This window comes from Salvelinus fontinalis, chromosome 23, assembly GCF_029448725.1.
Source record: "Salvelinus fontinalis isolate EN_2023a chromosome 23, ASM2944872v1, whole genome shotgun sequence".
NCBI classification, from domain to species: domain Eukaryota; kingdom Metazoa; phylum Chordata; class Actinopteri; order Salmoniformes; family Salmonidae; genus Salvelinus; species Salvelinus fontinalis.
The window spans coordinates 14035370-14179548 of NC_074687.1; the positions used below are offsets into that span (position 1 = coordinate 14035370).

At 44.6% G+C, this 144179-nt stretch overlaps 2 protein-coding genes across 4 annotated transcripts; one reads left to right on the forward strand and one right to left on the reverse strand.

Moving 5' to 3' along the window:
• The first annotated feature begins 8237 nt into the window (after nucleotides 1–8237).
• LOC129820884 (tubulin beta-4B chain-like) lies at nucleotides 8238–11228 on the forward strand. Its single transcript, XM_055877959.1, has 4 exons — nucleotides 8238–9182; nucleotides 9460–9568; nucleotides 9686–9796; nucleotides 10028–11228. Exons 1-4 carry the CDS (start codon nucleotides 9126–9128, stop codon nucleotides 11086–11088), a joined length of 1338 nt encoding a protein of 445 aa, XP_055733934.1. The 5' UTR covers nucleotides 8238–9125; the 3' UTR covers nucleotides 11089–11228.
• Nucleotides 11229–16051: 4823 nt separating this feature from the next.
• On the reverse strand, nucleotides 16052–71550 carry LOC129820885 (tubulin monoglutamylase TTLL4-like). 3 transcript variants are annotated; one of them, XM_055877961.1, is made up of 19 exons: nucleotides 71445–71549; nucleotides 68258–70617; nucleotides 67857–67957; nucleotides 66540–66603; nucleotides 63248–63360; nucleotides 58353–58463; nucleotides 58146–58222; nucleotides 54929–55123; nucleotides 46052–46134; nucleotides 45677–45805; nucleotides 43667–43789; nucleotides 38089–38187; nucleotides 32978–33112; nucleotides 25919–26047; nucleotides 23817–23913; nucleotides 22114–22324; nucleotides 21076–21143; nucleotides 20095–20156; nucleotides 16052–19716 (listed from the first exon to the last, which is right to left on the reverse strand). In XM_055877961.1, exons 2-19 carry the CDS (start codon nucleotides 70534–70536, stop codon nucleotides 19542–19544), a joined length of 4251 nt encoding a protein of 1416 aa, XP_055733936.1. In that variant the 5' UTR covers nucleotides 70537–70617; nucleotides 71445–71549; the 3' UTR covers nucleotides 16052–19541. The 3 variants fall into 3 exon arrangements, with proteins under 3 accessions (XP_055733936.1, XP_055733935.1, XP_055733937.1); XM_055877960.1 differs by having other exon boundaries at nucleotides 23754–23913; XM_055877962.1 differs by lacking the exons at nucleotides 16052–19716; nucleotides 20095–20156; nucleotides 21076–21143; nucleotides 23817–23913 and having other exon boundaries at nucleotides 22197–22324; nucleotides 71445–71550.
• Nucleotides 71551–144179: the final 72629 nt, after the last annotated feature.

Consider the following 144179-nt stretch of genomic DNA (forward strand, 5'->3'; position numbering starts at 1 on the left):
TCGGGTTAGTCTACTGGTCGGGCTAGGCTACTGGTTGGGCTAGGCTACTGGTTGGGTTAGTCTACTGGTCGGGCTAGGCTACTGGTTGGGTTAGGCTACTGGTTGGGCTAGGCTACTGGTTGGGCTAGGCTACTGGTTGGGCTAGGCTACTGGTCGGGTTAGTCTACTGGTCGGGCTAGGCTACTGGTTGGGTTAGTCTACTGGTCGGGCTAGGCTACTGGTCGGGTTCGGCTACTGGTCGGGCTAGGCTACTGGTCGGGTTAGTCTACTGGTCGGGCTAGGCTACTGGTCGGGCTAGGCTACTGGTTGGGCTAGGCTACTGGTCAGGCTACTGGTTGGGCTAGGCTACTGGTCGGGTTAGTCTACTGGTCAGGCTAGGCTACTGGTCGGGTTAGGCTACTGGTCGGGCTAGGCTACTGGTCGGGCTAGGCTACTGGTTGGGTTAGTCTACTGGTTGGGCTAGGCTACTGGTCGGGTTAGTCAACTGGTTGGGTTAGTCTACTGGTTGGGTTAGTCTACTGGTCGGGTTAGGCTACTGGTTGGGCTAGGCTACTGGTCGGGCTAGGCTACTCGTTGGGCTAGTCAACTGGTTGTCTAGGCTGCTAGTTGGGCTAGTCAACTGGTTGGGTTAGGCTACTGGTTGGGTTAGGCTACTGGTTGGGTTAGGCTACTGGTTGGGCTAGGCTACTGGTCGGGCTAGGCTACTAGTCGGGTTAGGCTACTAGTTGGGTTAGGCTACTGGTTGGGTTAGGCTACTGGTTGGGTTAGGCTACTGGTCGGGTTAGGCTACTGGTCGGGCTAGGCTACTGGTCGGGCTAGGCTACTGGTCGGGTTAGTCTACTGTTCGGGCTAGGCTACTGGTCGGGCTAGGCTACTGGTCGGGTTAGTCTACTGGTCGGGCTAGGCTACTGGTCGGGTTAGGCTACTGGTCGGGCTAGGCTACTGGTTGGGCTAGGCTACTGGTTGGGCTAGGCTACTGGTTGGGCTAGGCTACTGGTTGGGCTAGGCTACTGGTCGGGTTAGTCTACTCGTCGGGCTAGGCTACTGGTTGGGTTAGTCTACTGGTCGGGTTAGGCTACTGGTCGGGCTAGGCTACTGGTTGGGTTAGGATACTGGTTAGTTTAGGCAACTGGTTGGTCTAGGCTACTGGTTGGTCTAGGCTACTGGTTGGGCTAGGCTACTGGTTGGGCTAGGCTACTGGTTGGGCTAGGCTACTGGTCGGGTTCGGCTACTGGTCGGGTTAGGCTACTGGTCGGGCTAGGCTACTGGTCGGGCTAGGCTACTGGTTGGGCTAGGCTACTGGTCAGGCTACTGGTTGGGCTAGGCTACTGGTCGGGTTAGTCTACTGGTCAGGCTAGGCTACTGGTCGGGCTAGGCTACTGGTTGGGTTAGTCTACTGGTCGGGCTAGGCTACTGGTCGGGTTAGGCTACTGGTCGGGTTAGGCTACTGGTCGGGCTAGGCTACTGGTCGGGTTAGGCTACTGGTCGGGTTAGGCTACTGGTCGGGTTAGGCTACTGGTCGGGTTAGTCAACTGGTCAGGTTAGTCTACTGGTTGGGTTAGTCTACTGGTCGGGTTAGGCTACTGGTTGGGCTAGGCTACTGGTCGGGCTAGGCTACTGGTCGGGTTAGTCTACTGGTCAGGCTACTGGTTGGGCTAGACTACTGGTTGGGCTAGGCTACTGGTCGGGTTAGTCTACTGGTCGGGCTAGGCTACTGGTCGGGTTAGGCTACTGGTCGGGCTAGGCTACTGGTCGGGTTAGTCTACTGGTTGGGTTAGTCTACTGGTCGGGCTAGGCTACTGGTTGGGTTAGGCTACTGGTCGGGTTAGGCTACTGGTCGGGCTAGGCTACTGGTCGGGTTAGGATACTGGTCGGGTTAGGCTACTGGTCGGGTTAGGCTACTGGTCGGGTTAGGCTACTGGTCGGGTTAGTCAACTGGTCAGGTTAGTCTACTGGTTGGGTTAGTCTACTGGTCGGGTTAGGCTACTGGTTGGGCTAGGCTACTGGTCGGGTTAGTCTACTGGTCAGGCTAGGCTACTGGTCGGGCTAGGCTACTGGTTGGGTTAGTCTACTGGTCGGGCTAGGCTACTGGTCGGGTTAGGCTACTGGTCGGGTTAGGCTACTGGTCGGGCTAGGCTACTGGTCGGGTTAGGCTACTGGTCGGGTTAGGCTACTGGTCGGGTTAGGCTACTGGTCGGGTTAGTCAACTGGTCAGGTTAGTCTACTGGTTGGGTTAGTCTACTGGTCGGGTTAGGCTACTGGTTGGGCTAGGCTACTGGTCGGGCTAGGCTACTGGTCGGGTTAGTCTACTGGTCAGGCTACTGGTTGGGCTAGACTACTGGTTGGGCTAGGCTACTGGTCGGGTTAGTCTACTGGTCGGGCTAGGCTACTGGTCGGGTTAGGCTACTGGTCGGGCTAGGCTACTGGTCGGGTTAGTCTACTGGTTGGGTTAGTCTACTGGTCGGGCTAGGCTACTGGTTGGGTTAGGCTACTGGTCGGGTTAGGCTACTGGTCGGGCTAGGCTACTGGTCGGGTTAGGATACTGGTCGGGTTAGGCTACTGGTCGGGTTAGGCTACTGGTCGGGTTAGGCTACTGGTCGGGTTAGTCAACTGGTCAGGTTAGTCTACTGGTTGGGTTAGTCTACTGGTCGGGTTAGGCTACTGGTTGGGCTAGGCTACTGGTCGGGCTAGGCTACTCGTTGTTCTAGGCTGCTAGTTGGGCTAGTCAACTGGTTGGGCTAGTCAACTGGTTGGGCTAGGCTACTGGTTGGGTTAGTCTACTGGTTGGGCTAGGCTACTGGTCGGGTTAGTCAACTGGTTGGGTTAGTCTACTGGTTGGGTTAGTCTACTGGTCGGGTTAGGCTACTGGTTGGGCTAGGCTACTGGTCGGGCTAGGCTACTCGTTGGGCTAGTCAACTGGTTGTCTAGGCTGCTAGTTGGGCTAGTCAACTGGTTGGGCTAGTCAACTGGTTGGGTTAGGCTACTGGTTGGGTTAGGCTACTGGTTGGGTTAGTCTACTGGTCGGGTTAGGCTACTGGTTGGGCTAGGCTACTGGTCGGGCTAGGCTACTCGTTGGGCTAGTCAACTGGTTGTCTAGGCTGCTAGTTGGGCTAGTCAACTGGTTGGGCTAGTCAACTGGTTGGGTTAGGCTACTGGTTGGGTTAGGCTACTGGTTGGGTTAGGCTACTGGTTGGGTTAGGCTACTGGTTGGGCTAGGCTACCGGTTAGGCTAGGCTACTGGTCGGGCTAGGCTACTAGTTGGGCTAGTCAACTGGTTGTCTATGCTGCTAGTTGGGCTAGTCAACTGGTTGGGCTAGTCAACTGGTTGGGTTAGGATACTGGTTGGGCTAGTCAACTGGTTGGGTTAGGATACTGGTTGGGCTAGTCAACTGGTTGGGTTAGGCTACTGGTTGGGTTAGGCTACTGGTTGGGTTAGGCTACTGGTCGGGCTAGTCAACTGGTTGGGTTAGGCTACTGGTCGGGCCAGGCTACTGGTTGGGCTAGGCTACTGGTCGGGTTAGTCTACTGGTCGGGCTAGGCTACTGGTTGGGCTAGGCTACTGGTTGGGTTAGTCTACTGGTCGGGCTAGGCTACTGGTTGGGTTAGGCTACTGGTTGGGCTAGGCTACTGGTTGGGCTAGGCTACTGGTTGGGCTAGGCTACTGGTTGGGCTAGGCTACTGGTCGGGTTCGGCTACTGGTCGGGTTAGGCTACTGGTCGGGCTAGGCTACTGGTCGGGTTAGTCTACTGGTCGGGCTAGGCTACTGGTTGGGCTAGGCTACTGGTCAGGCTACTGGTTGGGCTAGGCTACTGGTCGGGTTAGTCTACTGGTCAGGCTAGGCTACTGGTCGGGTTAGGCTACTGGTCGGGCTAGGCTACTGGTCGGGCTAGGCTACTGGTTGGGTTAGTCTACTGGTCGGGCTAGGCTACTGGTCGGGTTAGGCTACTGGTCGGGTTAGGCTACTGGTCGGGTTAGGCTACTGGTCGGGTTAGGCTACTGGTCGGGTTAGGCTACTGGTTGGGTTAGTCTACTGGTCGGGTTAGGCTACTGGTTGGGCTAGGCTACTGGTCGGGCTAGGCTACTGGTCGGGTTAGTCTACTGGTCAGGCTACTGGTTGGGCTAGACTACTGGTCGGGCTAGGCTACTGGTCGGGTTAGGCTACTGGTCGGGCTAGGCTACTGGTCGGGTTAGTCTACTGGTCGGGTTAGTCTACTGGTCGGGCTAGGCTACTGGTTGGGTTAGGCTACTGGTCGGGTTAGGCTACTGGTCGGGCTAGGCTACTGGTCGGGTTAGGCTACTGGTCGGGTTAGGCTACTGGTCGGGTTAGGCTACTGGTCGGGTTAGTCAACTGGTCGGGTTAGTCTACTGGTCGGGTTAGTCTACTGGTCGGGTTAGGCTACTGGTCGGGCTAGGCTACTGGTTGGGTTAGGCTACTGGTTAGTCTAGGCAACTGGTTGGTCTAGGCTACTGGTTGGTCTAGGCAACTGGTTGGTCTAGGCTACTGGTTGGGCTAGGCTACTGGTTGGGCTAGGCTACTGGTTGGGCTAGGCTACTGGTTGGGCTAGGCTACTGGTTGGTCTAGGCAACTGGTTGGTCTAGGCTACTGGTTGGGTTAGTCTACTGGTCGGGTTAGTCTACTGGTCGGGCTAGGCTACTGGTTGGGCTAGGCTACTGGTTGGGTTAGGCTACTGGTTGGGCTAGGCTACTGGTTGGGCTAGGCTACTGGTCGGGCTAGGCTACTGGTTGGTCTAGGCAACTGGTTGGTCTAGGCTACTGGTTGGGTTAGGCTACTGGTTGGGCTAGGCTACTGGTTGGGCTAGGCTACTGGTCGGGTTAGTCTACTGGTCGGGCTAGGCTACTGGTCGGGCTAGGCTACTGGTTGGGTTAGTCTACTGGTCGGGCTAGGCTACTGGTTGGGTTAGGCTACTGGTTGGGCTAGGCTACTGGTTGGGCTAGGCTACTGGTTGGGCTAGGCTACTGGTCGGGTTAGTCTACTGGTCGGGCTAGGCTACTGGTTGGGCTAGGCTACTGGTTGGGTTAGTCTACTGGTCGGGCTAGGCTACTGGTCGGGTTCGGCTACTGGTCGGGCTAGGCTACTGGTCGGGCTAGGCTACTGGTCGGGCTAGGCTACTGGTCAGGCTACTGGTTGGGCTAGGCTACTGGTCGGGTTAGTCTACTGGTCAGGCTAGGCTACTGGTCGGGTTAGGCTACTGGTCGGGCTAGGCTACTGGTCGGGCTAGGCTACTGGTCGGGTTAGTCTACTGGTCGGGCTAGGCTACTGGTCGGGTTAGGCTACTGGTCGGGTTAGGCTACTGGTCGGGCTAGGCTACTGGTCGGGTTAGGCTACTGGTCGGGTTAGGCTACTGGTCGGGTTAGGCTACTGGTCGGGTTAGGCAACTGGTCAGGTTAGTCAACTGGTCAGGTTAGTCTACTGGTTGGGTTAGTCTACTGGTCGGGTTAGGCTACTGGTTGGGCTAGGCTACTGGTCGGGCTAGGCTACTGGTCGGGTTAGTCTACTGGTCAGGCTACTGGTTGGGCTAGACTACTGGTTGGGCTAGGCTACTGGTCGGGTTATTCTACTGGTCGGGTTATTCTACTGGTCGGGTTAGGCTACTGGTCGGGCTAGGCTACTGGTCGGGTTAGTCTACTGGTTGGGTTAGTCTACTGGTCGGGCTAGGCTACTGGTTGGGTTAGGCTACTGGTCGGGTTAGGCTACTGGTCGGGTTAGGCTACTGGTCGGGCTAGGCTACTGGTCGGGTTAGTCTACTGGTCAGGCTACTGGTTGGGCTAGACTACTGGTTGGGCTAGGCTACTGGTCGGGTTAGTCTACTGGTCGGGCTAGGCTACTGGTCGGGTTAGGCTACTGGTCGGGCTAGGCTACTGGTCGGGTTAGTCTACTGGTTGGGTTAGTCTACTGGTCGGGCTAGGCTACTGGTTGGGTTAGGCTACTGGTCGGGTTAGGCTACTGGTCGGGCTAGGCTACTGGTCGGGTTAGGCTACTGGTCGGGTTAGGCTACTGGTCGGGTTAGGCTACTGGTCGGGTTAGTCAACTGGTCAGGTTAGTCTACTGGTTGGGTTAGTCTACTGGTCGGGTTAGGCTACTGGTTGGGCTAGGCTACTGGTCGGGCTAGGCTACTCGTTGTTCTAGGCTGCTAGTTGGGCTAGTCAACTGGTTGGGCTAGTCAACTGGTTGGGCTAGTCAACTGGTTGGGCTAGGCTACTGGTTGGGTTAGTCTACTGGTTGGGCTAGGCTACTGGTCGGGTTAGTCAACTGGTTGGGTTAGTCTACTGGTTGGGTTAGTCTACTGGTCGGGTTAGGCTACTGGTTGGGCTAGGCTACTGGTCGGGCTAGGCTACTCGTTGGGCTAGTCAACTGGTTGTCTAGGCTGCTAGTTGGGCTAGTCAACTGGTTGGGCTAGTCAACTGGTTGGGTTAGGCTACTGGTTGGGTTAGGCTACTGGTTGGGCTAGGCTACTGGTTAGGCTAGGCTACTGGTCGGGCTAGGCTACTAGTTGGGCTAGTCAATTGGTTGGGCTAGTCAACTGGTTGGGTTAGGATACTGGTTGGGCTAGTCAACTGGTTGGGTTAGGATACTGGTTGGGCTAGTCAACTGGTTGGGTTAGGCTACTGGTTGGGTTAGGCTACTGGTTGGGTTAGGCTACTGGTCGGGCTAGTCAACTGGTTGGGTTAGGCTACTGGTCGGGCTAGGCTACTGGTTCTAAAGCTATAAGATGAATACAAAAGAAGATGGAAGAGAGAGATGCCAGTAGAGATGTCAGCAGAGATGCAGGAATTGTGCAACAAGGGAACAAGACAGAAAGAGTGAACATTGTTAAATTAACTCATAGGCTGGGATATTAATCTACCATTTGAATGCTATAGCCTATACATTAGGCCTAGCCTTCATTACATTTAGGCGACCACCACCTGTGCTATCTATGCCAGCCAGAAACAAACAAATGATTTTGTCTTACTCACGTGTTGTGCCAATTCGTCAGTTTAATTAAATGCGAAAAAAAAAAAAAAAAAAAGGGTAGGCTATAGCGCCTGTATCACTGGGCACAGACGTCAATTCAATGTCTATTCCACGTTGGTTCAATGTAGGCTAATGTCATTTAAATGTCATGGAATAAAACCGTTGATTCAACCAGTGTGTGCCCAGTGGGTATGAAACCCTGGCTGCTGAAGGAGGCAACATATTGTAACGACCCCGGGTTTATGAACGCGGAAATCGATCCTGGCGCACGAGCATGCTTTTGCGGCACAGTCGATAGCTCGCCGGAACTCGGGCTAGAAGGTCGAAGGTTCGAGACCTGCTCCCTGCCTGTTTCATTACATTATTGCAAAGCAAGGAATCCCCATTCTCCACTGAGCACATTTGTGGAAATGTCAAGTTCCCTTTCTCATCCATAAACTCATATCAAGTGCAAGTGCGCTGTCCAGCAGCTCACGTGCCTTTTCATTAGGAAGGATGTCTAACGTGGATCCCTAAAATAATGATTATGATCACATTTCCTCAGTTTAAATATGTTTTTCCTATGACGACACCTATTTTGGCAGCCCGATCATTAGTGATCATTGTAGCCAAGCCTTTTACCATCTAGACATGATATTGAAATATCTTCACGTCCAGAATAAAGCCACCAGGCTTCCGGCATAGACTTCATTGAATTAAAACAAATAAAGAATTACAGGGGGCAGTTTGGAAAAGACGAATCCCGTATAAATATTCCTCTGGAATGAGGCACATACTGGGGTAATAATTACATAATAACCAACGTGGTTAGTAATACTAGAGCTGTCGCTCTCCCCCCCACTTCAAACTTTCCATGTCAATGAATTTGATAGGCAACATGATGTTAACATTATGATATAACGTAGCCCATGGCTAGTTTCTGATGGACTACAGACAAGATGTGAAGGTGAGCCCGAATAAGTTTTTAGGAAAGAAGAAATGTGATTTGTGTGTGTCCGAGGTGCGCTTTGATAAATGGGTCATTTTACTGTGCGCGCCTATGTGTGTTTGCGCTAATTATCAATATGTCCATTCAGAAAGTCTCCTAAAGTAGCCTGTCTGGACTCCATCTCTTAATAAGAGAGGGCCAAATAATATAATTGAAATGAGCATAACAAAATTGTAAAAATGCGTAAGTCATGATGACAGGAATGACGACAGGTGGCCGTTTTGCGTTTATTTCCTCTCGTTCATCGGATGTAACTGACGCAAACGTAGCTCGATTGAATCTTGTCGGATAATATTTTCCGTATCATTATTTCTCTCATTGTGGATTCCTCTCTGGCTACAATAGTCACTTTGAACAACATGCTCTTGCATTGACAGCAGGTCATAACGGTATTGTGTGTTGTTCTTAAAATTATAATTCTATATTGCGCCAAATTTGCACGTGATTCATAATGTTGTCATGGAAAATATGAATGTTGTTAACTTAAATGCTCATATTGAACGTTGAGATGGCCAAAGACACTGGCCTTTCGGCAATGACAAGGAGTAGCAAGGTTGAAATGTTAGCTAAAGGCTACTGGCCTATGGCTGGTGACGTGAACGGGCAAAAGCGGGGAGAGATGAGCGCCACATGGTGCATCGTCCACAAACATACAACATCGCTTTTCCATTCAATATATGTTTGAATATATGTGAAAACACAGAATCCTACTCATTACTCCACGTGTTAATTACATCACTTTTATTTGGAGTAGACTTCGCTTTGAATGGGGCACCCGGCTCACACCCGGGAGCAGCCCTCTTCCAAAACGAATGGAATCAAATTTCAACCGGTTCAAATCACACCTGACACGGGCGCCCAGGCCAGGTTCATCGAATCCCCTCCTTATTGACCACGCGTACACGGTTCATGCATGAGCACCAATAACATTAACTGCATCTTTTGAAATAACCAATAGTATGACCCCTTTTTTAAATTTTAAAATATGACGCGTGGTTCAAGTAACCAATAGCCTGTCTAGAAATTCGTTTTTTTTTTTTTTAAGCAACGCTCTGATCAACCGTTAGTTACAGAAAAGACAACGATCGGTTTGGTGGTTGATAGATTTAGCAACCATTTAATTAAATATTTTCACGACTATTTATCGTCACATATAGTACAATGAGGGAAATTGTTCACCTACAAGCGGGTCAATGTGGAAATCAGATCGGCGCCAAGGTGGGTAATGTAGCGATCTGCTGTTTGCTAATAATGGGTTAGCTAAAGGCCGTGCTAACATCAACTTAGTTAACGGTTTTAACGTTATTTGACCTTGCTAGCTAACATTAGTTTGCTAATCACAAGTAACTAACGTTAGCTAGCTACCAAGTTTGCCACATTAACGTTAGCTAGCCACCAAGTCTGTCACATTTATTAAAATTAGCTAGCTATGTCTGTTCAGTTTGCCACCGTCCAAGCTAACTAAAGTAGCCAACTGATTTTCTTTTTGTGTTAGTTTTGGGAGGTGATTAGTGATGAGCATGGAATAGATCCAACTGGGACATACCATGGGGACAGCGACCTTCAGCTGGAGAGAATAAATGTCTACTACAATGAAGCAACTGGTCGGTAAAAATACACAACAAATAAAACTTCATCAGCAGAGTACATCATGTAACTTGGGAGCTTTGTAGTTTGACTCTCTGACATGGATTCTATTGTATTTGTGTCCCCAACAACAGGAGGAAAATATGTCCCCAGAGCCATCCTGGTGGATCTGGAACCCGGCACCATGGATTCAGTTCGGTCTGGACCATTTGGACAAATATTTAGGCCAGATAACTTTGTCTTTGGTAAGTGGATTTTGTAAATGTAAATAAGTAACGTTGGCTAAACTAGTAGCTAGCTAAGGTAGATATCATCTGTCAAGATGTTCAATGTGTAGACTAATCACTCAGGTCATACAACACAAATAACTTCAACTAGCAAGTTGGGGGGAAATGTACGAGTGGCCTCTACCTCTAAATGACTATTGAAAATGTCTAACATTTATTTAATTGTTGTGTTTTTTTTTCTGCTCACAGGGCAGAGTGGTGCTGGTAACAACTGGGCTAAAGGCCACTACACAGAGGGAGCAGAGCTGGTGGACTCTGTTCTGGATGTGGTGAGGAAAGAGGCGGAGAGCTGTGACTGTCTACAGGGATTCCAACTCACTCACTCCCTGGGTGGAGGCACAGGATCTGGCATGGGAACTCTACTGATCAGCAAAATCCGTGAAGAATACCCAGACCGAATCATGAACACCTTTAGCGTAGTGCCCTCGCCCAAAGTATCGGACACTGTTGTTGAGCCTTACAACGCTACCCTCTCCGTTCACCAGCTTGTAGAGAACACCGATGAAACCTATTGCATAGACAATGAAGCCTTGTATGACATCTGCTTCCGTACCCTGAAGCTGACCACCCCAACATATGGTGATCTAAACCACCTGGTGTCAGCCACCATGAGTGGAGTCACTACCTGCCTGAGGTTCCCTGGCCAGCTGAATGCTGACCTGCGTAAGCTAGCCGTCAACATGGTCCCCTTCCCCCGCCTGCACTTCTTCATGCCTGGCTTTGCCCCCCTCACCAGCAGAGGCAGCCAGCAGTACCGTGCCCTGACTGTCCCCGAGCTCACCCAGCAGATGTTTGATGCTAAGAACATGATGGCCGCCTGCGACCCCCGCCACGGTCGTTACCTCACCGTGGCCGCCATCTTCCGAGGCCGCATGTCCATGAAGGAGGTGGACGAGCAGATGCTGAACGTGCAGAACAAGAACAGCAGCTACTTTGTGGAATGGATCCCCAACAACGTGAAGACGGCCGTCTGCGACATCCCTCCCCGCGGCCTCAAGATGGCCGCCACCTTCATCGGCAACAGCACGGCCATCCAGGAGCTGTTCAAGCGTATCTCTGAGCAGTTCACCGCCATGTTCCGCCGCAAGGCCTTCCTTCACTGGTACACCGGGGAGGGCATGGACGAGATGGAGTTCACCGAGGCCGAGAGCAACATGAACGACCTGGTGTCTGAGTACCAACAGTACCAGGACGCCACTGCTGAGGAGGAGGGAGAGTTTGAAGAGGAGGGAGAGGAGGATATGGGCTGAATACTGACTAGGTCCCCCCCGATCCCTTGGTTCCTCCCCCCTATCCCTTGGTTCCTCCCCCTTATCCCTTGGTTCCTCCCCCCTATCCCTTGGTTCCTCCCCCTTATCCCTTGGTTCCTTATCCCTTGGTCCCCCCCCCCTTATCCCTTGGTCCCCCCCCCCCCCCCCCCCTTTATCCCTTGGTCCCCCCCCCCCCCTTATCCCTTGGTTCCTCCCCCTTATCCCTTGGTTCCTCCCCCTTATCCCTTGGTTCCCCCCCCCTTATCCCTTGGTTCCCCCCCCCCCCTTATCCCTTGGTCCCCCCCCCCCCTTATCCCTTGGTTCCCCCCCCCTTATCCCTTGGTTCACCCCCCCTTATCCCTTGGTTCCCCCCCCCCCTTTATCCCTTGGTCCCCCCCCCCTTATCCCTTGGTTCCTTATCCCTTGGTTCCCCCCCCCTTATCCCTTGGTTCCCCCCCCCCCCCCCCTTATCCCTTGGTCCCCCCTTATCCCTTGGTTCCTCCCCCTTATCCCTTGGTTCCTCCCCCTTATCCCTTGGTCCCTCCCCCTTATCCCTTGGTCCCCCCCCCTTATCCCTTGGTCCCCCCCCCCCTTATCCCTTGGTCCCCCCCCTTATCCCTTGGTTCACCCCCCCTTATCCCTTGGTTCCCCCCCCCCCCCTTTATCCCTTGGTCCCCCCCCCCTTATCCCTTGGTTCCCCCCCCCCCCCCCTTATCCCTTGGTCCCCCCCCCCCTTATCCCTTGGTTCACCCCCCCCCTTATCCCTTGGTCCCCCCCCCCTTATCCCTTGGTCCCCCCCCCCCCCCCCCCTTATCCCTTGGTGTTCCTCCCCCTCCCCTTATCCCTTGGTGTTCCTCCCCCTCCCCTTATCCCTTGGTTCCTCCCCCTTATCCCTTGGTTCCCCCCCCCTTATCCCTTGGTTCCCCCCCTTATCCCTTGGTTCCCCCCCCCTTATCCCTTGGTTCCCCCCCCCTTATCCCTTGGTTCCCCCCCCCTTATCCCTTGGTTCCCCCCCCCCCCTTATCCCTTGGTTCCCCCCCCCTTATCCCTTGGTCCCCCCCCCTTATCCCTTGGTTCCCCCCCCTTATCCCTTGGTTCCCCCCCCCTTATCCCTTGGTTCCCCCCCCCTTATCCCTTGGTCCCCCCCCCTTATCCCTTGGTTCCCCCCCCCTTATCCCTTGGTTTCCCCCCCCCCCTTATCCCTTGGTTTCCCCCCCCCCCTTATCCCTTGGTTCCCCCCCCCTTATCCCTTGGTCCCCCCCCTTATCCCTTGGTTCACCCCCCCTTATCCCTTGGTTCCCCCCCCCTTATCCCTTGGTTTCCCCCCCCCTTATCCCTTGGTTTCCCCCCCCCCCTTATCCCTTGGTTCCCCCCCCCTTATCCCTTGGTCCCCCCCCCTTATCCCTTGGTTCACCCCCCCTTATCCCTTGGTTCCCCCCCCCCCCTTATCCCTTGGTCCCCCCCCCCCCCTTATCCCTTGGTTCACCCCCCCTTATCCCTTGGTCCCCCCCCCTTATCCCTTGGTTCCCCCCCCCCTTATCCCTTGGTTCCCCCCCCCTTATCCCTTGGTTCCCCCCCCCTTATCCCTTGGTTCCCCCCCCCCTTATCCCTTGGTTCCCCCCCCCCTTATCCCTTGGTTCCCCCCCCCCTTATCCCTTGGTCCCCCCCCCCCCCTTATCCCTTGGTTCACCCCCCCTTATCCCTTGGTTCCCCCCCCCCTTATCCCTTGGTTCCCCCCCCCTTATCCCTTGGTCCCCCCCCCTTATCCCTTGGTTCCCCCCCCCCTTATCCCTTGGTTTCCCCCCCCTTATCCCTTGGTTTCCCCCCCCCCCTTATCCCTTGGTTCCCCCCCCTTATCCCTTGGTCCCCCCCCCTTATCCCTTGGTTCACCCCCCCTTATCCCTTGGTTCCCCCCCCCCCCTTTATCCCTTGGTCCCCCCCCTTATCCCTTGGTTCCTCCCCCTTATCCCTTGGTTCCCCCCCCCTTATCCCTTGGTTCCTCCCCCTTATCCCTTGGTCCCCCCCTCCCCCTTATCCCTTGGTTCCTCCCCCTTATCCCTTGGTTCCTCCCCCTTATCCCTTGGTTCCTCCCCCTTATCCCTTGGTTCCTCCCCCTTATCCCTTGGTTCCTCCCCCTTATCCCTTGGTCCCTCCCCCTTATCCCTTGGTCCCCCCCCCTTATCCCTTGGTCCCCCCCCCCCCTTATCCCTTGGTCCCCCCCCCTTATCCCTTGGTCCCCCCCCCCCTTATCCCTTGGTTCCTCCCCCTTATCCCTTGGTCCCCCCCCCCCTTATCCCTTGGTCCCCCCCCCCTTATCCCTTGGTCCCCCCCCCCTTATCCCTTGGTCCCCCCCCCCTTATCCCTTGGTTCCCCCCCTTATCCCTTGGTTCCCCCCCCCTTATCCCTTGGTTCCCCCCCCCCCCCCTTTATCCCTTGGTCCCCCCCCCTTATCCCTTGGTTCCCCCCCCCCTTATCCCTTGGTTCACCCCCCCCTTATCCCTTGCCCCCCCCCCCCCCCCCCTTATCCCTTGGTTCCCCCCCCACCCCTTATCCCTTGGTGTTCCTCCCCCCCCCCTTATCCCTTGGTGTTCCTCCCCCCCTTATCCCTTGGTTCCTCCCCCTTATCCCTTGCCCCCCCCCCGATCCCTTGGTTCCCCCCCGATCCCTTGGTTCTAGTAAATCCAGTTCTTTGTTAACACAGAAAATCGTTTGTCTTTTTAGAATTCTGTTTTTTTCTCGTCATTTTCTCAAAGAAAAACCAAGTCTAAAGATGAACACAGCTTAATGCTTGTGAATAAACACTAGTTATTCAGTGGGAACAGTTTATTAAAATGTTAAGAGTTCAGTAAGGGAAGGTGAAATGACAACCCGTAAAGCGTTAACATGTTATACTGTTTGTTAATTCACAGGGGTATGTTTTCAATGAATAATGTAATATGACTTTGCATGAAGAACAAACAAGGCAGAAACATAATACTAAAGATTGTTCCACTTTTCATCACAAGCGACTCAATCCTACGACAACATGAAATGGTTCTGCTGTTATGAGACTCAACCAGTGATAAATACACTAGATGACTGCCAGGGGGCGCTGTTTTGAGGCCATCTTGGCTCTCCCCCACCATAGTCATTTTATTTTTGAAAGCTGTAGAAATGCATTGCCTATATTTGTTTTTGTCGTGTTTATTATATTACAGACACCTTCATGCCTTCTGTTAAATTAAATTGCCAGCTAAAATGTTTAAATAAATTGGATTTTCTATAAAGTATTAATGTTACTGTCCTCACTACAGCAAAAAAATACATGTCATTTTTCCCTTGAAACATTTAATTGAAGTTCTGTAGTATTCCACTCATTCCTGTGGTGGATTGCTACTGCTGGGGGGGGGTGCCAATATGGCCGACCGGTGGCTATAAAGCCTCTCAATGGCCAAAACATAACAATCAGCAATCCAGGGTTTATTTACATCACTCGATTCAACACACTACAAAATGAAATGTTTCAGCTTTTGTGAATATTTCTATGACAATCTAATTGTAAGGCTATTTGAAGTTCAGTTACATGTTTCATTTATGTCAAATACAGTACATTGATCATTGATAAAATAGTTACTATTTTTAACAGTTCACATTTCATGACTGACTTTAGGCACAAACACTAGCATCCATGAGAAGTAACTACAGTGTCTGAAGGCCAGGGGGTAGGGTCAGCCAGGAGACTCCTGTCCTGGCAGACTCCTTGCCACTCAACCCCTACTAAACATTACACCACAGACCAACCATGGCTATTTCTACAGCTATTTGTTTTTTACTTATTTCATTCTCACCCACCCCAATGTACTGACCACTGATTCCATGGTCACCCATTCTCACCCACCCAATCAATCAAGTTTATTTTATATAGCCCTTCGTACATCAGCTAATATCTCAAAGTGCTGTATAGAAACCCAGCCTAAAACCCCAAACAGCAAGCAATACAGGTGTAGAAGCACGGTGGCTAGGAAAAACTCCCTAGAAAGGCCAGAACCTAGGAAGAAACCTAGAGAGGAACCAGGCTATGAGCGGTGTCCTCTTCTGGCTGTGCCGGGTGGAGATTATAACAGAACATGGCCAAGATGTTCAAATGTTCATAAATGACCAGCAGGGTCAAATAATAATAATCACAGTAGTTGTCGAGGGTGCAACAGGTCAGCACCTCAGGAGTAAATGTCAGTTGGCTTTTCATAGCCGATCATTAAGAGTATCTCTACCGCTCCTGCTGTCTCTAGAGTTGAAAACAGAAGGTCTGGGACAGGTAGCACGTCCGGTGAACAGGTCAGGGTTCCATAGCCGCAGGCAGAACAGTTGAAACTGGAGCAGCAGCACGACCAGGTGGACTGGGGACAGCAAGGAGTCATCAGGCCAGGTGGACTGGAGGTTATTAGTTTTCTTATTCTTACTCATGTTTTTTAAACTATATTGTTGGTTAAGGGATTGTAAGTCAGCATTTCACTGTTGTATTCGGCGCATGTGACTAATAAAATTAGATTTGATTCAACCTCCTTGTACTAGATTGTCTCTCAACCCTTGGCTTCTGATGCTGCTGAGGCACGTCAATGTCCGTCTCATGAGGTTGAGAGAAAAGTAGTGAATTATTTGAGTCAACCACTGTTGGCTTGGCAGCTTGCCGTTCTCAGGAGACTGGGATGTTGACTTGCCACACCGCTGAGCGTCTTCAGTGTTTGTTTCCCACCCAGCGTGCCCAGGGGCATTCCACACAGCCTTGTCTCAAGCATCCACAGGGGGTCAACTTTGACCTTTTAATAGTTGCTTGGTCAGGTAGATTGTTGTAAAAAATATGTTAAGTCCTTTTATCTAAACATGCTGTACATTTATCCTATAAAAATGTTGAAAACTACAATGTCACAACTTGAAGTCCATAAATCCCTTTTGAATTATTTAGAAAGGAAAAGACTGAAATGAGTCATTCTTCAAATATCAGTTTTAATGTGTACACATGAACCTGAGCAGTTATTTCCCTAATCTGGGACTAATAGAACAATTTAAAACTAGTATTTATTCATAACAATTATTACTACAACTTCAAATTGTAAAAATTGTTTACATATATGCTTTATAATATGTAAAATGACCAGCCAAATGCAGATATATATACCCACCCCATAGTAACCAAGGCTGAAATGCAGTTATATATATACCCACCCCATAGTAACCAAGGCTGAAATGCAGATATATATACCCACCCCATAGTAACCAAGGCTGAAATGCAGATATATATATACCCACCCCATAGTAACCAAGGCTGAAATACAGTTATATATATACCCACCCCATAGTAACCAAGGCTGAAATGCAGATATATATATATATACCCACCCCATAGTAACCAAGGCTGAAATACAGTTATATATATACCCACCCCATAGTAACCAAGGCTGAAATGCAGATATATATATACCCACCCCATAGTAACCAAGGCTGAAATACAGTTATATATATACCCACCCCATAGTAACCAAGGCTGAAATGCAGATATATATACCCACCCCATAGTAACCAAGGCTGAAATGCAGATATATATATATACCCACCCCATAGTAACCAAGGCTGAAATGCAGTTATATATATACCCACCCCATAGTAACCAAGGCTGAAATGCAGTTATATATATATATACCCACCCCATAGTAACCAAGGCTGAAATGCAGTTATATATATATATACCCACCCCATAGTAACCAAGGCTGAAATGCAGATATATATATATACCCACCCCATAGTAACCAAGGCTGAAATGCAGATATATATACCCACCCCATAGTAACCAAGGCTGAAATGCAGATATATATATACCCACCCCATAGTAACCAAGGCTGAAATGCAGATATATATATACCCACCCCATAGTAACCAAGGCTGAAATGCAGATATATATATATACCCACCCCATAGTAACCAAGGCTGAAATGCAGTTATATATATACCCACCCCATAGTAACCAAGGCTGAAATGCAGATATATATACCCACCCCATAGTAACCAAGGCTGAAATGCAGATATATATACCCACCCCATAGTAACCAAGGCTGAAATGCAGTTATATATATATATACCCACCCCATAGTAACCAAGGCTGAAATGCAGTTATATATATACCCACCCCATAGTAACCAAGGCTGAAATGCAGATATATATATATATACCCACCCCATAGTAACCAAGGCTGAAATGCAGTTATATATACCCACCCCATAGTAACCAAGGCTGAAATGCAGTTATATATACCCACCCCATAGTAACCAAGGCTGAAATGCAGATATATATATACCCACCCCATAGTAACCAAGGCTGAAATGCAGATATATATATATACCCACCCCATAGTAACCAAGGCTGAAATGCAGATATATATATATACCCACCCCATAGTAACCAAGGCTGAAATGCAGATATATATATACCCACCCCATAGTAACCAAGGCTGAAATGCAGATATATATATATACCCACCCCATAGTAACCAAGGCTGAAATACAGTTATATATATACCCACCCCATAGTAACCAAGGCTGAAATGCAGATATATATACCCACCCCATAGTAACCAAGGCTGAAATGCAGATATATATATATACCCACCCCATAGTAACCAAGGCTGAAATGCAGTTATATATATACCCACCCCATAGTAACCAAGGCTGAAATGCAGTTATATATATATATACCCACCCCATAGTAACCAAGGCTGAAATGCAGTTATATATATATATACCCACCCCATAGTAACCAAGGCTGAAATGCAGATATATATATATATACCCACCCCATAGTAACCAAGGCTGAAATGCAGATATATATATATACCCACCCCATAGTAACCAAGGCTGAAATGCAGATATATATACCCACCCCATAGTAACCAAGGCTGAAATGCAGATATATATATACCCACCCCATAGTAACCAAGGCTGAAATGCAGATATATATATACCCACCCCATAGTAACCAAGGCTGAAATGCAGATATATATATATACCCACCCCATAGTAACCAAGGCTGAAATGCAGTTATATATATACCCACCCCATAGTAACCAAGGCTGAAATGCAGATATATATACCCACCCCATAGTAACCAAGGCTGAAATGCAGATATATATACCCACCCCATAGTAACCAAGGCTGAAATGCAGTTATATATATATATACCCACCCCATAGTAACCAAGGCTGAAATGCAGTTATATATATACCCACCCCATAGTAACCAAGGCTGAAATGCAGATATATATATATATACCCACCCCATAGTAACCAAGGCTGAAATGCAGTTATATATACCCACCCCATAGTAACCAAGGCTGAAATGCAGTTATATATACCCACCCCATAGTAACCAAGGCTGAAATGCAGATATATATATACCCACCCCATAGTAACCAAGGCTGAAATGCAGATATATATATATACCCACCCCATAGTAACCAAGGCTGAAATGCAGATATATATATATACCCACCCCATAGTAACCAAGGCTGAAATGCAGATATATATATATACCCACCCCATAGTAACCAAGGCTGAAATGCAGTTATATATATACCCACCCCATAGTAACCAAGGCTGAAATGCAGTTATATATACCCACCCCATAGTAACCAAGGCTGAAATGCAGATATATATATACCCACCCCATAGTAACCAAGGCTGAAATGCAGTTATATATATACCCACCCCATAGTAACCAAGGCTGAAATGCAGTTATATATACCCACCCCATAGTAACCAAGGCTGAAATGCAGATATATATACCCACCCCATAGTAACCAAGGCTGAAATGCAGATATATATATACCCACCCCATAGTAACCAAGGCTGAAATGCAGATATATATATATACCCACCCCATAGTAACCAAGGCTGAAATGCAGATATATATACCCACCCCATAGTAACCAAGGCTGAAATGCAGATATATATACCCACCCCATAGTAACCAAGGCTGAAATGCTAGAAACACAAGCATTTCACTGCACCTGCAATAACAAAATCTGTGTACCAATAAACTTTGATTTAGATTTGATGTAAACACACCCAGGAGTGGAATCTGATTGGACTGGCTCTAAGTAGGCAGGGCAGCCTTTTGATTTTCTCCTCGGCCGATTGGCCAAAAGCTGCTGTCTGTCCACCCGGTCCAGAGAAGCCCCTCCCTCCTATCCAGCACTAACACTCCACATTATGAAGAAAAATAAACCAATCAGAAAACTCAAGTGATCTTATCACGTCAGATACAGCTGTTTGTCCCTGTCCAGTTCCGACTACGGTAGTGAAAAGAGGAACATGCAGAGAGAGAGAGGTTCATGTTTCCTTGACCCTCCATCACACCTCCCCAAAACGAGGGGATGTGTTTTGTGCCTTCTGGAAGTCAACAGTGTTACGGTGCAGTGAGGGCAGGTTAACTCTCAAACTCCTCATCTCTGGGTGGCACGCTGGCTGTCGACTCGGTGGCCAGGCTGAGGCCGGGCGAGGAGGCGGAGGAGCCCAGGAGGCTGATGTCTGGGAGGGAGGTGGTGACCTCCTGGGAGAAACAGTACTCCTCCTGGTCTGGCTGGGGCCTAGTCACCACCACACTGGAATAAGAGGAGGTGGACACAGAGACTTGGTCTTAGAGATCAAAAGGAAACAATTCCAACTGTGGAGAAATGTAGTCCTGTTCCCAGTAGCGCTGTATGTGTGTGTGTGTGTGTGTGTGTGTGTGTGTGTGTGTGTGTGTGTGTGTGTGTGGTGTGTGTAGTTACACTATAGACTGCCTGGGGTTACCAGGGCTTTATTGTATAGAGAAGCTGTGAAGTTAGAGCCACTGCATAAGGTCCTGTGTGTGTGTGTGTGTGTGTGTGTGTGTGTGTGTGTGTGTGTGTGTGTGTGTGTGTGTGTGTGTGTGTGTGTGTGTGTGTGTGTGTGTGTGTGTGTGTGTGTGTGTGTGTGTGTGTGTGTGTGTGTCCACTCACCTCGATCTGCTTGGCTCCTGCCTGAGGTGATCAGACTTGGGAACGTAGGTCGACTCGGACCACTAGAAAATAACAAATAAATCATAAAGAATAAAGGTTTAGAAAGTGTCTGTCCTTATCTAGGAGACATAAGCTGAGGACATATATATAAATATATGTTTGTCCCGTGACACTTGTGGGGGTCGTAGAGCGAAACGGAGAACACCACCGTGATTGGGAGTCCCAGAGGGCGGCGCACAATTGGTCCAGCGGCATCTGCGTTTGGCCCGGGAGGTAGGCCGTCATTGTAAATAAGAATTTGTTCTGAACTGACTTGCCAAGTTAAATAAAGGTTAAATAAAATAAATAAATAAACAATAATGTTGACGAGAGTCTCATCTTTCCATAGTGGTCATTAGTTAATAACCATTCAGACGCTACAGATGTTTTCGCGAGAAGACAACATTTTCCACCGCAGATGTGGAAGGTCGATTAACTAATGACCAACAGGAAATAACAGATATCTCTAGGTGGATTGAAACACAGCCCAACAGGAAATAACATCTCTAGGTGGATGGAAACACAGCCCAACAGGAAATAACATCTCTAGGTGGATGGAAACACAGCCCAACAGGAAATAACATCTCTAGGTGGATTGAAACACAGCCCAACAGGAAATAACATCTCTAGGTGGATTGAAACACAGCCCAACAGGAAATAACATCTCTAGGTGGATTGAAACACAGCCCAACAGGAAATAACATCTCTAGGTGGATTGAAACACAGCCCAACAGGAAATAACATCTCTAGGTGGATTGAAACACAGCCCATGGTGGAATAACAGCTTAAATTTACACATTTCGATTTTATTATTATGTTACTTAGATTGGTGCATCAATAGACTCTTAAGGATTGCCTTTAACCCGCGAGGGGCGACTGTGTGTAATGTCATCCACATATATACATCTAAATGAACAGCATTCCCAGAGAGAAAATACTCACTAGATGTGCAGCGTCTGTGGTTCCTAGATGGACCCCTTTCTGACACAGACTCCTCAGCACACGGACTCCTACAAACAACAAGACAATGGTAACGAGTAGTGGGCCCCCCTAGTGGATGCAGGTGGAAGTGCAACAAGCATTCAGCCATACTGTCAACTAGCTTTAGACCAGAGTTCACATCCTAAATGGGCCCTCTATAGTGCACTGCCGTTGACCAGAAACCGATGGCCCTGCTCTAAAGTAGTGCAGAGGAAAATGGGTGCCATTTAAGACATATAAAGTACCGTGGCTCTTGTTCAGAGAGACAGAGACAGCGAGACCGAGACAGACAGAGGGAGAGAGACAGAGTGACACAGACAGAGAGACAGAGAGAGACAGACAGAGAGACAGAGAGAGACAGACAGACAGAGAGAGACAGACAGAGAGACAGAGAGAGACAGACAGACAGAGAGAGACAGACAGAGAGACAGAGAGACAGAGAGAGACACAGACAAACAGAAACTGAGAGACAGAGAGAGACAGACAGACAGAGAGAAACAGAGAGACAGACAGACAGAGAAACAGAGAGACAGACAGACAGACAGAGAAACAGAGAGACAGACAGACAGACAAACAGAGAGACAGACAGAGAAACAGAGAAACAGAGAGACAGACAGACAGACAGAGAAACAGAGAGACAGACAGAGAAACAGAGAAACAGAGAGACAGACAGAGAAACAGAGAGACAGACAGAGAAACAGAGAGACAGACAGACAGACAGAGAAACAGAGAGACAGACAGAGAAACAGAGAGACAGACAGAGAAACAGTCAGAGAAACAGAGAGACAGACAGAGAGACAGACAGAGAGACAGACAGAGAAACAGACAGAGAAACAGACAGAGAAACAGACAGAGAAACAGACAGAGAAACAGACAGAGAAACAGACAGAGAAACAGACAGAGAAACAGACAGAGAAACAGACAGAGAAACAGACAGAGAAACAGACAGAGAAACAGACAGAGAAACAGACAGAGAAACAGAGAAACAGTCAGACGTACCTTCTCTCCTGTTCTGTCCGTATTTGGTCTCCCACTGGTTGAGCAGGATGTTGAGGTAGCGTGGTTGTTTGAAGAAGCGCAGGTATCGTGAGGAGCAGTGGGACGGGAACACTCGTTCAAACTCTCCCTTCCTGCTCAGCTCGTCCTCCGTCTCAGCCAGGACACGCACGTCCTCTGGAGTCATAACGTCCAGGATGGAGGAGAAGAAGTCCTACAGAGACAGTCGGTTATACGTTCAACTGCAGATTGATTTCATAGGCAGGTACATCAATATCGTGACATAAAGCTGGTGTGTCTCACTCTCATCCTAACCGCATTATACGGAGGCTCCGACTGAGAAATAAGCAGTGGAACGACCCTCCGAAGAGGGACTTTTGAGCGGGAAAGTCGGAGACGGAGATGACGCCAGAGTTGACAAGTTGTGACGTTTCATCACTGACCGTGAACCATTTCAACGAACAGATTTTAAACTCATCAATGTGGATAATGTAGCTAGTTTGACCATATTGTCAACGTTAAGCAAACTAATTTACTTTATTATTTTTTTAGCAATGTTAGCTAGCTCATCTATTTAGCTAAAACCTCACTGGTTGAAGAATTATTCAGACTTTTAAAAGCAGTTGAGGTCGCCCGAGTGTCGCAGTGGTCTAACACCCTGCATCATAGTCCTAGCTGTGTCACTAGAGATTCTGGGTTCGAGTCCAGGCTCTGTCGCAGCCGGCCACGACCGGGAGACCCATGAGACGGCGCACAATTGTCCCAGCGTCGTCCGGATTAGGGGGAGGGTTTGTCCCATCGCGCTCTAGCGACTCCCGCGGCGGGCCGGGCGCAATGCAGGCTGACACGGTGTTTCCTCCGACACATTGGTGCGGCTGGCTTCCGGGTTAAACGGTCGGTGTCAAGAAACAGTGCGGCTTGGCTGGGTTGTGTTTCGGAGGACGCACGGCTCTCCACCTTCGCCTCTCCCGAGTCCGTACGGGAGTTTCAGCGATGGGACAAGACTGTAACTACCAACTGGATATCACGAAATTGGGAAGAAAAATTGTATATATTTTTTTTATAATAATAAAAAAACAATCATGTCGGGACTTACGACTTCATAACGGGACTTGAACACAATCATGTCGGGACTTACGACTTCATAACGGGACTTGAACACAATCATGTCGGGACTCACGACTTCATAACGGGACTTGAACACAATCATGTCGGGACTCACGACTTCATAACGGGACTTGAACACAATCATGTCAGGACTTACGACTTCATAACGGGACTTGAACACAATCATCTCAGGACTTACGACTTCATAACGGGACTTGAACACAATCCCGTCGGGACTCACGACTTCATAACGGGACTTGAACACAATCATGTCGGGACTCACGACTTCATAACGGGACTTGAACACAATCATCTCAGGACTTACGACTTCATAACGGGACTTGAACACAATCATGTCGGGACTCACGACTTCATAACGGGACTTGAACACAATCATCTCAGGATTTACGACTTCATAACGGGACTTGAACACAATCATGTCGGGACTCACGACTTCATAACGGGACTTGAACACAATCATCTCAGGACTTACGACTTCATAACGGGACTTGAACACAAATCATGTCGGGACTTACGACTTCCTGTCTGGGAAACTTCCCAGTAGTTCCTTGGCTCTTCAGACGGCTGCATGACTGTACCTGGTCTGCGAAGCGCTGGCTCAGGTAGAAGGCCCGCTTGACTTTCTCGTCAGTTGAAATCTCAGGTCTGGATCGCTCCCGTGTCCCTCCACACAGACTACACAGCAGAATTCAACCCGTTATTACCAATCCATACAGCAGAAACAACAAGGAATCAATGAACAACTCTGAAATGACTTTCGTTCACGGATGATGTTGATTTGAGTCCAGAGTGTGAAAGAGACAGAGACACAGAGACAATTCACTCCTTTGTTAGTACATTTGTCAAATTAAAGAAAAAAGGTGAAAAACTCAATTACACTGTTTATACCAATCAGATTACACTGTTTATACCAATCAGATTACACTGTTTATACCAATCAGATTACACCGTTTATACCAATCAGATTACACTGTTTATACCAATCAGATTACACCGTTTATACCAATCAGATTACACCGTTTATACCAATCAGATTACACCGTTTATACCAATCAGACTACACTGTTTATACCAATCAGATTACACCGTTTATACCAATCAGATTACACTGTTTATACCAATCAGATTACACTGTTTATACCAATCAGATTACACCGTTTATACCAATCAGACTACACCGTTTATACCAATCAGACTACACTGTTTATACCAATCAGACTACACTGTTTATACCAATCAGATTACACCGTTTATACCAATCAGATTACACCGTTTATACCAATCAGACTACACCGTTTATACCAATCAGACTACACTGTTTATACCAATCAGATTACACTGTTTATACCAATCAGATTACACTGTTTATACCAATCAGATTACACCGTTTATACCAATCAGATTACACCGTTTATACCAATCAGATTACACCGTTTATACCAATCAGATTACACCGTTTATACCAATCAGATTACACTGTTTATACCAATCAGATTACACCGTTTATACCAATCAGACTACACTGTTTATACCAATCAGATTACACCGTTTATACCAATCAGATTACACCGTTTATACCAATCAGACTACACCGTTTATACCAATCAGACTACACTGTTTATACCAATCAGATTACACCGTTTATACCAATCAGACTACACTGTTTATACCAATCAGATTACACCGTTTATACCAATCAGATTACACCGTTTATACCAATCAGATTACACTGTTTATACCAATCAGATTACACTGTTTATACCAATCAGATTACACCGTTTATACCAATCAGATTACACTGTTTATACCAATCAGATTACACCGTTTATACCAATCAGACTACACTGTTTATACCAATCAGACTACACTGTTTATACCAATCAGATTACACCGTTTATACCAATCAGATTACACCGTTTATACCAATCAGATTACACTGTTTATACCAATCAGATTACACTGTTTATACCAATCAGATTACACTGTTTATACCAATCAGATTACACTGTTTATACCAATCAGATTACACCGTTTATACCAATCAGACTACACTGTTTATACCAATCAGATTACACCGTTTATACCAATCAGACTACACCGTTTATACCAATCAGATTACACTGTTTATACCAATCAGATTACACTGTTTATACCAATCAGATTACACCGTTTATACCAATCAGATTACACTGTTTATACCAATCAGATTACACCGTTTATACCAATCCAGACCCTTCAGATTTGACATTGAAGGATTAGGGCCAAGGAGCTAAATGGACCCCTCCCTCAGGCTGTGTTCTCTGTATCTGAGGACTCTAGTCCAGTGTTTATTAAAGGGGTCCTAACACTACACACCTGGGGTGGAATCATTACCCAAAATGCAATGCAACCCGTTTCGCTCCAAACAGAAAAACGTTGTGCAACAAAAACGACAGTTTCTATTGGACAAATTCAGGTAGGTCCCTCCCTGTTTCGTTCCATTTGTTTCCGTGTGGTTCCTAGTGAGTAAAAAAATAAAAGAATGCTTCCACTAATCAATGGTTTTGATGTTGAGCTAATTAGTGGTGCCAGGTGTAGTGCCAAGGCAAACAGTAAAAAAAGGTGCCAACATTTAGGTCCCCGGGACAATAAATAAGAAAACACTGTCTAAAAGACATGGTGGAAGCATATAACGCTTTACCTGCTGGCGGAGCTGCTGCCGGAGGGAAGCACCTCTTCTCTCTGAGGCAGAAGGAAACCCGCCAGGTTTAACACATCCCTGATCATCTGGCCCTTAATGGCCACGTCCAGAGCGGTGTTGGAGTGGAGACTGTCAGGACAGGAGAGAGGAAGGTCAGGAAGACAGTACTGGCACAGTCAGTGAGGGGTACAGGTCAGGAAGACAGTACTGGCACGGTCAGTGAGAGGTACAGGTCAGGAAGACAGTACTGGCACAGTCAGTGAGAGGTACAGGTCAGGAAGACAGTACTGGCACAGTCAGTGAGAGGTACAGGTCAGGAAGACAGTACTGGCACAGTCAGTGAGAGGTACAGGTCAGGAAGACAGTACTGGCACAGTCAGTGAGAGATACAGGTCAGGAAGACAGTACTGGTACAGTCAGTGAGAGGTACAGGTCAGGAAGACAGTACTGGCACAGTCAGTGAGAGATACAGGTCAGGAAGACAGTACTGGTACAGTCAGTGAGAGGTACAGGTCAGGAAGACAGTACTGGTACAGTCAGTGAGAGGTACAGGTCAGGAAGACAGTACTGGTACAGTCAGTGAGAGGTACAGGTCAGGAAGACAGTACTGGCACAGTCAGTGAGGGGTACAGGTCAGGAAGACAGTACTGGCACAGTCAGTGAGAGGTACAGGTCAGGAAGACAGTACTGGTACAGTCAGTGAGAGGTACAGGTCAGGAAGACAGTACTGGTACAGTCAGTGAGAGGTACAGGTCAGGAAGACAGTACTGGCACAGTCAGTGAGAGGTACAGGTCAGGAAGACAGTACTGGCACAGTCAGTGAGAGGTACAGGTCAGGAAGACAGTACTGGCACAGTCAGTGAGAGGTACAGGTCAGGAAGACAGTACTGGCACAGTCAGTGAGAGGTACAGGTCAGGAAGACAGTACTGGTACAGTCAGTGAGAGGTACAGGTCAGGAAGACAGTACTGGCACAGTCAGTGAGAGATACAGGTCAGGAAGACAGTACTGGCACAGTCAGTGAGAGGTACAGGTCAGGAAGACAGTACTGGCACAGTCAGTGAGAGGTACAGGTCAGGAAGACAGTACTGGCACAGTCAGTGAGAGGTACAGGTCAGGAAGACAGTACTGGTACAGTCAGTGAGAGATACAGGTCAGGAAGACAGTACTGGCACAGTCAGTGAGAGGTACAGGTCAGGAAGACAGTACTGGCACAGTCAGTGAGAGGTACAGGTCAGGAAGATAGTACTGGCACAGTCAGTGAGAGGTACAGGTCAGGAAGACAGTACTGGCACAGTCAGTGAGAGGTACAGGTCAGGAAGACAGTACTGGCACAGTCAGTGAGAGATACAGGTCAGGAAGACAGTACTGGTACAGTCAGTGAGAGGTACAGGTCAGGAAGACAGTACTGGTACAGTCAGTGAGAGGTACAGGTCAGGAAGACAGTACTGGCACAGTCAGTGAGAGGTACAGGTCAGGAAGACAGTACTGGCACAGTCAGTGAGAGGTACAGGTCAGGAAGACAGTACTGGCACAGTCAGTGAGAGGTACAGGTCAGGAAGACAGTACTGGCACAGTCAGTGAGAGGTACAGGTCAGGAAGACAGTACTGGCACAGTCAGTGAGAGGTACAGGTCAGGAAGACAGTACTGGCACAGTCAGTGAGAGGTATAGGTCAGGAAGACAGTACTGGTACAGTCAGTGAGAGAAACAGGTCAGGAAGACAGTACTGGTACAGTCAGTGAGAGGTACAGGTCAGGAAGACAGTACTGGCACAGTCAGTGAGAGATACAGGTCAGGAAGACAGTACTGGCACAGTCAGTGAGAGGTACAGGTCAGGAAGACAGTACTGGTACAGTCAGTGAGAGGTACAGGTCAGGAAGACAGTACTGGCACAGTCAGTGAGAGGTACAGGTCAGGAAGACAGTACTGGCACAGTCAGTGAGAGGTACAGGTCAGGAAGACAGTACTGGTACAGTCAGTGAGAGGTACAGGTCAGGAAGACAGTACTGGCACAGTCAGTGAGAGGTACAGGTCAGGAAGACAGTACTGGCACAGTCAGTGAGAGGTACAGGTCAGGAAGACAGTACTGGCACAGTCAGTGAGAGGTACAGGTCAGGAAGACAGTACTGGTACAGTCAGTGAGAGATACAGGTCAGGAAGACAGTACTGGCACAGTCAGTGAGAGGTACAGGTCAGGAAGACAGTACTGGCACAGTCAGTGAGAGATACAGGTCAGGAAGACAGTACTGGTACAGTCAGTGAGAGGTACAGGTCAGGAAGACAGTACTGGCACAGTCAGTGAGAGATACAGGTCAGGAAGACAGTACTGGTACAGTCAGTGAGAGATACAGGTCAGGAAGACAGTACTGGTACAGTCAGTGAGAGGTACAGGTCAGGAAGACAGTACTGGCACAGTCAGTGAGAGGTACAGGTCAGGAAGACAGTACTGGCACAGTCAGTGAGAGGTACAGGTCAGGAAGACAGTACTGGCACAGTCAGTGAGAGGTACAGGTCAGGAAGACAGTACTGGCACAGTCAGTGAGAGGTACAGGTCAGGACTATTGATAATGCTAGCGCTGCCTCCATTACAAGTGTCGAGGGTTGTAAAATTCCCAAAACAACCTCAGGTTTTTCAGGAAATTGGAGTTGGAGGTTTTCTGGATTCAGCAGGAAATAGAAGATCCTTAGACAGAGAACACCTGTCTCCTGCTCTGTTCTCCAACCCCCCCCCCCCCTCAGAGAACACCTGTCTCCTGCTCTGTTCTCCAACCCCCCCCCCCAGAGAACACCTGTCTCCTGCTCTGTTCTCCACCTCCCCCCCCCCAGAGAACACCTGTCTCCTGCTCTGTTCTCCACCCCCCCAGAGAACACCTGTCTCCTGCTCTGTTCTCTCCCCCCCCCCCCCCCAACCGAGAGAACACCTGTCTCCTGCTCTGTTCTCCACCCCCCCCCCTCAGAGAACACCTGTCTCCTGCTCTGTTATCCAACCCCCCCCCCTCAGAGAACACCCGTCTCCTGCTCTGTTCTCCAACCCCCCCCCAGAGAACACCTGTCTCCTGCTCTGTTCTCCACCCCCCCCCCTCAGAGAACACCTGTCTCCTGCTCTGTTCTCCAACCCCCCCCCAGAGAACACCTGTCTCCTGCTCTGTTCTCCACCCCCCCCCCTCAGAGAACACCTGTCTCCTGCTCTGTTCCCCAACCCCCCCCCCTCAGAGAACACCTGTCTCCTGCTCTGTTCTCCAACCCCCCCCCCCCCCTCCCCAGAGAACACCTGTCTCCTGCTCTGTTCTCCACCCCCCCCCCTCAGAGAACACCTGTCTCCTGCTCTGTTCTCCAACCCCCCCCAGAGAACACCTGTCTCCTGCTCTGTTCTCCAACCCCCCCCAGAGAACACCTGTCTCCTGCTCTGTTCTCCAACCCCCCCCCCCCAGAGAACACCTGTCTCCTGCTCTGTTCTCCACCCCCCCCCCCCCAGAGAACACCTGTCTCCTGCTCTGTTCTCCAACCCCCCCCCCCCTCAGAGAACACCTGTCTCCTGCTCTGTTCTTCAACTCCCCCCCCCCAAAGAGAACACCTGTCTCCTGCTCTGTTCTCCACCCCCCCCCCCCCTCAGAGAACACCTGTCTCCTGCTCTGTTCTCCAACCCCCCCCCCCCCCCCCAGAGAACACCTGTCTCCTGCTCTGTTCTCCAACCCCCCCCCCAGAGAACACCTGTCTCCTGCTCTGTTCTCCAACCCCCCCCCCCCCTCAGAGAACACCTGTCTCCTGCTCTGTTCTCCAACCCCCCCCCCACTCAGAGAACACCTGTCTCCTGCTCTGTTCTCCAACCCCCCCCCCCCCCCCTCAGAGAACACCTGTCTCCTGCTCTGTTCTCCACCCCCCCCCCCCCTCAGAGAACACCTGTCTCCTGCTCTGTTCTCCAACCCCCCCCCCCCCCAGAGAACACCTGTCTCCTGCTCTGTTCTCCAACCCCCCCCAGAGAACACCTGTCTCCTGCTCTGTTCTCCAACCCCCCCCCCCTCAGAGAACACCCGTCTCCTGCTCTGTTCTCCAACCCCCCCCAAGAGAACACCTGTCTCCTGCTCTGTTCTCCAACCCCCCCCAAGAGAACACCTGTCTCCTGCTCTGTTCTCCACCCCCCCCCCTCAGAGAACACCTGTCTCCTGCTCTGTTCTCCAACCCCCCCCCCCCCTCAGAGAACACCTGTCTCATGCTCTGTTCCCCAACCCCCCCCTCAGAGAACACCTGTCTCCTGCTCTGTTCCCCAACCCCCCCCTCAGAGAACACCTGTCTCCTGCTCTGTTCTCCAACCCCCCCCCCAGAGAACACCTGTCTCCTGCTCTGTTCTCCAACCCCCCCCCCCCCCCCCCCCAGAGAACACCTGTCTCCTGCTCTGTTCTCTAACCCCCCCCCAGAGAACACCTGTCTCCTGCTCTGTTCTCCAACCCCCCCCCAGAGAACACCTGTCTCCTGCTCTGTTCTCCAACCCCCCCCCAGAGAACACCTGTCTCCTGCTCTGTTCTCCACCCCCCCCCCCCCCCCCCTCAGAGAACACCTGTCTCCTGCTCTGTTCTCCACCCCCCCCCCCCAGAGAACACCTGTCTCCTGCTCTGTTCTCCAACCCCCCCCCCCCTCAGAGAACACCTGTCTCCTGCTCTGTTCTCCACCCACCCCCTCCCTCAGAGAACACCTGTCTCCTGCTCTGTTCTCCAACCCCCCCCCTCAGAGAACACCTGTCTCCTGCTCTGTTCTCCAACCCCCCCCCCCAGAGAACACCTGTCTCCTGCTCTGTTCTCCAACCCCCCCCCAGAGAACACCTGTCTCCTGCTCTGTTCTCCAACCCCCCCCCCCCCCCTCAGAGAACACCTGTCTCCTGCTCTGTTCAACCCCCCCCCCCCCCAGAGAACACCTGTCTCCTGCTCTGTTCTCCAACCCCCCCCCCCCCCCCAGAACACCTGTCTCCTGCTCTGTTCTCCAACCCCTCCCTCAGAGAACACCTGTCTCCTGCTCTGTTCTCCACGCCCCCCCTCAGAGAACACCTGTCTCCTGCTCTGTTCTCCAACCCCCCCCCAGAGAACACCTGTCTCCTGCTCTGTTCTCCAACCCCCCCCCCCCCTCAGAGAACACCCATCTCCTGCTCTGTTCTCCAACCCCCCCTCAGAGAACACCTGTCTCCTGCTCTGTTCTCCACCCCCCCCCCCCCCAGAGAACACCCGTCTCCTGTTCTGTTCTCCAACCCCCCCCCCCCCCCCAAGAACACCTGTCTCCTGCTCTGTTCTCCAACCCCCCCCCCCCCCCCTCAGAGAACACCTGTCTCCTGCTCTGTTCTCCAACCCCCCCCCCCAGAGAACACCTGTCTCCTGCTCTGTTCTCCAACCCCCCCCCCCCTCAGAGAACACCTGTCTCCTGCTCTGTTCTCCAACCCCCCCCCAGAGAACACCTGTCTCCAACCCCCCCCCCCCCCAGAACACCTGTCTCCTGCTCTGTTCTCCAACCCCCCCCTCAGAGAACACCTGTCTCCTGCTCTGTTCTCCAACCCCCCCCCCCTCAGAGAACACCTGTCTCCTGCTCTGTTGCCCCTGGATGGAAAGCATCTTGTGGGGACGAATGTTTGGGGGGGGGGTGAATGTCTTTAGGATGGAAACCCAGAAGCACTCCAGTTCCCAGATCAATCCCCCCCCCCCCTACTATTTCTCCAGCGCCTGGCTTGAGAAATGAACCAACTACCAACTACAGGTCCAAGTCCTTGGCCACTAGGCGACCTATCACAGGGAGGGAATCTTCCAACCAGGACTGTTTGTTACCTTGGTGATATGTTGACCTGTACTGTTTGTTACCTTGGAGATATATTGACCTGTACTGTTTGTTACCTTGGAGATATATTGACCTGTACTGTTTGTTACCTTGGTGATATGTTGACCTGTACTGTTTGTTACCTTGGTGATATATTGACCTGTACTGTTTGTTACCTTGGAGATATATTGACCTGTACTGTTTGTTACCTTGGAGATATGTTGACCTGTACTGTTTGTTACCTTGGTGATATGTTGACCTGTACTGTTTGTTACCTTGGTGATATATTGACCTGTACTGTTTGTTACCTTGGAGATATGTTGACCTGTACTGTTTGTTACCTTGGTGATATGTTGACCTGTACTGTTTGTTACCTTGGTGATATATTGACCTGTACTGTTTGTTACCTTGGTGATATGTTGACCTGTACTGTTTGTTACCTTGGAGATATGTTGACCTGTACTGTTTGTTACCTTGGTGATATGTTGACCTGTACTGTTTGTTACCTTGGTGATATATTGACCTGTACTGTTTGTTACCTTGGAGATATATTGACCTGTACTGTTTGTTACCTTGGAGATATGTTGACCTGTACTGTTTGTTACCTTGGAGATATATTGACCTGTACTGTTTGTTACCTTGGAGATATATTGACCTGTACTGTTTGTTACCTTGGAGATATATTGACCTGTACTGTTTGTTACCTTGGAGATATGTTGACCTGTACTGTTTGTTACCTTGGAGATATGTTGACCTGTACTGTTTGTTACCTTGGAGATATGTTGACCTGTACTGTTTGTTACCTTGGAGATATATTGACCTGTACTGTTTGTTACCTTGGTGATATGTTGACCTGTACTGTTTGTTACCTTGGTGATATGTTGACCTGTACTGTTTGTTACCTTGGAGATATATTGACCTGTACCGTTTGTTACCTTGGTGATATATTGACCTGTACTGTTTGTTACCTTGGAGATATATTGACCTGTACTGTTTGTTACCTTGGTGATATATTGACCTCTACTGTTTGTTACCTTGGAGATATATTGACCTGTACTGTTTGTTACCTTGGAGATATGTTGACCTGTACTGTTTGTTACCTTGGAGATATATTGACCTGTACTGTTTGTTACCTTGGAGATATATTGACCTGTACTGTTTGTTACCTTGGAGATATGTTGACCTGTACTGTTTGTTACCTTGGTGATATGTTGACCTGTACTGTTTGTTACCTTGGAGATATGTTGACCTGTACTGTTTGTTACCTTGGAGATATATTGACCTCCAGAACCCAAGGCTTGAGGTTCTCGTCCAGCATGACGTCAAAGCCAAACAGCTCGTGACAGCTGTAGGGGGAGCGCAGGTGGAGCTTGACCAACGTGTTGACGTACGGGTCAGACCTGATACAATAGAGACACACAAAAAACATTATAAACACATTATAAAAAGGCTCATACGTGCTTCTAACAATCTATAGAGCGTTATAACTGCACGTACGGGTCAGACCTGATACATAGAGAGAGAGAACATTGTAGACGACCTTATAAAAGGCTCATATGCCCTATGACAAGCTAAAGCATTACACCTGCTTGCTTACCAATGCACTCATAATTAATTACATAAAACGCCCAGAGGAGAACGACTGCCCCCCTCTCATTGAAGCCACGGAATATCAAAGCCGACCACGGTACTGCAGACATTGTTTGCAGAAAACAGGATCCCCCCGTTATAGCGAATGAGAAAATTTCAATCTTCGTGTAAAACTTTTTTTTTGGGGGGGTGGGACAATCACGGTAGAAAGAATAAAGACTGACAACCAATTCCAGCTTATTGAAACAGACAGAGCAGTGTTTCCCCCCTGATGCATAACGGAACGGCATTGGGATTGATGTGAGATCACGTTTAGGCAGAGTGAGATCACGGTTAGGCAGAGTGAGATCACGTTTGGGCAGAGTGAGATCACGGTTAGGCAGAGTGAGATCACGGTTAGGCAGAGTGAGATCACGTTTAGACAGAGTGAGATCACGTTTAGACAGAGTGAGATCACGTTTGGGCAGAGTAAGATCACGTTTGGGCAGAGTAAGATCACGTTTAGACAGAGTGAGATCACGTTTAGACAGAGTGAGATCACGTTTAGGCAGTGTGAGATCACGGTTAGGCAGAGTGAGATCACGTTTGTGCAGAGTAAGATCACGTTTAGGCAGTGTGAGATCACGTTTAGGCAGTGTGAGATCACGTTTAGGCAGTGTGAGATCACGTTTAGGCAGTGTGAGATCACGTTTGGGCAGAGTGAGATCACTTTTTGAGAACAATTGTTTTTGGAGGAGCTGACAAGTGTATAAAAATCGAGTACACAGCCATGCAATCTCCATAGACAAACACTGGTAGTAGAATGGCCTTACTGAAGAGCTCAGTGGCTTTCAACGTGGCACCGTCATAGGATGCCACCTTTCCAACAAGTAAGTTCTTAAAATGTCTGCCTTGCTAGAGTGGTCACTGTAAGTGTTATTATTGTGAAGTAGAAACATCTAGGAGCAACAACGGCTCAGCCGCAAAGTGGTAGGCCACACAAGCTCACAGAACAGGACCGCCGAGTGCTGAAGTGCGTAAAAATTGTCTGTCCTTGATTTCAACGATCACCTCCGAGTTCCAAACAAGAACAGTTTCGTCGGGAGCTTCATGAAATGGGTTTCCATGGCTGAGCAGCCGCACACAAGCCTAAGATCACAATGCGCAATGCCAAGCGTTGGCTGGAGTGGTGTAAAGCTCGCCGCCATTGGACTCTGTAGCAGTGGAAACGCGTTTCGCCATCTGGCAGTCTGACGGACTAATCTGGGTTTGGCGAATGCCAGGAGAATGTTACCTGCCCAAATACATAGTGCCAACTGTAAAGTTTGGTGGAGGAGGAATAATGGTCTGGGGTTGTTCAGGCCCGTTAGTTCCAGTAAAGGGAAATCTTAACGCTACAGCATATAAGACATTCTAGACGATTCTGTGCTTCCAACTTTGTGGCAACGGTTTGGGGAAGTCCCTTCCCTGTTTCAGCATGACAATGCCCCTGTGCACAAAGCAAGGTCCATACAGAAATGGTTTGTCAAGATCGGTGTGGAAGAACTTGACTGGCCTGCACAGAGCCCTGACCTCAACCCCATCGAACACATTTGGGATGAATTGGAACGCTGACTGTGAGCCAGGCCTAATCTCCCAACATCAGTGCCTGACCTCACTAATGCTCTTGTGGCTGAATGGAAGCAAGTCCCCGCAGCAATGTTCCAACATCTAGTGGAAAGCCTTCCCAGAAGAGTGGAGGCTGTTATAGCAGCAATGTCCCAACATCTAGTGGACAGCCTTCCCAGAAGAGTGGAGGCTGTTATAGCAGCAATGTTCCAACATCTAGTGGAAAGCCTTCACAGAAGAGTGGAGGCTGTTATAGCAGCAATGTTCCAACATCTAGTGGAAAGCCTTCCCAGAAGAGTGGAGGCTGTTACAGCAGCAATGTTCCAACATCTAGTGGAAAGCCTTCCCAGAAGAGTGGAGGCTGTTATAGCAGCAATGTTCCAACATCTAGTGGAAAGCCTTCCCAGAAGAGTGGAGGCTGTTATAGCAGCAATGTTCCAACATCTAGTGGAAAGCCTTCCCAGAAGAGTGGAGGCTGTTATAGCAGCAATGTTCCAAACATCTAGTGGAAAGTCTTCCCAGAAGAGTGGAGGCTGTTATAGCAGCAATGTTCCAACATCTAGTGGAAAGCCTTCCCAGAAGAGTGGAGGCTGTTATAGCAGCAATGTTCCAAACATCTAGTGGAAAGTCTTCCCAGAAGAGTGGAGGCTGTTATAGCAGCAATGTTCCAACATCTAGTGGAAAGCCTTCCCAGAAGAGTGGAGGCTGTTATAGCAGCAATGTTCCAAACATCTAGTGGAAAGTCTTCCCAGAAGAGTGGAGGCTGTTATAGCAGCAATGTTCCAACATCTAGTGGAAAGCCTTCCCAGAAGAGTGGAGGCTGTTATAGCAGCAATGTTCCAACATCTAGTGGAAAGCCTTCCCAGAAGAGTGGAGGCTGTTATAGTAGCAACGTTCCAACATCTAGTGGAAAGCCTTCCCAGAAGAGTGGAGGCTGTTATAGCAGCAATGTTCCAACATCTAGTGGAAAGCCTTCCCAGAAGAGTGGAGGCTGTTATAGCAGCAACGTTCCAATATCTAGTGGAAAGCCTTCCCAGAAGAGTGGAGGCTGTTATAGCAGCAACGTTCCAATATCTAGTGGAAAGCCTTCCCAGAAGAGTGGAGGCTGTTATAGCAGCAATGTTCCAACATCTAGTGGAAAGCCTTCCCAGAAGAGTGGAGGCTGTTATAGCAGCAATGTTCCAAACATCTAGTGGAAAGCCTTCCCAGAAGAGTAGAGGCTGTTATAGCAGCAATGTTCCAACATCTAGTGGAAAGCCTTCCCAGAAGAGTGGAGGCTGTTATAGCAGCAATGTTCCAACATCTAGTGGAAAGCCTTCCCAGAAGAGTGGAAGCTGTTATAGCAGCAATGTTCCAACATCTAGAGGAAAGCCTTCCCAGAAGAGTGGAGGCTGTTATAGCAGCAATGTTCCAACATCTAGTGGAAAGCCTTCCCAGAAGAGTGGAGGCTGTTATAGCAGCAATGTTCCAACATCTAGTGGAAAGCCTTCCCAGAAGAGTGGAGGCTGTTATAGCAGCAATGTTCCAACATCTAGTTGAAAGCCTTCCCAGAAGAGTGGAGGCTGTTATAGCAGCAATGTTCCAACATCTAGTGGAAAGCATTCCCAGAAGAGTGGAGGCTGTTACAGCAGCAATGTTCCAACATCTAGTAGAAAGCCTTCCCTGAAGAGTGGAGGCTGTTATAGCAGCAATGTTCCAACATCTAGTGGAAAGCCTTCCCAGAAGAGTGGAGGCTGTTACAGCAGCAAAAGGGGGGGACCAACTCCATATTAATGCCCATGATTTTGAAATTAGATGTTTGATGAGCGGGTGTCCACATACTTTTGGTCATGTGGTGTAGTCATACGTACATTGGTGTGGCTCAAACTTTGGAACAGACTGTATTCGACGGTCCCTCACTCCGTTTACGTGACGCGTGTAGCTGCCTTTACACAACGACAGGGGGCAGCACTGAGCTAGCCTCCACCGCCTTTACACAACGACAGGGGGCAGCACTGAGCTAGCCTCCACCGCCTTTACACAACGACAGGGGGCAGCACTGAGCTAGCCTCCACCGCCTTTACACAACGACAGGGGGCAGCACTGAGCTAGCCTCCACCGCCTTTACACAACGACAGGGGGGCAGCACTGAGCTAGCCTCCACCGCCTTTACACAACGACAGGGGGGCAGCACTGAGCTAGCCTCCACCGCCTTTACACAACGACAGGGGGGCAGCACTGAGCTAGCCTCCACCGCCTTTACACAACGACAGGGGGCAGCACTGAGCTAGCCTCCACCGCCTTTACACAACGACAGGGGGCAGCACTGAGCTAGCCTCCACCGCCTTTACACAACGACAGGGGGCAGCACTGAGCTAGCCTCCACCGCCTTTACACAACGACAGGGGGCAGCACTGAGCTAGCCTCCACCGTCACTTCCTGGAGTGGCTCAAACTGTGCATGTCCCCATGGGACACCATCTGTCTTCATTTTGTCTTCAATGAGTTATTGAGTCTTTACATAGGAATGAATGGTGTCACGTGAACATCCGTGTCCATTCTTTTTACAGTCATTGGGCCACACCTACTTATTCTGGGACATACAGTGCCTCATTAAAAGACATGCCCCATAGATGTACTTTAACACGGTAGAATTTAACTCTGACTTACACCATAGATGTAGAATTTAACTCTGACTTACCCCATAGATGTACTATAACACGGTAGTATTTAACTCTGACTTACACCATAGATGTACTATAACACGGTAGTATTTAACTCTGACTTACACCATAGATGTACTATAACACGGTAGTATTTAACTCTGACTTACACCATAGATGTACTATAACACGGTAGTATTTAAGTCTGACTTACCCCATAGATGTACTATAACACGGTAGTATTTAAGTCTGACTTACCCCATAGATGTACTATAACACGGTAGTATTTAAGTCTGACTTACCCCATAGATGTACTATAACACGGTAGTATTTAAGTCTGACTTACCCCATAGATGTACTATAACACGGTAGTATTTAAGTCTGACTTACCCCATAGATGTACTATAACACGGTAGTATTTAACTCTGACTTACGCCATAGATGTACTGTAGTATTTAACTCTGACTTACACCATAGATGTACTATAACACGGTAGTAATTAACTCTGACTTACGCCATAGATGTACTATAACACGGTAGTATTTAACTCTGACTTACGCAATGATGGTCTTCATGACGATGTCCTTGATCTTCTCCCAGATCAGCGTAGTGTTGACTCCCTTACAACCCAGGTAATGCCACAGCGCCTTCAGAGCCCTGCCAGACACACAGGTGCACAGAAACAAAAGCACACACCTGAGTCCAATTATAGAATGAAAACCCTGCTACCGACAGGTACGTACCGTTCCAACAGGTTGGGGGGGGGGGGTCACTTAGAAATGTCCTCGTTTATGAAAGAGTGTGCAAAGCTGTCTTCAAGGCAAAGGGTGTTTTGGGGAATTTTATGAATAATGACTAAATTATGTATATTGTATATTATGTATAGAATTATAACTAACAGAATTATATCCTGTCTGATGAATCATGTTTGTCCATAAGAAAGAGGGACTGTTGGTAGGCAAGGAACTGTGGCAGACAACTTGTGACCACTGTGGAACTGATAACAGGGAAGGAAGTCTCCCCACGCAGGGAGGGGAGAAACCTTGGCCTTGTGGTAGATTGTATAACAGGTGGCGGACAAGGAATGTGAAGAAGACTTGTGAACTATGTTGCCATTGTATCTGAGAGGAGGGGGGACGTTTATGACGAAATGCGAGGTATATAGACCAAATGTACCAGAAATGATAAACAGAGCTCTCTCGAGAATAAACGCTATTGATTAAATTTGGAGACTGGTCTGTCTATTTTATGCAAATAAGAACCTTACAAATTCTTAGAAACGGACAGAGTGTTTACTTTGTTATAATTAAATTGGTTAACAAACACATAGGAATCAAATTCCTCTAATCAGGTAGCTATTTGAAGAATCTCTAAAATAAAAACTTTTTTTGGTTACTACATGATTCCATATGTTTAATTTCATAGTGTTGATGTCTTCACTATTATTCGACAACGTAGAAAATAGTAAAAAAGAAAAGAAAAGCCCTTGAATGTGTCACGTTCCTGACCTATTTCTGTTGGTTTGTTGTATGTGTTAGTTGGTCAGGACGTGAGTTTGGGTGGGCATTCTATGTTTTCTGTTTCTATGTTGGTTTAAGGGTTGCCTGGTATGGCTCTTAATTAGAGGCAGGTGTTTGGCGTTCCTCTAATTGAGAGTCATATTTAGGTAGGTTGTTTCACAGTGTTCGTTGTGGGTGGTTGTCTCCTGTGTTTGTCGCACCATACGGGACTGTTCGGTTTGTTTTGTTCATCGTTCTTTTGTGTAGTCTATTTTTCCCTGTTCGTGCGTTCTTCGCGTTATTTGTAAGTTCGCATGTCCAGGTTTGTCTACTCCGTTTTGTTGTTTTGTTAGTTTATGGTCAAGTTCGTGTTTTCGTCTTTTTTCTGTAAATAAATTTGTCAACTCAAGACGCTGCATTTTGGTTTAATCCCTGCTCCTCCTCTTCGGATGAAGAGGAGGAGGAAAACCGTTACAGAATGAGTAGGTTTCCAAACTTTTGACTGGTACTGTGTGTCTGTTATGGGCTACTGACTTGCCTGTCTGTCATGTATGTACAGTTGAAGTCAGAAGTTTACATACACCTTAGCCAAATACATTTAAACTCAGTTTTTCACAATTCCTGACATTTAATCGAAGTAAAATTTCCTGTCTTCGGTCAGTAAGGATCACCACTTTATTTTAAGAATGTGAAATGTCAGAATAATAGTAGAGAGAATGATTTACTTCAGCTTTTATTTCTTTCATCACATTCCCAGTGGGTCAGACGTTTACATACACTCAATTAGTATTTGGTAGCATTGCCTTTAAATGGTTTAACTTGGGTCAAACGTTTACCTAGCCTTCCACGAGCTTCCCATAATAGGTTGGGTGAATTTTGGCCCATTCCTCCTGACAGAGCTGGTGTAACTGAGTCAGGTTTGTAGGCCTCCTTGCTCGCACACGCTTTTCAGTTCTGCAGGCTTGAGGTCAGGGCTTTGTGATGGCCACTCCAATACCTTGACTTTGTTGTCCTTAAGCCATTTTGTCACAACTTTGGAAGTATGCTTGGGGTCATTGTCCATTTGGAAGACCCATTTGCAACCAAGCTTTAACTTCCTGATGGATGTCTGAGATGTTGCTTCAATATATCCACATCATTGTCCTTCCTCATGATGCCATCTATTTTGTGAAGTGCACAAGTCCCTCCTGCAGCAAAGCACCCCTACAACATGATGCTACCACCCCCGTGCTTCACGGTTCGGATGGTGTTCTTCGGCTTGCAAGCCTCCCCCTTTTTCCTCCAAATATAACGATGGTCATTATGACCAAACAGTTCTATTTTTGTTTCATCAGACCAGAGGTCATTTCTCCAAAAAGTACCATCTTTGTCCCCATGTGCAGTTGCAAACCATAGTCTGGCTTTTTATGGCGGTTTTAGAGCAGTGGCTTCTTCCTTGCTGAGCGGCCTTTCAGGTTATGTCGATATAGAACTCGTTTTACTGTGGATATAGATACGTTTGTACCCGTTTCCTCCAGCATCTTCACAAGGTCCTTTGCTGTTGCACTTTTCGCACCAAAGTACGTTCATCTCTAAGAGACAGAACGCATCTCCTTCCTGAGCGGTATGACGGCTGCGTGGTCCCATGGTGTTTATACTTGCGTACTATTGTTTGTACAGATGAACTTCGTACCTTCAGGCGTTTGGAATTTTCTCCCAAGGATGAACCAGATCTGAGGTCTTGGCTGATTTCTTTTGATTTTCCTAACTCCAACCTAAGTGTATATAAACTTCCAAATTCAACTATAACAAATGTTATGTACAGCTGAAGTCGGATGTTTACGTACACTTAGGTTGGAGTCATTAAAACTCGTCTTTCAACCACTCCACAAATGTCTTGTTAACAAACTATAGTTTTGGCAAGTCGGTTAGGACATCTACTTTGTGCAGTAATTTTTCCAACAATTGTTTACAGCCAGATTATTTCACTTATAATTCACTGTATCACAATTCCAGTGGGTCAGAAGTTTGCATACACTAAGTTGACTGTGCCTTTAAACAGATTGGAAAATTCCAGAAGATGATGTCATGGCTTTAGAAGCTTCTGATAGGCTAATTGACATCATTTGAGTCAATTGGAGGTGTATCTGTGGATGTATTTCAAGGCCTACCTTCAAACTCCGTGCCTCTTTGCTTGACATCATGGGAAAATCTAAAGAAATCAGCCAAGACCTCAGAAAAAAAATTGCAGACCTCCACAAATCTGGTTCATCCTTGGGAGCAATTTCCAAACGCCTGAATCCAATTTTTATTAGGATTAAATGTCAGGAATTGCAAAAAACTGAGTTTAAATGTATTTGGCCAAGGTGTATATGTAAACTTCCGACTTCAACTGTATGTCATGTCGTTCCGTCCGCCCGTTATGTATGTAATATATATATGTCATGTATGTGCCCTCATACCACCCTCATGGAGTCTGTTTCTGACCGTTTGAGCAGACACATGCACATTTGTGGCCTGCTGGAGGTCATTTTGCAGGGCTCTGGCAGTGCACCTCCTTGCACAAAGGCGGAGGTAGCGGTCCTGCTGCTGGGTTGTTGCCCTCCTACGGCCTCCTCCACGTCTCCTGATGTACTGGCCTGTCTCCTGGTAGCGCCTGCATGCTCTGGACACTACGCTGACAGACACAGCAAACCTTTTTGCCACAGCTCGCATTGATGTGCCATCCTGGATGAACTGCACTACCTGAGCCACTTGTGTGGGTTGTAGACTCCGTCTCATGCTACCACTAGAGTGAAAGCACCGCCAGCATTCAAAAGTGACCAAAACATCAGCCAGGAAGCATAGGAACTGAGAAGTGGTCTGTGGTCACCACCTGCAGAACCATTCCTTTTTTGGGGGGTGTCTTACTAATTGCCTATAATTTCCACCTTTTGTCTATTCCATTTGCACAACAGCATGTGAAATTTATTGTCAATCAGTGTTGCTTCCTAAGTGGACAGTTTGATTTCACAGAAGTGTGATTGACTTGGAGTTACATTGTGTTGTTTAAGTGTTCCCTTTATTTTTTTGAGCAGTGTGTATGTATGTATGTATGTATGTATGTAATATATATGTATGTATGTAATATATATGTATGTATGTAATATATATGTATGTATGTAATATATATGTATGTATGTATGTATGTATGTAATATATATGTATGTATATATGTATGTATGTATGTATGTATGTATGTATGTATGTATGTATGTATGTAATATATATGTATGTATGTATGTATGTATGTAATATATATGTATGTATGTATGTAATATATATGTATGTATGTATGTATGTATGTAATATATATGTATGTATGTATGTAATATATATGTATGTATGTATGTAATATATATGTATGTATGTATGTATGTATGTAATATATATGTATGTATGTATGTAATATATATGTATGTATGTATGTATGTAATATATATGTATGTATGTATGTAATATATATGTATGTATGTATGTAATATATATGTATGTATGTATGTAATATATATGTATGTATGTATGTATGTAATATATATGTATGTATGTATGTATGTATGTATGTATGTTATGTATGTATGTATGTTATGTATGTATGTAATATATATGTATGTATGTAATATATATGTATGTATGTAATATATATATATGTATGTAATATATATATATGTATGTAATATATATATATGTATGTAATATATATATGTATGTATGTATATATATGTATGTATGTAATATATATATGTATGTATGTAATATATATATGTATGTATGTATGTATGTATGTATGTATGTATGTATGTATGTATGTATGTATGTATGTATGTAATATATATGTATGTATGTAATATATATATGTATGTAATATATATATATGTATGTAATATATATATGTATGTAATATATATATGTATGTAATATATATATGTATGTATGTATGTATGTAATATATATGTATGTATGTATTATATGTACGTATGTAATATATATATGTACGTATGTAATATATATATGTATGTATGTATGTAATGTATGTATGTATGTATGTATGTAATATATATATGTATGTATGTATGTATGTATGTATGTATGTATGTATGTATGTATGTGTGTGTATGTATGTATGTATGTATGTGTGTGTGTATGTATGTATGTATGTATGTATGTATGTATGTATGTATGTAATATATATATGTATGTATGTATGTATGTATGTGTATGTGTGTGTATGTATGTAATATATGTATGTATGTTTGTTATGTGCTACTGACATGCATGTAAGTAGACATGAATGTAAGTCGCTTTGGACAAAAGGGTCAGCCAGATGGCATATATTTAAACAATAAGGCAAGAAGGGGTGTGGTATATTCACCATATACCACGGCTAAGGGAGGTTCTTAGTGCCTGGATACAGCCCTTAGCCGTGGTATATTCACCATATACCACAAACCCCTGAGGTGCCTTACTGCTATTATAAACTGGTTACCAACGTAACTAGAGCAGTAAAAATAAATGTTTTGTCATACCGTGGTATACAGTCTGATATACCACAGCTGTCAGCCAATCAGCATTCAGGGCTGGAACCACCCAGTTTGTAATATCCAATAAAACATGGTTACCACTTGTGTCCCTGGCAGGCCTTGTCACTGTCATTGCTCTGGTAGTCTGAGTTCTTCTTGTTCACGCTGTAGTTGGTCAGGTGCATGAACTTGTTGCCAAGGCTTTTCATAGACGACGAATACCTACAGAGGAGAACAAATACTGTGACCAATCATTACACTGAACGCCCGTCACAGGGACCAATCATTACGCTGAACACCCGACCAATCATTACACTGAACACCAGTCACAGGGACCAATCATTACACTGAACACCAGACCAATCATTACACTGAACACCGACACAGGGACCAATCATTACACTGAACACCCGACCAATCATTACACTGAACACCGACACAGGGACCAATCATTACACTGAACACCCGACACAGGGACCAATCATTACACTGAACACCCGACCAATCATTACACTGAACACCCGACCAATCATTACACTGAACACCCGACACAGGGACCAATCATTACACTGAACACCCGACCAATCATTACACTGAACACCCGACACAGGGACCAATCATTACACTGAACACCCGACCAATCATTACACTGAACACCGACACAGGGACCAATCATTACACTGAACACCCGACACAGGGACCAATCATTACACTGAACACCCGACACAGGGACCAATCATTACACTGAACACCCGACACAGGGACCAATCATTACACTGAACACCCGACACAGGGACCAATCATTACACTGAACACCCGACACAGGGACCAATCATTACACTGAACACCCGACACAGGGACCAATCATTACACTGAACACCCGACACAGGGACCAATCATTACACTGAACACCCGACACAGGGACCAATCATTACACTGAACACCGACACAGGGACCAATCATTACACTGAACACCCGACACAGGGACCAATCATTACACTGAACACCGACACAGGGACCAATCATTACACTGAACACCGACACAGGGACCAATCATTACACTGAACACCGACACAGGGACCAATCATTACACTGAACACCGACACAGGGACCAATCATTACACTGAACACCCGACACAGGGACCAATCATTACACTGAACACCAGACACAGGGACCAATCATTACACTGAACACCCGACCAATCATTACACTGAACACCCGACACAGGGACCAATCATTACACTGAACACCCGACCAATCATTACGCTGAACACCCGACACAGTGACCAATCATTACACTGCACACCCGACACAGGGACCAATCATTACACTGAACACCCGACACAGGGACCAATCATTACACTGAACACCAGACACAGTGACCAATCATTACACTGCACACCCGACACAGGGACCAATCATTACACGGAACACCAGACCAATCATTACGCTGAACACCCGACCAATCATTACGCTGAACACCAGACACAGGGACCAATCATTACACTGAACACCCGACCAATCATTACACTGAACACCAGACACAGGGACCAATCATTACACTGAACACCCGACCAATCATTACGCTGAACACCCGACCAATCATTACGCTGAACACCGACACAGGGACCAATCATTACACTGAACACCCGACCAATCATTACGCTGAACACCCGACACAGTGACCAATCATTACACTGAACACCAGACACAGTGACCAATCATTACACTGAACACCCGACACAGGGACCAATCATTACACTGAACACCAGACACAGTGACCAATCATTACACTGCACACCCGACACAGGGACCAATCATTACACGGAACACCCGACACAGGGACCAATCATTACACGGAACACCCGTCACAGTGACCAATCATTACACGGAACACCCGTCACAGGGACCATATGGGAACATGTTGATAGAGACACACACAGCATGAGCCATTATAAAAGCTCATACATGCTATATAAACACATCTATAACATGCTATGAAGCCTTATACCTGCAGGCTTTATGGAAATCTTTCAAAGATGGAGATAAATAACTGAAACGGGGTGACTGAACGAAACAGGTAAAACATATTAAAACAAATGACTTACTTGCAGCTGGCGAAACGGACAAGTCCGTCTTGGAAGATGTAAACACGGAGCGGGTCGTAAGACGTCACGTACACATAGATACGCAGGTCAAACTTATTCCCGCTGATGAGATAGGGCTTGTGCAGATACCTGAGAGAGATACAACACGCATCGTTTAGACTCAGAGACAATCCTGAAGCAACGGTAATGTTATTATCATAATCCATTTCAGTTTACTGGTCAATCACACTAGACTGGCTGGTCCCAGGTCTGCTTGCTCCGTCTTGCCAAGGTCCTCTAGTCATGAGATGGCAAGACAGCACCAACAGATCTGGGACCAGGCTAAAAATCACATTCACAACACTAGAAGTATCATTTCTCAGGGTGCTGACGTACTTCTGCACTAGGAGTGGTCTCTTGCATGGCATCTGACTCCACTTGTGAATAACCTGGATTCCAATACCCCGAGCAGACGCAGGCTACAGGAGAGAGAGATGGAACGATTGTTAAACCTGGCACCATCCTTACGATGAAGCATCATGATGTGGGGATGACTGGCAGACTAGTCAGGATGGAGTGAAAGATGAACGGAGCAAAGTACAGAGAGATAATGAAAAATTAATGAAAATCTGCTCCAGAGCGCTCAGGACCTCAGACTGGGGCGAAGGTTCACCTTCCAACAGGACTACAACCCTAAGCACACAGCCAAGACAACGCAGGAGTGGTGTGGGACAAGTCTCTGAATGTCCTTGAGTGGTCCAGCCACAGCCCGGACTTGAACCCGATCGAACATCTTTGGAGAGACCTGAAAATAGCTGTGCAGCGACGCTCCCCATCCAACCTGACAGAGCTTGAGAGGATCTGCAGAGAAGAATGGGTGAAACTCCTCAAATACAGGTGTGCCAAGCTTGTATCTTCATACCAAAGAAGACTTGAGGCTGTAATCGCTGCCAAAGGTGCTTCAACAAAGTACTGAGTAAAAGGTCTGAATACTTATGTAAAATTCAACAAACCTGTTTTTGCTTTGTCAATATGGGATATTGTGTGTAGGTTGATGAGGGAAAGAAACGATTTAATCCATTTTCGAATAAAGGCTGTAACATAACAAAATGTGGGAAAAGTAAAGGGGTCTGAATACTTTCTGAAAGCATTGTACAGCCAGTACTAATACACATCCCCTACACCGCCAGTACCAATACACATCCCCTATACCGCCAGTACCAACACACATCCCCTACACCGCCAGTATCAATACACATCCCCTATACCGCCAGTACCAACACACATCCCCTACACCGCCAGTACCAACACACATCCCCTACACCGCCAGTACCAATACACATCCCCTACACCGCCAGTATCAACACACATCCCCTATACCGCCAGTACCAACACACATCCCCTACACCGCCAGTACCAACACACATCCCCTACACCGCCAGTACCAACACACATCCCCTACACCGCCAGTACCAACACACATCCCCTACACCGCCAGTACCAACACACATCCCCTACACCGCCAGTACCAACACACATCCCCTACACCGCCAGTACCAACACACATCCCCTATACCAACACACATCCCCTACACCGCCAGTACCAATACACATCCCCTATACCAACACATCCCCTACACCGCCAGTACCAACACACATCCCCTATACCGCCAGTACCAATACACATCCCCTACACCGCCAGTACCAACACACATCCTTTACACCGCCAGTACCAACACACATCCCCTACACAGCCAGTACTAATACACATCCCCTACACCGCCGGTACCAATACACATCCTTTACACCGCCAGTACCAACACACATCCCCTACACCGCCAGTACCAACACACATCCCCTACACCGCCAGTATCAACACACATCCCCTACACCGCCAGTACCAACACACATCCCCTACACCGCCAGTACCAACACACATCCCCTACACCGCCAGTACCAATACACATCCCCTACACCGCCAGTACCAACACACATCCCCTACACCGCCAGTACCAACACACATCCCCTACACCGCCAGTACCAACACACATCCCCTACACCGCCAGTACCAACACACATCCCCTACACCGCCAGTACCAACACACATCCCCTACACCGCCAGTACCAATACACATCCCCTACACCGCCAGTACCAACACACATCCCCTACACCGCCAGTACCAACACACATCCCCTACACCGCCAGTACCAACACACATCCCCTACACCGCCAGTACCAATACATCCCCTACACCGCCAGTACCAATACACATCCCCTACACCGCCAGCACCAATACACCTCCCCTACACCGCCAGTACCAATACACATCCCCTACACCGCCAGCACCAATACACATCCCCTATACCGCCAGTATCAACACACATCCCCTATACCGCCAGTACCAACACACATCCCCTACACCGCCAGTACCAATACACATCCCCTACACCGCCAGTACCAACACACATCCCCTATACCGCCAGTACCAACACACATCCCCTACACCGCCAGTACCAACACACATCCCCTATACCGCCAGTACCAACACACACCCCCTATACCGCCAGTACCAACACACATCCCCTATACCAATACACATCCCCTAAACTAATACACATCCCCTATACCGCCAGTACCAACACACATCCCCTACACCGCCAGTACCAATACACATCCCCTATACCGCCAGTACCAATACACATCCCCTATACCGCCAGTACCAACACACATCCCCTATACCAATACACATCCGCTATACTAATACACATCCCCTATACCGCCAGTACCAATACACATCCCCCATACCGCCAGTACCAACACACATCCCCTATACCGCCAGTACCAATACACATCCCCCATACCGCCAGTACCAACACACACCCCCTATACCGCCAGTACCAATACACATCCCCCATACCGCCAGTACCAATACACATCCCCTATACCGCCAGTACTAATACACATCCCCTATACCGCCAGTAGAAACACACATCCCCTACACCGCCAGTACCAATACACATCCCAAAACATCCCCTATACCGCCAGTACCAATACACACCCCCTACACCGCCAGTACTAATACACATCCCCTATACCGCCAGTATCAACACACATCCCCTACACCGCCAGTACTAATACACATCCCCTATACCGCCAGTACGAACACACATCCCCTACACCGCCAGTACCAATACACATCCCCTATACCGCCAGTACCAACACACATCCCCTACACTGCCAGTACTAATACACATCCCCTACACCACCAGTACCAACACACATCCCCTACACCGCCAGTACCAACACACATCCCAAAACATCCCCTATACCGCCAGTACCAACACACATCCCCTACACCGCCAGTACCAACACACATCCCAAAACATCCCCTATACCGCCAGTACCAACACACATCCCCTACACCGCCAGTAGCAACACACATCCCCTACACCGCCAGTACTAATACACATCCCCTACACCGCCAGTACCAACACACATCCCAAAACATCCCCTATACCTCCAGTACCAACACACATCCCCTACACCGCCAGTACCAACACACATCCCCTACACCGCCAGTACCAACACACATCCCCTATACCGCCAGTACTAATACACATCCCCTATACCGCCAGTACTAATACACATCCCCTACACCGCCAGTAGCAACACACATCCCCTAAACCGCCAGTATCAACACACATCCCCTACACCGCCAGTACCAACACACATCCCCTACACCGCCAGTACCAACACACACCCCCTACACCGCCAGCACCAACACACATCCCCTATACCGCCAGTACTAATACACATCCCCTACACCGCCAGTACCAATACACATCCCCTATACCGCCAGTACTAATACACATCCCCTACACCGCCAGTACTAATACACATCCCCTACACTGCCAGTACCAACACACATCCCCTATACCAATACACATCCCCTATACCAATACACATCCCCTATGCCGCCAGTACTGATACACATCCCCTATACCGCCAGTACCAATACACATCCCCTATACCAACACACATCCCCTACACCGCCAGTACTAATACACATCCCCTACACCGCCAGTACCAACACACATCCCCTATACCGCCAGTACTAATACACATCCCCTATACCAACACACATCCCCTATACCGCCAGTACCAATACACATCCCCTATACCGCCAGTACCAATACACATCCCCTATACCGCCAGTACCAACACACATCCCCTATACCGCCAGTACTAATACACATCCCCTACACCGCCAGTACCAACACACATCCCCTATACCAACACACATCCCCTACACCGCCAGTACCAACACACATCCCCTACACCGCCAGTACCAATACACATCCCCTATACCGCCAGTACTAATACACATCCCCTATACCGCCAGTACTAATACACATCCCCTATACCAACACACATCCCCTACACCGCCAGTACTAATACACATCCCCTACACCGCCAGTACTAATACACATCCCCTACACCGCCAGTACTAATACACATCCCCTATACCGCCAGTACCAACACACATCCCCTACACCACCAGTACCAACACACATCCCCTATACCGCCAGTACCAACACACATCCCCTATACCGCCAGTACCAACACACATCCCCTATACCGCCAGTACCAATACACATCCCCTATACCGCCAGTACCAACACACACCCCCTACACCGCCAGTACCAACACACATCCCCTACACCGCCAGTACCAACACACATCCCCTACACCGCCAGTACCAACACACATCCCCTACACCGCCAGTACTAACACACATCCCCTACACCACCAGTACTAATACACATCCCCTACACCGCCAGTACTAATACACATCCCCTATACCGCCAGTACTAATACACATCCCCTACACCGCCAGTACTAACACACATCCCCTACACCGCCAGTACTAATACACATCCCCTACACCGCCAGTACTAATACACATCCCCTATACCGCCAGTACCAACACACATCCCCTACACCACCGGTACCAACACACATCCCCTATACCGCCAGTACTAATACACATCCCCTACACCGCCAGTACCAATACACATCCCCTACACCGCCAGTACTAATACACATCCCCTATACCGAAACACATCCCCTATACCGCCAGTACCAATACACATCCCCTATACCGCCAGTACCAATACACATCCCCTACACCACCGGTGCTAATACACATCCCCTATACCGCCAGTACCAATATACATCCCCTACACCGCCAGTACCAACACACACCCCCTATACCGCCAGTACCAATACACATCCCCTTCACCGCCAGTACCAATACACATCCCCTACACCGCCAGTACTAATACACATCCCAAAACATCCCCTACACCACCAGTACCAATACACATCCCCTACACCGCCAGTACTAATACACATCCCAAAACATCCCCTACACCGCCAGTAGCAATACACATCCCTATACCGCCAGTACCAATACACATCCCCTATACCGCCAGTACCAATAAACATCCCCTACACCGCCAGTACCAACACACATCCCCTATACCAATACACATCCCCTATACCAATACACATCCCCTACACCGCCAGTACCAACACACATCCCCTACACCGCCAGTACCAACACACATCCCCTATACCGCCAGTACCAATACACATCCCCTATACCGCCAGTACCAACACACATCCCCTACACCGCCAGTACCAACACACATCCCCTATACCGCCAGTACCAACACACATCCCCTATACCGCCAGTACCAATACACATCCCCTACACCGCCAGTATCAACACACATCCCCTATACCGCCAGTACCAATACACATCCCCTATACCGCCAGTACCAATACACATCCCCTATACCGCCAGTACCAATACACATCCCCTATACCGCCAGTACCAATACACATCCCCTATACCGTCAGTACCAATACACATCCCCTATACCGCCAGTACCAACACACATCCCCTACACCGCCAGTACCAATACACATCCCCTACACCGCCAGTACCAACACACATCCCCTACACCGCCAGTACCAACACACATCCCCTACACCGCAAGTACCAACACACATCCCCTATACCAATACACATCCCCTACACCGCCAGTACCAACACACATCCCCTGCACCGCCAGTACCAACACACATCCCCTATACCAATACACATCCCCTACACCGCCAGTACCAATACACATCCCCTATACCAATACACATCCCCTACACCGCCAGTACCAATACACATCCCCTACACCGCCAGTACCAATAGACATCCCCTACGCCGCCAGTACCAATACACATCCCCTACACCGCCAGTACCAATACACATCCCCTACACCGCCAGTATCAACACACATCCCCTATACCGCCAGTACTAACACACATCCCCTATACCGCCGGTACCAACGCACATCCCCTATACCGCCGGTACCAACGCACATCCCCTACAATGCCGGTACCAACGCACATCCCCTACACCGCCAGTACCAACACACAACCCCTACACCGCCAGTACCAACACACATCCCCTACACCGCCAGTACCAACACACATCCCCTACACCGCCAGTACCAACACACACCCCCTACACCGCCAGTACCAACACACATCCCCTATACCAACACACACCCCCTACACCGCCAGTACCAACACACATCCCCTATACCGCCAGTACCAATACACATCCCCTATACCAACACACATCCCCTACACCGCCAGTACCAACACACACCCCCTACACCGCCAGTACCAACACACACCCCCTACACCGCCAGTACCAACACACATCCCCTATACCGCCAGTACCAATACACATCCCCTATACCGCCAGTACCAATACACATCCCCTATACCGCCAGTACCAACACACATCCCCTATACCGCCAGTACCAACACACACCCCCTACACCGCCAGCACCAACACACACCCCCTACACCAACACACATCCCCTATACCGCCAGCGCCAACACACATCCCCTACACCGCCAGCGCCAACACACATCCCCTACACCGCCAGCGCCAACACACATCCCCTACACCGCCAGCGCCAACACACATCCCCTACACCGCCAGCGCCAACACACATCCCCTACACCGCCAGCGCCAACACACATCCCCTACACCGCCAGCGCCAACACACATCCCCTACACCGCCAGTGCCAATACACATCCCCTACACCGCCAGTGCCAATACACATCCCCTACACCGCCAGTACCAATACACATCCCCTACACCGCCGGTACCAACACACATCCCCTACACCGCCAGTACTAATACACATCCCCTACACCGCCAGTACCAACACACATCCCCTACACCGCCAGTACTAACACACATCCCCTACATCGCCAGTACCAACACACATCCCCTACACCACCAGTACCAACACACATCCCCTACACCGCCAGTACTAACACACATCCCCTACACCGCCAGTACTAACACACATCCCCTACACCGCCAGTACTAACACACATCCCCTACATCGCCAGTACCAACACACATCCCCTACACCGCCAGTACCAACACACATCCCCTACACCGCCAGTACTAATACACATCCCCTACATCGCCAGTACCAACACACATCCCCTACACCGCCAGTACCAACACACATCATACTAATACACATCAAGGCTATGTCCCAAATGCCATTATTCCCTAGAACCAGAGCTAAAAGTAGCGCACTATATAGGGAAGTGTCATTTCGGACAAATGGTCCAAACCCAGGAGAAATGCACCGTCACCAGGCAACGGAAGCCAGGAGAAATGCACCGTCACCAGGGAACGGAAGCCAGGAGAAATGCACCGTCACCAGGGAACGGAAGCCAGGAGAAATGCACCGTCACCAGGGAACGGAAGCCAGGAGAAATGCACCGTCACCAGGGAACGGAAGCCAGGAGAAATGCACCGTCACCAGGGAACGGAAGCCAGGAGAAATGCACCGTCACCAGAGAACGGAAGCCAGGAGAAATGCACCGTCACCAGGGAACGGAAGCCAGGAGAAATGCACCGTCACCAGGGAACGGAAGCCAAGAGAAATGCACCGTCACCAGGGAACGGAAGCCAAGAGAAATGCACCGTCACCAGGGAACGGAAGCCAGGAGAAATGCACCGTCACCAGGGAACGGAAGCCAGGAGAAATGCACCGTCACCAGGCAACGGAAGCCAGGAGAAATGCACCGTCACCAGGCAACGGAAGCCAGGAGAAATGCACCGTCACCAAGCAACGGAAGCCAGGAGAAATGCACCGTCACCAAGCAACGGAAGCCAGGAGAAATGCACCGTCACCAGGGAACGGAAGCCAGGAGAAATGCACCGTCACCAGGCAACGGAAGCCAGGAGAAATGCACCGTCACCAGGGAACGGAAGCCAAGAGAAATGCACCGTCACAGGGAACGGAAGCCAGGAGAAATGCACCGTCACCAGGGAACGGAAGCCAGGAGAAATGCACCGTCACCAGGCAACGGAAGCCAGGAGAAATGCACCGTCACCAAGCAACGGAAGCCAGGAGAAATGCACCGTCACCAGGGAACGGAAGCCAGGAGAAATGCACCGTCACCAGGCAACGGAAGCCAGGAGAAATGCACCGTCACCAGGCAACGGAAGCCAGGAGAAATGCTCCGTCACCAGGCAACGGAAGCCAGGAGAAATGCACCGTCACCAGGGAACGGAAGCCAGGAGAAATGCACCGTCACCAGGCAACGGAAGCCAGGAGAAATGCACCGTCACCAAGCAACGGAAGCCAGGAGAAATGCACCGTCACCAGGGAACGGAAGCCAGGAGAAATGCACCGTCACCAGGCAACGGAAGCCAGGAGAAATGCACCGTCACCAGGCAACGGAAGCCAGGAGAAATGCTCCGTCACCAGGCAACGGAAGCCAGGAGAAATGCACCGTCACCAGGCAACGGAAGCCAGGAGAAATGCTCCGTCACCAGGGAACGGAAGCCAGGAGAAATGCTCCGTCACCAGGGAACGGAAGCCAGGAGAAATGCACCGTCACCAGGGAACGGAAGCCAGGAGAAATGCACCGTCACCGGGCAACGGAAGCCAGGAGAAATGCACCGTCACCAGGGAACGGAAGCCAAGAGAAATGCACCGTCACCAGGGAACGGAAGCCAAGAGAAATGCACCGTCACCAGGGAACGGAAGCCAGGAGAAATGCACCGTCACCAGGGAACGGAAGCCAGGAGAAATGCACCGTCACCAGGCAACGGAAGCCATTTCAGACACATCCCAAAACTGATTTAGATATACTATCCACCTACCGGCTTGATGATCCATTTCTGCCTGCTACCACTGTCCTCCCAGGCTTTCCTCAGCAGCTTGATGTCCTGAGGAAGAACGAAGGAGCGAGGGAAGAAGCTGAATTCCCTCTTACCAAACTGAGCCTGCATCTTAGACAGGTTCCTCCACAGGCGGTCTTTACGACCGATCTGGAACGAGCCGGGGAAGTGGTTCAACTAGAGAGAACACACAGAGAGACAAGTCAATAATGCAGATCCAATCAATAACAATAATCAATAATAATAATCAATAATAATAAATATGATTCTTGTTTAGCTGGTGCTTTTATCTGGTTCCAGATCCCTAGGAGTTGGCAATATGGCACAAAATGATCTGGGACCAGGCTAGCATTATCCCTTCATTGATTATTTTTTAAATATGGAGCCAATTTCTTTTAAGCAATTTTATTTCCATGAATGATAAAAACATATCTCTCGTCTCTCCGCAGCAGACATACAGCGGATTCATAAAGGATTTACAGCCTTATTCTAAAGCGGATTAAATAAACATTTTCACTCATCAATCTACACACGATAACCCATAATTTTGCAAATGTATTCAAAGTAAAAAACAGAAATACTTTATTTAGTACTCAGACCCTTTTCTATGAGACTTAAAATTGAGCTCAGGTGCATCCTGTTTCCATGAATCATCCTTGAGATGTTTCTACAACTTGATTGGAGTCTACCTGTGGTAAATTCAATTGATTGGACATGATTTGGAAAGGCACAAACCTGTCTATATAAGGTCCCACAGTTGACAGTGCATGTCAGAGCAAAAACCAACACATGGAATTGTCCGTAGAGCTCCGAGACAGGATTGTGTCGAGGCACAGATCTGGGGAAAGGTACCAAAACATTTCTGCAGCATTGAAGGTCCCCAAGAACAAAGTGGCCTCCATCATTCTTGAATGGAAGAAGTTTGGAAACACCAAGACTCTTCCTAGAGCTGGCAGCTCGGCCAAACTGAGCAATCGGGGGAGAAGGGCCTTGGTCAGGGAGGTGACCAAGAACCCGATGCTCACTCTGACAGACCTCCAGAGTTTCTCTGTGGAGATGGGAGAACCTTCCAGAAGGACAACCATCTCTGCAGCACTCCACCGATCAGGCCTTTATGGTAGAGTGACCAGACGGAAGCCACTCCTCAGTAAAAGGCAAATGACAGCCCGCTTGGAGTTTGTCAAAAAGCACCCAAAGGACTCTCAGACCATGAGAAACAAGATTCTCTGGTTCACCTTCCAAAAAGACAACAACCCTAAGCACACAGCCAAGACAACACAGGAGTGGCTTCAGGACAAGTCTCTGAATGTCATTGAGTGGCCCAGCCAGAGCCCGGACTTGACCCCGATTCAAACAACTCTAGAGAAACCTGAAAATAGCTGTGCAGCAACGCTCCCCATCCAACCTGACAGAGCTTGAGAGGATCTGCAGAGAATGGGAGAAACTCCCCAAATACAGGTGTGCCAAGCTTGTAGCATCATACCCAAGAAGACTCAATGCTGTAATCGCTGCCAAAGGTGTTTCAACAAAGTACTGAGTAAAGGGTCTGAATACTTATGTAAAAGTGATAAGGTTTTCATACATTTGCAAACATTTCTAAAAAACAGTTTTTGATTTGTCATTATGGGTTATTGTGATGTCATTATGGGTTATTGTGATGTCATTATGGGTTATTGTGATGTCATTATGGGGTATTGTGATGTCATTATGGGGTATTGTGATGTCATTATGGGGTACTGTGTTTAGAATGATGAGGGGAAAAAACGATTTAATCAATTTTAGAATAAGGCTGTAGTGTAACAAAATATGGAAAAAGTCAAGGGGTCTGAATACTTTCCGAATGCACTGTATGGGGAGCAATATGTTTGGAATATCAAAATCGCAATAAAATCACAGTATAGAATATCAATACATATCGAATCAGCACCAGTATCATGAAAATATCATATCGTGGCAAATCCCAGCCGGGGTGGGAAACGTTATGGTCCACCAGCCACTGTGGCAGATAGATACAAATACATCCGCCAGCCACTGTGGCAGATAGATACAAATACATCCGCCAGCCACTGTGGCAGATAGTGGCTGGCGGATGTATTTGTATCTATCTGCCACAGTGGCTGGCGGATGTATTTGTATCTGTGGCAGATAGATACAAATACATCCGCCAGCCACTGTGGCAGATAGATACAAATACATCCGCCAGCCACTGTGGCAGATAGATACAAATACATCCGCCAGCCACTGTGGCAGATAGATACAAATACATCCACCAGCCACTCAGATTTTTTAACCAGCCAAAATATTTTTCTCCATAAATTACACAAAAAAAATAAAGAGCATGCTTTGTTTTTCTAAAAAAAAAAAAAAGATATTTCAAGTAAGACGTTAATCGAGTATATTTATTAATTTCATTTTTTGTGATTTACTTAATTTAATCAATGTATGTTAAAATAAATCATTTTAGATACAATAGTGAAAACAGTTGTAACAACTAAACATCAATAAATAAATAAAAGTGCCCCTGCAACAAAAGGCTGAATTTTTACAGTTTCCTTATTATCAGAGTTTAGGACCTCACTCACACGTGCTTTACGACGAGTACACGATGTGTTCTTAAACAGAAATGTAGACGTACGCAAATAAATCTAGAACAATGAAGGTATGAGTGTTTTTTTTAACGATAACAAATGACTAAAAGTTCATGAATAAAAGTTTAGGAGTGATCCATGCTCAATCACAGACAATTATTAGGTGAGACAAATATTGAGCTGTCCCTTTAAGAGGGGACCGGGCCGTTACCGCGGTAACTTGGGCACTCGCTTGTCTGTGATGGCCGGGGAAAAATCTCAGACTGATGACTGACTTCCTAGCAGCAGACAGCTGCAGCAAACTCAAACTAACATTGAAAAACAAATTAAGAGTGTGAAGAAAACGATGTAACGAGCAAAGAAAGGACGAGGACAAAGTCACACTTTTGTAGTAGTACTTTTGTCAATTCCACCAACTTTTACATGTGGCCTTAAAAAAAAATAACAAAATCACAAAATCAACAAAAAAGTTCTGAAATGTTCTGTGTGACCACCTGCCAACATGGCCGGTCAAATAGACCTTTTCCATCCAACAATGAAAAAAATCGACCCATATTTAGCGAGTGGCAGGTGTTAATTTCCAACCCTGTTCCCAGCCCTATCTAGCTTACCTTCTGGTATTCCCTGATGGCCTTGAACCCAGGGGACTTCATATGGTGACCCCAGCAGCCAAGCCAATCATGACTTTCTGCAATAACAACAACTTTATTAACGTTTTACACAAATATGAACAGAAATTAAAATAAAAAAAAAGACATCTTTTAAAATGTCAAATAGGCAAGAAAGGAGGGATTTGAAACCCCCTTCAAGGAACTCACTCTTGGTGACTTTAAAGTGTGACCTGGCGATGGTGTGTTTGACGATGTTGGGAGTCACAGTACTCATCTTCCATTTGAGCAGCTTCCTCTGTTCTGGTGGCAGGGACTCCACTGAAACACACAATACCACAGCTACAACTACACAATACCTCTGTTCTGGTGGCAGGGGCTCCACTGAAACACACAATACCACAGCTACAACTACACGATACCACAGCTACAACTACACAATACCACAGCTACACAATACCTCTGTTCTGGTGGCAGGGACTCCACTGAAACACACAATACCACAGCTACAACTACACGATACCACAGCTACAACTACACAATACCACAGCTACACAATACCTCTGTTCTGGTGGCAGGGACTCCACTGAAACACACAATACCACAGCTACAACTACACAATACCTCTGTTCTGGTGGCAGGGGCTCCACTGAAACACACAATACCACAGCTACAACTACACAATACCACAGCTACAACTACACAATACCACAGCTACAACTACACAATACCACAGCTACAACTACACAATACCACAGCTACAACTACACAATACCACAGCTACAACTACACGATACCACAGCTACAACTACACAATACCACAGCTACACAATACCTCTGTTCTGGTGGCAGGGGCTCCACTGAAACACACAATACCACAGCTACAACTACACAATACCTCTGTTCTGGTGGCAGGGGCTCCACTGAAACACACAATACCACAGCTACAACTACACAATAACACAGCTACAACTACACAATACCTCTGTTCTGGTGGCAGGGGCTCCACTGAAACACACAATACCACAGCTACAACTACACAATACCACAGCTACAACTACACGATACCACAGCTACAACTACACGATACCACAGCTACAACTACACGATACCACAGCTACAACTACACAATACCACAGCTACAACTACACAATACCACAGCTACAACTACACGATACCACAGCTACAACTACACAATACCACAGCTACAACTACACAATACCACAGCTACACAATACCTCTGTTCTGGTGGCAGGGACTCCACTGAAACACACAATACCACAGCTACAACTACACAATACCTCTGTTCTGGTGGCAGGGGCTCCACTGAAACACACAATACCACAGCTACAACTACACAATACCACAGCTACAACTACACGATACCACAGCTACAACTACACAATACCACAGCTACAACTACACAATACCACAGCTACAACTACACAATACCACAGCTACAACTACACAATACCACAGCTACAACTACACAATACCACAGCTACAACTACACAATACCTCTGTTCTGGTGGCAGGGGCTCCACTGAAACACACAATACCACAGCTACAACTACACAATACCTCTGTTCTGGTGGCAGGGGCTCCACTGAAACACACAATACCACAGCTACAACTACACAATACCACAGCTACAACTACACAATACCTCTGTTCTGGTGGCAGGGGCTCCACTGAAACAACACAATACAGCTACAGGAATAGGACTAGGGATGAGTCCCAAATGGAAGCACATTCCCTACAGGCCCTGGTAGAAAGTAGTGCACTATGAAGGGAGAAAGGTGTCATTTGGATTCAATAATATATATAATAGAGCTATCTATAGGCCTAGAGGCAGCAGTGTCTACTGGGAGGGATAGGACTAGAGGCAGCAGTCTCCCTACTGGGAGGGATAGGACTAGAGGCAGCAGTTTCCCTACTGGGAGGGATAGGACTAGAGGCAGCAGTCTCCCTACTGGGAGGGATAGGACTAGAGGCAGCAGTCTCCCTACTGGGAGGGATAGGACTAGAGGCAGCAGTCTCCCTACTGGGAGGGATAGGACTAGAGGCAGCAGTCTCCCTACTGGGAGGGATAGGGCTAGAGGCAGCAGTCTCCCTACTGGGAGGGATAGGGCTAGAGGCAGCAGTCTCCCTACTGGGAGGGATAGGACTAGAGGCAGCAGTCTCCCTACTGGGAGGGATAGGACTAGAGGCAGCAGTCTCCCTACTGGGAGGGATAGGGCTAGAGGCAGCAGTCTCCCTACTGGGAGGGATAGGGCTAGAGGCAGCAGTCTCCCTACTGGGAGGGATAGGACTAGAGGCAGCAGTCTCCCTACTGGGAGGGATAGGACTAGAGGCAGCAGTCTCCCTACTGGGAGGGATAGGACTAGAGGCAGCAGTCTCCCTACTGGGAGGGATAGGACTAGAGGCAGCAGTCTCCCTACTGGGAGGGATAGGACTAGAGGCAGCAGTCTCCCTACTGGGAGGGATAGGGCTAGAGGCAGCAGTCTCCCTACTGGGAGGGATAGGACTAGAGGCAGCAGTCTCCCTAGAGGCAGCAGTCTCTCTACTGGGAGGGATAGGGCTAGAGGCAGCAGTCTCCCTACTGGGAGGGATAGGACTAGAGGCAGCAGTCTCCCTACTGGGAGGGATAGGGCTAGAGGCAGCAGTCTCCCTACTGGGAGGGATAGGGCTAGAGGCAGCAGTCTCCCTACTGGGAGGGATAGGACTAGAGGCAGCAGTCTCCCTACTGGGAGGGATAGGGCTAGAGGCAGCAGTCTCCCTACTGGGAGGGATAGGACTAGAGGCAGCAGTCTCCCTACTGGGAGGGATAGGACTAGAGGCAGCAGTCTCCCTACTGGGAGGGATAGGGCTAGAGGCAGCAGTCTCCCTACTGGGAGGGATAGGGCTAGAGGCAGCAGTCTCCCTACTGGGAGGGATAGGACTAGAGGCAGCAGTCTCCCTACTGGGAGGGATAGGACTAGAGGCAGCAGTCTCCCTACTGGGAGGGATAGGGCTAGAGGCAGCAGTCTCCCTACTGGGAGGGATAGGGCTAGAGGCAGCAGTCTCCCTACTGGGAGGGATAGGGCTAGAGGCAGCAGTCTCCCTACTGGGAGGGATAGGACTAGAGGCAGCAGTCTCCCTACTGGGAGGGATAGGACTAGAGGCAGCAGTCTCCCTACTGGGAGGGATAGGACTAGAGGCAGCAGTCTCCCTACTGGGAGGGATAGGACTAGAGGCAGCAGTCTCCCTACTGGGAGGGATAGGACTAGAGGCAGCAGTCTCTCTACTGGGAGGGATAGGACTAGAGGCAGCAGTCTCCCTACTGGGAGGGATAGGACTAGAGGCAGCAGTCTCCCTACTGGGAGGGATAGGACTAGAGGCAGCAGTCTCCCTACTGGGAGGGATAGGGCTAGAGGCAGCAGTCTCCCTACTGGGAGGGATAGGGCTAGAGGCAGCAGTCTCCCTACTGGGAGGGATAGGACTAGAGGCAGCAGTCTCCCTACTGGGAGGGATAGGACTAGAGGCAGCAGTCTCCCTACTGGGAGGGATAGGACTAGAGGCAGCAGTCTCCCTACTGGGAGGGATAGGACTAGAGGCAGCAGTCTCCCTACTGGGAGGGATAGGACTAGAGGCAGCAGTCTCTCTACTGGGAGGGATAGGACTAGAGGCAGCAGTCTCCCTACTGGGAGGGATAGGACTAGAGGCAGCAGTCTCCCTACTGGGAGGGATAGGACTAGAGGCAGCAGTCTCCCTACTGGGAGGGATAGGGCTAGAGGCAGCAGTCTCCCTACTGGGAGGGATAGGGCTAGAGGCAGCAGTCTCCCTACTGGGAGGGATAGGACTAGAGGCAGCAGTCTCCCTACTGGGAGGGATAGGACTAGAGGCAGCAGTCTCCCTACTGGGAGGGATAGGACTAGAGGCAGCAGTCTCCCTACTGGGAGGGATAGGACTAGAGGCAGCAGTCTCCCTACTGGGAGGGATAGGACTAGAGGCAGCAGTCTCCCTACTGGGAGGGATAGGACTAGAGGCAGCAGTCTCCCTACTGGGAGGGATAGGACTAGAGGCAGCAGTCTCCCTACTGGGAGGGATAGGACTAGAGGCAGCAGTCTCCCTACTGGGAGGGATAGGACTAGAGGCAGCAGTCTCCCTACTGGGAGGGATAGGACTAGAGGCAGCAGTCTCCCTACTGGGAGGGATAGGACTAGAGGCAGCAGTCTCCCTACTGGGAGGGATAGGACTAGAGGCAGCAGTCTCCCTACTGGGAGGGATAGGACTCATACTTGGATAGAATTGGAAGGAAATACTTTTTACACACACTGTACATAGACTTTTCTACTGTATTATTGACTGTATGTTTGTTTACTCCATGTGTAACTCTGTGTTGTTGTTTGTTTCGCACTGCTTTGCTTTATCTTGGCCAGGTAGCAGTTGTAAATGAGAACTTGTTCTCAACTGGCCTACCTGGTTAAATAAAGGTGAAATAAAATATATATATTTTCCCAAAAAATTCTAAAGCAGTCCAACAGTTAATTATACGCTTCCCAAATGGCATCCTATGGGGCTCTGGTCTAAAGTAGTGCACTACATAGGGAATAGGGTGCCATAAGGCCCTGGTTAAAAGTAGTGCACTATATAGGGAATAGGGTGCCATAAGGCCCTGGTCTAAAGTAGTGCACTATATAGGGAATAGGACTCTGGTCTATAGTAGTGCACTATATAGGGAATAGGGTTCTGGTCTATAGTAGTACCACTATATAGGGAATAGGGTGCCATAGGGCCCTGGTCTAAAGTAGTGCACTACATAGGGAATAGGGTGCCATAGGGCCCTGGTCAAAAGTACCGCACTACATAGGGAATAGGGTGCCATGGTCTAAAGTAGGGCACTACATAGGGAGTAGGGTGCCATAGGGCCATGGTCTAAAGTAGTGCACTACATAGGGAATAGGGTGCCATAAGGCCCTGGTCTAAAGTAGTGCACTATATAGGGAATAGGGTGCCATAGGGCCCTGGTCTAAAGTACCGCACTACATAGGGAATAGGGTACCATTTGGGATACACCCTTAAAGCAGTCTACCATTATAAAACGAAGCGAAGGGGTGTCTTACCTCTCTGGTTGGCAGTGCTGAAGTACAGTGTGGGGGGGATGAGAGGGAACATGCTGGGGATCAGAGCAGGCTTCACCTCTAACTCAGGGCTCATCACCTCCTCATCCGTTATACTGGAACACAGAGGCATTAAAGCTATGACTCTGTACTAAAATCGGCAAACAGCGGGAATATTATCAAAAACAGACACAGACTATAAAAGATATTTGTTTAATATGGAACAGAAAAAATTTGTGATGAATTTGGAAACAGATTTCTTCCCTGCCAACTATCATTTTCAACACAGTGTTCCATTTTTTTTTGCCACCGTGGTCACAGACAACACGACTACTTCCTGGTCATCAATGTGGAATAAAACAAGACTGCTAGTTGGCGCCTAGCAGGATCATTCACAGGTTTAAATACTACCGTTTTAGCTCGAGAGGCACGGTCGGCCATGTCTTTGGAAAAGCAGGAGACATTTTGAATTAAAAAGTATTTTCTAACCAAATCAACTCCTTCAAGATCAATCAATAAAAATAAACTCCAATCGCATTCGATTCTTCTTCAAAGTAAAAACATTTGTCAGATAAATTGTAAATTCTCTGGGCAAAGAATTGAACCAACAACAAAAAACAAACAAACTCACATGACAGTCATGTTGTTGATCCTCCTGCTTGGTCCTCCTGCTTCAAAAACACTAGTCTGACTCTCTACTGAGAGCGAGTGGCATTAAAACTGGAGGTAATAGACCTGACTCTACATGGGCTTTTGCTGTAAAGAAGACAAAACACGGCCTAATACTAATCACCCAATCAGCTGGGACTGTCACGGTATGACAATGATCCCACAGGCCAAGCACTATTCGACCACACAGAGACTCATGCCCCCATTATTGAAGTATAGTTCCACTTTTATCACCGATTTACAATTGGGAGACCTTTCCACTAGCCTCTGTGCTTTCAACCTTTCACCGGCAGCAACCACTAGAAAAAAAATAAAAAGTTCAATTCTCTCTTGGGTTTTGTCATCATCGTACCAGGGAACTGTCAGGTGGCCCAACCGCTATAGGAGTTATGAATGGTCATTCTACAGAGATCTAGTCACAATAGGATGAAACGTAACACTACTGTCTTTCACAGATTAATAAAATGGACATTTCCTCTCAAAATCATTTGTGTTTGTTTTTTCTGTTTCAAGTGTACAGATCAACAACATGACTTCCTGGTATTGTAAATCCTCGTTATCTTTTAAGTTATAGACTATAACAAACTGAACCTTCTGTTAAAAATCAATGGCACTTAATGATTGTCAAAGACTTCAAGTCAAATGGTCAAAGACTCCAGTCACAATAGTCATAGACTGTTCTCTCTGCTGCCGCACGGCAAGCGGTAGCAGAGCGCCAAGTCTAGGTCCAAAAGGCTCCTTAATTAACAACTTCTACCCCTAAGCTATAACACTGCTGAACAATTAATCAAATGGCCACCCAGACTATTTACATAGTCTGAGAACCGGTAATCCCTGTATATCAAATCAAATTTATTTATATAGCCCTTCTTACATCAGCTGATATTTACATTTACATTTAAGTCATTTAGCAGACGCTCTTATCCAGAGCGACTTACAAATTGGTGCATTCACCTTATGATATCCAGTGGAACAGCCACTTTACAATAGTGCATCTAACTCTTTTAAGGGGGGGGGGGGTTAGAAGGATTACTTTATCCTATCCTAGGTATTCCTTGAAGAGGTGGGGTTTCAGGTGTCTCCGGAAGGTGGTGATTGACTCCGCTGTCCTGGCGTCGTGAGGGAGTTTGTTCCACCATTGGGGTGCCAGAGCAGCGAACAGTTTTGACTGGGCTGAGCGGGAACTGTACTTCCTCAGTGGTAGGGAGGCGAGCAGGCCAGAGGTGGATGAACGCAGTGCCCTTGTTTGGGTGTAGGGCCTGATCAGAGCCTGAAGGTACGGAGGTGCCGTTCCCCTCACAGCTCCGTAGGCAAGCACCATGGTCTTGTAGCGGATGCGAGCTTCAACTGGAAGCCAGTGGAGAGAGCGGAGGAGCGGGGTGACGTGAGAGAACTTGGGAAGGTTGAACACCAGACGGGCTGCGGCGTTCTGGATATCTCAAAGTGCTGTACAGAAACCCAGCCTAAAACCCCAAACAGCAAGCAATGCAGGTGTAGAAGCACGGTGACTAGGAAAAACTCCCTAGAAAGGCCAAAACCTAGGAAGAAACCTAGAGAGGAACCAGGCTATGAGGGGTGGCCAGTCCTCTTCTGGCTGTGCCGGGTGGAGATTATAACAGAACATGGCCAAGATGTTCAAATGTTCATAAATGACCAGCAGGGTCAAATAATAATAATCACAGTAGTTGTCGAGGGTGCAACAAGTCACCACCTCAGGAGTAAATGTCAGTTGGCTTTTCATAGCCGATCATTCAGAGTATCTCTACCGCTCCTGCTGTCTCTAGAGAGTTGAAAACAGCAGGTCTGGAACAGGTAGCACGTATATAGCCTCGTTATTATATTATGTTACTTTTTATTACATTTTTTACTTTATTTAGTAAATATTTTCTTAACTCTATTTCTTGAACTGTATTGTTGGTTAATGGCTTGTAAGTAAGAATGTCACTGTGAGGTCTACACCTGTTGTATTCGGTGCATGTGACAAATAACATTTGATTGGATGGCCTGAAACCGTGACTGGGGATGGCCTGAAACCGTGACTGGGGATGGCCTGAAACCGTGACTGGGGATGGCCTGAAACCGTGACTGGGGATGGCCTGAAACCGTGACTGGGGATGGCCTGAAACCGTGACTGGGGATGGCCTGAAACCGTGACTGGGGATGGCCTGAAACCGTGACTGGGGATGGCCTGAAACCGTGACTGGGGATGGCCTGAAACCGTGACTGGGGATGGCCTGAAACCGTGACTGGGGATGGCCTGAAACCGTGACTGGGGATGGCCTGAAACCGTGACTGGGGATGGCCTGAAACCGTGACTGGGGATGGCCTGAAACCGTGACTGGGGATTTACTCTACGGACCGTTTCAGATTTCTGTTATGATCCAGGTGAACTTGTGGTCTTGTAAATTACCTGAATTGCAAACATTGTCAAAATATATAACACCACAAATAATAGAACAGTAATGACATGTTCTTCTTTCAATCAATCCAGACAAAACTCCTGAGACCAAGAGTCCATTTCAATAAGATAATAATTTCTATCTTCAAAATGTACAAAGCATTCCAACAATGTCAACGATTCATTGACATTTTAAAAAAAATCACACAGAAAAACGATTCAACTTACTTTGGCAGAACGGGTATGGAGGCTGTGGACGAGGCATCATTCATAGAGGAGCAGTCAGACCCTTCTGAGGAGAAAAAAAAAGGTATAGCATTGGATTCATTCATTTAGCCTAGCTACAGCGGTCCAACGATGTTAGCCTAGCTACAGCGGTCCAACGATGTTAGCCTAGCTACAGCGGTCCAACGATGTTAGCCTAGCTACAGCGGTCCAACGATGTTAGCCTAGCTACAGCGGTCCAACGATGTTAGCCTAGCTACAGCGGTCCAACGATGTTAGCCTAGCTACAGCGGTCCAACGATGTTAGCCTAGCTACAGCGGTCCAACGATGTTAGCCTAGCTACAGCGGTCCAACGATGTTAGCCTAGCTACAGCGGTCCAACGATGTTAGCCTAGCTACAGCGGTCCAACGATGTTAGCCTAGCTACAGCGGTCCAACGATGTTAGCCTAGCTACAGCGGTCCAACGATGTTAGCCTAGCTACAGCGGTCCAACGATGTTAGCCTAGCTACAGCGGTCCAACGATGTTAGCCTAGCTACAGCGGTCCAACGATGTTAGCCTAGCTACAGCGGTCCAACGATGTTAGCCTAGCTACAGCGGTCCAACGATGTTAGCCTAGCTACAGCGGTCCAACGATGTTAGCCTAGCTACAGCGGTCCAACGATGTTAGCCTAGCTACAGCGGTCCAACGATGTTAGCCTAGCTACAGCGGTCCAACGATGTTAGCCTAGCTACAGCGGTCCAACGATGTTAGCCTAGCTACAGCGGTCCAACGATGTTAGCCTAGCTACAGCGGTCCAACGATGTTAGCCTAGCTACAGCGGTCCAACGATGTTAGCCTAGCTACAGCGGTCCAACGATGTTAGCCTAGCTACAGCGGTCCAACGATGTTAGCCTAGCTACAGCGGTCCAACGATGTTAGCCTAGCTACAGCGGTCCAACGATGTTAGCCTAGCTACAGCGGTCCAACGATGTTAGCCTAGCTACAGCGGTCCAACGATGTTAGCCTAGCTACAGCGGTCCAACGATGTTAGCCTAGCTACAGCGGTCCAACGATGTTAGCCTAGCTACAGCGGTCCAACGATGTTAGCCTAGCTACAGCGGTCCAACGATGTTAGCCTAGCTACAGCGGTCCAACGATGTTAGCCTAGCTACAGCGGTCCAACGATGTTAGCCTAGCTACAGCGGTCCAACGATGTTAGCCTAGCTACAGCGGTCCAACGATGTTAGCCTAGCTACAGCGGTCCAATTAAGTGGTGTAATTTTTACATGTCTAGTTGATTAGGGTTTAAATGAATAGTTAAAGGGGTCTTCCTCACCATCATCATCATCACCACCACTGCAGTCATTCTCCAGCTCATCATCAGGATAGTCCTCTTCCCCTCTGTCTCCATCCTCCTGCATGGTAACACTCTGTGGACTGTATGGACAGACAGGAAACTCAAAGACAAAGCAAGACAGATGATAAGTGAAAAGCTTCACACAACCTATGACAGAACATACTCAAGACACCAATACTTAAGCTGGTTAACACAACAGAGCTTAATTCCTCCTATCACCCACATCGACCTCCCATCAAATTCTCGTGACAATACACTCAGTACTGATCTACTTAATACAAATAATGGAATGGATTTTTATAGTCCGGTTCCAGCTCTCAAAACATGCTATGTCATCTAGTCTAACAACATCTAGTAGTATGTGGGAGAACAGAACTGACCTGAGGAGCTGAGGCGACTCAGGCTGCTGTTCCTCCCCCAGGCCAGGTGGGGACTGGGAGGGGCTGTGGCCCCCCTGTAGAGACAGGACACTCCTCTCCTTGGTCAGGTGTATGGCTGATATCTGGGTGGTCACCGAGGTGACAGAAGGCCTCTGACTCTGAGAAGAACCTGAGGCGGACTCAGAACCCATCTCAGTGTTCTCTGGGATGGAACTAGCACCAGAACTAGCTGTGGCACTGGCCTGGCTATAGGACTGGGTCGGAGTTATCCCTACACCAGAACTAGCTGTGGCACTGGCCTGGCTATAGGACTGGGTCGGAGTTATCCCTACACCAGAACTAGCTGTGGCACTGGCCTGGGTAGGGGATTGGGTCGGAGTTATCCCTACACCAGAACTAGCTGTGAAACTGGCCTGGGTATAGGACTGGGTCGGAGTTATCCCTACACCAGAACTAGCTGTGGCACTGGCCTGGGTAGGGGATTGGGTCGGAGTTATCCCTACACCAGAACTAGCTGTGGCAGTGGCCTGGGTAAAGGACTGGGTCGGAGTTATCCCTGCAGTAGAACTAGCTGTGGCACTGACCTGGGTAGGGGACTGGGTCGGAGTTATCCCTACACCAGAACTAGCTGTGGCACTGGCCTGGGTCGGAGTTATCCCTACACCAGAACTAGCTGTGGCAGGGGCCTGGGTAAGGGACTGGGTTGGAGTTATCCCTGCAGTAGAACTAGCCGTGGCACTGGCCTGGGTAAAGGACTGGGTTGGAGTTATCCCTACACCAGAACTAGCTGTGGCACTGGCCTGGGTCGGAGTTATCCCTGCAGTAGAACTAGCTGTGGCACTGGCCTGGGTAGGGGATTGGGTTGGAGTTATCCCTGCGTGGGGTAGAGGTGCCATGGAGGCTGTTGTGCTACTACTGTTTGTTGTGGCGTTACTGTCGAGGCCAGAGGCACTGGATGTCTCCATGAACACAGGCTGGTCTCTCATAGTAAGGCAGAGTGGTACAGAGGGTTTTGCTGGAGCAAGGCTGTGGCTGACAGAGATGACAGGGCTATTAGTCATTGCTTTGCCCAGCTGGACTGGATCCACGTTGGACCCTGGTGTTCCAGTAGTAAAACTAATAACAGTCCCGTTCCTGGGATGAAGGGTGAGTGCGCTCCGTGACTGTGTCATCTTCCTCACGGCCTCAGTAAACTCCACCTCGGAGTTGACCTTCCTGATCCTCTCTGTTGATGTGTTATGAGGAGCTCTAGGAGCTTCGTGGACAGCGGCACAAAAGCCCAGCCTCTGGGAGTGACCGTCCGTGTCTGCTGCCATCGGGCTCTCAAACTGATGCGGGTCCTGGAGCCTCCATGTCTGATCCAGTGACACATCCTGGCGGTGGGATGACCTATCCTGCAAAGGCACAGTGTTGTGGGGGTGGTGTGTGAACTTAGTCTGGGTATTGCCATCCCCATTGTCCCCCCTACGGCAATAGGAGGCCGATTTGGTCTGGGGGGACAAAAGTTTTGCTGAGTCTCTTGTCTGGGTAGTCTCCTGTCTAGAACAGGAAGGCACTTTACCCATAGTGGGCCTCATAAACCCTTTGCTATTGTCTCTCAGCTTGCCACTGGTCCAGGGGACTGACTGGTTGGTGGGCATGCTGGTGGTGGTGCTTTCAGCAGGCTGTGACGCTGCGTTGTTCTGCGCGTCTGGGACACGTTCTGCCTTCGGTGGACTGGGACACGTTGGATAATGAGCAGGCTGGGGCGACAAGGCTCTTTTGCGGGCCAGGATCCGTGATCTTAACTTTAGTGAGTCTAAGCTGTGCCGATAGCTGTTTACGGTTGGCTCCAAAACACCAGGGTTATGTCTGTATGAGATAATGTCAGCACTGGATATCTGTGTACTCTTAGAGAGAACAGTCGGTTGACAGTGACCATTACTATGACCACGTGCTAAATTAGCACCTGCGCTACCAGCACGCTGTGGCTTGTTAGCTAGGTAAGTGGCAGCAGGCACAGAACGGTTGAAGGCACGTTGTAGAGGGGTCCCTGAGGCAGTATGGAGCTGGTTCTTCTGAGTCTGACCCACCCTTGCATTCAGCTGACCTATAGAGTCACTGGTGACCTGGGGGACTCTGGCACAGGACTGAAGGGTCTTCTTCTCATGCGAGCTGAAGGGCCTAGTGTGACTGTCAGCAGTATGAAACACTGCTGACTTGGCTCGAATAATGAGGTTTGATGACTGAGAGCAGGAGGCCCTTGTATTCAACTTGTCTTCAGCTCCATTGGAGGCCATCAAGTGCCATCTCACACCCTGCTGGCATGGACTTTGGCTGGCACATCAGGGAATTGAAGGCACCAGGGGATCACCATGCCACTGAAACAAAACCATTGATGAGATTAAACTGAATAATGAAAGTTGACACAAGTGGTCTGATTAAGTGACAACATGAATCTATGAATACAACGGCATGTGGAATAACAGCTAGCTCGATAAATTGCAAGCAATTCTAGTTCACAGTTAGCTTGGTAAGTAAGCCAACATGCTAGCTAGGTAGTAAGTGGATAAAGATCTATGACAATCAATGTAAGCAGAGAGAAGTTAGTTAGCACCGGTAACATTAGCTTAGCAATACGCTAGCCAGTTTACAAGTATCACGGCTAAATAGATTTAGACACCATCGACCGAATGTATCTGCACTTTTAAATGCACGGTGACGGTACCGTAAGGGGAAATAGCCGGTCGTCAGCTAACGTTAGCGAGCCGGTAGGCAGCCATGTGGTTTCAACATGAAGCTAGCTGACGTTAGCTAGCCGTCACTTGCTGTCAAACACTTGCTAGCCAGCTAGCGTTAGCTACCGGTAGATTAAATTCACGATTCGGAGTCAATTCCAATGGAATAGGTAATATCGTTAACGTTAGACGACTAGAAATTCGAATCAAGTCAAACTCAAATGGATTCCTGAAGCACGTTCTCAGTCCCTAGCAACAAGCTAGTTAACGTTAGCTACGTTAGCTAGCTAGGTGTGAAACATGGACAACTTTACATGTTCAGGACGACTCCCCCCCACCCACCCCCACAAAAACAAAATCAACTAGAGCCAACAACCTCGAAATAACATTAACGAATTTCAGAGAGACCTAGCTAGTTACTTCATTTTAAAAACTGGCACACGGTTACAATTGATAATGTTTATATTTACCTGCGCCGGACGCGTGGCAACAGTAGTAGTGGTGGTGCTTTTCACACACACAAAAAAAGTGTCTCTACCACAAGGGAATCCCTCCCTCGACGTGCTCAGAGCATGTCGTATTATCCTGTAGGTAAACCCGAGACACCCCATTTATTACATGTTACTTTTCGTAGGCATATGGTTTGTATTAATCGCGGGACTTCCATCATCCATTTCGTATAATATGTCACGAAATACAATTCGTATGATATGTTACGAAATATAATTCGTATGATATGTTACGATTTGCAATTTGTTGTGTCTAAAGTTATTTTGCTTTACTGCACCACCAACTGAATTTTGCTCTGCCAGGAGTACCCCTGAAGTACCTCCCATGTGCATTTTACCAGTAAGCTTATCTTCTCATGATGTACCCCCTGTATATAGGCCAAGAACCCCTGGTTGGAAACCACTGATCTAGGTGGCTATGTAGCTTAGCTCTATGGGTTAGGGTTAGTGGTTAAGGTTAGGGTTAGCTAAAAGGGTTTAGGTTAGGGTTAGCTAAAGGGGTTCAGGTTAGGGGAAGGGTTAGCTAAAAGGGTTCAGGTTAGGGGAAGGGTTAGCTAAAAGGGTTCAGGTTAGGGTTAGCTAAAAGGGTTTAGGTTAGGGTTAGCTAAAGGGGTTCAGGTTAGGGGAAGGGTTAGCTAAAAGGGTTCAGGTTAGGGGAAGGGTTAGCTAAAAGGGTTCAGGTTAGGGGAAGGGTTAGCTAAAATGATACAGGTTAGGGGAAGGGTTAGCTAAAAGGGTTCAGGTTATGGGAAGGGTTAGCTAAAAGGGTGCAGGTTAGGGGAAGGGTTAGCTAAAAGGGTTCAGGTTAGGGGAGGGTTAGCTAAAAGGGTTCAGGTTAGGGGAAGGGTTAGCTAAAAGGGTTCAGGTTAGGGGAAGGGTTAGCTAACATGATTCAGGTTAGGAGAAGGGTTAGCTAACATGATTCAGGTTAGGGGAAGGGTTAGCTAAAAGGGTTAAGGTTACGGGAAGGATTAGCTAAAATTATTCAGGTTAGTGGAAGGGTTAGCTAAAAGGGTTCAGGTTAGGGGAAGGGTTAGCTAAAAGGGTTCAGGTTAGGGGTGGGTTAGCTAAAAGGGTTCAGGTTAGGTTTAGCTAAAAGGGTTTAGGTTAGGGGAAGGGTTAGCTAAAAGGGTTCAGGTTAGGGGAAGGGTTAGCTAAAAGGGTTCAGGTTAGGGGAGGGTTAGCTAAAGGGGTTCAGGTTAGGGGAAGGGTTAGCTAAAGGGTTCAGGTTAGGGGAAGGGTTAGCTAAAAGGGTTCAGGTTAGGGGAAGGGTTAGCTAAAAGGGTTCAGGTTAGGGGAAGGGTTAGCTAAAAGGATTCAGGTTAGTGGAAGGGTTAGCTAAAAGGGTTCAGGTTAGGGGAAGGGTTAGCTAAAAGGGTTCAGGTTAGGGGAAGGGTTAGCTAACATGATTCAGGTTAGGGGAAGGGTTAGCTAACATGATTCAGATTAGGGGAAGGGTTAGCTAACATGATTCAGGTTAGGGGAAGGGTTAGCTAAAAGGGTTCAGGTTAGGGGAAGGGTTATCTAAAAGGGTTAAGGTTAGGGGAAGGGTTAGCGAAAAGGGTTCAGGTTAGGGGAAGGGTTAGCTAAAAGGGTTCAGGTTAGGGGAAGGGTTAGCTAAAAGGGTTCAGGTTAGGGGAAGGGTTAGCTAACATGATTCAGGTTAGGGGAAGGGTTAGCTAACATGATTCAGGTTAGGGGAAGGGTTAGCTAAAAGGGTTAAGGTTACGGGAAGGGTTAGCTAAAAGGGTTAAGGTTACGGGAAGGGTTAGCTAAAATTATTCAGGTTAGTGGAAGGGTTAGCTAAAAGGGTTCAGGTTAGGGGAAGGGTTAGCTAAAAGGGTTCAGGTTAGGGGAAGGGTTAGCTAAAAGGGTTCAGGTTAGGGGAAGGGTTAGCTAAAAGGGTTCAGGTTAGGGAAGGGTTAGCTAAAAGGGTTCAGGTTAGGGGAAGGGTTAGCTAAAAGGGTTCAGGTTAGGGGAGGGTTAGCTAAAGGGGTTCAGGTTAGGGGAAGGGTTAGCTAAAGGGTTCAGGTTAGGGGAAGGGTTAGCTAAAAGGGTTCAGGTTAGGGGAAGGGTTAGCTAAAAGGGTTCAGGTTAGGGGAAGGGTTAGCTAAAAGGATTCAGGTTAGTGGAAGGGTTAGCTAAAAGGGTTCAGGTTAGGGGAAGGGTTAGCTAAAAGGGTTCAGGTTAGGGGAAGGGTTAGCTAACATGATTCAGGATAGGGGAAGGGTTAGCTAACATGATTCAGATTAGGGGAAGGGTTAGCTAACATGATTCAGGTCAGGGGAATGGTTAGCTAAAAGGGTTTAGGTTAGGGTTAGCTAAAGGGGTTCAGGTTAGGGGAAGGGTTAGCTAAATGGGTTCAGGTTAGGGGGAGGGTTAGCTAAAAGGGTTTTGGTTAGGGGAAGGGTTAGCTAAAAGGGTTCAGGTTAGGGGAAGGGTTAGCTAAAAGGGTTTAGGTTAGGGGAAGGGTTAGCTAAAAGGGTTAGGGGAAGGGTTAGCTAAAAGGGTTTAGGTTAGGGGAAGGGTTAGCTAAAAGGGTTCAGGTTAGGGGAAGGGTTATCTAAAAGGGTTAAGGTTAGGGGAAGGGTTAGCTAAAATGGTTCAGGTTAGGGGAAGGGTTAGCTAAAAGGGTTCAGGTTAGGGGAAGGGTTAGCTAAAAGGGTTCAGGTTAGGGGAAGGGTTAGCTAACATGATTCAGGTTAGGGGGAGGGTTAGCTAAAAGGGTTCAGGTTAGGGGAAGGGTTAGCTAACATGATTCAGGTTAGGGGAAGGGTTAGCTAACATGATTCAGGTTAGGGGAAGGGTTAGCTAACATGATTCAGGTTAGGGGAAGGGGAAGGGTTAGCTAAAAGGGTTCAGATTAGGGAAGGGTTAGCTAAAAGAGTTCAGGTTAGGGGAAGGGTTAGCTAACATGATTCAGGTTAGGGGAAGGGTTAGCTAACATGATTCAGGTTAGGGGAAGGGTTAGCTAACATGATTCAGGTTAGGGGAAGGGTTAGCTAACATGATTCAGGTCAGGGGAATGGTTAGCTAAAATGATTCAGGTTAGGGGAAGGGTTGTCATTCCCGCAGTCTCCCTTAATGGTCGATTATTCTGTCAAGTTGGCATGAAGGATCGGGAGACAGGCGCTGGAATGCGCAATAGGGTTTTTTATGAATCCCAAATGACGACGTGCCGTGTGAAGGCACAGGGAAGAAGACCAAACAAACAGCAAACAAAACACAGGGTAGAAACCCAAACAAAAGAGCGAGGAGTACCTCGAATAAATAACACAAGCTCACAATGATTAACACACGGGACGAGACCCGCGAAATAAACTTCTCCCATCGGCAAAGAAATTCAAAAGTAGTGATGATATTAACTAACAGTAATTTTGATCCAAATATGCAAATTGTTAAAACAGATCCACAAGATAGATGGATTATTTTAAATATGTTATTGGACCATGAACAGATTTGGCTCATTATTCTATACGGTACAAATAATGATGATCCATGCTTCTTTAAAAATATATATAAGCAATGTAAGACGCTATTATTATAGTGGAAGATTATAATAGGGTTTTAAATACCTCAATGGACCATAAAGAAAATCACACTACAGACTATCATCCTCGTGCACATAAGGAAATTACGAATATGATGGATATATTGGGACGGTCCCGTGTGGCTCAGTTGATAGAGCATGGCGCATGCAACGCCAGGGTTGTGGGTTCAATTCCCACGGGGGGACCAGGGTTCAATTCCCATGGGGAGACCAGGATGAATATGTATGAACTTTCCAATTTGTAAAAAATCCAATTTGTAAGTCGCTCTGGATAAGAGCGTCTGCTAAATGACTTAAATGTAAAACTAGTGGATGTATGGAGGCTTAAATATCCTGACCTAGTAAGATATACATGGCGGAGGTTTAATCAAGCTAGTCATCTTGATTGCTTTCTTATGTCATTCTCGTTTACACCAAAAGTTTAAAAAAAGTGTTGATAGGGGACAGAATGCTGTCAGACCATCAAATAATTGGCATATTGTCACGTTCTGAACCATAGTTCTTGTGTGTTTTGCTTGTTTTAGTGTTGGTCAGGACGTGAGCTGGGTGGGCATTCTATGTTGTGTGTCTAGTTTGTCTGTTTCTGTCTTCGGCCTAATATGGTTCTCAATCAGAGGCAGCTGTCAATCGTTGTCCCTGATTGGGAATCATATATAGGTGGCTTGTTTTGTGTTGGGGATTTGTGGGTGGTTGTTTCCTGTCTCTGTGTTTTCTCTGCACCAAGATAGGGCTGTTTTGATTTGCCACGCTTGTTATTTTGTAAGTGTTCACAGTTTCGTCTTGTTTATTAAAAACATGTTGAACACGAGCTACGCTGCGTCTTGGTCCGATCCCTGTTACACCTTCCTCTTCAGACGAAGATGAGGAAGGCTGCCGTTACACATATGCAGTATATTACTCTAACAGAATTTCCACATTGGCGAGGATATTGGAAATGTAATCAAAGCCTATTGGATGATAACTTTTTTTTAACCAGGACAGAAGAATATATAACATAATATAGGTACAGCAGATCCGCTTATTGTATGGGACACTTTTAAAGGTGCCTTTAGAGGCCATTAAATTCATTTCTCATCTATAAGACAAAAGCAATTTAGGTCAAAAGAGTCAAACAGAACAGATAGACAGCAATAAAAACTGTATCGTAGAGGCTCAGAATAAGTTAGAGGAAAAAAAACAAGAAATGGAAGAACTTATTCCAGAAAGATCCATTGTAATTTATTATAATAATAAAGTGATCTGGATGGAATATGGGGAGAAATGCACCAAATCATTTGTTAATCTTCAACATAGAAATGCAACGAAAAATGATTTATTGAAATTTGTTACAAATGACGGAGTCACTCATGATTCACCAAATTATATTTTGAAAGAGGAAGTAAAGTACTTTAAGCATATGTTTTCATTTCAGCCTCCTCCGTCTCCACTAACCTTTAAGGCTGGGAAAACTCCAGGGTTGGATGGCATACCAGTAGAGGTATACCAAACTCCAGGGCTGGATGGCATACCAGTGGAGGTATACCAAACTCCAGGGCTAGATGGCATACCAGTGGAGGTATACCAAACTCCAGGGCTAGATGGCATACCAGTGGAGGTATACCAAACTCCAGGGCTGGATGGCATACCAGTAGAGGTATACCAAACTCCAGGGCTGGATGGCATACCAGTGGAGGTATACCAAACTCCAGGGCTAGATGGCATACCAGTGGAGGTATACCAAACTCCAGGGCTGGATGGCATACCAGTGGAGGAATACCAAACTCCAGGGCTGGATGACATACCAGTGGAGGTATACCAAACACTAGGGCTGGATGGCATACCAGTGGAGGTATACCAAACTCCAGGGCTGGGTGGCATACCAGTGGAGGTATACCAAACTCCAGGCATACCAGTGGCGGTATACCAAACTCCAGGGCTAGATGGCATACCAGTGGAGGTTTACCAAACTCCAGGGTTGGATGGCATACCAGTGGAGGTATACCAAACTCCAGGGCTGGATGGCATACCAGTGGAGGTATACCAAACTCCAGGGCTGGATGGCATACCAGTGGAGGTATACCAAACTCCAGGGCTGGATGGCATACCAGTGGAGGTATACCAAACTCCAGGGCTGGATGGCATACCAGTGGAGGTAGACCAAACTCCAGGGCTGGATGGCATACCAGTGGAGGTATACCAAACTCCAGGCATACCAGTGGAGGTATACCAAACTCCAGGGCTGGATGGCATACCAGTGGAGGTAGACCAAACTCCAGGGCTGGATGGCATACCAGTGGAGGTATACCAAACTCCAGGCATACCAGTGGAGGTAGACCAAACTCCAGGGCTGGATGGCATACCAGTGGAGATACCAGTGGAGGTATACCAAACTCCAGGGATGGATGGCATACCAGTGGAGGTATACCAAACTCCAGGGCTGGATGGCATACCAGTGGAGGTATACCAAACTCCAGGGCTGGATGACATACCAGTGGAGGTATACCAAACTCCAGGGCTGGATGGCATACCAGTGGAGGTATACCAAACTCCAGGGCTGGATGACATACCAGTGGAGGTATACCATACTCCAGGGCTAGATGACATACCAGTGGAGGTATACCAAACTCCAGGGCTGGATGACATACCAGTGGAGGTATACCAAACTCCAGGGCTGGATGACATACCAGTGGAGGTATACCAAACACTAGGGCTGGATGGCATACCAGTGGAGGTACAGTTGAAGTCGGAAGTTTACATGTACTTGGGTTGGAGTCATTAAAACTCATTTTCTAACCACTCCACAAATGTCTTGTTAACAAACTATGTTTTGGCAAGTCAGTTAGGACATCTACTTTGTGCATGACACAAATAATTTTTCCAAAAATTGTTTACAGACAGATTATTTCACTTATAATTCACTGGTCTGATGAAACAAAAATAGAACACTTTGGCCATAATGACCATCGTTATATTTGGAGGAAAAAGGGGGATGCTTGCAAGCCGGAGAACACCATTCCAACCGTGAAGCACGGGGGTGGCAGCATCATGTTGTGGGGATGCTTTGCTGCAGGAGGGACTGGTGCACTTCACAAAATAGATGGCATCATGAGGGAGGAAAATTATGTGGATATATTGAAGCAACATCTCAAGACATCAGTCAGGAAGTTAAAGCTTGGTCGCAAATGGGTCTTCCAAATGGACAATGACCCCAAGCATACTTCCAAAGTTGTGTCAAAATGGCTTAAGGACAACAAAGTCAAGGTATTGGAGTGGCCATCACAAAGCCCTGACCTCAATCCTATAGAACATTTGTGGGCAGAACTGAAAAAGCGTGTGCGAGCAAGGAGGCCGAAAAACCTGACTCAGTTACACCAGCTCTGTCAGGAGGAATGGGACAAAATTCACCCAACTTATTGTGGGAAGCTTGTGGAAGGCCACCCGAAACATTTGACCCAAGTTAAACAATTTAATGCCAATGCTACCAAATACTACTTGAGTGTATGTAAACTTCTGACCCATTGGGAATGTGATGAAAGAAATAAAAGGTTAAATAATTAATTCTCTCTACTATTATTCTGACATCTAACATTCTTAAAATAAAATGGTGATCCTAATTGACCTAAGACAGATAATTTTGACTTGGATTAAATTGAAATGTATTTGGCTAAGGTGTATGTAGATACAGTAGCTCTAGCTGGTCTGTCATAATATAATAGATACAGTAGATCTAGCTGGTCTGTCATAATATAATAGATACTGTAGATCTAGCTGGTCTGTCATAATATAATAGATACAGTAGATCTAGCTGGTCTGTCATAATATAATAGAGACAGTAGATAGAGCTGGTCTGTCATAATATAATAGATACAGTAGATCTAGCTGGTCTGTCATAATATAGTAGATACTGTAGATCTAGTTGGTCTGTCAATATAATAGAGACAGTAGATAGAGCTGGTCTGTCATAATATAATAGATACTGTAGATCTAGCTGGTCTGTCATAATATAATAGATACAGTAGATCTAGCTGGTCTGTCAAACTATAATAGAGACAGTAGATAGAGCTGGTCTGTCATAATATAATAGAGACAGTAGATAGAGCTGGTCTGTCATAATATAGTAGATACAGTAGATCTAGCTGGTCTGTCATAATATAATAGAGACAGTAGATAGAGCTGGTCTGTCATAATATAATAGATACAGTAGATCTAGCTGGTCTGTCATAATATAATAGAGACAGTAGATAGAGCTGGTCTGTCATAATATAATAGATACAGTAGATCTAGCTGGTCTGTCATAATATAATAGAGACAGTAGCTCTAGCTGGTCTGTCATAATATAATAGAGACAGTAGATAGAGCTGGTCTGTCATAATATAATAGATACAGTAGATCTAGCTGGTCTGTCATAATATAATAGAGACAGTAGCTCTAGCTGGTCTGTCATAATATAATAGATACAGTAGATCTAGCTGGTCTGTCATAATATAATAGAGACAGTAGCTCTAGCTGGTCTGTCATAATATAATAGATACAGTAGATCTAGCAGGTCTGTCATAATATAATAGAGACAGTAGATCTAGCTGGTCTGTCATAATATAATAGATACAGTAGATCTAGCTGGTCTGTCATAATATAATAGATACAGTAGATCTAGCAGGTCTGTCATAATATAATATATACAGTAGATCTAGCTGGTCTGTCATAATATAATAGATACAGTAGATCTAGCTGGTCTGTCATAATATAATAGATACAGTAGATCTAGCAGGTCTGTCATAATATAATAGATACAGTAGATCTAGCTGGTCTGTCATAATATAATAGAGACAGTAGATCTAGCTGGTCTGTCATAATATAATAGATACAGTAGATCTAGTTGGTCTGTCATAATATAATAGATACAGTAGATCTAGCTGGTCTGTCATAATATAATAGAGACAGTAGATAGAGCTGGTCTGTCATAATATAATAGATACAGTAGATCTAGCTGGTCTGTCATAATATAATAGAGACAGTAGCTCTAGCTGGTCTGTCATAATATAATAGATACAGTAGATCTAGCTGGTCTGTCATAATATAATAGAGACAGTAGCTCTAGCTGGTCTGTCATAATATAATAGATACAGTAGATCTAGCAGGTCTGTCATAATATAATAGAGACAGTAGATCTAGCTGGTCTGTCATAATATAATAGAGACAGTAGATCTAGCTGGTCTGTCATAATATAATAGATACAGTAGATCTAGCAGGTCTGTCATAATATAATAAAGACAGTAGATCTAGCTGGTCTGTCATAATATAATAGAGACAGTAGCTCTAGCTGGTCTGTCATAATATAATAAAGACAGTAGATCTAGCTGGTCTGTCATAATATAATAGAGACAGTAGCTCTAGCTGGTCTGTCATAATATAATAAAGACAATAGATCTAGCTGGTCTGTCATAATATAATAGAGACAGTAGATCTAGCTGGTCTGTCATAATATAATAGAGACAGTAGATCTAGCTGGTCTGTCATAATATAATAGAGACAGTAGATCTAGCTGGTCTGTCATAATATAATAGAGACAGTAGATCTAGCAGGTCTGTCATAATATAATAGATACAGTAGATCTAGCAGGTCTGTCATAATATAATAGAGACAGTAGATCTAGCTGGTCTGTCATTAGGTAATATAGACAGTAGATCTAGCTGGTCTGTCGTAATATAATACAGACAGAAAATGTAGCTTGGCTGTAAACATATAATACAGACAGTACATCTAGCTGGTCTGTCATAAAATAATAGAGACAATATATCTAGCTGGTCTGTCATAATATAACAGAGACAGTAGATCTAGTTGGTCTGTCATAATATAATAGAGACAGTAGATCTAGCAGGTCTGTCGTAATATAATAGAGACAGTAGATCTAGCTGGTCTGTCATAATATAATAGAGACAGTAGATCTAGCTGGTCTGTCATAATATAATAGAGACAGTAGATCTAGCAGGTCTGTCATAATATAATAGAGACAGTAGATAGAGCTGGTCTGTCATAATATAATAGAGACAGTAGATCTAGCAGGTCTGTCATAATATAATAGAGACAGTAGATCTAGCAGGTCTGTCATAATATAATAGCGACAGTAGATCTAGCAGGTCTGTCATAATATAATAGATACAGTAGATCTAGCAGGTCTGTCATAATATAATAGATACAGTAGATCTAGCTGGTCTGTCATAATATAATAGAGACAGTAGATCTAGCTGGTCTGTCATAATATAATAGATACAGTAGATCTAGTTGGTCTGTCATAATATAATAGATACAGTAGATCTAGCTGGTCTGTCATAATATAATAGAGACAGTAGATAGAGCTGGTCTGTCATAATATAATAGATACAGTAGATCTAGCTGGTCTGTCATAATATAATAGAGACAGTAGCTCTAGCTGGTCTGTCATAATATAATAGATACAGTAGATCTAGCTGGTCTGTCATAATATAATAGAGACAGTAGCTCTAGCTGGTCTGTCATAATATAATAGATACAGTAGATCTAGCAGGTCTGTCATAATATAATAGAGACAGTAGATCTAGCTGGTCTGTCATAATATAATAGAGACAGTAGATCTAGCTGGTCTGTCATAATATAATAGATACAGTAGATCTAGCAGGTCTGTCATAATATAATAAAGACAGTAGATCTAGCTGGTCTGTCATAATATAATAGAGACAGTAGCTCTAGCTGGTCTGTCATAATATAATAAAGACAGTAGATCTAGCTGGTCTGTCATAATATAATAGAGACAGTAGCTCTAGCTGGTCTGTCATAATATAATAAAGACAATAGATCTAGCTGGTCTGTCATAATATAATAGAGACAGTAGATCTAGCTGGTCTGTCATAATATAATAGAGACAGTAGATCTAGCTGGTCTGTCATAATATAATAGAGACAGTAGATCTAGCTGGTCTGTCATAATATAATAGAGACAGTAGATCTAGCAGGTCTGTCATAATATAATAGATACAGTAGATCTAGCAGGTCTGTCATAATATAATAGAGACAGTAGATCTAGCTGGTCTGTCATTAGGTAATATAGACAGTAGATCTAGCTGGTCTGTCGTAATATAATACAGACAGAAAATGTAGCTTGGCTGTAAACATATAATACAGACAGTACATCTAGCTGGTCTGTCATAAAATAATAGAGACAATATATCTAGCTGGTCTGTCATAATATAACAGAGACAGTAGATCTAGTTGGTCTGTCATAATATAATAGAGACAGTAGATCTAGCAGGTCTGTCGTAATATAATAGAGACAGTAGATCTAGCTGGTCTGTCATAATATAATAGAGACAGTAGATCTAGCTGGTCTGTCATAATATAATAGAGACAGTAGATCTAGCAGGTCTGTCATAATATAATAGAGACAGTAGATAGAGCTGGTCTGTCATAATATAATAGAGACAGTAGATCTAGCAGGTCTGTCATAATATAATAGAGACAGTAGATCTAGCAGGTCTGTCATAATATAATAGCGACAGTAGATCTAGCAGGTCTGTCATAATATAATAGAGACAGTAGATCTAGCAGGTCTGTCATAATATAATAGAGACAGTAGATAGAGCTGGTCTGTCATAATATAATAAAGACAGGAGATGTAGCTGGTCTGTCATAATATAATAGAGACCGTAGATCTAGCTGGTCTGTCATTAGGTAATATAGACAGTAGATCTAGCTGGTCTGTCGTAATATAATACAGACAGAAAATGTAGCTTGGCTGTAAACATATAATACAGACAGTACATCTAGCTGGTCTGTCATAAAATAATAGAGACAATATATCTAGCTGGTCTGTCATAATATAACAGAGACAGTAGATCTAGTTGGTCTGACATAATATAATAGAGACTGTAGATCTAGCTGGTCTGTCGTAATTTAATAGATACAGTAGCTCTAGCTGGTCTGACATAATATAATAGAGACTGTAGATCTAGCTGGTCTGTCATAATATAATAGAGACAGTAGATCAAGCTTGTCTGTCATAATATAATAGAGATAGTAGATTTAGCTGGTCTGTCATAATATAATAGAGACAGTAAATATAGCTGGTCTGTCGTAATATAATAAAGACAGTAGATGTAGCTGGACTGTCATAATATAATAGAGACAGGCAATCTTGCTGGTCTTTTGTAGTATAATTGAGACAGTAGATCTAGCTGGTCTTTTGTAATATAGTAAAGCCAGTAGATGTAGCTGTCTGTCATATGATAAAATATATAAAAGATCTTGCTGGTCTGTTATAAAATAGTAGAGACAGTAGATGTAACTGGTCTGTCATAATATAGTACAGACAGTAGATGTAACTGGTCTGTCATAATATAATAGAGACAGTAGATCTAGCTGGTCTGTCAAAATATGAAAGAGACAATAGATCTAGTTTGTCTGTCATAATATAATAGAGACAGTAGATCTAGCTGGTCTGTCAAAATATGAAAGAGACAATAGATCTAGCTGGCCTTTCATAAAATAATAGAGACAGTAGATCTAGCTGGTCTGTCAAAATATGAAAGAGACAATAGATCTAGCTGGCCTTTCATAAAATAATAGAGACAGAGAGCTAGCAGGTCTGTCATAATATGGTCAAGGTTATAGTAGATGTGGGCAGGGTTATAGTAGATGTGGTCAGGGTTATAGTAGATGTAGTCAGGGTTATAGTAGATGTAGTCAGGGTTATAGTAGATGTGGTCAGGGTTATAGTAGATGTGGTCAGGGTTATAGTAGATGTGGTCTATAGTAGATGTGGTCTATAGTAGATGTGGTCAGGGTTATAGTAGATGTGGTCAGGGTTATAGTAGATGTGGTCAGGGTTATAGTAGATGTGGTCAGGGTTATAGTAGATGTGGTCAGGGTTATAGTAGATGTGGTCAGGGTTATAGTAGATGTGGTCTATAGTAGATGTAGTCTATAGTAGATGTGGTCAGGGTTATAGTAGATGTGGTCAGGGTTATAGTAGATGTAGTCAGGGTTATAGTAGATGTGGTCAGGGTTATAGTAGATGTAGTCAGGGTTATAGTAGATGTAGTCTATAGTAGATGTGGTCAGGGTTATAGTAGATGTGGTCAGGGTTATAGTAGATGTGGTCAGGGTTATAGTAGATGTGGTCAGGGTTATAGTAGATGTGGTCAGGGTTATAGTAGATGTAGTCAGGGTTATAGTAGATCTGGTCAGGGTTATAGTAGATGTGGTCTATAGTAGATGTGGTCAGGGTTATAGTAGATGTGGTCTATAGTAGATGTAGTCAGGGTTATAGTAGATGTGGTCAGGGTTATAGTAGATGTGGTCAGGGTGATAGTAGATGTGGTCAGGGTTATAGTAGATGTGGTCAGGGTTATAGTAGATGTAGTCAGGGTTATAGTAGATGTGGTCAGGGTTATAGTAGATGTGGTCAGGGTTATAGTAGATATGGTCAGGGTTATAGTAGATGTGGTCTATAGTAGATGTGGTCTATAGTAGATGTGGTCTATAGTAGATGTGGTCAGGGTTATAGTAGATGTGGTCTATAGTAGATGTGGTCAGGGTTATAGTAGATGTGGTCAGGGTTATAGTAGATGTGGTCAGGGTTATAGTAGATGTGGTCAGGGTTATAGTAGATGTGGTCAGGGTTATAGTAGATGTAGTCAGGGTTATAGTAGATGTGGTCAGGGTTATAGTAGATGTGGTCAGGGTTATAGTAGATATGGTTAGGGTTATAGTAGATGTGGTCTATAGTAGATGTGGTCTATAGTAGATGTGGTCTATAGTAGATGTGGTCAGGGTTATAGTAGATGTGGTCTATAGTAGATTTGGTCAGGGTTATAGTAGATGTGGTCAGGGTTATAGTAGATGTGGTCAGGGTTATAGTAGATGTGGTCAGGGTTATAGTAGATGTGGTCTATAGTAGATGTGGTCAGGGTTATAATAGATGTGGTCAGGGTTATAGTAGATGTGGTCAGGGTTATAGTAGATGTGGTCTATAGTAGATGTGGTCAGGGTTATAGTAGATGTGGTCAGGGTTATAGTAGATGTGGCCAGGGTTATAGTAGATGTGGTCTATAGTAGATGTGGTCAGGGTTATAGTAGATGTGGTCAGGGTTATAGTAGATGTGGTCAGGGTTATAGTAGATGTGGTCAGGGTTATAGTAGATGTAGTCAGGGTTATAGTAGATGTGGTCAGGGTTATAGTAGATGTGGTCAGGGTTATAGTAGATGTGGTCTATAGTAGATGTGGTCAGGGTTATAGTAGATGTGGTCTATAGTAGATGTGGTCTATAGTAGATGTGGCCAGGGTTATAGTAGATGTGGCCAGGGTTATAGTAGATGTGGTCAGGGTTATAGTAGATGTGGTCTATAGTAGATGTGGTCAGGGTTATAGTAGATGTAGTCAGGGTTATAGTAGATGTGGTCAGGGTTATAGTAGATGTAGTCAGGGTTATAGTAGATGTGGTCTATAGTAGATGTGGTCAGGGTTATAGTAGATGTGGTCTATAGTAGATGTGGTCTATAGTAGATGTAGTCAGGGGTATAGTAGATGTGGTCTATAGTAGATGTAGTCAGGGTTATAGTAGATGTAGTCAGGGTTATTGTAGTTGTGGTCTATAGTAGATGTGGTCAGGGTTTTAGTAGATGTGGCCAGGGTTATAGTAGATGTGGTCAGGGTTATAGTAGATGTGGTCAGGGTTATAGTAGATGTGGTCAGGGTTATAGTAGATGTAGTCAGGGTTATAGTAGATGTAGTCAGGGTTATAGTAGATGTGGTCAGGGTTATAGTAGATGTAGTCAGGGTTATAGTAGATGTGGTCTATAGTAGATGTGGTCAGGGTTATAGTAGATGTGGTCTATAGTAGATGTGGTCTATAGTAGATGTGGTCTATAGTAGATGTAGTCAGGGTTATAGTAGATGTGGTCAGGGTTATAGTAGATGTGGTCTATAGTAGATGTGGTCTATAGTAGATATGGTCAGGGTTATAGTAGATGTGGTCTATAGTAGATGTAGTCAGGGTTATAGTAGATGTGGTCAGGGTTATAGTAGATGTAGTCAGGGTTATAGTAGATGTGGTCTATAGTAGATGTAGTCAGGGTTATAGTAGATGTGGTCTATAGTAGATGTAGTCAGGGTTATAGTAGATGTGGTCTATAGTAGATGTAGTCAGGGTTATGGTAGATGTTGTCTATAGTAGATGTAGTCAGGGTTATAGTAGATGTGGTCTATAGTAGATGTGGTCAGGGTTATAGTAGATGTGGTCAGGGTTATAGTAGATGTAGTCAGGGGTATAGTAGATGTAGTCAGGGTTATAGTAGATGTGGTCAGGGTTATAGTAGATGTAGTCAGGGTTATAGTAGATGTAGTCAGGGTTATAGTAGATGTGGTCTATAGTAGATGTGGTCAGGGTTATAGTAGATGTGGTCAGGGTTATAGTAGATGTGGTCAGGGTTATAGTAGATGTAGTCAGGGTTATAGTAGATGTAGTCTATAGTAGATGTGGTCTATAGTAGATGTAGTCAGGGTTATAGTAGATGTGGTCAGGATTATAGTAGATGTGGTCAGGGTTATAGTAGATGTGGCCAGGGTTATAGTAGATGTGGTCAGGGTTATAGTAGATGTGGTCTATAGTAGATGTGGTCAGGGTTATAGTAGATGTAGTCAGGGTTATAGTAGATGTGGTCAGGGTTATAGTAGATGTAGTCAGGGTTATAGTAGATGTGGTCTATAGTAGATGTGGTCAGGGTTATAGTAGATGTGGTCTATAGTAGATGTGGTCTATAGTAGATGTAGTCAGGGGTATAGTAGATGTGGTCTATAGTAGATGTAGTCAGGGTTATAGTAGATGTAGTCAGGGTTATTGTAGTTGTGGTCTATAGTAGATGTGGTCAGGGTTATAGTAGATGTGGCCAGGGTTTTTGTAGATGTGGTCAGGGTTATAGTAGATGTGGTCAGGGTTATAGTAGATGTGGTCAGGGTTATAGTAGATGTAGTCAGGGTTATAGTAGATGTAGTCAGGGTTATAGTAGATGTGGTCAGGGTTATAGTAGATGTAGTCAGGGTTATAGTAGATGTGGTCTATAGTAGATGTGGTCAGGGTTATAGTAGATGTGGTCTATAGTAGATGTGGTCTATAGTAGATGTGGTCTATAGTAGATGTAGTCAGGGTTATAGTAGATGTGGTCAGGGTTATAGTAGATGTGGTCTATAGTAGATGTGGTCTATAGTAGATATGGTCAGGGTTATAGTAGATGTGGTCTATAGTAGATGTAGTCAGGGTTATAGTAGATGTGGTCAGGGTTATAGTAGATGTAGTCAGGGATATAGTAGATGTGGTCTATAGTAGATGTAGTCAGTGTTATAGTAGATGTGGTCTATAGTAGATGTAGTCAGGGTTATAGTAGATGTGGTCTATAGTAGATGTAGTCAGGGTTATGGTAGATGTTGTCTATAGTAGATGTAGTCAGGGTTATAGTAGATGTGGTCTATAGTAGATGTGGTCAGGGTTATAGTAGATGTGGTCAGGGTTATAGTAGATGTAGTCAGGGTTATAGTAGATGTAGTCAGGGTTATAGTAGATGTGGTCAGGGTTATAGTAGATGTAGTCAGGGTTATAGTAGATGTAGTCAGGGTTATAGTAGATGTGGTCTATAGTAGATGTGGTCAGGGTTATAGTAGATGTGGTCAGGGTTATAGTAGATGTGGTCAGGGTTATAGTAGATGTAGTCAGGGTTATAGTAGATGTAGTCTATAGTAGATGTGGTCTATAGTAGATGTAGTCAGGGTTATAGTAGATGTGGTCAGGATTATAGTAGATGTGGTCAGGGTTATAGTAGATGTGGTCAGGGTTATAGTAGATGTAGTCAGGGTTATAGTAGATGTGGTCAGGGTTATAGTAGATTTGGTCAGGGTTATAGTAGATGTAGTCAGGGTTATAGTAGATGTAGTCAGGGTTATAGTAGATGTGGTCTATAGTAGATGTGGTCAGGGTTATAGTAGATGTTGTCAGGGTTATAGTAGATGTGGTCTATAGTAGATGTGGTCAGGGTTATAGTAGATGTAGTCAGGGTTATAGTAGATGTAGTCAGGGTTATAGTAGATGTTGTCAGGGTTATAGTAGATGTGGTCAGGGTTATAGTAGATGTGGTCAGGGTTATAGTAGATGTGGCCAGGGTTATAGTAGATGTGGTCTATAGTAGATGTGGTCAGGGTTATAGTAGATGCAGTCAGGGTTACAGTAGATGTGGTCAGGGTTATAGTAGATGTGGTCAGGGTTATAGTAGATGTGGTCAGGGTTATAGTAGATGTAGTCAGGGTTATAGTAGATGTGGTCAGGGTTATAGTAGATGTGGTCAGGGTTATAGTAGATGTAGTCAGGGTTATAGTAGATGTGGTCTATAGTAGATGTAGTCTATAGTAGATGATGTCAGGGTTATAGTAGATGTGGTCAGGATTATAGTAGATGTAGTCAGGGTTATAGTAGATGTGGTCAGGGTTATAGTAGATGTGGTCAGGGTTATAGTAGATGTAGTCAGGGTTATAGTAGATGTGGTCAGGGTTATAGTAGATGTGGTCAGGGTTATAGTAGATGTAGTCAGGGTTATAGTAGATGTGGTCTATAGTAGATGTAGTCAGGGTTATAGTAGATTTGGTCAGGGTTATAGTAGATGTGGTCAGGGTTATAGTAGATGTAGTCAGGGTTATAGTAGATGTGGTCAGGGTTATAGTAGATGTGGTCTATAGTAGATGTAGTCAGGGTTATAGTAGATGTAGTCAGGGTTATAGTAGATGTGGTCAGGGTTATAGTAGATGTGGTCTATAGTAGATGTGGTCAGGGTTATAGTAGATGTGGTCAGGGTTATAGTAGATGTGGTCAGGGTTATAGTAGATGTGGTCAGGGTTATAGTAGATGTGGTCTATAGTAGATGTGGTCAGGGTTATAGTAGATGTGGTCAGGGTTATAGTAGATGTGGTCAGGGTTATAGTAGATTTGGTCAGGGTTATAGTAGATGTAGTCAGGGTTATAGTAGATGTAGTCAGGGTTATAGTAGATGTGGTCAGGGTTATAGTAGATGTAGTCAGGGTTATAGTAGATGTGGTCAGGGTTATAGTAGATTTGGTCAGGGTTATAGTAGATGTAGTCAGGGTTATAGTAGATGTAGTCAGGATTATAGTAGATGTGGTCAGGGTTATAGTAGATGTAGTCAGGGTTATAGTAGATGTGGTCAGGATTATAATAGATGTGGTCAGGGTTATAGTAGATGTAGTCAGGGTTATAGTAGATGTGGTCAGGGTTATAGTAGATGTGGTCAGGGTTATAGTAGATGTGGTCTATAGTAGATGTGGTCAGGGTTATAGTAGATGTGGTCAGGGTTATAGTAGATGTGGTCTATAGTAGATGTGTTCTATAGTAGATGTGGTCAGGGTTATAGTAGATGTGGTCAGGGTTATAGTAGATGTGGTCAGGGTTATAGTAGATGTGGTCTATAGTAGATGTGGTCAGGGTTATAGTAGATGTGGTCTATAGTAGATTATAGATGTGGTCAGGGTTATAGTAGATGTGGTCTATAGTAGATGTGGTCAGGGTTATAGTAGATGTGGTCTATAGTAGATGTGGTCAGGGTTATAGTAGATGTGGTCTATAGTAGATGTGGTCTATAGTAGATGTAGTCTATAGTAGATGTAGTCAGGGATATAGTAGATGTGGTCAGGGTTATAGTAGATGTGGTCAGGGTTATAGTAGATGTGGTCTATAGTAGATGTGGTCTATAGTAGATGTGGTCTATAGTAGATGTGGTCTATAGTAGATGTGGTCAGGGTTATAGTAGATGTGGTCTATAGTAGATGTGGTCAGGGTTATAGTAGATGTGGTCAGGGTTATAGTAGATGTGGTCTATAGTAGATGTGGTCTATAGTAGTTGTGGTCTATAGTAGATGTGGTCTATTGTAGATGTGGTCTATAGTAGATGTGGTCTATAGTAGATGTGGTCAGGGTTATAGTAGATGTGGTCTATAGTAGATGTGGTCAGGGTTATAGTAGATGTGGTCAGGGTTATAGTAGATGTGGTCAGGGTTATAGTAGATGTAGTCAAGGTTATAGTAGATGTGGTCAAGGTTATAGTAGATGTGGTCAGGGTTATAGTAGATGTGGTCAGGGTTATAGTAGATGTGGTCAGGGTTATAGTAGATGTGGTCAGGGTTATAGTAGATGTAGTCAGGGTTATAGTAGATGTGGTCAGGGTTATAGTAGATGTTGTCAGGGTTATAGTAGATGTGGTCAGGGTTATAGTAGATGTGATCAGGGTTATAGTAGATGTGGTCAGGGTTATAGTAGATGTGGTCAGGGTTATAGTAGATGTGGTCAGGGTTATAGTAGATGTAGTCAGGGTTATAGTAGATGTGGTCTATAGTAGATGTGGTCAGGGTTATAGTAGATGTGGTCAGGGTTATAGTAGATGTGGTCTATAGTAGATGTAGTCAGGATTATAGTAGATGTGGTCAGGGTTATAGTAGATGTGGTCTATAGTAGATGTAGTCAGGGTTATAGTAGATGTGGTCAGGGTTATAGTAGATGTGGTCAGGGTTATAGTAGATGTGGTCTATAGTAGATGTGGTCAGGGTTACAGTAGATGTGATCAGGGTTATAGTAGATGTGGTCAGGGTTATAGTAGATGTAGTCAGGGTTATAGTAGATGTAGTCTATAGTAGATGTGGTCTATAGTAGATGTAGTCAGGGTTATAGTAGATGTGGTCAGGATTATAGTAGATGTGGTCAGGGTTATAGTAGATGTGGTCAGGGTTATAGTAGATGTAGTCAGGGTTATAGTAGATGTGGTCAGGGTTATAGTAGATTTGGTCAGGGTTATAGTAGATGTAGTCAGGGTTATAGTAGATGTAGTCAGGGTTATAGTAGATGTGGTCTATAGTAGATGTGGTCAGGGTTATAGTAGATGTTGTCAGGGTTATAGTAGATGTGGTCTATAGTAGATGTGGTCAGGGTTATAGTAGATGTAGTCAGGGTTATAGTAGATGTAGTCAGGGTTATAGTAGATGTTGTCAGGGTTATAGTAGATGTGGTCAGGGTTATAGTAGATGTGGTCAGGGTTATAGTAGATGTGGCCAGGGTTATAGTAGATGTGGTCTATAGTAGATGTGGTCAGGGTTATAGTAGATGTAGTCAGGGTTACAGTAGATGTGGTCAGGGTTATAGTAGATGTGGTCAGGGTTATAGTAGATGTGGTCAGGGTTATAGTAGATGTAGTCAGGGTTATAGTAGATGTGGTCAGGGTTATAGTAGATGTGGTCAGGGTTATAGTAGATGTAGTCAGGGTTATAGTAGATGTGGTCAGGGTTATAGTAGATGTGGTCAGGGTTATAGTAGATGTAGTCAGGGTTATAGTAGATGTGGTCTATAGTAGATGTAGTCAGGGTTATAGTAGATTTGGTCAGGGTTATAGTAGATGTGGTCAGGGTTATAGTAGATGTAGTCAGGGTTATAGTAGATGTGGTCAGGGTTATAGTAGATGTGGTCTATAGTAGATGTAGTCAGGGTTATAGTAGATGTAGTCAGGGTTATAGTAGATGTGGTCAGGGTTATAGTAGATGTGGTCTATAGTAGATGTGGTCAGGGTTATAGTAGATGTGGTCAGGGTTATAGTAGATGTGGTCAGGGTTATAGTAGATGTGGTCAGGGTTATAGTAGATGTGGTCAGGGTTATAGTAGATGTGGTCTATAGTAGATGTGGTCAGGGTTATAGTAGATGTGGTCAGGGTTATAGTAGATGTGGTCAGGGTTATAGTAGATTTGGTCAGGGTTATAGTAGATGTAGTCAGGGTTATAGTAGATGTAGTCAGGGTTATAGTAGATGTGGTCAGGGTTATAGTAGATGTAGTCAGGGTTATAGTAGATGTGGTCAGGGTTATAGTAGATTTGGTCAGGGTTATAGTAGATGTAGTCAGGGTTATAGTAGATGTAGTCAGGATTATAGTAGATGTGGTCAGGGTTATAGTAGATGTAGTCAGGGTTATAGTAGATGTGGTCAGGATTATAGTAGATGTGGTCAGGGTTATAGTAGATGTAGTCAGGGTTATAGTAGATGTGGTCAGGGTTATAGTAGATGTGGTCAGGGTTATAGTAGATGTGGTCTATAGTAGATGTGGTCAGGGTTATAGTAGATGTGGTCAGGGTTATAGTAGATGTGGTCTATAGTAGATGTGTTCTATAGTAGATGTGGTCAGGGTTATAGTAGATGTGGTCAGGGTTATAGTAGATGTGGTCAGGGTTATAGTAGATGTGGTCTATAGTAGGTGTGGTCAGGGTTATAGTAGATGTGGTCTATAGTAGATTATAGATGTGGTCAGGGTTATAGTAGATGTGGTCTATAGTAGATGTGGTCAGGGTTATAGTAGATGTGGTCTATAGTAGATGTGGTCAGGGTTATAGTAGATGTGGTCTATAGTAGATGTGGTCTATAGTAGATGTAGTCTATAGTAGATGTAGTCAGGGATATAGTAGATGTGGTCAGGGTTATAGTAGATGTGGTCAGGGTTATAGTAGATGTGGTCTATAGTAGATGTGGTCTATAGTAGATGTGGTCTATAGAAGATGTGGTCTATAGTAGATGTGGTCAGGGTTATAGTAGATGTGGTCTATAGTAGATGTGGTCAGGGTTATTGTAGATGTGGTCAGGGTTATAGTAGATGTGGTCTATAGTAGATGTGGTCTATAGTAGTTGTGGTCTATAGTAGATGTGGTCTATTGTAGATGTGGTCTATAGTAGATGTGGTCTATAGTAGATGTGGTCAGGGTTATAGTAGATGTGGTCTATAGTAGATGTGGTCAGGGTTATAGTAGATGTGGTCAGGGTTATAGTAGATGTGGTCAGGGTTATAGTAGATGTAGTCAAGGTTATAGTAGATGTGGTCAAGGTTATAGTAGATGTGGTCAGGGTTATAGTAGATGTGGTCAGGGTTATAGTAGATGTGGTCAGGGTTATAGTAGATGTGGTCAGGGTTATAGTAGATGTAGTCAGGGTTATAGTAGATGTGGTCAGGGTTATAGTAGATGTTGTCAGGGTTATAGTAGATGTGGTCAGGGTTATAGTAGATGTGATCAGGGTTATAGTAGATGTGGTCAGGGTTATAGTAGATGTGGTCAGGGTTATAGTAGATGTGGTCAGGGTTATAGTAGATGTAGTCAGGGTTATAGTAGATGTGGTCTATAGTAGATGTGGTCAGGGTTATAGTAGATGTGGTCAGGGTTATAGTAGATGTGGTCTATAGTAGATGTAGTCAGGATTATAGTAGATGTGGTCAGGGTTATAGTAGATGTGGTCTATAGTAGATGTAGTCAGGGTTATAGTAGATGTGGTCAGGGTTATAGTAGATGTGGTCAGGGTTATAGTAGATGTGGTCTATAGTAGATGTGGTCAGGGTTACAGTAGATGTGATCAGGGTTATAGTAGATGTGGTCAGGGTTATAGTAGATGTGGTCAGGGTTATAGTAGATGTGGTCAGGGTTAAAGTAGATGTGGTCTTTAGTAGATGTAGTCAGGGTTATAGTAGATGTGATCAGGGTTATAGTAGATGTGGTCAGGGTTATAGTAGATGTGGTCAGGGTTATAGTAGATGTAGTCAGGGTTATAGTAGATGTGGTCTATAGTAGATGTGGTCAGGGTTATAGTAGATGTGATCAGGGTTATAGTAGATGTGGTCAGGGTTATAGTAGATGTGGTTAGGGTTATAGTAGATGTGGTCAGGGTTATAGTAGATGTAGTCAGGGTTATAGTAGATGTGGTCAGGGTTATAGTAGATGTGGTCAGGGTTATAGTAGATGTGGTCAGGGTTATAGTAGATGTAGTCAGGGTTATAGTAGATGTGGTCTATAGTAGATGTGGTCAGGGTTATAGTAGATGTGGTCAGGGTTATAGTAGATGTGGTCAGGGTTATAGTAGATGTAGTCAGGGTTATAGTAGATGTAGTCTATAGTAGATGTGGTCTATAGTAGATGTAGTCAGGGTTATAGTAGATGTGGTCAGGATTATAGTAGATGTGGTCAGGGTTATAGTAGATGTGGTCAGGGTTATAGTAGATGTAGTCAGGGTTATAGTAGATGTGGTCAGGGTTATAGTAGATTTGGTCAGGGTTATAGTAGATGTAGTCAGGGTTATAGTAGATGTAGTCAGGGTTATAGTAGATGTGGTCTATAGTAGATGTGGTCAGGGTTATAGTAGATGTTGTCAGGGTTATAGTAGATGTGGTCTATAGTAGATGTGGTCAGGGTTATAGTAGATGTAGTCAGGGTTATAGTAGATGTAGTCAGGGTTATAGTAGATGTTGTCAGGGTTATAGTAGATGTGGTCAGGGTTATAGTAGATGTGGTCAGGGTTATAGTAGATGTGGCCAGGGTTATAGTAGATGTGGTCTATAGTAGATGTGGTCAGGGTTATAGTAGATGTAGTCAGGGTTACAGTAGATGTGGTCAGGGTTATAGTAGATGTGGTCAGGGTTATAGTAGATGTGGTCAGGGTTATAGTAGATGTAGTCAGGGTTATAGTAGATGTGGTCAGGGTTATAGTAGATGTGGTCAGGGTTATAGTAGATGTAGTCAGGGTTATAGTAGATGTGGTCTATAGTAGATGTAGTCTATAGTAGATGATGTCAGGGTTATAGTAGATGTGGTCAGGATTATAGTAGATGTAGTCAGGGTTATAGTAGATGTGGTCAGGGTTATAGTAGATGTGGTCAGGGTTATAGTAGATGTAGTCAGGGTTATAGTAGATGTGGTCAGGGTTATAGTAGATGTGGTCAGGGTTATAGTAGATGTAGTCAGGGTTATAGTAGATGTGGTCTATAGTAGATGTAGTCAGGGTTATAGTAGATTTGGTCAGGGTTATAGTAGATGTGGTCAGGGTTATAGTAGATGTAGTCAGGGTTATAGTAGATGTGGTCAGGGTTATAGTAGATGTGGTCTATAGTAGATGTAGTCAGGGTTATAGTAGATGTAGTCAGGGTTATAGTAGATGTGGTCAGGGTTATAGTAGATGTGGTCTATAGTAGATGTGGTCAGGGTTATAGTAGATGTGGTCAGGGTTATAGTAGATGTGGTCAGGGTTATAGTAGATGTGGTCAGGGTTATAGTAGATGTGGTCTATAGTAGATGTGGTCAGGGTTATAGTAGATGTGGTCAGGGTTATAGTAGATGTGGTCAGGGTTATAGTAGATTTAGTCAGGGTTATAGTAGATGTAGTCAGGGTTATAGTAGATGTAGTCAGGGTTATAGTAGATGTGGTCAGGGTTATAGTAGATGTAGTCAGGGTTATAGTAGATGTGGTCAGGGTTATAGTAGATTTGGTCAGGGTTATAGTAGATGTAGTCAGGGTTATAGTAGATGTAGTCAGGATTATAGTAGATGTGGTCAGGGTTATAGTAGATGTAGTCAGGGTTATAGTAGATGTGGTCAGGATTATAGTAGATGTGGTCAGGGTTATAGTAGATGTAGTCAGGGTTATAGTAGATGTGGTCAGGGTTATAGTAGATGTGGTCAGGGTTATAGTAGATGTGGTCTATAGTAGATGTGGTCAGGGTTATAGTAGATGTGGTCAGGGTTATAGTAGATGTGGTCTATAGTAGATGTGTTCTATAGTAGATGTGGTCAGGGTTATAGTAGATGTGGTCAGGGTTATAGTAGATGTGGTCAGGGTTATAGTAGATGTGGTCTATAGTAGATGTGGTCAGGGTTATAGTAGATGTGGTCTATAGTAGATTATAGATGTGGTCAGGGTTATAGTAGATGTGGTCTATAGTAGATGTGGTCAGGGTTATAGTAGATGTGGTCTATAGTAGATGTGGTCAGGGTTATAGTAGATGTGGTCTATAGTAGATGTGGTCTATAGTAGATGTAGTCTATAGTAGATGTAGTCAGGGATATAGTAGATGTGGTCAGGGTTATAGTAGATGTGGTCAGGGTTATAGTAGATGTGGTCTATAGTAGATGTGGTCTATAGTAGATGTGGTCTATAGTAGATGTGGTCTATAGTAGATGTGGTCAGGGTTATAGTAGATGTGGTCTATAGTAGATGTGGTCAGGGTTATAGTAGATGTGGTCAGGGTTATAGTAGATGTGGTCTATAGTAGATGTGGTCTATAGTAGTTGTGGTCTATAGTAGATGTGGTCTATTGTAGATGTGGTCTATAGTAGATGTGGTCTATAGTAGATGTGGTCAGGGTTATAGTAGATGTGGTCTATAGTAGATGTGGTCAGGGTTATAGTAGATGTGGTCAGGGTTATAGTAGATGTGGTCAGGGTTATAGTAGATGTAGTCAAGGTTATAGTAGATGTGGTCAAGGTTATAGTAGATGTGGTCAGGGTTATAGTAGATGTGGTCAGGGTTATAGTAGATGTGGTCAGGGTTATAGTAGATGTGGTCAGGGTTATAGTAGATGTAGTCAGGGTTATAGTAGATGTGGTCAGGGTTATAGTAGATGTTGTCAGGGTTATAGTAGATGTGGTCAGGGTTATAGTAGATGTGATCAGGGTTATAGTAGATGTGGTCAGGGTTATAGTAGATGTGGTCAGGGTTATAGTACATGTGGTCAGGGTTATAGTAGATGTAGTCAGGGTTATAGTAGATGTGGTCTATAGTAGATGTGGTCAGGGTTATAGTAGATGTGGTCAGGGTTATAGTAGATGTGGTCTATAGTAGATGTAGTCAGGATTATAGTAGATGTGGTCAGGGTTATAGTAGATGTGGTCTATAGTAGATGTAGTCAGGGTTATAGTAGATGTGGTCAGGGTTATAGTAGATGTGGTCAGGGTTATAGTAGATGTGGTCTATAGTAGATGTGGTCAGGGTTACAGTAGATGTGATCAGGGTTATAGTAGATGTGGTCAGGGTTATAGTAGATGTGGTCAGGGTTATAGTAGATGTGGTCAGGGTTAAAGTAGATGTGGTCTTTAGTAGATGTAGTCAGGGTTATAGTAGATGTGATCAGGGTTATAGTAGATGTGGTCAGGGTTATAGTAGATGTGGTCAGGGTTATAGTAGATGTAGTCAGGGTTATAGTAGATGTGGTCTATAGTAGATGTGGTCAGGGTTATAGTAGATGTGATCAGGGTTATAGTAGATGTGGTCAGGGTTATAGTAGATGTGGTTAGGGTTATAGTAGATGTGGTCAGGGTTATAGTAGATGTAGTCAGGGTTATAGTAGATGTGGTCAGGGTTATAGTAGATGTGGTCAGGGTTATAGTAGATGTGGTCAGGGTTATAGTAGATGTAGTCAGGGTTATAGTAGATGTGGTCTATAGTAGACGTAGTCAGGGTTATAGTAGATGTGGTCAGGGTTATAGTAGATGTGGTCAGGGTTATAGTAGATGTGGTCAGGGTTATAGTAGATGTAGTCAGGGTTATAGTAGATGTGGTCAGGGTTATAGTAGATGTGGTCTATAGTAGATGTGGTCAGGGTTATAGTAGATGTGGTCTATAGTAGATGTAGTCAGGGTTATAGTAGATGTGGTCTATAGTAGATGTGGTCAGGGTTATAGTAGATGTGGTCAGGGTTATAGTAGATGTAGTCAGGGTTATAGTAGATGTAGTCAGGGTTATAGTAGATGTGGTCAGGGTTATAGTAGATGTAGTCAGGGTTATAGTAGATGTAGTCAGGGTTATAGTAGATGTGGTCTATAGTAGATGTGGTCTATAGTAGATGTGGTCAGGGTTATAGTAGATGTGGTCAGGGTTATAGTAGATGTGGTCAGGGTTATAGTAGATGTGGTCTATAGTAGATGTGGTCTATAGTAGATGTGGTCAGGGTTATAGTAGATGTGGTCTATAGTAGATGTGGTCAGGGTTATAGTAGATGTGGTCAGGGTTATAGTAGATGTGGTCAGGGTTATAGTAGATGTGGTCAGGGTTATAGTAGATGTGGTCTATAGTAGATGTAGTCAGGGTTATAGTAGATGTGGTCAGGGTTATAGTAGATGTGGTCAGGGTTATAGTAGATGTGGTCAGGGTTATAGTAGATGTGGTCAGGGCTATAGTAGATGTGGTCAGGGTTATAGTAGATGTGGTCTATAGTAGATGTAGTCAGGGTTATAGTAGATGTGATCAGGGTTATAGTAGATGTGGTCAGGGTTATAGTAGATCTGGTCAGGGTTATAGTAGATGTAGTCAGGGTTATAGTAGATGTGGTCTATAGTAGATGTGGTCAGGGTTATAGTAGATGTGATCAAGGTTATAGTAGATGTGGTCAGGTTTATAGTAGATGTGGTTAGGGTTATAGTAGATGTGGTCAGGGTTATAGTAGATGTAGTCAGGGTTATAGTAGATGTGGTCAGGGTTATAGTAGATGTAGTCAGGGTTATAGTAGATGTGGTCTATAGTAGACGTAGTCAGGGTTATAGTAGATGTGGTCAGGGTTATAGTAGATGTGGTCAGGGTTATAGTAGATGTGGTCAGGGTTATAGTAGATGTAGTCAGGGTTATAGTAGATGTGGTCAGGGTTATAGTAGATGTGGTCTATAGTAGATGTGGTCAGGGTTATAGTAGATGTGGTCTATAGTAGATGTAGTCAGGGTTATAGTAGATGTAGTCAGGGTTATAGTAGATGTGGTCTATAGTAGATGTGGTCAGGGTTATAGTAGATGTGGTCAGGGTTATAGTAGATGTAGTCAGGGTTATAGTAGATGTAGTCAGGATTATAGTAGATGTGGTCAGGGTTATAGTAGATGTAGTCAGGGTTATAGTAGATGTAGTCAGGGTTATAGTAGATGTGGTCTATAGTAGATGTGGTCTATAGTAGATGTGGTCAGGGTTATAGTAGATGTGGTCAGGGTTATAGTAGATGTGGTCAGGGTTATAGTAGATGTGGTCTATAGTAGATGTGGTCAGGGTTATAGTAGATGTAGTCAGGGTTATAGTAGATGTAGTCTATAGTAGATGTGGTCAGGGTTATAGTAGATGTGGTCAGGGTTATAGTAGATGTGGTCAGGGTTATAGTAGATGTGGTCAGGGTTATAGTAGATGTGGTCAGGGTTATAGTAGATGTGGTCTATAGTAGATGTAGTCAGGGTTATAGTAGATGTGGTCAGGGTTATAGTAGATGTGGTCTATAGTAGATGTGGTCTATAGTAGATGTGGTCAGGGTTATAGTAGATGTAGTCAGGGTTATAGTAGATGTGGTCAGGGTTATAGTAGATGTGGTCAGGGTTATAGTAGATGTGGTCAGGGTTATAGTAGATGTGGTCAGGGTTATAGTAGATGTGGTCTATAGTAGATGTAGTCAGGGTTATAGTAGATGTGATCAGGGTTATAGTAGATGTGGTCAGGGTTATAGTAGATGTGGTCAGGGTTATAGTAGATGTAGTCAGGGTTATAGTAGATGTGGTCTATAGTAGATGTGGTCAGGGTTATAGTAGATGTGATCAGGGTTATAGTACATGTGGTCAGGGTTATAGTAGATGTGGTTAGGGTTATAGTAGATGTGGTCAGGGTTATAGTAGATGTAGTCAGGGTTATAGTAGATGTGGTCAGGGTTATAGTAGATGTGGTCAGGGTTATAGTAGATGTGGTCAGGGTTATAGTAGATGTAGTCAGGGTTATAGTAGATGTGGTCTATAGTAGACGTAGTCAGGGTTATAGTAGATGTGGTCAGGGTTATAGTAGATGTGGTCAGGGTTATAGTAGATGTGGTCAGGGTTATAGTAGATGTAGTCAGGGTTATAGTAGATGTGGTCAGGGTTATAGTAGATGTGGTCTATAGTAGATGTGGTCAGGGTTATAGTAGATGTGGTCTATAGTAGATGTAGTCAGGGTTATAGTAGATGTAGTCAGGGTTATAGTAGATGTGGTCTATAGTAGATGTGGTCAGGGTTATAGTAGATGTGGTCAGGGTTATAGTAGATGTAGTCAGGGTTATAGTAGATGTAGTCAGGGTTATAGTAGATGTGGTCAGGGTTATAGTAGATGTAGTCGGGGTTATAGTAGATGTAGTCAGTGTTATAGTAGATGTGGTCTATAGTAGATGTGGTCTATAGTAGATGTGGTCAGGGTTATAGTAGATGTGGTCAGGGTTATAGTAGATGTGGTCAGGGTTATAGTAGATGTGGTCTATAGTAGATGTGGTCTATAGTAGATGTGGTCAGGGTTATAGTAGATGTGGTCTATAGTAGATGTGGTCAGGGTTATAGTAGATGTAGTCAGGGTTATAGTAGATGTAGTCTATAGTAGATGTGGTCAGGGTTATAGTAGATGTGGTCTATAGTAGATGTGGTCTATAGTAGATGTGGCCAGGGTTATGGTAGATGTGGCCAGGGTTATAGTAGATGTGGTCAGGGTTATAGTAGATGTGGTCTATAGTAGATGTGGTCAGGGTTATAGTAGATGTAGTCAGGGTTATAGTAGATGTGGTCAGGGTTATAGTAGATGTAGTCAGGGTTATAGTAGATGTGGTCTATAGTAGATGTGGTCAGGGTTATAGTAGATGTGGTCTATAGTAGATGTAGTCAGGGGTATAGTAGATGTGGTCTATAGTAGATGTAGTCAGGGTTATAGTAGATGTAGTCAGGGTTATTGTAGTTGTGGTCTATAGTAGATGTGGTCAGGGTTATAGTAGATGTGGTCAGGGTTATAGTAGATGTAGTCTATAGTAGATGTAGTCAGGGTTATAGTAGATGTGGCCAGGGTTATAGTAGATGTGGTCAGGGTTATAGTAGATGTGGTCAGGGTTATAGTAGATGTGGTCAGGGTTATAGTAGATGTAGTCAGGGTTATAGTAGATGTAGTCAGGGTTATAGTAGATGTGGTCAGGGTTATAGTAGATGTAGTCAGGGTTATAGTAGATGTGGTCTATAGTAGATGTGGTCAGGGTTATAGTAGATGTGGTCTATAGTAGATGTGGTCTATAGTAGATGTGGTCTATAGTAGATGTCGTCTATAGTAGATGTAGTCAGGGTTATAGTAGATGTGGTCAGGGTTACAGTAGATGTGGTCTATAGTAGATGTGGTCTATAGTAGATGTAGTCAGGGTTATAGTAGATGTGGTCAGGGTTATAGTAGATGTAGTCAGGGTTATAGTAGATGTGGTCTATAGTAGATGTAGTCAGGGTTATAGTAGATGTGGTCTATAGTAGATGTAGTCAGGGTTATAGTAGATGTGGTCTATAGTAGATGTGGTCAGGGTTATAGTAGATGTGGTCAGGGTTATAGTAGATGTAGTCAGGGTTATAGTAGATGTAGTCAGGGTTATAGTAGATGTGGTCAGGGTTATAGTAGATGTAGTCAGGGTTATAGTAGATGTAGTCAGGGTTATAGTAGATGTAGTCTATAGTAGATGTGGTCTATAGTAGATGTAGTCAGGGTTATAGTAGATGTGGTCAGGATTATAGTAGATGTGGTCAGGGTTATAGTAGATGTGGTCAGGGTTATAGTAGATGTAGTCAGGGTTATAGTAGATGTGGTCAGGGTTATGGTAGATTTGGTCAGGGTTATAGTAGATGTAGTCAGGGTTATAGCAGATGTGGTCAGGGTTATAGTAGATGTGGTCTATAGTAGATGTGGTCTTTAGTAGATGTGGTCAGGGTTATAGTAGATGTGGTCTATAGTAGATGTAGTCAGGGGTATAGTAGATGTGGTCTATAGTAGATGTAGTCAGGGTTATAGTAGATGTAGTCAGGGTTATTGTAGTTGTGGTCTATAGTAGATGTGGTCAGGGTTATAGTAGATGTGGTCAGGGTTATAGTAGATGTAGTCTATAGTAGATGTAGTCAGGGTTATAGTAGATGTGGCCAGGGTTATAGTAGATGTGGTCAGGGTTATAGTAGATGTGGTCAGGGTTATAGTAGATGTGGTCAGGGTTATAGTAGATGTAGTCAGGGTTATAGTAGATGTAGTCAGGGTTATAGTAGATGTGGTCAGGGTTATAGTAGATGTAGTCAGGGTTATAGTAGATGTGGTCTATAGTAGATGTGGTCAGGGTTATAGTAGATGTGGTCTATAGTAGATGTCGTCTATAGTAGATGTAGTCAGGGTTACAGTAGATGTGGTCTATAGTAGATGTGGTCTATAGTAGATATGGTCAGGGTTATAGTAGATGTGGTCTATAGTAGATGTAGTCAGGGTTATAGTAGATGTGGTCAGGGTTATAGTAGATGTAGTCAGGGTTATAGTAGATGTGGTCTATAGTAGATGTAGTCAGGGTTATAGTAGATGTGGTCTATAGTAGATGTAGTCAGGGTTATAGTAGATGTGGTCTATAGTAGATGTGGTCAGGGTTATAGTAGATGTGGTCAGGGTTATAGTAGATGTAGTCAGGGTTATAGTAGATGTAGTCAGGGTTATAGTAGATGTGGTCAGGGTTATAGTAGATGTAGTCAGGGTTATAGTAGATGTAGTCAGGGTTATAGTAGATGTGGTCTATAGTAGATGTGGTCAGGGTTATAGTAGATGTGGTCAGGGTTATAGTAGATGTGGTCAGGGTTATAGTAGATGTAGTCAGGGTTATAGTAGATGTAGTCTATAGTAGATGTGGTCTATAGTAGATGTAGTCAGGGTTATAGTAGATGTGGTCAGGATTATAGTAGATGTGGTCAGGGTTATAGTAGATGTGGTCAGGGTTATAGTAGATTTGGTCAGGGTTATAGTAGATGTGGTCAGGGTTATAGTAGATTTGGTCAGGGTTATAGTAGATGTAGTCAGGGTTATAGTAGATGTAGTCAGGGTTATAGTAGATGTGGTCTATAGTAGATGTGGTCAGGGTTATAGTAGATGTTGTCAGGGTTATAGTAGATGTGGTCTATAGTAGATGTGGTCAGGGTTATAGTAGATGTAGTCAGGGTTATAGTAGATGTAGTCAGGGTTATAGTAGATGTTGTCAGGGTTATAGTAGATGTGGTCAGGGTTATAGTAGATGTGGTCAGGGTTATAGTAGATGTGGCCAGGGTTATAGTAGATGTGGTCTATAGTAGATGTGGTCAGGGTTATAGTAGATGTAGTCAGGGTTACAGTAGATGTGGTCAGGGTTATACTAGATGTGGTCAGGGTTATAGTAGATGTAGTCAGGGTTATAGTAGATGTGGTCAGGGTTATAGTAGATGTGGTCTATAGTAGATGTAGTCTATAGTAGATGTGGTCAGGGTTATAGTAGATGTGGTCAGGATTATAGTAGATGTAGTCAGGGTTATAGTAGATGTGGTCAGGGTTATAGTAGATGTGGTCAGGGTTATAGTAGATGTAGTCAGGGTTATAGTAGATGTGGTCAGGGTTATAGTAGATGTGGTCAGGGTTATAGTAGATGTAGTCAGGGTTATAGTAGATGTGGTCTATAGTAGATGTAGTCAGGGTTATAGTAGATTTGGTCAGGGTTATAGTAGATGTGGTCTATAGTAGATGTAGTCAGGGTTATAGTAGATGTGGTCAGGGTTATAGTAGATGTGGTCTATAGTAGATGTAGTCAGGGTTATAGTAGATGTAGTCAGGGTTATAGTAGATGTGGTCAGGGTTATAGTAGATGTGGTCTATAGTAGATGTGGTCAGGGTTATAGTAGATGTGGTCAGGGTTATAGTAGATGTGGTCAGGGTTATAGTAGATGTGGTCAGGGTTATAGTAGATGTGGTCTATAGTAGATGTGGTCAGGGTTATAGTAGATGTGGTCAGGGTTATAGTAGATGTGGTCAGGGTTATAGTAGATTTGGTCAGGGTTATAGTAGATGTAGTCAGGGTTATAGTAGATGTGGTCAGGATTATAGTAGATGTGGTCAGGGTTATAGTAGATGTAGTCAGGGTTATAGTAGATGTGGTCAGGATTATAGTAGATGTTGTCAGGGTTATAGTAGATGTAGTCAGGGTTATAGTAGATGTGGTCAGGGTTATAGTAGATGTGGTCAGGGTTATAGTAGATGTGGTCAGGGTTATAGTAGATGTGGTCAGGGTTATAGTAGATGTGGTCTATAGTAGATGTGGTCAGGGTTATAGTAGATGTGGTCTATAGTAGATTATAGATGTGGTCAGGGTTATAGTAGATGTGGTCTATAGTAGATGTGGTCAGGGTTATAGTAGATGTGGTCTATAGTAGATGTGGCCAGGGTTATAGTAGATGTGGTCTATAGTAGATGTAGTCAGGGTTATAGTAGATGTGGTCTATAGTAGATGTGGTCTATAGTAGATGTAGTCTATAGTAGATGTAGTCAGGGTTATAGTAGATGTGGTCAGGGTTATAGTAGATGTGGTCTATAGTAGATGTGGTCTATAGTAGATGTGGTCTATAGTAGATGTGGTCTATAGTAGATGTGGTCAGGGTTATAGTAGATGTGGTCTATAGTAGATGTGGTCAGGGTTATAGTAGATGTGGTCAGGGTTATAGTAGATGTGGTCTATAGTAGATGTGGTCTATAGTAGTTGTGGTCTATAGTAGATGTGGTCTATTGTAGATGTGGTCTATAGTAGATGTGGTCTATAGTAGATGTGGTCAGGGTTATAGTAGATGTGGTCTATAGTAGATGTGGTCAGGGTTATAGAGATGTGGTCAGGGTTATAGTAGATGTGGTCAGGGTTATAGTAGATGTAGTCAAGGTTATAGTAGATGTGGTCAAGGTTATAGTAGATGTGGTCAGGGTTATAGTAGATGTGGTCAGGGTTATAGTAGATGTGGTCAGGGTTATAGTAGATGTGGTCAGGGTTATAGTAGATGTAGTCAGGGTTATAGTAGATGTGGTCAGGGTTATAGTAGATGTTGTCAGGGTTATAGTAGATGTGGTCAGGGTTATAGTAGATCTGATCAGGGTTATAGTAGATGTGGTCAGGGTTATAGTAGATGTGGTCAGGGTTATAGTAGATGTGGTCAGGGTTATAGTAGATGTAGTCAGGGTTATAGTAGATGTGGTCTATAGTAGATGTGGTCAGGGTTATAGTAGATGTGGTCAGGGTTATAGTAGATGTGGTCTATAGTAGATGTAGTCAGGATTATAGTAGATGTGGTCAGGGTTATAGTAGATGTGGTCTATAGTAGATGTAGTCAGGGTTATAGTAGATGTGGTCAGGGTTATAGTAGATGTGGTCAGGGTTATAGTAGATGTGGTCTATAGTAGATGTAGTCAGGGTTATAGTAGATGTGGTCAGGGTTATAGTAGATGTGGTCTATAGTAGATGTGGTCAGGGTTACAGTAGATGTGATCAGGGTTATAGTAGATGTGGTCAGGGTTATAGTAGATGTGGTCAGGGTTATAGTAGATGTGGTCAGGGTTAAAGTAGATGTGGTCTATAGTAGATGTAGTCAGGGTTATAGTAGATGTGATCAGGGTTATAGTAGATGTGGTCAGGGTTATAGTAGATGTGGTCAGGGTTATAGTAGATGTAGTCAGGGTTATAGTAGATGTGGTCTATAGTAGATGTGGTCAGGGTTATAGTAGATGTGATCAGGGTTATAGTAGATGTGGTCAGGGTTATAGTAGATGTGGTTAGGGTTATAGTAGATGTGGTCAGGGTTATAGTAGATGTAGTCAGGGTTATAGTAGATGTGGTCAGGGTTATAGTAGATGTGGTCAGGGTTATAGTAGATGTGGTCAGGGTTATAGTAGATGTAGTCAGGGTTATAGTAGATGTGGTCTATAGTAGACGTAGTCAGGGTTATAGTAGATGTGGTCAGGGTTATAGTAGATGTGGTCAGGGTTATAGTAGATGTGGTCAGGGTTATAGTAGATGTAGTCAGGGTTATAGTAGATGTGGTCAGGGTTATAGTAGATGTGGTCTATAGTAGATGTGGTCAGGGTTATAGTAGATGTGGTCTATAGTAGATGTAGTCAGGGTTATAGTAGATGTAGTCAGGGTTATAGTAGATGTGGTCTATAGTAGATGTGGTCAGGGTTATAGTAGATGTGGTCAGGGTTATAGTAGATGTAGTCAGGGTTATAGTAGATGTAGTCAGGGTTATAGTAGATGTGGTCAGGGTTATAGTAGATGTAGTCAGGGTTATAGTAGATGTAGTCAGGGTTATAGTTGTAACAGTCCTGACCTATTTATGTTAGTTTTTATGTGTTTTTGGTCAGGGCATGTGTTTTGGGTGGGCAGTCTATGTTATCTGTTTCTATGTTGGTTTCGGTTTGCCTGGTATGGCTCTTGATTAGAGGCAGGTGGTTTGCATTTTCCTCTAATCAAGAGTCATATTTAGGTAGGGCATTCTCACTGTTTGTTTGTGGGTGATTGTCTCTTGTGATGTCTTCGTTTGTGTTCGATATATTCACTTTTGGAGCTGTTGGGCTGTTCGTATGTTTCGATGTCCGTTCCTGTTCGTGAGTTTACGTTTGTCTATGTAAGTTTATGTTCAGGTTCCGTTGTACGTCGTTTTGTTATTTTGTAAGTTTTGAAAGTGTTTGTTTTCGTGTCATCAGTTTTCGTTATTAATAAATAAAGATGGCATATTTCCCGGACTCCGCATTTTGGTCAGAAGATCCTTCTCTCCTCACCTCTTCCGAGGATGAGGAGAGCGACAGCTATAACAGAATCACCCACCAACAAAATGTGACCAAGCGGTATGGGAAAAATAAACGGAGTAAGGGACAGAAGAAGGAGCAATGGACATGGGACGATGTTCTGGATGGAAAGGGTGTCTACACATGGGAGGAGATCCTAGCTGGTAGAGATCGCCTCCCATGGGAACAGCTGGAGGCACTGAGGAGAGCGGAGGCTACCGGAGAGAGGAACCGGAGCTATGAGGGAACGCGTCTGGCACGGAAGCCGAAAAAGCCCGTGAGTAACTCCCAAAAATTTCTTGGGGGGGGGGCTAAAGGGTAGTGGGCCAAGGGCAGGTAGGAGACCTGCGCCCACTTCCCAGGCTTACCGTGGAGAGCGGGAGTACGGGCAGGCGCCGTGTTACGCAGTAGAGCGCACGGTGTCTCCTGTACGAGTGCATAGCCCAGTGCGGGTTATTCCACCTCCCCGCACTGGGAGGGCTAGATTGGGTATTGAGCCAGGTGTCATGAGGCCGGCTCAACGCGTCTGGTCTCCAGTGCGTCTCCTCGGGCCGGCATACATGGCACCTGCCTTACGCATGGTTTCCCCGGTTCGCCTACATAGGCCGGTGCGGGTTATTCCACCTCCCCGCACTGGTCGGGCAACCGGGAGTATTCAACCAGGTAAGGTTGGGCAAGCTCAATGCTCAAGAGTGCCAGTACGCCTCCACGGTCCGGTATTTCCGGCACCACCTCCCCGCCCCAGCCTAGTACCTACAGTGTCTACACTATGCACTAGGCTACCAGTGCGTATCCTGAGCCCTGTTCCTCCTCCACGCACTCTCCCTGTAGTGCGTGTATCTAGCCCGGTGCCTCCAGTTCCGGGTCCACGCACTAAGCTACCTGTGCGTCTCCAGAGCCCTGAACCCACTGTATCTTCTCCCCCTACTAATCCTGATGTGCTTGTCCTCAGCCCGGTGTCACCAGTGCCGGTACCACGCATCAGGGATAGAGTAGGCTTTGAGAATACAGTGTGCCCTGTCCCTGCTCCACGCACTAGTAGGAAGGTGCTTATCATTAGCCCGGTGCCTCCAGTTCCGGCACCACGCACCAGGTCTACAGTGTGCCGTATCCGGCCAGAGCCACCCGTCTCCCCAGCGCCATCTGAGCCATCCGTCTCCCCAGCGCCATCTGAGCCATCCGTCTCCCCAGCGCCATCTGAGCCATCCGTCTCCCCAGCGCCATCTGAGCCATCCGTCTCCCCAGCGCCATCTGAGCCATCCGTCTCCCCAGCGCCATCTGAGCCATCCGTCTGCCAGGAGCCTGCAAAGCCGCCCGTCTGCCATGAGCCTGCAAAGCCGCCCGTCTGCCATGAGCCTACAGAGCCATCCGCCAGACAGGAGCCGCTAGAGCCGTCAGCCAGACAGGAGCCGCTAGAGCCGCCCGCCAGACAGGATCTGCCAGAGCCGCCAACCAGACAGGATCTGCCAGAGCCGCCAACCAGACAGGATCTGCCAGAGCCGCCAACCAGACAGGAGCTGCCAGAGCCGCCAATCAGACAGGATCTGCCAGAGCCGCCAGCGAGCCATGAGCAGCCAGAGCCGTCAGAGAGCCATGAGCAGCCAGAGCCGTCAGAGAGCCATGAGCAGCCAGAGCCGTCAGAGAGCCATGAGCAGCCAGAGCCGTCAGAGCGCCATGAGCGTCGAGAGCCGTCAGCCTGCCATGAGCGTCGAGAGCCGTCAGCCTGCCATGAGCGTCGAGAGCCGTCAGCCTGCCATGAGCGTCGAGAGCCGTCAGCCTGCCATGAGCGTCGAGAGCCGTCAGCCTGCCATGAGCGTCGAGAGCCTTCAGCCTGCCATGAGCGTCGAGAGCCGTCAGTCTGCCATGAGCGTCGAGAGCCGTCAGCCTGCATGGACCTGCCAGAGCCGTCCAAACAGGACCTGCCAGAGTCCTTCAGCCGGGATCTGCCCCTTGTCCCGGTGCTGCCCCTTGTCCCGGTGCTGCCCCTTGTCCCGGTGCTGCCCCTTGTCCCGGTGCTGCCCCTTGTCCCGGTGCTGCCCCTTATTCCGGTGATGGTCCTTATCCAGGTGCTGCCCCTTGTTCTAGTGCTGCCCCTTGTCCCGGAGCTACCCCTTGTCCCGGTGCTGCCCCTTGTCCCGGTGCTAGCTGTTTATTTAGGGGAAGGTAGTGTTAGGGTGGTCATTAGAAGGGGTAGACAGAAGAGGGGAGTGACTATGGTGGTATGGGGACAGCGTCCTGAGCCGGAACCACCACCGTGGTCAACTGCCCACCCGGACCCTCCCCTGGACTTTGTGCTTGTGCGCCCGGCGTTCGCACCTTGGGGGGGGGGTACTGTAACAGTCCTGACCTATTTATGTTAGTTTTTATGTGTTTTTGGTCAGGGCATGTGTTTTGGGTGGGCAGTCTATGTTATCTGTTTCTATGTTGGTTTCGGTTTGCCTGGTATGGCTCTTGATTAGAGGCAGGTGGTTTGCATTTTCCTCTAATCAAGAGTCATATTTAGGTAGGGCATTCTCACTGTTTGTTTGTGGGTGATTGTCTCTTGTGATGTCTTCGTTTGTGTTCGATATATTCACTTTTGGAGCTGTTGGGCTGTTCGTATGTTTCGATGTCCGTTCCTGTTCGTGAGTTTACGTTTGTCTATGTAAGTTTATGTTCAGGTTCCGTTGTACGTCGTTTTGTTATTTTGTAAGTTTTGAAAGTGTTTGTTTTCGTGTCATCAGTTTTCGTTATTAATAAATAAAGATGGCATATTTCCCGGACTCCGCATTTTGGTCAGAAGATCCTTCTCTCCTCACCTCTTCCGAGGATGAGGAGAGCGACAGCTATGACAATAGTAGATGTGGTCTATAGTAGATGTGGTCTATAGTAGATGTGGTCAGGGTTATAGTAGATGTAGTCAGGGTTATAGTAGATGTGGTCAGGGTTATAGTAGATGTGGTCTATAGTAGATGTGGTCTATAGTAGATGTGGTCAGGGTTATAGTAGATGTGGTCTATAGTAGATGTGGTCAGGGTTATAGTAGATGTAGTCTGGGTTATAGTAGATGTAGTCTATAGTAGATGTGGTCAGGGTTATAGTAGATGTGGTCAGGGTTATAGTAGATGTGGTCAGGGTTATAGTAGATGTGGTCAGGGTTATAGTAGATGTGGTCAGGGTTATAGTAGATGTGGTCTATAGTAGATGTAGTCAGGGTTATAGTAGATGTGGTCAGGGTTATAGTAGATGTGGTCAGGGTTATAGTAGATGTGGTCAGGGTTATAGTAGATGTGGTCAGGGTTATAGTAGATGTGGTCAGGGTTATATTAGATGTGGTCAATAGTAGATGTAGTCAGGGTTATAGTAGATGTGATCAGGGTTATAGTAGATGTGGTCAGGGTTATAGTAGATGTGGTCAGGGTTATAGTAGATGTAGTCAGGGTTATAGTAGATGTGGTCTATAGTAGATGTGGTCAGGGTTATAGTAGATGTGATCAGGGTTATAGTAGATGTGGTCAGGTTTATAGTAGATGTGGTTAGGGTTATAGTAGATGTGGTCAGGGTTATAGTAGATGTAGTCAGGGTTATAGTAGATGTGGTCAGGGTTATAGTAGATGTAGTCAGGATTATAGTAGATGTGGTCTATAGTAGACGTAGTCAGGGTTATAGTAGATGTGGTCAGGGTTATAGTAGATGTGGTCAGGGTTATAGTAGATGTGGTCAGGGTTATAGTAGATGTAGTCAGGGTTATAGTAGATGTGGTCAGGGTTATAGTAGATGTGGTCTATAGTAGATGTGGTCAGGGTAATAGTAGATGTGGTCTATAGTAGATGTAGTCAGGGTTATAGTAGATGTAGTCAGGGTTATAGTAGATGTGGTCTATAGTAGATGTGGTCAGGGTTATAGTAGATGTGGTCAGGGTTATAGTAGATGTAGTCAGGGTTATAGTAGATGTAGTCAGGATTATAGTAGATGTGGTCAGGGTTATAGTAGATGTAGTCAGGGTTATAGTAGATGTAGTCAGGGTTATAGTAGATGTGGTCTATAGTAGATGTGGTCTATAGTAGATGTGGTCAGGGTTATAGTAGATGTGGTCAGGGTTATAGTAGATGTGGTCTATAGTAGATGTGGTCAGGGTTATAGTAGATGTGGTCAGGGTTATAGTAGATGTGGTCAGGGTTATAGTAGATGTGGTCAGGGTTATAGTAGATGTGGTCAGGGTTATAGTAGATGTGGTCTATAGTAGATGTAGTCAGGGTTATAGTAGATGTGGTCAGGGTTATATTAGATGTGGTCTATAGTAGATGTGGTCTATAGTAAATGTGGTCAGGGTTATAGTAGATGTAGTCAGGGTTATAGTAGATGTGGTCAGGGTTATAGTAGATGTGGTCAGGGTTATAGTAGATGTGGTCAGGGTTATAGTAGATGTGGTCAGGGTTATAGTAGATGTGGTCTATAGTAGATGTAGTCAGGGTTATAGTAGATGTGATCAGGGTTATAGTAGATGTGGTCAGGGTTATAGTAGATGTGGTCAGGGTTATAGTAGATGTAGTCAGGGTTATAGTAGATGTGGTCTATAGTAGATGTGGTCAGGGTTATAGTAGATGTGATCAGGGTTATAGTAGATGTGGTCAGGGTTATAGTAGATGTGGTTAGGGTTATAGTAGATGTGGTCAGGGTTATAGTAGATGTAGTCAGGGTTATAGTAGATGTGGTCAGGGTTATAGTAGATGTGGTCAGGGTTATAGTAGATGTGGTCAGGGTTATAGTAGATGTAGTCAGGGTTATAGTAGATGTGGTATATAGTAGACGTAGTCAGGGTTATAGTAGATGTGGTCAGGGTTATAGTAGATGTGGTCAGGGTTATAGTAGATGTGGTCAGGGTTATAGTAGATGTAGTCAGGGTTATAGTAGATGTGGTCAGGGTTATAGTAGATGTGGTCTATAGTAGATGTGGTCAGGGTTATAGTAGATGTGGTCTATATGTGGTCTATAGTAGATGTAGTCAGGGTTATAGTAGATGTAGTCAGGGTTATAGTAGATGTGGTCTATAGTAGATGTGGTCAGGGTTATAGTAGATGTGGTCAGGGTTATAGTAGATGTAGTCAGGGTTATAGTAGATGTAGTCAGGGTTATAGTAGATGTGGTCAGGGTTATAGTAGATGTAGTCAGGGTTATAGTAGATGTAGTCAGGGTTATAGTAGATGTGGTCTATAGTAGATGTGGTCTATAGTAGATGTGGTCAGGGTTATAGTAGATGTGGTCAGGGTTATAGTAGATGTGGTCAGGGTTATAGTAGATGTGGTCTATAGTAGATGTGGTCTATAGTAGATGTGGTCAGGGTTATAGTAGATGTGGTCTATAGTAGATGTGGTCAGGGTTATAGTAGATGTAGTCAGGGTTATAGTAGATGTAGTCTATAGTAGATGTGGTCAGGGTTATAGTAGATGTGGTCTATAGTAGATGTGGTCTATAGTAGATGTGGCCAGGGTTATGGTAGATGTGGCCAGGGTTATAGTAGATGTGGTCAGGGTTATAGTAGATGTGGTCTATAGTAGATGTGGTCAGGGTTATAGTAGATGTAGTCAGGGTTATAGTAGATGTGGTCAGGGTTATAGTAGATGTAGTCAGGGTTATAGTAGATGTGGTCTATAGTAGATGTGGTCAGGGTTATAGTAGATGTGGTCTATAGTAGATGTAGTCAGGGGTATAGTAGATGTGGTCTATAGTAGATGTAGTCAGGGTTATAGTAGATGTGGCCAGGGTTATAGTAGATGTGGTCAGGGTTATAGTAGATGTGGTCAGGGTTATAGTAGATGTGGTCAGTGTTATAGTAGATGTAGTCAGGGTTATAGTAGATGTAGTCAGGGTTATAGTAGATGTGGTCAGGGTTCTAGTAGATGTAGTCAGGGTTATAGTAGATGTGGTCTATAGTAGATGTGGTCAGGGTTATAGTAGATGTGGTCTATAGTAGATGTGGTCTATAGTAGATGTGGTCTATAGTAGATGTCGTCTATAGTAGATGTAGTCAGGGTTATAGTAGATGTGGTCAGGGTTACAGTAGATGTGGTCTATAGTAGATGTGGTCTATAGTAGATGTAGTCAGGGTTATAGTAGATGTGGTCAGGGTTATAGTAGATGTAGTCAGGGTTATAGTAGATGTGGTCTATAGTAGATGTAGTCAGGGTTATAGTAGATGTGGTCTATAGTAGATGTAGTCAGGGTTATAGTAGATGTGGTCTATAGTAGATGTGGTCAGGGTTATAGTAGATGTGGTCAGGGTTATAGTAGATGTAGTCAGGGTTATAGTAGATGTAGTCAGGGTTATAGTAGATGTGGTCAGGGTTATAGTAGATGTAGTCAGGGTTATAGTAGATGTAGTCAGGGTTATAGTAGATGTGGTCTATAGTAGATGTGGTCAGGGTTATAGTAGATGGGGTCAGGGTTATAGTAGATGTGGTCAGGGTTATAGTAGATGTAGTCAGGGTTATAGTAGATGTAGTCTATAGTAGATGTGGTCTATAGTAGATGTAGTCAGGGTTATAGTAGATGTGGTCAGGATTATAGTAGATGTGGTCAGGGTTATAGTAGATGTGGTCAGGGTTATAGTAGATGTAGTCCGGGTTATAGTAGATGTGGTCAGGGTTATAGTAGATTTGGTCAGGGTTATAGTAGATGTAGTCAGGGTTATAGTAGATGTGGTCTATAGTAGATGTGGTCAGGGTTATAGTAGATGTGGTCTATAGTAGATGTAGTCAGGGGTATAGTAGATGTGGTCTATAGTAGATGTAGTCAGGGTTATAGTAGATGTAGTCAGGGTTATTGTAGTTGTGGTCTATAGTAGATGTGGTCAGGGTTATAGTAGATGTGGTCAGGGTTATAGTAGATGTAGTCTATAGTAGATGTAGTCAGGGTTATAGTAGATGTGGTCTATAGTAGATGTAGTCAAGGTTATAGTAGATGTGGTCTATAGTAGATGTGGTCAGGGTTATAGTAGATTGGTCAGGGTTATAGTAGATGTAGTCAGGGTTATAGTAGATGTAGTCAGGGTTATAGTAGATGTGGTCAGGGTTATAGTAGATGTAGTCAGGGTTATAGTAGATGTAGTCAGGGTTATAGTAGATGTGGTCTATAGTAGATGTGGTCAGGGTTATAGTAGATGTGGTCAGGGTTATAGTAGATGTGGTCAGGGTTATAGTAGATGTAGTCAGGGTTATAGTAGATGTAGTCTATAGTAGATGTGGTCTATAGTAGATGTAGTCAGGGTTATAGTAGATGTGGTCAGGATTATAGTAGATGTGGTCAGGGTTATAGTAGATGTGGTCAGGGTTATAGTAGATCTAGTCAGGGTTATAGTAGATGTGGTCAGGGTTATAGTAGATTTGGTCAGGGTTATAGTAGATGTAGTCAGGGTTATAGTAGATGTGGTCTATAGTAGATGTGGTCAGGGTTATAGTAGATGTGGTCTATAGTAGATGTAGTCAGGGGTATAGTAGATGTGGTCTATAGTAGATGTAGTCAGGGTTATAGTAGACGTAGTCAGGGTTATTGTAGTTGTGGTCTATAGTAGATGTGGTCAGGGTTATAGTAGATGTGGTCAGGGTTATAGTAGATGTAGTCTATAGTAGATGTAGTCAGGGTTATAGTAGATGTGGCCAGGGTTATAGTAGATGTGGTCAGGGTTATAGTAGATGTGGTCAGGGTTATAGTAGATGTGGTCAGGGTTATAGTAGATGTAGTCAGGGTTATAGTAGATGTAGTCAGGGTTATAGTAGATGTGGTCAGGGTTATAGTAGATGTAGTCAGGGTTATAGTAGATGTGGTCTATAGTAGATGTGGTCAGGGTTATAGTAGATGTGGTCTATAGTAGATGTGGTCTATAGTAGATGTGGTCTATAGTAGATGTCGTCTATAGTAGATGTAGTCAGGGTTATAGTAGATGTGGTCAGGGTTACAGTAGATGTGGTCTATAGTAGATGTGGTCTATAGTAGATATGGTCAGGGTTATAGTAGATGTGGTCTATAGTAGATGTAGTCAGGGTTATAGTAGATGTGGTCAGGGTTATAGTAGATGTAGTCAGGGTTATAGTAGATGTGGTCTATAGTAGATGTAGTCAGGGTTATAGTAGATGTGGTCTATAGTAGATGTGGTCAGGGTTATAGTAGATGTGGTCTATAGTAGATGTGGTCAGGGTTATAGTAGATGTGGTCAGGGTTATAGTAGATGTAGTCAGGGTTATAGTAGATGTAGTCAGGGTTATAGTAGATGTGGTCAGGGTTATAGTAGATGTAGTCAGGGTTATAGTAGATGTAGTCAGGGTTATAGTAGATGTGGTCTATAGTAGATGTGGTCAGGGTTATAGTAGATGTGGTCAGGGTTATAGTAGATGTGGTCAGGGTTATAGTAGATGTAGTCTATAGTAGATGTGGTCTATAGTAGATGTAGTCAGGGTTATAGTAGATGTGGTCAGGATTATAGTAGATGTGGTCAGGGTTATAGTATATGTGGTCAGCGTTATAGTAGATGTAGTCAGGGTTATAGTAGATGTGGTCAGGGTTATAGTAGATTTGGTCAGGGTTATAGTAGATGTAGTCAGGGTTATAGTAGATGTAGTCAGGGTTATAGTAGATGTGGTCTATAGTAGATGTGGTCAGGGTTATAGTAGATGTTGTCAGGGTTATAGTAGATGTGGTCTATAGTAGATGTGGTCAGGGTTATAGTAGATGTAGTCAGGGTTATAGTAGATGTAGTCTATAGTAGATGTGGTCAGGGTTATAGTAGATGTGGTCAGGGTTATAGTAGATGTGGTCAGGGTTATAGTAGATGTGGTCAGGGTTATAGTAGATGTGGTCAGGGTTATAGTAGATGTGGTCTATAGTAGATGTAGTCAGGGTTATAGTAGATGTGGTCAGGGTTATAGTAGATGTGGTCTATAGTAGATGTGGTCTATAGTAGATGTGGTCAGGGTTATAGTAGATGTAGTCAGGGTTATAGTAGATGTGGTCAGGGTTATAGTAGATGTGGTCAGGGTTATAGTAGATGTGGTCAGGGTTATAGTAGATGTGGTCAGGGTTATAGTAGATGTGGTCTATAGTAGATGTAGTCAGGGTTATAGTAGATGTGATCAGGGTTATAGTAGATGTGGTCAGGGTTATAGTAGATGTGGTCAGGGTTATAGTAGATGTAGTCAGGGTTATAGTAGATGTGGTCTATAGTAGATGTGGTCAGGGTTATAGTAGATGTGATCAGGGTTATAGTAGATGTGGTCAGGGTTATAGTAGATGTGGTTAGGGTTATAGTAGATGTGGTCAGGGTTATAGTAGATGTAGTCAGGGTTATAGTAGATGTGGTCAGGGTTATAGTAGATGTGGTCAGGGTTATAGTAGATGTGGTCAGGGTTATAGTAGATGTAGTCAGGGTTATAGTAGATGTGGTCTATAGTAGACGTAGTCAGGGTTATAGTAGATGTGGTCAGGGTTATAGTAGATGTGGTCAGGGTTATAGTAGATGTAGTCAGGGTTATAGTAGATGTGGTCAGGGTTATAGTAGATGTGGTCTATAGTAGATGTGGTCAGGGTTATAGTAGATGTGGTCTATAGTAGATGTAGTCAGGGTTATAGTAGATGTAGTCAGGGTTATAGTAGATGTGGTCTATAGTAGATGTGGTCAGGGTTATAGTAGATGTGGTCAGGGTTATAGTAGATGTAGTCAGGGTTATAGTAGATGTAGTCAGGGTTATAGTAGATGTGGTCAGGGTTATAGTAGATGTAGTCAGGGTTATAGTAGATGTAGTCAGGGTTATAGTAGATGTGGTCTATAGTAGATGTGGTCTATAGTAGATGTGGTCAGGGTTATAGTAGATGTGGTCAGGGTTATAGTAGATGTGGTCAGGGTTATAGTAGATGTGGTCTATAGTAGATGTGGTCTATAGTAGATGTGGTCAGGGTTATAGTAGATGTGGTCTATAGTAGATGTGGTCAGGGTTATAGTAGATGTAGTCAGGGTTATAGTAGATGTAGTCTATAGTAGATGTGGTCAGGGTTATAGTAGATGTGGTCTATAGTAGATGTGGTCTATAGTAGATGTGGCCAGGGTTATGGTAGATGTGGCCAGGGTTATAGTAGATGTGGTCAGGGTTATAGTAGATGTGGTCTATAGTAGATGTGGTCAGGGTTATAGTAGATGTAGTCAGGGTTATAGTAGATGTGGTCAGGGTTATAGTAGATGTAGTCAGGGTTATAGTAGATGTGGTCTATAGTAGATGTGGTCAGGGTTATAGTAGATGTGGTCTATAGTAGATGTAGTCAGGGGTATAGTAGATGTGGTCTATAGTAGATGTAGTCAGGGTTATAGTAGATGTAGTCAGGGTTATTGTAGTTGTGGTCTATAGTAGATGTGGTCAGGGTTATAGTAGATGTGGTCAGGGTTATAGTAGATGTAGTCTATAGTAGATGTAGTCAGGGTTATAGTAGATGTGGCCAGGGTTCTAGTAGATGTGGTCAGGGTTATAGTAGATGTGGTCAGGGTTATAGTAGATGTGGTCAGGGTTATAGTAGATGTAGTCAGGGTTATAGTAGATGTAGTCAGGGTTATAGTAGATGTGGTCAGGGTTATAGTAGATGTAGTCAGGGTTATAGTAGATGTGGTCTATAGTAGATGTGGTCAGGGTTATAGTAGATGTGGTCTATAGTAGATGTGGTCTATAGTAGATGTGGTCTATAGTAGATGTCGTCTATAGTAGATGTAGTCAGGGTTATAGTAGATGTGGTCAGGGTTACAGTAGATGTGGTCTATAGTAGATGTGGTCTATAGTAGATGTAGTCAGGGTTATAGTAGATGTGGTCAGAGTTATAGTAGATGTAGTCAGGGTTATAGTAGATGTGGTCTATAGTAGATGTAGTCAGGGTTATAGTAGATGTGGTCTATAGTAGATGTGGTCAGGGTTATAGTAGATGTGGTCAGGGTTATAGTAGATGTAGTCAGGGTTATAGTAGATGTAGTCAGGGTTATAGTAGATGTGGTCAGGGTTATAGTAGATGTAGTCAGGGTTATAGTAGATGTGGTCTATAGTAGATGTAGTCAGGGTTATAGTAGATGTGGTCTATAGTAGATGTGGTCAGGGTTATAGTAGATGTGGTCAGGGTTATAGTAGATGTAGTCAGGGTTATAGTAGATGTAGTCAGGGTTATAGTAGATGTGGTCAGGGTTATAGTAGATGTAGTCAGGGTTATAGTAGATGTAGTCAGGGTTATAGTAGATGTGGTCTATAGTAGATGTGGTCAGGGTTATAGTAGATGTGGTCAGGGTTATATTAGATGTGGTCAGGGTTATAGTAGATGTAGTCAGGGTTATAGTAGATGTAGTCTATAGTAGATGTGGTCTATAGTAGATGTAATCAGGGTTATAGTAGATGTGGTCAGGATTATAGTAGATGTGGTCAGGGTTATAGTAGATGTGGTCAGGGTTATAGTAGATGTAGTCAGGGTTATAGTAGATGTGGTCAGGGTTATAGTAGATTTGGTCAGGGTTATAGTAGATGTAGTCAGGGTTATAGTAGATGTGGTCTATAGTAGATGTGGTCAGGGTTATAGTAGATGTGGTCTATAGTAGATGTAGTCAGGGGTATAGTAGATGTGGTCTATAGTAGATGTAGTCAGGGTTATAGTAGATGTAGTCAGGGTTATTGTAGTTGTGGTCTATAGTAGATGTGGTCAGGGTTATAGTAGATGTGGTCAGGGTTATAGTAGATGTAGTCTATAGTAGATGTAGTCAGGGTTATAGTAGATGTGGCCAGGGTTATAGTAGATGTGGTCAGGGTTATAGTAGATGTGGTCAGGGTTATAGTAGATGTGGTCAGGGTTATAGTAGATGTAGTCAGGGTTATAGTAGATGTAGTCAGGGTTATAGTAGATGTGGTCAGGGTTATAGTAGATGTAGTCAGGGTTATAGTAGATGTGGTCTATAGTAGATGTGGTCAGGGTTATAGTAGATGTGGTCTATAGTAGATGTGGTCTATAGTAGATGTGGTCTATAGTAGATGTCGTCTATAGTAGATGTAGTCAGGGTTATAGTAGATGTGGTCAGGGTTACAGTAGATGTGGTCTATAGTAGATGTGGTCTATAGTAGATATGGTCAGGGTTATAGTAGATGTGGTCTATAGTAGATGTAGTCAGGGTTATAGTAGATGTGGTCAGGGTTATAGTAGATGTAGTCAGGGTTATAGTAGATGTGGTCTATAGTAGATGTAGTCAGGGTTATAGTAGATGTGGTCTATAGTAGATGTAGTCAGGGTTATAGTAGATGTGGTCTATAGTAGATGTGGTCAGGGTTATAGTAGATGTGGTCAGGGTTATAGTAGATGTAGTCAGGGTTATAGTAGATGTAGTCAGGGTTATAGTAGATGTGGTCAGGGTTATAGTAGATGTAGTCAGGGTTATAGTAGATGTAGTCAGGGTTATAGTAGATGTGGTCTATAGTAGATGTGGTCAGGGTTATAGTAGATGTGGTCAGGGTTATAGTAGATGTGGTCAGGGTTATAGTAGATGTAGTCAGGGTTATAGTAGATGTAGTCTATAGTAGATGTGGTCTATAGTAGATGTAGTCAGGGTTATAGTAGATGTGGTCAGGATTATAGTAGATGTGGTCAGGGTTATAGTATATGTGGTCAGGGTTATAGTAGATGTAGTCAGGGTTATAGTAGATGTGGTCAGGGTTATAGTAGATTTGGTCAGGGTTATAGTAGATGTAGTCAGGGTTATAGTAGATGTAGTCAGGGTTATAGTAGATGTGGTCTATAGTAGATGTGGTCAGGGTTATAGTAGATGTTGTCAGGGTTATAGTAGATGTGGTCTATAGTAGATGTGGTCAGGGTTATAGTAGATGTAGTCAGGGTTATAGTAGATGTAGTCAGGGTTATAGTAGATGTTGTCAGGGTTATAGTAGATGTGGTCAGGGTTATAGTAGATGTGGTCAGGGTTATAGTAGATGTGGCCAGGGTTATAGTAGATGTGGTCTATAGTAGATGTGGTCAGGGTTATAGTAGATGTAGTCAGGGTTACAGTAGATGTGGTCAGGGTTATACTAGATGTGGTCAGGGTTATAGTAGATGTAGTCAGGGTTATAGTAGATGTGGTCAGGGTTATAGTAGATGTGGTCTATAGTAGATGTAGTCTATAGTAGATGTGGTCAGGGTTATAGTAGATGTGGTCAGGATTATAGTAGATGTAGTCAGGGTTATTGTAGATGTGGTCAGGGTTATAGTAGATGTGGTCAGGGTTATAGTAGATGTAGTCAGGGTTATAGTAGATGTGGTCAGGGTTATAGTAGATGTGGTCAGGGTTATAGTAGATGTAGTCAGGGTTATAGTAGATGTGGTCTATAGTAGATGTAGTCAGGGTTATAGTAGATTTGGTCAGGGTTATAGTAGATGTGGTCAGGGTTATAGTAGATGTAGTCAGGGTTATAGTAGATGTGGTCAGGGTTATAGTAGATGTGGTCTATAGTAGATGTAGTCAGGGTTATAGTAGATGTAGTCAGGGTTATAGTAGATGTGGTCAGGGTTATAGTAGATGTGGTCTATAGTAGATGGGGTCAGGGTTATAGTAGATGTGGTCAGGGTTATAGTAGATGTAGTCAGGGTTATAGTAGATGTAGTCAGGGTTATAGTAGATGTGGTCAGGGTTATAGTAGATGTAGTCAGGGTTATAGTAGATGTAGTCAGGGTTATAGTAGATGTGGTCTATAGTAGATGTGGTCAGGGTTATAGTAGATGTGGTCAGGGTTATAGTAGATGTGGTCAGGGTTATAGTAGATGTAGTCAGGGTTATAGTAGATGTAGTCTATAGTAGATGTGGTCTATAGTAGATGTAGTCAGGGTTATAGTAGATGTGGTCAGGATTATAGTAGATGTGGTCAGGGTTATAGTAGATGTGGTCAGGGTTATAGTAGATGTAGTCAGGGTTATAGTAGATGTGGTCAGGGTTATAGTAGATTTGGTCAGGGTTATAGTAGATGTAGTCAGGGTTATAGTAGATGTGGTCTATAGTAGATGTGGTCAGGGTTATAGTAGATGTGGTCTATAGTAGATGTAGTCAGGGGTATAGTAGATGTGGTCTATAGTAGATGTAGTCAGGGTTATAGTAGATGTAGTCAGGGTTATTGTAGTTGTGGTCTATAGTAGATGTGGTCAGGGTTATAGTAGATGTGGTCAGGGTTATAGTAGATGTAGTCTATAGTAGATGTAGTCAGGGTTATAGTAGATGTGGCCAGGGTTATAGTAGATGTGGTCAGGGTTATAGTAGATGTGGTCAGGGTTATAGTAGATGTGGTCAGGGTTATAGTAGATGTAGTCAGGGTTATAGTAGATGTAGTCAGGGTTATAGTAGATGTGGTCAGGGTTATAGTAGATGTAGTCAGGGTTATAGTAGATGTGGTCTATAGTAGATGTGGTCAGGGTTATAGTAGATGTGGTCTATAGTAGATGTGGTCTATAGTAGATGTGGTCTATAGTAGATGTCGTCTATAGTAGATGTAGTCAGGGTTATAGTAGATGTGGTCAGGGTTACAGTAGATGTGGTCTATAGTAGATGTGGTCTATAGTAGATATGGTCAGGGTTATAGTAGATGTGGTCTATAATAGATGTAGTCAGGGTTATAGTAGATGTGGTCAGGGTTATAGTAGATGTAGTCAGGGTTATAGTAGATGTGGTCTATAGTAGATGTAGTCAGGGTTATAGTAGATGTGGTCTATAGTAGATGTAGTCAGGGTTATAGTAGATGTGGTCTATAGTAGATGTGGTCAGGGTTATAGTAGATGTGGTCAGGGTTATAGTAGATGTAGTCAGGGTTATAGTAGATGTAGTCAGGGTTATAGTAGATGTGGTCAGGGTTATAGTAGATGTAGTCAGGGTTATAGTAGATGTAGTCAGGGTTATAGTAGATGTGGTCTATAGTAGATGTGGTCAGGGTTATAGTAGATGTGGTCAGGGTTATAGTAGATGTGGTCAGGGTTATAGTAGATGTAGTCAGGGTTATAGTAGATGTAGTCTATAGTAGATGTGGTCTATAGTAGATGTAGTCAGGGTTATAGTAGATGTGGTCAGGATTATAGTAGATGTGGTCAGGGTTATAGTATATGTGGTCAGGGTTATAGTAGATGTAGTCAGGGTTATAGTAGATGTGGTCAGGGTTATAGTAGATTTGGTCAGGGTTATAGTAGATGTAGTCAAGGTTATAGTAGATGTAGTCAGGCTTATAGTAGATGTGGTCTATAGTAGATGTGGTCAGGGTTATAGTAGATGTTGTCAGGGTTATAGTAGATGTGGTCTATAGTAGATGTGGTCAGGGTTATAGTAGATGTAGTCAGGGTTATAGTAGATGTAGTCAGGGTTATAGTAGATGCTGTCAGGGTTATAGTAGATGTGGTCAGGGTTATAGTAGATGTGGTCAGGGTTATAGTAGATGTGGCCAGGGTTATAGTAGATGTGGTCTATAGTAGATGTGGTCAGGGTTATAGTAGATGTAGTCAGGGTTACAGTAGATGTGGTCAGGGTTATACTAGATGTGGTCAGGGTTATAGTAGATGTAGTCAGGGTTATAGTAGATGTGGTCAGGGTTATAGTAGATGTGGTCTATAGTAGATGTAGTCTATAGTAGATGTGGTCAGGGTTATAGTAGATGTGGTCAGGATTATAGTAGATGTAGTCAGGGTTATAGTAGATGTGGTCAGGGTTATAGTAGATGTGGTCAGGGTTATAGTAGATGTAGTCAGGGTTATAGTAGATGTGGTCAGGGTTATAGTAGATGTGGTCAGGGTTATAGTAGATGTAGTCAGGGTTATAGTAGATGTGGTCAGGGTTATAGTAGATGTAGTCAGGGTTATAGTAGATTTGGTCAGGGTTATAGTAGATGTGGTCAGGGTTATAGTAGATGTAGTCAGGGTTATAGTAGATGTGGTCAGGGTTATAGTAGATGTGGTCTATAGTAGATGTAGTCAGGGTTATAGTAGATGTAGTCAGGGTTCTAGTAGATTTGGTCAGGGTTATAGTAGATGTGGTCTATAGTAGATGTGGTCAGGGTTATAGTAGATGTGGTCAGGGTTATAGTAGATGTGGTCAGGGTTATAGTAGATGTGGTCAGGGTTATAGTAGATGTGGTCTATAGTAGATGTGGTCAGGGTTATAGTAGATGTGGTCAGGGTTATAGTAGATGTGGTCAGGGTTATAGTAGATGTGGTCAGGGTTATAGTAGATGTAGTCAGGGTTATAGTAGATGTAGTCAGGGTTATAGTAGATGTGGTCAGGATTATAGTAGATGTGGTCAGGGTTATAGTAGATGTAGTCAGGGTTATAGTAGATGTGGTCAGGATTATAGTAGATGTGGTCAGGGTTATAGTAGATGTGGTCAGGGTTATAGTAGATGTAGTCAGGGTTATAGTAGATGTGGTCTATAGTAGATGTGGTCTATAGTAGATGTGGTCTATAGTAGATGTCGTCTATAGTAGATGTAGTCAGGGTTATAGTAGATGTGGTCAGGGTTACAGTAGATGTGGTCTATAGTAGATGTGGTCAGGGTTATAGTAGATGTGGTCTATAGTAGATGTGGTCTATAGTAGATGTGGTCTATAGTAGATGTCGTCTATAGTAGATGTAGTCAGGGTTATAGTAGATGTGGTCAGGGTTACAGTAGATGTGGTCTATAGTAGATGTGGTCTATAGTAGATATGGTCAGGGTTATAGTAGATGTGGTCTATAGTAGATGTAGTCAGGGTTATAGTAGATGTGGTCAGGGTTATAGTAGATGTAGTCAGGGTTATAGTAGATGTGGTCTATAGTAGATGTAGTCAGGGTTATAGTAGATGTGGTCTATAGTAGATGTAGTCAGGGTTATAGTAGATGTGGTCTATAGTAGATGGGGTCAGGGTTATAGTAGATGTGGTCAGGGTTATAGTAGATGTAGTCAGGGTTATAGTAGATGTAGTCAGGGTTATAGTAGATGTGGTCAGGGTTATAGTAGATGTAGTCAGGGTTATAGTAGATGTAGTCAGGGTTATAGTAGATGTGGTCTATAGTAGATGTGGTCAGGGTTATAGTAGATGTGGTCAGGGTTATAGTAGATGTGGTCAGGGTTATAGTAGATGTAGTCAGGGTTATAGTAGATGTAGTCTATAGTAGATGTGGTCTATAGTAGATGTAGTCAGGGTTATAGTAGATGTGGTCAGGATTATAGTAGATGTGGTCAGGGTTATAGTATATGTGGTCAGGGTTATAGTAGATGTAGTCAGGGTTATAGTAGATGTGGTCAGGGTTATAGTAGATTTGGTCAGGGTTATAGTAGATGTAGTCAAGGTTATAGTAGATGTAGTCAGGCTTATAGTAGATGTGGTCTATAGTAGATGTGGTCAGGGTTATAGTAGATGTTGTCAGGGTTATAGTAGATGTGGTCTATAGTAGATGTGGTCAGGGTTATAGTAGATGTAGTCAGGGTTATAGTAGATGTAGTCAGGGTTATAGTAGATGCTGTCAGGGTTATAGTAGATGTGGTCAGGGTTATAGTAGATGTGGTCAGGGTTATAGTAGATGTGGCCAGGGTTATAGTAGATGTGGTCTATAGTAGATGTGGTCAGGGTTATAGTAGATGTAGTCAGGGTTACAGTAGATGTGGTCAGGGTTATACTAGATGTGGTCAGGGTTATAGTAGATGTAGTCAGGGTTATAGTAGATGTGGTCAGGGTTATAGTAGATGTGGTCTATAGTAGATGTAGTCTATAGTAGATGTGGTCAGGGTTATAGTAGATGTGGTCTATAGTAGATGTGGTCAGGGTTATAGTAGATGTGGTCAGGGTTATAGTAGATGTAGTCAGGGTTATAGTAGATGTGGTCAGGGTTATAGTAGATGTGGTCAGGGTTATAGTAGATGTAGTCAGGGTTATAGTAGATGTGGTCAGGGTTATAGTAGATGTAGTCAGGGTTATAGTAGATTTGGTCAGGGTTATAGTAGATGTGGTCAGGGTTATAGTAGATGTAGTCAGGGTTATAGTAGATGTGGTCAGGGTTATAGTAGATGTGGTCTATAGTAGATGTAGTCAGGGTTATAGTAGATGTAGTCAGGGTTATAGTAGATGTGGTCAGGGTTATAGTAGATGTGGTCTATAGTAGATGTGGTCAGGGTTATAGTAGATGTGGTCAGGGTTATAGTAGATGTGTTCAGGGTTATAGTAGATGTGGTCAGGGTTATAGTAGATGTGGTCTATAGTAGATGTGGTCAGGGTTATAGTAGATGTGGTCAGGGTTATAGTAGATGTGGTCAGGGTTATAGTAGATGTGGTCAGGGTTATAGTAGATGTAGTCAGGGTTATAGTAGATGTAGTCAGGGTTATAGTAGATGTGGTCAGGATTATAGTAGATGTGGTCAGGGTTATAGTAGATGTAGTCAGGGTTATAGTAGATGTGGTCAGGATTATAGTAGATGTGGTCAGGGTTATAGTAGATGTGGTCAGGGTTATAGTAGATGTAGTCAGGGTTATAGTAGATGTGGTCAGGGTTATAGTAGATTTGGTCAGGGTTATAGTAGATGTAGTCAGGGTTATAGTAGATGTGGTCTATAGTAGATGTGGTCAGGGTTATAGTAGATGTGGTCTATAGTAGATGTAGTCAGGGGTATAGTAGATGTGGTCTATAGTAGATGTAGTCAGGGTTATAGTAGATGTAGTCAGGGTTATTGTAGTTGTGGTCTATAGTAGATGTGGTCAGGGTTATAGTAGATGTGGTCAGGGTTATAGTAGATGTAGTCTATAGTAGATGTAGTCAGGGTTATAGTAGATGTGGCCAGGGTTATAGTAGATGTGGTCAGGGTTATAGTAGATGTGGTCAGGGTTATAGTAGATGTGGTCAGGGTTATAGTAGATGTAGTCAGGGTTATAGTAGATGTAGTCAGGGTTATAGTAGATGTGGTCAGGGTTATAGTAGATGTAGTCAGGGTTATAGTAGATGTGGTCTATAGTAGATGTGGTCAGGGTTATAGTAGATGTGGTCTATAGTAGATGTGGTCTATAGTAGATGTGGTCTATAGTAGATGTCGTCTATAGTAGATGTAGTCAGGGTTATAGTAGATGTGGTCAGGGTTACAGTAGATGTGGTCTATAGTAGATGTGGTCTATAGTAGATATGGTCAGGGTTATAGTAGATGTGGTCTATAGTAGATGTAGTCAGGGTTATAGTAGATGTGGTCAGGGTTATAGTAGATGTAGTCAGGGTTATAGTAGATGTGGTCTATAGTAGATGTAGTCAGGGTTATAGTAGATGTGGTCTATAGTAGATGTAGTCAGGGTTATAGTAGATGTGGTCTATAGTAGATGTGGTCAGGGTTATAGTAGATGTGGTCAGGGTTATAGTAGATGTAGTCAGGGTTATAGTAGATGTAGTCAGGGTTATAGTAGATGTGGTCAGGGTTATAGTAGATGTAGTCAGGGTTATAGTAGATGTAGTCAGGGTTATAGTAGATGTGGTCTATAGTAGATGTGGTCAGGGTTATAGTAGATGTGGTCAGGGTTATAGTAGATGTGGTCAGGGTTATAGTAGATGTAGTCAGGGTTATAGTAGATGTAGTCTATAGTAGATGTGGTCTATAGTAGATGTAGTCAGGGTTATAGTAGATGTGGTCAGGATTATAGTAGATGTGGTCAGGGTTATAGTATATGTGGTCAGGGTTATAGTAGATGTAGTCAGGGTTATAGTAGATGTGGTCAGGGTTATAGTAGATTTGGTCAGGGTTATAGTAGATGTAGTCAAGGTTATAGTAGATGTAGTCAGGCTTATAGTAGATGTGGTCTATAGTAGATGTGGTCAGGGTTATAGTAGATGTTGTCAGGGTTATAGTAGATGTGGTCTATAGTAGATGTGGTCAGGGTTATAGTAGATGTAGTCAGGGTTATAGTAGATGTAGTCAGGGTTATAGTAGATGCTGTCAGGGTTATAGTAGATGTGGTCAGGGTTATAGTAGATGTGGTCAGGGTTATAGTAGATGTGGCCAGGGTTATAGTAGATGTGGTCTATAGTAGATGTGGTCAGGGTTATAGTAGATGTAGTCAGGGTTACAGTAGATGTGGTCAGGGTTATACTAGATGTGGTCAGGGTTATAGTAGATGTAGTCAGGGTTATAGTAGATGTGGTCAGGGTTATAGTAGATGTGGTCTATAGTAGATGTAGTCTATAGTAGATGTGGTCAGGGTTATAGTAGATGTGGTCAGGATTATAGTAGATGTAGTCAGGGTTATAGTAGATGTGGTCAGGGTTATAGTAGATGTGGTCAGGGTTATAGTAGATGTAGTCAGGGTTATAGTAGATGTGGTCAGGGTTATAGTAGATGTGGTCAGGGTTATAGTAGATGTAGTCAGGGTTATAGTAGATGTGGTCAGGGTTATAGTAGATGTAGTCAGGGTTATAGTAGATTTGGTCAGGGTTATAGTAGATGTGGTCAGGGTTATAGTAGATGTAGTCAGGGTTATAGTAGATGTGGTCAGGGTTATAGTAGATGTGGTCTATAGTGGATGTAGTCAGGGTTATAGTAGATGTAGTCAGGGTTATAGTAGATGTGGTCAGGGTTATAGTAGATGTGGTCTATAGTAGATGTGGTCAGGGTTATAGTAGATGTGGTCAGGGTTATAGTAGATGTGGTCAGGGTTATAGTAGATGTGGTCAGGGTTATAGTAGATGTGGTCTATAGTAGATGTGGTCAGGGTTATAGTAGATGTGGTCAGGGTTATAGTAGATGTGGTCAGGGTTATAGTAGATGTGGTCAGGGTTATAGTAGATGTAGTCAGGGTTATAGTAGATGTAGTCAGGGTTATAGTAGATGTGGTCAGGATTATAGTAGATGTGGTCAGGGTTATAGTAGATGTAGTCAGGGTTATAGTAGATGTGGTCAGGATTATAGTAGATGTGGTCAGGGTTATAGTAGATGTAGTCAGGGTTATAGTAGATGTGGTCAGGGTTATAGTAGATGTGGTCAGGGTTATAGTAGATGTGGTCTATAGTAGATGTGGTCAGGGTTATAGTAGATGTGGTCAGGGTTATAGTAGATGTGGTCTATAGTAGATGTGTTCTATAGTAGATGTGGTCAGGGTTATAGTAGATGTGGTCAGGGTTATAGTAGATTTGGTCAGGGTTATAGTAGATGTGGTCTATAGTAGATGTGGTCAGGGTTATAGTAGATGTGGTCTATAGTAGATTATAGATGTGGTCAGGGTTATAGTAGATGTGGTCTATAGTAGATGTGGTCAGGGTTATAGTAGATGTGGTCTATAGTAGATGTGGTCAGGGTTATAGTAGATGTGGTCTATAGTAGATGTAGTCAGGGTTATAGTAGATGTGGTCTATAGTGGATGTGGTCTATAGTAGATGTGGTCTATAGTAGATGTAGTCAGGGTTATAGTAGATGTGGTCAGGGTTATAGTAGATGTGGTCTATAGTAGATGTGGTCTATAGTAGATGTGGTCTATAGTAGATGTGGTCTATTGTAGATGTGGTCTATAGTAGATGTGGTCTATAGTAGATGTGGTCAGGGTTATAGTAGATTTGGTCTATAGTAGATGTGGTCAGGGTTATAGTAGATGTAGTCAGGGTTATAGTAGATGTGGTCAGGGTTATAGTAGATGTAGTCAGGGTTATAGTAGATGTGGTCAAGGTTATAGTAGATGTGGTCAGGGTTATAGTAGATGTGGTCAGGGTTATAGTAGATGTGGTCAGGGTTATAGTAGATGTGGTCAGGGTTATAGTAGATGTAGTCAGGGTTATAGTAGATGTGGTCAGGGTTATAGTAGATGTTGTCAGGGTTATAGTAGATGTGGTCAGGGTTATTGTAGATGTGATCAGGGTTATAGTAGATGTGGTCAGGGTTATAGTAGATGTGGTCAGGGTTATAGTAGATGTGGTCAGGGTTATAGTAGATGTAGTCAGGGTTATAGTAGATGTGGTCTATAGTAGATGTGGTCAGGGTTATAGTAGATGTGGTCAGGGTTATAGTAGATGTGGTCTATAGTAGATGTAGTCAGGATTATAGTAGATGTGGTCAGGGTTATAGTAGATGTGGTCTATAGTAGATGTAGTCAGGGTTATAGTAGATGTGGTCAGGGTTATAGAAGATGTGGTCAGGGTTATAGTAGATGTGGTCTATAGTAGATGTAGTCAGGGTTATAGTAGATGTGGTCAGGGTTATAGTAGATGTGGTCTATAGTAGATGTGGTCAGGGTTACAGTAGATGTGATCAGGGTTATAGTAGATGTGGTCAGGGTTATAGTAGATGTGGTCAGGGTTATAGTAGATGTGGTCAGGGTTATAGTAGATGTGGTCTATAGTAGATGTAGTCAGGGTTATAGTAGATGTGATCAGGGTTATAGTAGATGTGGTCAGGGTTATAGTAGATGTGGTCAGGGTTATAGTAGATGTAGTCAGGGTTATAGTAGATGTGGTCTATAGTAGATGTGGTCAGGGTTATAGTAGATGTGATCAGGGTTATAGTAGATGTGGTCAGGGTTATAGTAGATGTGGTTAGGGTTAAAGTAGATGTGGTCAGGGTTATAGTAGATGTAGTCAGGGTTATAGTAGATGTGGTCAGGGTTATAGTAGATGTGGTCAGGGTTATAGTAGATGTGGTCAGGGTTATAGTAGATGTAGTCAGGGTTATAGTAGATGTGGTCTATAGTAGACGTAGTCAGGGTTATAGTAGATGTGGTCAGGGTTATAGTAGATGTGGTCAGGGTTATAGTAGATGTTGTCAGGGTTATAGTAGATGTAGTCAGGGTTATAGTAGATGTGGTCAGGGTTATAGTAGATGTGGTCTATAGTAGATGTGGTCAGGGTTATAGTAGATGTGGTCTATAGTAGATGTAGTCAGGGTTATAGTAGATGTAGTCAGGGTTATAGTAGATGTGGTCTATAGTAGATGTGGTCAGGGTTATAGTAGATGTGGTCAGGGTTATAGTAGATGTAGTCAGGGTTATAGTAGATGTAGTCAGGGTTATAGTAGATGTGGCCAGGGTTATAGTAGATGTAGTCAGGGTTATAGTAGATGTAGTCAGGGTTATAGTAGATGTGGTCAGGGTTATAGTAGATTTGGTCAGGGTTATAGTAGATGTAGTCAAGGTTATAGTAGATGTAGTCAGGCTTATAGTAGATGTGGTCTATAGTAGATGTGGTCAGGGTTATAGTAGATGTTGTCAGGGTTATAGTAGATGTGGTCTATAGTAGATGTGGTCAGGGTCATAGTAGATGTAGTCAGGGTTATAGTAGATGTAGTCAGGGTTATAGTAGATGCTGTCAGGGTTATAGTAGATGTGGTCAGGGTTATAGTAGATGTGGTCAGGGTTATAGTAGATGTGGCCAGGGTTATAGTAGATGTGGTCTATAGTAGATGTGGTCAGGGTTATAGTAGATGTAGTCAGGGTTACAGTAGATGTGGTCAGGGTTATACTAGATGTGGTCAGGGTTATAGTAGATGTAGTCAGGGTTATAGTAGATGTGGTCAGGGTTATAGTAGATGTGGTCTATAGTAGATGTAGTCTATAGTAGATGTGGTCAGGGTTATAGTAGATGTGGTCAGGATTATAGTAGATGTAGTCAGGGTTATAGTAGATGTGGTCAGGGTTATAGTAGATGTGGTCAGGGTTATAGTAGATGTAGTCAGGGTTATAGTAGATGTGGTCAGGGTTATAGTAGATGTGGTCAGGGTTATAGTAGATGTAGTCAGGGTTATAGTAGATGTGGTCAGGGTTATAGTAGATGTAGTCAGGGTTATAGTAGATTTGGTCAGGGTTATAGTAGATGTGGTCAGGGTTATAGTAGATGTAGTCAGGGTTATAGTAGATGTGGTCAGGGTTATAGTAGATGTGGTCTATAGTAGATGTAGTCAGGGTTATAGTAGATGTAGTCAGGTTTATAGTAGATGTGGTCAGGGTTATAGTAGATGTGGTCTATAGTAGATGTGGTCAGGGTTATAGTAGATGTGGTCAGGGTTATAGTAGATGTGGTCAGGGTTATAGTAGATGTGGTCAGGGTTATAGTAGATGTGGTCTATAGTAGATGTGGTCAGGGTTATAGTAGATGTGGTCAGGGTTATAGTAGATGTGGTCAGGGTTATAGTAGATGTGGTCAGGGTTATAGTAGATGTAGTCAGGGTTATAGTAGATGTAGTCAGGGTTATAGTAGATGTGGTCAGGATTATAGTAGATGTGGTCAGGGTTATAGTAGATGTAGTCAGGGTTATAGTAGATGTGGTCAGGATTATAGTAGATGTGGTCAGGGTTATAGTAGATGTAGTCAGGGTTATAGTAGATGTGGTCAGGGTTATAGTAGATGTGGTCAGGGTTATAGTAGATGTGGTCTATAGTAGATGTGGTCAGGGTTATAGTAGATGTGGTCAGGGTTATAGTAGATGTGGTCTATAGTAGATGTGTTCTATAGTAGATGTGGTCAGGGTTATAGTAGATGTGGTCAGGGTTATAGTAGATTTGGTCAGGGTTATAGTAGATGTGGTCTATAGTAGATGTGGTCAGGGTTATAGTAGATGTGGTCTATAGTAGATTATAGATGTGGTCAGGGTTATAGTAGATGTGGTCTATAGTAGATGTGGTCAGGGTTATAGTAGATGTGGTCTATAGTAGATGTGGTCAGGGTTATAGTAGATGTGGTCTATAGTAGATGTAGTCAGGGTTATAGTAGATGTGGTCTATAGTGGATGTGGTCTATAGTAGATGTGGTCTATAGTAGATGTAGTCAGGGTTATAGTAGATGTGGTCAGGGTTATAGTAGATGTGGTCTATAGTAGATGTGGTCTATAGTAGATGTGGTCTATAGTAGATGTGGTCTATTGTAGATGTGGTCTATAGTAGATGTGGTCTATAGTAGATGTGGTCAGGGTTATAGTAGATTTGGTCTATAGTAGATGTGGTCAGGGTTATAGTAGATGTAGTCAGGGTTATAGTAGATGTGGTCAGGGTTATAGTAGATGTAGTCAGGGTTATAGTAGATGTGGTCAAGGTTATAGTAGATGTGGTCAGGGTTATAGTAGATGTGGTCAGGGTTATAGTAGATGTGGTCAGGGTTATAGTAGATGTGGTCAGGGTTATAGTAGATGTAGTCAGGGTTATAGTAGATGTGGTCAGGGTTATAGTAGATGTTGTCAGGGTTATAGTAGATGTGGTCAGGGTTATTGTAGATGTGATCAGGGTTATAGTAGATGTGGTCAGGGTTATAGTAGATGTGGTCAGGGTTATAGTAGATGTGGTCAGGGTTATAGTAGATGTAGTCAGGGTTATAGTAGATGTGGTCTATAGTAGATGTGGTCAGGGTTATAGTAGATGTGGTCAGGGTTATAGTAGATGTGGTCTATAGTAGATGTAGTCAGGATTATAGTAGATGTGGTCAGGGTTATAGTAGATGTGGTCTATAGTAGATGTAGTCAGGGTTATAGTAGATGTGGTCAGGGTTATAGAAGATGTGGTCAGGGTTATAGTAGATGTGGTCTCTAGTAGATGTAGTCAGGGTTATAGTAGATGTGGTCAGGGTTATAGTAGATGTGGTCTATAGTAGATGTGGTCAGGGTTACAGTAGATGTGATCAGGGTTATAGTAGATGTGGTCAGGGTTATAGTAGATGTGGTCAGGGTTATAGTAGATGTGGTCAGGGTTATAGTAGATGTGGTCTATAGTAGATGTAGTCAGGGTTATAGTAGATGTGATCAGGGTTATAGTAGATGTGGTCAGGGTTATAGTAGATGTGGTCAGGTTTATAGTAGATGTAGTCAGGGTTATAGTAGATGTGGTCTATAGTAGATGTGGTCAGGGTTATAGTAGATGTGATCAGGGTTATAGTAGATGTGGTCAGGGTTATAGTAGATGTGGTTAGGGTTAAAGTAGATGTGGTCAGGGTTATAGTAGATGTAGTCAGGGTTATAGTAGATGTGGTCAGGGTTATAGTAGATGTGGTCAGGGTTATAGTAGATGTGGTCAGGGTTATAGTAGATGTAGTCAGGGTTATAGTAGATGTGGTCTATAGTAGACGTAGTCAGGGTTATAGTAGATGTGGTCAGGGTTATAGTAGATGTGGTCAGGGTTATAGTAGATGTTGTCAGGGTTATAGTAGATGTAGTCAGGGTTATAGTAGATGTGGTCAGGGTTATAGTAGATTTGGTCTATAGTAGATGTGGTCAGGGTTATAGTAGATGTGGTCTATAGTAGATGTAGTCAGGGTTATAGTAGATGTAGTCAGGGTTATAGTAGATGTGGTCTATAGTAGATGTGGTCAGGGTTATAGTAGATGTGGTCAGGGTTATAGTAGATGTAGTCAGGGTTATAGTAGATGTAGTCAGGGTTATAGTAGATGTGGCCAGGGTTATAGTAGATGTAGTCAGGGTTATAGTAGATGTAGTCAGGGTTATAGTAGATGTGGTCTATAGTAGATGTGGTCTATAGTAGATGTGGTCAGGGTTATAGTAGATGTGGTCAGGGTTATAGTAGATGTGGTCAGGGTTATAGTAGATGTGGTCAGGGTTATAGCAGATGTAGTCAGGGTTATAGTAGATGTGGTCTATAGTAGATGTGGTCAGGGTTATAGTAGATGTGGTCAGGGTTATAGTAGATGTGGTCTATGGTAGATGTAGTCAGGATTATAGTAGATGTGGTCAGGGTTATAGTAGATGTGGTCGATAGTAGATGTAGTCAGGGTTATAGTAGATGTGGTCAGGGTTATAGTAGATGTGGTCAGGGTTATAGTAGATGTGGTCTATAGTAGATGTAGTCAGGGTTATAGTAGATGTAGTCAGGGTTATAGTAGATGTGGTCTATAGTAGATGTGGTCAGGGTTATAGTAGATGTGGTCAGGGTTATAGTAGATGTAGTCAGGGTTATAGTAGATGTAGTCAGGGTTATAGTAGATGTGGCCAGGGTTATAGTAGATGTAGTCAGGGTTATAGTAGATGTAGTCAGGGTTATAGTAGATGTGGTCTATAGTAGATGTGGTCTATAGTAGATGTGGTCAGGGTTATAGTAGATGTGGTCAGGGTTATAGTAGATGTGGTCAGGGTTATAGTAGATGTGGTCAGGGTTATAGTAGATGTAGTCAGGGTTATAGTAGATGTGGTCTATAGTAGATGTGGTCAGGGTTATAGTAGATGTGGTCAGGGTTATAGTAGATGTGGTCTATAGTAGATGTAGTCAGGATTATAGTAGATGTGGTCAGGGTTATAGTAGATGTGGTCTATAGTAGATGTAGTCAGGGTTATAGTAGATGTGGTCAGGGTTATAGTAGATGTGGTCAGGGTTATAGTAGATGTGGTCTATAGTAGATGTAGTCAGGGTTATAGTAGATGTGGTCAGGGTTATAGTAGATGTGGTCTATAGTAGATGTGGTCAGGGTTACAGTAGATGTGATCAGGGTTATAGTAGATGTGGTCAGGGTTATAGTAGATGTGGTCTATAGTAGATGTGGTCAGGGTTATAGTAGATGTGGTCAGGGTTATAGTAGATGTGGTCAGGGTTATAGTAGATGTGGTCAGGGTTATAGTAGATGTAGTCAGGGTTATAGTAGATGTAGTCAGGGTTATAGTAGATGTGGTCAGGATTATAGTAGATGTGGTCAGGGTTATAGTAGATGTAGTCAGGGTTATAGTAGATGTGGTCAGGATTATAGTAGATGTGGTCAGGGTTGTAGTAGATGTAGTCAGGGTTATAGTAGATGTGGTCAGGGTTATAGTAGATGTGGTCAGGGTTATAGTAGATGTGGTCTATAGTAGATGTGGTCAGGGTTATAGTAGATGTGGTCAGGGTTATAGTAGATGTGGTCTATAGTAGATGTGTTCTATAGTAGATGTGGTCAGGGTTATAGTAGATGTGGTCAGGGTTATAGTAGATTTGGTCAGGGTTATAGTAGATGTGGTCTATAGTAGATGTGGTCAGGGTTATAGTAGATGTGGTCTATAGTAGATTATAGATGTGGTCAGGGTTATAGTAGATGTGGTCTATAGTAGATGTGGTCAGGGTTATAGTAGATGTGGTCTATAGTAGATGTGGTCAGGGTTATAGTAGATGTGGTCTATAGTAGATGTAGTCAGGGTTATAGTAGATGTGGTCAGGATTATAGTAGATGTGGTCAGGGTTATAGTAGATGTAGTCAGGGTTATAGTAGATGTGGTCAGGATTATAGTAGATGTGGTCAGGGTTATAGTAGATGTAGTCAGGGTTATAGTAGATGTGGTCAGGGTTATAGTAGATGTGGTCAGGGTTATAGTAGATGTGGTCTATAGTAGATGTGGTCAGGGTTATAGTAGATGTGGTCAGGGTTATAGTAGATGTGGTCTATAGTAGATGTGTTCTATAGTAGATGTGGTCAGGGTTATAGTAGATGTGGTCAGGGTTATAGTAGATTTGGTCAGGGTTATAGTAGATGTGGTCTATAGTAGATGTGGTCAGGGTTATAGTAGATGTGGTCTATAGTAGATTATAGATGTGGTCAGGGTTATAGTATATGTGGTCTATAGTAGATGTGGTCAGGGTTATAGTAGATGTGGTCTATAGTAGATGTGGTCAGGGTTATAGTAGATGTGGTCTATAGTAGATGTAGTCAGGGTTATAGTAGATGTGGTCTATAGTGGATGTGGTCTATAGTAGATGTGGTCTATAGTAGATGTAGTCAGGGTTATAGTAGATGTGGTCAGGGTTATAGTAGATGTGGTCTATAGTAGATGTGGTCTATAGTAGATGTGGTCTATAGTAGATGTGGTCTATTGTAGATGTGGTCTATAGTAGATGTGGTCTATAGTAGATGTGGTCAGGGTTATAGTAGATGTGGTCTATAGTAGATGTGGTCAGGGTTATAGTAGATGTAGTCAGGGTTATAGTAGATGTCGTCAGGGTTATAGTAGATCTAGTCAGGGTTATAGTAGATGTGGTCAAGGTTATAGTAGATGTGGTCAGGGTTATAGTAGATGTGGTCAGGGTTATAGTAGATGTGGTCAGGGTTATAGTAGATGTGGTCAGGGTTATAGTAGATGTAGTCAGGGTTATAGTAGATGTGGTCAGGGTTATAGTAGATGTTGTCAGGGTTATAGTAGATGTGGTCAGGGTTATTGTAGATGTGATCAGGGTTATAGTAGATGTGGTCAGGGTTATAGTAGATGTGGTCAGGGTTATAGTAGATGTGGTCAGGGTTATAGTAGATGTAGTCAGGGTTATAGTAGATGTGGTCTATAGTAGATGTGGTCAGGGTTATAGTAGATGTGGTCAGGGTTATAGTAGATGTGGTCTATAGTAGATGTAGTCAGGATTATAGTAGATGTGGTCAGGGTTATAGTAGATGTGGTCTATAGTAGATGTAGTCAGGGTTATAGTAGATGTGGTCAGGGTTATAGAAGATGTGGTCAGGGTTATAGTAGATGTGGTCTATAGTAGATGTAGTCAGGGTTATAGTAGATGTGGTCAGGGTTATAGTAGATGTGGTCTATAGTAGATGTGGTCAGGGTTACAGTAGGTGTGATCAGGGTTATAGTAGATGTGGTCAGGGTTATAGTAGATGTGGTCAGGGTTATAGTAGATGTGGTCAGGGTTATAGTAGATGTGGTCTATAGTAGATGTAGTCAGGGTTATAGTAGATGTGATCAGGGTTATAGTAGATGTGGTCAGGGTTATAGTAGATGTGGTCAGGTTTATAGTAGATGTAGTCAGGGTTATAGTAGATGTGGTCTATAGTAGATGTGGTCAGGGTTATAGTAGATGTGATCAGGGTTATAGTAGATGTGGTCAGGGTTATAGTAGATGTGGTTAGGGTTAAAGTAGATGTGGTCAGGGTTATAGTAGATGTAGTCAGGGTTATAGTAGATGTGGTCAGGGTTATAGTAGATGTGGTCAGGGTTATAGTAGATGTGGTCAGGGTTATAGTAGATGTGGTCAGGGTTATAGTAGATGTGGTCAGGGTTATAGTAGATGTGGTCTATAGTAGATGTAGTCAGGGTTATAGTAGATGTGGTCAGGGTTATATTAGATGTGGTCTATAGTAGATGTGGTCTATAGTAAATGTGGTCAGGGTTATAGTATATGTCGTCAGGGTTATAGTAGATGTGGTCAGGGTTATAGTAGATGTGGTCAGGGTTATAGTAGATGTGGTCAGGGTTATAGTAGATGTGGTCAGGGTTATAGTAGATGTGGTCTATAGTAGATGTAGTCAGGGTTATAGTAGATGTGATCAGGGTTATAGTAGATGTGGTCAGGGTTATAGTAGATGTGGTCAGGGTTATAGTAGATGTAGTCAGGGTTATAGTAGATGTGGTCTATAGTAGATGTGGTCAGGGTTATAGTAGATGTGATCAGGGTTATAGTAGATGTGGTCAGGGTTATAGTAGATGTGGTTATGGTTATAGTAGATGTGGTCAGGGTTATAGTAGATGTAGTCAGGGTTATAGTAGATGTGGTCAGGGTTATAGTAGATGTGGTCAGGGTTATAGTAGATGTGGTCAGGGTTATAGTAGATGTAGTCAGGGTTATAGTAGATGTGGTATATAGTAGACGTAGTCAGGGTTATAGTAGATGTGGTCAGGGTTATAGTAGATGTGGTCAGGGTTATAGTAGATGTGGTCAGGGTTATAGTAGATGTAGTCAGGGTTATAGTAGATGTGGTCAGGGTTATAGTAGATGTGGTCTATAGTAGATGTGGTCAGGGTTATAGTAGATGTGGTCTATATGTGGTCTATAGTAGATGTAGTCAGGGTTATAGTAGATGTAGTCAGGGTTATAGTAGATGTGGTCTATAGTAGATGTGGTCAGGGTTATAGTAGATGTGGTCAGGGTTATAGTAGATGTAGTCAGGGTTATAGTAGATGTAGTCAGGGTTATAGTAGATGTGGTCAGGGTTATAGTAGATGTAGTCAGGGTTATAGTAGATGTAGTCAGGGTTATAGTAGATGTGGTCTATAGTAGATGTGGTCTATAGTAGATGTGGTCAGGGTTATAGTAGATGTGGTCAGGGTTATAGTAGATGTGGTCAGGGTTATAGTAGATGTGGTCTATAGTAGATGTGGTCTATAGTAGATGTGGTCAGGGTTATAGTAGATGTGGTCTATAGTAGATGTGGTCAGGGTTATAGTAGATGTAGTCAGGGTTATAGTAGATGTAGTCTATAGTAGATGTGGTCAGGGTTATAGTAGATGTGGTCTATAGTAGATGTGGTCTATAGTAGATGTGGCCAGGGTTATGGTAGATGTGGCCAGGGTTATAGTAGATGTGGTCAGGGTTATAGTAGATGTGGTCTATAGTAGATGTGGTCAGGGTTATAGTAGATGTAGTCAGGGTTATAGTAGATGTGGTCAGGGTTATAGTAGATGTAGTCAGGGTTATAGTAGATGTGGTCTATAGTAGATGTGGTCAGGGTTATAGTAGATGTGGTCTATAGTAGATGTAGTCAGGGGTATAGTAGATGTGGTCTATAGTAGATGTAGTCAGGGTTATAGTAGATGTGGCCAGGGTTATAGTAGATGTGGTCAGGGTTATAGTAGATGTGGTCAGGGTTATAGTAGATGTGGTCAGTGTTATAGTAGATGTAGTCAGGGTTATAGTAGATGTAGTCAGGGTTATAGTAGATGTGGTCAGGGTTCTAGTAGATGTAGTCAGGGTTATAGTAGATGTGGTCTATAGTAGATGTGGTCAGGGTTATAGTAGATGTGGTCTATAGTAGATGTGGTCTATAGTAGATGTGGTCTATAGTAGATGTCGTCTATAGTAGATGTAGTCAGGGTTATAGTAGATGTGGTCAGGGTTACAGTAGATGTGGTCTATAGTAGATGTGGTCTATAGTAGATGTAGTCAGGGTTATAGTAGATGTGGTCAGGGTTATAGTAGATGTAGTCAGGGTTATAGTAGATGTGGTCTATAGTAGATGTAGTCAGGGTTATAGTAGATGTGGTCTATAGTAGATGTAGTCAGGGTTATAGTAGATGTGGTCTATAGTAGATGTGGTCAGGGTTATAGTAGATGTGGTCAGGGTTATAGTAGATGTAGTCAGGGTTATAGTAGATGTAGTCAGGGTTATAGTAGATGTGGTCAGGGTTATAGTAGATGTAGTCAGGGTTATAGTAGATGTAGTCAGGGTTATAGTAGATGTGGTCTATAGTAGATGTGGTCAGGGTTATAGTAGATGTGGTCAGGGTTATAGTAGATGTGGTCAGGGTTATAGTAGATGTAGTCAGGGTTATAGTAGATGTAGTCTATAGTAGATGTGGTCTATAGTAGATGTAGTCAGGGTTATAGTAGATGTGGTCAGGATTATAGTAGATGTGGTCAGGGTTATAGTAGATGTGGTCAGGGTTATAGTAGATGTAGTCAGGGTTATAGTAGATGTGGTCAGGGTTATAGTAGATTTGGTCAGGGTTATAGTAGATGTAGTCAGGGTTATAGTAGATGTGGTCTATAGTAGATGTGGTCAGGGTTATAGTAGATGTGGTCTATAGTAGATGTAGTCAGGGGTATAGTAGATGTGGTCTATAGTAGATGTGGTCAGGGTTATAGTAGATGTGGTCAGGGTTATAGTAGATGTAGTCTATAGTAGATGTAGTCAGGGTTATAGTAGATGTGGTCTATAGTAGATGTAGTCAAGGTTATAGTAGATGTGGTCTATAGTAGATGTGGTCAGGGTTATAGTAGATGTGGTCAGGGTTATAGTAGATGTAGTCAGGGTTATAGTAGATGTAGTCAGGGTTATAGTAGATGTGGTCAGGGTTATAGTAGATGTAGTCAGGGTTATAGTAGATGTAGTCAGGGTTATAGTAGATGTGGTCTATAGTAGATGTGGTCAGGGTTATAGTAGATGTGGTCAGGGTTATAGTAGATGTGGTCAGGGTTATAGTAGATGTAGTCAGGGTTATAGTAGATGTAGTCTATAGTAGATGTGGTCTATAGTAGATGTAGTCAGGGTTATAGTAGATGTGGTCAGGATTATAGTAGATGTGGTCAGGGTTATAGTAGATGTGGTCAGGGTTATAGTAGATCTAGTCAGGGTTATAGTAGATGTGGTCAGGGTTATAGTAGATTTGGTCAGGGTTATAGTAGATGTAGTCAGGGTTATAGTAGATGTGGTCTATAGTAGATGTGGTCAGGGTTATAGTAGATGTGGTCTATAGTAGATGTAGTCAGGGGTATAGTAGATGTGGTCTATAGTAGATGTAGTCAGGGTTATAGTAGATGTAGTCAGGGTTATTGTAGTTGTGGTCTATAGTAGATGTGGTCAGGGTTATAGTAGATGTGGTCAGGGTTATAGTAGATGTAGTCTATAGTAGATGTAGTCAGGGTTATAGTAGATGTGGCCAGGGTTATAGTAGATGTGGTCAGGGTTATAGTAGATGTGGTCAGGGTTATAGTAGATGTGGTCAGGGTTATAGTAGATGTAGTCAGGGTTATAGTAGATGTAGTCAGGGTTATAGTAGATGTGGTCAGGGTTATAGTAGATGTAGTCAGGGTTATAGTAGATGTGGTCTATAGTAGATGTGGTCAGGGTTATAGTAGATGTGGTCTATAGTAGATGTGGTCTATAGTAGATGTGGTCTATAGTAGATGTCGTCTATAGTAGATGTAGTCAGGGTTATAGTAGATGTGGTCAGGGTTACAGTAGATGTGGTCTATAGTAGATGTGGTCTATAGTAGATATGGTCAGGGTTATAGTAGATGTGGTCTATAGTAGATGTAGTCAGGGTTATAGTAGATGTGGTCAGGGTTATAGTAGATGTAGTCAGGGTTATAGTAGATGTGGTCTATAGTAGATGTAGTCAGGGTTATAGTAGATGTGGTCTATAGTAGATGTGGTCAGGGTTATAGTAGATGTGGTCTATAGTAGATGTGGTCAGGGTTATAGTAGATGTGGTCAGGGTTATAGTAGATGTAGTCAGGGTTATAGTAGATGTAGTCAGGGTTATAGTAGATGTGGTCAGGGTTATAGTAGATGTAGTCAGGGTTATAGTAGATGTAGTCAGGGTTATAGTAGATGTGGTCTATAGTAGATGTGGTCAGGGTTATAGTAGATGTGGTCAGGGTTATAGTAGATGTGGTCAGGGTTATAGTAGATGTAGTCTATAGTAGATGTGGTCTATAGTAGATGTAGTCAGGGTTATAGTAGATGTGGTCAGGATTATAGTAGATGTGGTCAGGGTTATAGTATATGTGGTCAGGGTTATAGTAGATGTAGTCAGGGTTATAGTAGATGTGGTCAGGGTTATAGTAGATTTGGTCAGGGTTATAGTAGATGTAGTCAGGGTTATAGTAGATGTAGTCAGGGTTATAGTAGATGTGGTCTATAGTAGATGTGGTCAGGGTTATAGTAGATGTTGTCAGGGTTATAGTAGATGTGGTCTATAGTAGATGTGGTCAGGGTTATAGTAGATGTAGTCAGGGTTATAGTAGATGTAGTCTATAGTAGATGTGGTCAGGGTTATAGTAGATGTGGTCAGGGTTATAGTAGATGTGGTCAGGGTTATAGTAGATGTGGTCAGGGTTATAGTAGATGTGGTCAGGGTTATAGTAGATGTGGTCTATAGTAGATGTAGTCAGGGTTATAGTAGATGTGGTCAGGGTTATAGTAGATGTGGTCTATAGTAGATGTGGTCTATAGTAGATGTGGTCAGGGTTATAGTAGATGTAGTCAGGGTTATAGTAGATGTGGTCAGGGTTATAGTAGATGTGGTCAGGGTTATAGTAGATGTGGTCAGGGTTATAGTAGATGTGGTCAGGGTTATAGTAGATGTGGTCTATAGTAGATGTAGTCAGGGTTATAGTAGATGTGATCAGGGTTATAGTAGATGTGGTCAGGGTTATAGTAGATGTGGTCAGGGTTATAGTAGATGTAGTCAGGGTTATAGTAGATGTGGTCTATAGTAGATGTGGTCAGGGTTATAGTAGATGTGATCAGGGTTATAGTAGATGTGGTCAGGGTTATAGTAGATGTGGTTAGGGTTATAGTAGATGTGGTCAGGGTTATAGTAGATGTAGTCAGGGTTATAGTAGATGTGGTCAGGGTTATAGTAGATGTGGTCAGGGTTATAGTAGATGTGGTCAGGGTTATAGTAGATGTAGTCAGGGTTATAGTAGATGTGGTCTATAGTAGACGTAGTCAGGGTTATAGTAGATGTGGTCAGGGTTATAGTAGATGTGGTCAGGGTTATAGTAGATGTAGTCAGGGTTATAGTAGATGTGGTCAGGGTTATAGTAGATGTGGTCTATAGTAGATGTGGTCAGGGTTATAGTAGATGTGGTCTATAGTAGATGTAGTCACGGTTATAGTAGATGTAGTCAGGGTTATAGTAGATGTGGTCTATAGTAGATGTGGTCAGGGTTATAGTAGATGTGGTCAGGGTTATAGTAGATGTAGTCAGGGTTATAGTAGATGTAGTCAGGGTTATAGTAGATGTGGTCAGGGTTATAGTAGATGTAGTCAGGGTTATAGTAGATGTAGTCAGGGTTATAGTAGATGTGGTCTATAGTAGATGTGGTCTATAGTAGATGTGGTCAGGGTTATAGTAGATGTGGTCAGGGTTATAGTAGATGTGGTCAGGGTTATAGTAGATGTGGTCTATAGTAGATGTGGTCTATAGTAGATGTGGTCAGGGTTATAGTAGATGTGGTCTATAGTAGATGTGGTCAGGGTTATAGTAGATGTAGTCAGGGTTATAGTAGATGTAGTCTATAGTAGATGTGGTCAGGGTTATAGTAGATGTGGTCTATAGTAGATGTGGTCTATAGTAGATGTGGCCAGGGTTATGGTAGATGTGGCCAGGGTTATAGTAGATGTGGTCAGGGTTATAGTAGATGTGGTCTATAGTAGATGTGGTCAGGGTTATAGTAGATGTAGTCAGGGTTATAGTAGATGTGGTCAGGGTTATAGTAGATGTAGTCAGGGTTATAGTAGATGTGGTCTATAGTAGATGTGGTCAGGGTTATAGTAGATGTGGTCTATAGTAGATGTAGTCAGGGGTATAGTAGATGTGGTCTATAGTAGATGTAGTCAGGGTTATAGTAGATGTAGTCAGGGTTATTGTAGTTGTGGTCTATAGTAGATGTGGTCAGGGTTATAGTAGATGTGGTCAGGGTTATAGTAGATGTAGTCTATAGTAGATGTAGTCAGGGTTATAGTAGATGTGGCCAGGGTTCTAGTAGATGTGGTCAGGGTTATAGTAGATGTGGTCAGGGTTATAGTAGATGTGGTCAGGGTTATAGTAGATGTAGTCAGGGTTATAGTAGATGTAGTCAGGGTTATAGTAGATGTGGTCAGGGTTATAGTAGATGTAGTCAGGGTTATAGTAGATGTGGTCTATAGTAGATGTGGTCAGGGTTATAGTAGATGTGGTCTATAGTAGATGTGGTCTATAGTAGATGTGGTCTATAGTAGATGTCGTCTATAGTAGATGTAGTCAGGGTTATAGTAGATGTGGTCAGGGTTACAGTAGATGTGGTCTATAGTAGATGTGGTCTATAGTAGATGTAGTCAGGGTTATAGTAGATGTGGTCAGAGTTATAGTAGATGTAGTCAGGGTTATAGTAGATGTGGTCTATAGTAGATGTAGTCAGGGTTATAGTAGATGTGGTCTATAGTAGATGTGGTCAGGGTTATAGTAGATGTGGTCAGGGTTATAGTAGATGTAGTCAGGGTTATAGTAGATGTAGTCAGGGTTATAGTAGATGTGGTCAGGGTTATAGTAGATGTAGTCAGGGTTATAGTAGATGTGGTCTATAGTAGATGTAGTCAGGGTTATAGTAGATGTGGTCTATAGTAGATGTGGTCAGGGTTATAGTAGATGTGGTCAGGGTTATAGTAGATGTAGTCAGGGTTATAGTAGATGTAGTCAGGGTTATAGTAGATGTGGTCAGGGTTATAGTAGATGTAGTCAGGGTTATAGTAGATGTAGTCAGGGTTATAGTAGATGTGGTCTATAGTAGATGTGGTCAGGGTTATAGTAGATGTGGTCAGGGTTATATTAGATGTGGTCAGGGTTATAGTAGATGTAGTCAGGGTTATAGTAGATGTAGTCTATAGTAGATGTGGTCTATAGTAGATGTAATCAGGGTTATAGTAGATGTGGTCAGGATTATAGTAGATGTGGTCAGGGTTATAGTAGATGTGGTCAGGGTTATAGTAGATGTAGTCAGGGTTATAGTAGATGTGGTCAGGGTTATAGTAGATTTGGTCAGGGTTATAGTAGATGTAGTCAGGGTTATAGTAGATGTGGTCTATAGTAGATGTGGTCAGGGTTATAGTAGATGTGGTCTATAGTAGATGTAGTCAGGGGTATAGTAGATGTGGTCTATAGTAGATGTAGTCAGGGTTATAGTAGATGTAGTCAGGGTTATTGTAGTTGTGGTCTATAGTAGATGTGGTCAGGGTTATAGTAGATGTGGTCAGGGTTATAGTAGATGTAGTCTATAGTAGATGTAGTCAGGGTTATAGTAGATGTGGCCAGGGTTATAGTAGATGTGGTCAGGGTTATAGTAGATGTGGTCAGGGTTATAGTAGATGTGGTCAGGGTTATAGTAGATGTAGTCAGGGTTATAGTAGATGTAGTCAGGGTTATAGTAGATGTGGTCAGGGTTATAGTAGATGTAGTCAGGGTTATAGTAGATGTGGTCTATAGTAGATGTGGTCAGGGTTATAGTAGATGTGGTCTATAGTAGATGTGGTCTATAGTAGATGTGGTCTATAGT

What these genes read in the sequence shown, in the direction of transcription:
- LOC129820885 (XM_055877960.1), bottom strand. Translation starts at nt 70,536, where the DNA reads ATGGCCTCCAATGGAGCTGAAGACAAGTTGAATACAAGGGCCTCCTGC. An exon ending in ACACTTTAAAGTCACCAAGA is followed by an intron (nt 58,223 to 58,352) that starts GTGAGTTCCTTG and finishes TTGTTATTGCAG; the next exon opens with AAAGTCATGATTGGCTTGGC. An exon ending in CCATCAGGGAATACCAGAAG is followed by an intron (nt 55,124 to 58,145) that starts GTAAGCTAGATA and finishes TGTTCTCTCTAG; the next exon opens with TTGAACCACTTCCCCGGCTC.
- LOC129820884 (XM_055877959.1), top strand. Translation starts at nt 9,126, where the DNA reads ATGAGGGAAATTGTTCACCTACAAGCGGGTCAATGTGGAAATCAGATC. An exon ending in CTACTACAATGAAGCAACTG is followed by an intron (nt 9,569 to 9,685) that starts GTCGGTAAAAAT and finishes CCCCAACAACAG; the next exon opens with GAGGAAAATATGTCCCCAGA. An exon ending in GCCAGATAACTTTGTCTTTG is followed by an intron (nt 9,797 to 10,027) that starts GTAAGTGGATTT and finishes TTCTGCTCACAG; the next exon opens with GGCAGAGTGGTGCTGGTAAC.